Source organism: Chrysemys picta, chromosome 2 (assembly GCF_011386835.1).
Source record: "Chrysemys picta bellii isolate R12L10 chromosome 2, ASM1138683v2, whole genome shotgun sequence".
Lineage (NCBI taxonomy): Eukaryota > Metazoa > Chordata > Testudines > Emydidae > Chrysemys > Chrysemys picta.
Window position 1 is genome coordinate 78618014 of NC_088792.1, and position 144179 is coordinate 78762192.

A 144179-nucleotide genomic window follows, 5' to 3' on the forward strand; every position below is an offset into this window, starting at 1 on the left:
GCATTTGGCAGCATTTCTGAAAGTTTTCAAATACAAGGTTTTGATTTTTTCACCAAAAGTTTGACATTTTAAGCAGAAAAAACCCATTTCAGGAAACAGGGTTTACAACATGTTGAGTTCAGGGAATTTAGAGCTAGGGAAGGCCTCCAGCATCTTTGGCCCATCCCCAAGCATCAGGTGATGAGATATAAGGGATCTGGTGCACTGTGGACTGGCCTCATCCACTATATCTGGTCACCTAGCTAGTCTGTTCTTTTGGTGCTAGCAGGAGTTCCTAACCCAGGTAGAGAATTCTTAGGAAAGAAGGTTTTCGAGGGATAGTCCAGAAGTGACAGATGCAGGGAAGACAACAAGCACCCCATAAAAATACAGAGGGTTGTGGGATGGAGGCAGTTCTATTTAAAAATGCATTTGTTGTGGCCTTTGGTGCTTTTAGTGTAGATAAATCTCTGATAATTTTCATATGACTTTACATTGTGCCTCTTCATATAACCTTGTGGTGGGTCTACCCACATGTGACCTCTGTTTTCATGGGACTTTGTATCAAAGCCCACTTTGCATTGCCCTTATAGCCCCCAAGGATAGAATAAGATAGAAGAAAAATTTCTTTTTGCTAGCAGTCAGTAGAACAAGAGCTCTCCCCCGCACTCTTAATCAATTGCCCTGTTGAATGAATGAGGTGTGGATGAGCAAGGCATGGAAGGCAGCACCTCCAGACAGCCTCAACTGTTGGAGAGGGGCTGGGAGCCAGACCCAAGGACAATAAAACGTGTCAAGTGGGCTCATTAAAGACAAGCAGACATACCGACGGCCTCGGGGGTTAGAAGCAAGCACCTTCTTTTGGAAACACCCTCTTTGCAGCATTGGGACAACACTCAAAAGAAAGCAGCACAAAGGACCAATGGACACAGACACAGAGTTTGAATCTGGTATAGATTTGCATAAGAGGAAAGCTGCTATAAAAGTGAGGTGTCTTGCAGAGGACCCCGGGTCTCGTCTTGTCAACATGGGAGCATCGATCCAGATCGGCAGAAGCCCGGCTCCACCCCTTCCCCCATCTAACTCACAAGGCCAGTGAAGTTAAGGGGAGCAACTAATTGGTAACAACAAGACGGAGTGTGTTTGTGTGTGTGTGTGTAAGTGTAATATATTATATGCATATGATACAGTGTTAATGAATACATGTATTACTAATAAATGTGGCGTTTTGTCTTATTCCCCCTGAAAAGATCCTGTGCAGTACTTTAAGTACAACATTAGGGTTAGTGAGCTGGTGCCACTGGCAGCAGGGGACAGGTCCAAGCATGCATTAGAAATAACTGATGTAAGGTTTACACAAAGAGCATTTTGTTTGCATTTGAGGTATTTGAAAACAAACAGGAAAAGCAGCCTTGGTGCTGCTAAAAGAACACTTGGATGACTATCATACAATCATGGATGATTAGTGTTGGAAGAGACCTCAGGAGGTCATCTAGTCCAACCCCCAACAGATGACTATCTGTGCCATATGAATGCAGTCAAAGTCTTTCTAGACATATGGAAAGGTGAGCCTGGCCCACTATTTGTACATACGTATGACAGCTACCTGACCAGATATCAGTTTGCTGTTGTAATGGATAAGGTATTATTGGCCTTAGTTCTTCATCTTGGTACATTTTCAGTATATTAGTGCAGTGACATCCACAGCATCAGAGGATTCTGATTCCCAGAAAGTTCAGGCAATAGGGTGCTAGAAACCAAACTGTTACAAGGCTTATGTTTGTCCCTATGGAAGTGTTGCTGGGGTCCCTTCTTTGTGATTGCAGGAGACATCCCGAACAAGCCTGAGACTCCGTAATTGCAACACACTGTAGCGCACTGGGCCCAAAGGAGGGTGGCCAGGTTAGCAAGTTGATCACAGCTAAGTTCCAGGGCTGACAACATCTGCATTCATTAGTTCAGCAAGAGAGATGGGGGAAGGGGGAGGGCACATGAGGGGGAGAGGATTCAGGAATGAGTTGAATCCTTGGAGTAGACTGGGAGAGATAGGTTATATAGTGGGAGCTCTGTAATCCCACTTTGAACCCACTTAAATGCCTGGTACATGAGAGGTGGGGAATGAGGGCAGATGATACTGCAGAGAGGCATTAAATTAATAAAACTGCAGCCTGCCACTTAAATCCATCCCTGTGTCTCTCTTCGTATATTTGCATGTCCTGATCACTAACTTACGGTAAGCTTCCACACAACATGTCTCTTTATTCTAGCTGAGAAATTTCAGGTCTGGCCCCTCCTACTTAATAAAAATCTAACCTTTTTAAAGATAAAAACTTGTAGTCAGAGATGTAACAGATATTCAGAGAAAGGGAAAGTGGGGGTACGTCCTGTGTCCCACCTAATAAACATTTATGACTATACAGAGGCCAAAGTTCATAAACCTTCTTACTGAAGGAGACTGGTTGGGAGTTAATAGAGCTGAAAGATCCCTTTTAAGAGAAGAGTATCTGGAATAAGGCACCTCTAGGACAGTTATTGGTTCAAAAGGAATCAGGGTGAAAAAGGCATTCATCTGGAAAGTCTTACCAATAATGTGCTTGACAGATACCCCTTGGCATTTAAACATAGGGGACTAGCCTCAACAACAATCTATGATGGGGAGAAGGGGGAAGCTGAGCTATTGTGCAGAGGCCCCTGTGCTTCTGAAATTTTATGACCATTCAACACTATTTAACTCCCACTGTCTTCAGCTTTTACTCAGCATCTCCCAGGGCTTTCTGAATCTTTGCCTAGAGATATAGGTAGGACACGATCTATTTTATTTTGTATGTAGGAAATAAACTAAACCTTTAATTAGAGCAGATTATCTAAAATTACTTATGCAGCTGAACTAGATTACATTTTAGTTTTATAAACTTGTGAATATAATGTTGAAGCAATTAAAATTAAAAGGAGGGTAAAATATATGCTATAGGCTCATGAAAGCATAGAGGCCTCTCACATTGAAAACATCAGAACTGCAAATAATCTCTGCATGCCCATATCATTTAAAATATAGGCATGGCCAGGCTAGGCAAGAGGGAAACCAAATAGGCTGCAAGGGAGAGAAGATGACTCACCGCACAGTTACATAAAATTCTCCAAAACCATAAAGGAGTTCTGAATAAAAGACTTATGGGTTTATAGGCTCTGGGATTTGTGGTCCATGTAATTTAAGTAGAACTTTTCTCACAGAAATTTCTCCAACGATGTGCGAGTCTAGCTATGTTTCAATAGACTGGATCAAACAGAACTGTCGAATTCAGGGGTAGGCAAATTTTTTGGCTCAAGGGCCACATCTGGGTATGGAAATTGTATGGCAGGCCATGAGTGTTCATGAAATTGGGGGTTGGGGTGTGGGAGGGGGTGAGGGCTCCGGCTGGGGGTGAAGGAGGCTGTTCCAGGCTGGGACAGAGTTGTTTGGAGGGCAGGAGGGGAATCAGGGCTGGGGCATGGGAGGGGATCAGGGGTGCAGGCTCCAGGTGGAACTTACCTCCTACGCAGAGGCGCAGCCTGGCAGCTCTGCACGCTGACCTGTGCACAGGCACCGCCCCTGTAACTCCCAGCCAATGAGTGCTGCGAGGGCAGCGCTTGGGGCGGGGTCAGAGTGCAGAGCCCCCTGGCTGCCCCATGCATAGGAGCTGGAAAGGGGACATGCTGCTGCTTCCAGGAGCCGCATGGAGTGGGTCAAGCCCCCGACCCCGCCTGGAGCGCCAGAGTGGGGCAAGCCCTGGACCCCGCTCCCCGGCGGGAGCTCAAGGGCCAGATTAAAATGTCTGGAGAGCCGGATGGGGACCCTGGGCTGTAGTTTGCCCACCCCTGGTCTAATCTCAAATTCAGAAGCTTGATAGGCAGCTAGCAAAAATGGCAGTTTGCATCTTAGAAAAAATGACAAGACAGATAAGAAAGGGATGTGTCATTTCGACTGGATGTCTGGCGCTGGTTAGGTAAGTGGCAAGCTGCAAGTTCTCTGCTACTTAATTTTGTTCATTATATTGTTACTTCAGTTTCCCAACTCATTTCTACTGAAGATGGAAGTCTGGGTCCTGTCTGACAAGTAGACTGTGAGCTCCCTGTGACAGGGACTGTTCTATTAATTGTTTGTACAATGCTTATAGGGTTCCTAGTCACTAGCATAATTCAAATAAATAGTGATTGGTGGTTTAAAAATACTCAAAATAGAAAAAATATGGCTCCTCCAAAAAAGTAACCTAGATATTCTGAAGAAGTAAAACACACATAAATCTATTATGAGAGAAAGAACTGACAGGAAGGGGATTGCAATGCAGGACAGTTTGTTAGCAAGAGTCAGGCTAACTGTAACCCTAATAATGCGAGATTTGTAGAAGCGAGGATTGTGTGAGGCGAGTGGGAAAGAACTGTGCGAGAAGTTGTTGCGACCTTGTGTAGATAATGTGTAGATAATATGGTAGACTAGAGTCTAAATAAATGAGAATAAGAAGATATCAGGATGACCTATGTATAAACAAAATGCAGCTGATGCTTATTATTGTCTGTAACAAAAGATATACATGCTTGCTGTAATTGTTTACCTGTAGAGAGACCTGCCTAGGAGGGGGAGACCCTGTGTCCTAGTGCACTCTCTCCCTCTAAGCAATTGCTTGAGAAAATGAAGTATCTGACTTTGCTGTACCCAACCAAAGAGTGAGAACTCTGTTATTCTCCGACACTTCTGATTTCTCAGTTGGAAAAAGGAAATAGTTAACTGGAAGCTGTGGAGGATATTCAACCATATTCAGAGCATTTCTGATGCCAGTCACTGGAGAATAAAGTGATTCTAGTGAGGTAATCTATGCAATGATACTTGCCTCAAGAAAAATGTTATTCTGTTCCTATATCATCATCTCTGAAAATCTACAAACATTCCAAAAACAGGTTAAGATTTGAAACCTTATCTAAATACAAATGTTGACTCTTACAATGAATCAATAACAGTCTGAACACAATGGGAACTATCTATTGATTTATTATTTTCAACAATGATTACTTCAACTATTTAAAAAAAAAAAAAAGTCTTTACCAACTAATGACTACTGAAAAGCCAGACCTTTCCAGCCCATTTCATATTCTCTTTCAGCCATTTCAGAGCAGAATTATGTTCCAAACTGTAAACCTGTTCCATATTAATATTCATTGTCATGTGCTTAAGAAAAAGCTTTGGATTAGATATACGAGCAGCCTGAATCAGTCTCTCAACTGCTGCTTGATAGTCATCTTTACTCCGCACTTTTTGTTCTTCAGATCTGCAAAAGAGTTTTCACAAGTACAAAAGTCATTCATTGATGGTTTTCATTTATTGGCATCAAGATTACTAAAACAGTAAAAAAAATCCTGGTGTTCATATTTCCTAATGCAAATATTGTAAACTGCTAGACACTGACAGCTGATTGAAGTTTCTGAACTAAGTTAGCACCTATCAGAAAAAGTAAAAAGTAACACATTTAAAAATACTGGTGCTTTTAGGCATTTTACATCTCAGTGACAAATGAGTTGCAAGCTTCCACAACAGCATACTCCATCAGGAGTTACTAGACTCCGGAGTGGAAGAATTAGAAACAAGTGGTAGAGCATCTTAGGCACTGATCTGGCAAGAACTTGGGCATACCTTTGACTATATTTACAGTACAGAAAGTTAAAGGATGTGCTTAAGACCTTTCAGGACAGAGGCCTTATTTATTATTTAAACCTACAAGAGAAGTTACAGTAGTACAGACTTGAATCTGGCTATCTAGTTTGGGTTGTAAAGTTTTACACCACCAACTATAGTTTTTAAAAAAAATGATTTGGTATGTCCCATGTCAGTAGCAGATTTTGTTCTACTTCTCAATAAATGGAGTTTCTGCTTAGGGGGCTCCAACAAGCTGGAAACTGGATTGCTCCTTTTCCTTCTGCCTCAGGTAACACCACCTGTGAGCTGAGAAAAGACTGCCACTTTTTTGTCCTCAGCTAACAACCTGATCTCACTAACCAAGGACTGATCAAGAGTTCTATTATTTATCCGAGACAAACTGCAAAAAACAAACTACAAATACATATAAATAATGTAAGAATTTTAACAGAAAATCGTAGTTATAGAAAAGCGTTTAAGTCTTTAGCTCAATGCCAGAGGCAATACATTTCTTAAAACATCCTCAGTGAAGGAGGATGAATCCTGGAAATAATCTGGTTGATATGGTTGGTGATTAATGGACAAAGATTGCCAGGGGAGGGCAGGAGGAAGAGCTCAGAAAAAAGTTATTCATTTTCTTGTAACAGTTGTTCTTTGAGACCTGTTGCATATGTCCATTGCATTAGTTGTGGACATGTCCCATGCACTGGTGCAAGAGAGTTTTCTCTAGCAACACCTGTAGATGTAACCATGCCTGCACCCTGATATTCATAATACCCTGAGCCACGTTATAAAGATCAGAGTCACCCTGCCCATCCTTCAGTTCCTTCACACTGGACTTTTAGATGATAGACTCTGATACACTGGGGAAGGAAGATGGATCATGCAATGGACATGTGTAACATCTCGAAGACCAACAATTACCCAAGCACTGTCCAATAGAGGTGGGGCTAGGAGTCTTATGGGAAGAGAGATTGCAGAACTGCTTTCCCCACATTCACATCTTCCCTTGATGTGGTAGTCATTGCATAACATCTAGAAAAGGTGTAGACTGTAGGTTGCTGTTCTGCATATGTCCACAACAGGCCTAAGCATGAAAACAGATGGAGCGTTTGATGGACACTTCTTTTTATGTGCTGATGAAAGTGACCTCACCCCTTCCAGGCCAAGTACAGATATACTTGTACATCTCAATGGCAGAGATAGGCTGCTACCACCACCATGTATTTGGTGAAAACATTCAGTGTGGCTGACAGGTCAAATGATAGAACTGCTAACCAGAGGTGGTGTTCTTCTATGAACGTTAGAAATTTCCTGGGTCCAGGGTGGATTGGCACATGGAAATAAGCATCCCTCAACGATCTAGTGAAGGGATAATAGTTGTGAGGGAAACCATATGGAAGTAGCAGGAGTACTGAGTAGGCACTACTTCTGTGGCTCTCAAAGAATGTAGAGTCTGCACTTCCTTGCTTTAGTAGACTCATGAGGTGGATCCCTGAAGGGAGACAAGGAAGGCGTGAGAGACAAGAACTGCAGAGTATATCCCGATGCCACCATGCTTAGCACCTACTTGTCTGAAGTGATGAACTACCACGCACTTAGGAAATGTGACAAATGAGGGATGACAGAGTTTGGCATAAGGCTTTCATAGGCTACATAATTACCTCATTTATAGGGAGAGCAACATTCCATGATGTAGCTGGGTGTAAAATGTCTGAGTTTGTGGGGATTTTCCTCTACAACCTTTATTTGTATCCCTAGAGATGTAGCCATCCTTTTTAGGAGCTCCTGGGAGGATTTAAAATAATCTTGTACAAGAAAAGATTACTCCAGTTTTAGGGCCTCCGACAGTGAAATGGACAAGATGTTCAGAAGAGTCCTGTCTGAAGCAGGCAACAGGCAGTGCTGATCCTTGGTGCCTTGCAGAAGCTTGATACCAACATCAAGCTGTCTATCGGTACCACATGCAGAAATGTTCTCCCCTGGGGACATGTGTTTCCATAGTGTGGTGGTTGCCCAGCACTAACTTTGAATGGTCTTTTGGTACCAGGTGAGGAGACTTCTCTTCTTGGGAACCTAGTTCTGTAGTGCAGTGAAGAAAATGATCTAGATGCCAGAGGCATCCCTCACAGTACCCAGTAGGGCCAATGATGGAGTTGGTATGGTACTGGAGGCCAGTCGCATCTAGACCAAGCATTCCATTCTCTCGATCTGTTCTTGTCAGGATGACTCCTATGTTGTTACTACTGTTACTATGACGGGGCGATGTTCCCTGAAGGAAGCCCTGGATTCTCTGAAGTGGGAGATGTAGAAACCCACTTTAGACTCTGAGGAATACTCCGAAGGCCAGGATGGAGCAGTACCAAGTGTTTTCATGGGAGATTGGGACAGCTCTCTGAGGGATCTGCAGTACCAGAAGCAACAACAGGGGCTTCCAAGCTATCAGAGCAGATCAGTTACTGTTTGTCTCAGAGTTAGCATCGAGATTGCTTGAAGTGGTAGAGGACCTGAAGTCACTGATGCTGTAGGAGATCCCAATAATGTGGATTCCCACGTGCAATAGGCTTGGCAAGGCACTGTCAGTCTGAATAATCAATGAGAGGAGTTCCAAGAGGCTCAGCAGATCCTTCCCAGCTGCATATGTCTCTGTGGTGGTCAGCGCCAAAATAGGCTTTTGCCCAATTGTGAGCAGAAGTGATGGCTCCAGAGTCTTCAACGAGGAAGGAGTTGGCCTTGACGGTTCCAGCACAGCAAGTGGAGTCAACAGCTCTGGTCTGGTCAAGCTGCTACTAGGATTCAGCACTGGGAAGCAGTAGGCCAAAGGGTGCACTCTACCTTTGGTATCGAAGTGGCTTGCCTCTACAGTTGAGAAGTCAAACACTGAGGACTTAAAGGATGTGGAAGTTGTTCGCTTCTTTGGCTTCAGAAGCTGAGGGTGCTCTAAGTGCTTGTGCCCCTTGAGGACTGTCCCAGCAAAGGGGATCTCCCTTTGTCTCTACCCCCAGGTAAGACATGGGGAGCACTCCCGGATGGGGAGGAACTCCCTCTAGTTGACTGAGATGGTACGGATGGCAGATGAAGAGCAGCGTCCATGAGAATGTACCAGAAGTGCTGTTCTCTCTGCTTCTTAGTTCTTGTCTTGAAGCCCCAGCAAACTGTACACCTGTCCCTGATGTGACCCTCACCCAAGCACTTCAGGTAGTGAGAGTGAGGGTTGCTCATGGGCATGTTGTAACACCTGGAGCAGGGTTTGAAGCCAGGGTACCTTGGCATAGGTTCCCTTGGTACTGTGTGGAGCCTGGCATCCACGTACCATGGACAATCAGGAAAAGAAAAAACAAAACAAAAAGAGGTCCAAGGACCCCAAAATGAGTTTCACTAACAATATAAACTATCTAAAAATGGCATATTTGCTGAAGGAACGAACAGAGAGCATGCTACGACCACCAACCATGGACTGTAAGAAGGAACTGAAGGATGGGTGGGAGTGGCTTCACCCTTTATACCCTTAGCTTGGTGCATGAGTAACACCAGGATACAAAGGTGGCCACCTCTGTGGGTAGAATTAGGGAAAATTCTCTGGCACCAGCACACAAAATGCGCACATACCTAGTATAATTGACATACGCAATTACTTGAAAAAGAAACAAAGATTACTTCAAGATTACTGGTCTTGGGAACAAAGTGAAGGTCTAAGTTAGCAAGAGTGGCAGTGGAGTCAGAGACAGAGGAGACAACTTTAGTTTTAACTAAGGAAGCAGAAGAATTGAGGAGAGGATAACCTGTTTACAAGGGCTCTCCAAAGCTGTAACTAATGAAACATTCCACACAGAGGTGGCCAAGGACAGAGGGTTTTGGGATATTCTGTAATAGAACAGAAAAGGTGTTTCTTTGAAGAGTGTTAGTATGTTTTCTGATTCAACCATACCTTTCTATATGCTTAACTAGAGGACAATATTTTATACAACATATCACGCAATCCTATTCTTTTTGATAATATGGTGCATTGTTACTATGTTGGACATGGTGTGGGGTATCTGGTCTCCCTACTTGAATCTGAAATCGCTATTTTTGTTTTGTTTTTCTAAAAGTTCTTGATGTACATATTTACTGCCCTCTGTAACCAGAATAAAAAAAAATGTTAATTTTTCTTAAAAAGGATTTTCTTTCTCAAGCACAACAGTGAATTAAATGCATGAGCAAACTTTTTCTCTTCCAGATAGTATATCATCATACACTGAGAAACAGACATAAGAAAAGTACTAAAAATTGACCAACTAACCTTTTCAGTACTATCTGAAGTATCTGATTGGTGGCACCCGGACTCTGAATATTACTAGCATTTGAAACTAGGAATATTTCAATGGCCAGCAACATCTCAATCTCAGACATGTAAGAAGGAATCAGTAAAAGTTTGCGGTATAAATTTCCCTCTAGCGGTGGGTAGCAACCCAATGATAAAGCACCTGATAGTGGAAGCATAAATGCAAAAGTTAGGTTGTTACCATTGAACTACTACCTATTTTGAATGTGTGTGTAGCTTGAGATGTGGGGAAAAGCAAAAAAAACCCCCTAAGTATCTGAACAGACTTTTTGTCTACAATGATGGTCACCATAGGTGCTGACTCCATGGGTGCTCCTGGGCTGGAGCAACCATGGGGAAAAATTAATGGGTGCTCTGCACCCACTGGCAGCCAAGCTCCCCTGATCCCCCCGCCCCACCTCCTCCTCCTCCCCTGAGTGTGCCGTGTCCCCGCTCCTTCGCCTACCTCCCAGCGATTCCCACTGTTTGGCAGCATTAGCACGCTCTGGGAGGGAGGGGGAGGAGTGGGAACGTGGCACGCTCAGGGGAGGAGGCGGGGAAAAGGTGGGGCCGGGGCGGGGATTTGGGGAAGGGGTTGGAATGGGGGGGGGTGGTCAAGCACTCACAGGAAAGAGGGGAAGTCGGCATCTATGATGGTCACTGAGGTCTTTACTTTTTCAAGGCACTAAACTTTGAAGAAAGTAATTTCACACAGGAGTTTAGTTCATTTTCTTCCCCAACACAGATTTTAATGCAAAATCCTGACCCCATTTGCACTTGGTATGCTTACCTATAAATAAATTATGCCTATGGAATTAATCTGCTTTCCCCCAAAATACCATGGATTCAGCATTTGTCACAGAATTCGCCACATACACAGTATTTTGTTTTGTTTCCATGCTCTATGCAGATCAATTTGCAGTTGCCTCCTGCTTACTTGCTTCTCCACAAAAAGGATTTAATTGGATTACAGTGCACATTCCCTTCACTTTTTTGTGGAGCCAGGCAAATGGAAGATCAGATTCTCGTGGGGGAATTCTGTGCCACTGCGCAACGCAGAATTTTTCAGAAAATAATGTGTTTTGAGCAGATGGGCTGTAGTGCTGCCCCTAGGGGCCACTGGACCCAGCAGAGCCCAGCTCAAACATAGAAGACACTGTGGGGAGGGGGAGAGAGTAGAGAGTTCCTAGCAGATTCAGTTCCCCATACACCCTGAGGGAAGGAGACAGCAGTGTGCAGGAAACGCCACACAAACTGGGGACTGAGCATCAGGCTGTTTTTCCCTCTGGATCCCTGGGCTTTGGGGTGTGGGTGTCTGGGCTGGGGGGGGGAAATGGCTGGGCTATGTGGGGGAGAGGTGCGGGTGTTTCTGTGTGTATCTGTATTGTTACAGACATACTTGCTGACAGGTAAATTACCAAAATAATTTAAACTGGCATGATTATGTAGTGTTATTTTGACAAATAAAATTTGCAGAATTTTGAAATGTTGTGTGCAGAATTTTTAATTTTTTGGTGCAGAATTTTTTTTTTTTTGGCACAGAATTTCCCCAGGAGTAATCAGAGAGCTAGAGCCTAGATTTCAGCTAGTGAGTGGGGAGAGGCAGAAGTGCAGCATGGTAAGCTGGGCTGCTTGAAGAACAAAGCAGCTGAGGACTGGAGTGATGAGCTGCTGAAACCAGCTACAAGTTTCCTGCTACCATGGGGGAAGGAGGTTCTGAGACTAAGAACATAAGAACGGCTATACTGGGTCAGACCATAGGTCCATCTAGCCCAGTATCCTGTCTTCCCACAGTGGCCAATGTCTGGTGCCCCAGAGGGAATGAACAGAACAGGTAATCACCAAGTGATCCATCCCCTGTTGCTCATTCCCAGCTTCTGGCAAACAGAGCCTAGGGACACCATCCCTGACAATAACCATTGATGGACCTATCCTCCATTAATTTATTTAGTTCTTTTTTGAAACCTGTTATGGTATTGGCCTTCACAACATCCTCTGGCAAAGAGTTCCACAGGTTAACTGTACGTTGTGACTAGACAGTAATGTGGCAGCAAAGAAGAGTGGAGGGGCTGCCTGAGGGCATAATAAAAAACCCCATCTGCTAAACAATTGCTGTAGAAAATCAACCAATTTTATACCAATGAGTATTTTCAGCTGAGCCATAACTGTGTGTCGGAAGCTGGGAATGAAGGATATTTCACAAAGACATATAAATTAATAGTGTGGTGCAATTTAGGGATTTGTTGCCAGTTGGAATTTGGTCCCATTGTGCCATGGAGTACAGGGGGCCCTTGTCCACAACATTTACCAACTGATATTTAATTGCAATTTTAAAATAAAGGTGTATTATATGTTAGAGCACAAAATAAGAAAATGGAATGTTACAATCTCCTTGTCATATATTGTTTTTAGTGTCACATTTATGAAAATTATAGGAGGGGTTAAAGTTAAATTTGGGTGCTGAGGCATAATTTTCATGGGTGATAGAAATGAAGAGGGAATATGAGACATAAGTAAAATGGATGCATCCTTTAAATGTTAATTTTCAGAGCTTTATATTTGTGATATTTTGTAGTGAAATAGAATTATTTTATGAAAATATATTTTCAGGGTGTTAGGTAGACTCCATTGATTCACATTTTCAATCTTAACTGTTTTCTATTGAAGTTTTTCTTTACAATAAAATAATGCTCAACAATGAAGCAGACAGGATTATTTTCTTCTCTCCACCAAAGATGAGGCTGATAGTTCCATGATGTACTCTGCCAGACTGATGTCTTTTAACTCTGTATAGATTGAACTGTATAAACTTCTGATTTTACATATGAACATTCTATACTAGGGAAAAATGTAAACACCTGTACTCTATTTAATTTTCTGAAGTCTCAGGGTTAGCTCCTGGCTCCTCTTCTACACCACCACCTCCAAGTAGGCAGGAAGCTATTCTATCTGCCTGGTTAGTAATTCCCCAGGTAAAGAGGAATTCCCAGCTGAATGTGTGCTCCACGCCACATCCTCTGGCCTTGGCATAGGTTTGTGGCTGGAGTACTGCTGTGCTCTGGTGATCCCTGAGTGTCAGCATGGCCCCCTAGGGGCTGTTGTAGCCTGTGCCACTTAGAACTGCCGTGAGGCTACTTTAAGTTTCTCTCTGTGCCTGTCCTGTACCTCAGAGCCACATTTGGGGACCTATACCCAGCCCAACACCAGGCATAGAAAAGTTGTCTATGGGGTCTGGCCCTCAGTTTAGTGTGCTAAATGTCTAATATTACTTTTCTAATTGATTTACCACAAAAATGTATTTGATTTCCAGTAGTATTCTTACCCATTACTTCCCAAAATATTAAGTTCTTATGAGTATAGCTTATTCAAGTATCATAAGCAGTGAATAAGATTTCAAGGGGAACTTACTTTTGTAATAGATCCTGGCTTTAAGCCACAAACAGCTCCTTCCCAATGCTGTAATTAATCCTCTAATTAAAGTAAAATCAATGGGGATGTTCTTTGACAGCATAAAGTCTGTTACAGAAGAAGATATACCAAGGCCCTTGCTCTCAATACAGGCATCTAGAAGTTTGTTAAAAAGAAGGCTGTACTGGGAAACATCTAGAGTGTCTGAAATGAAAAGAATGTTAATTATGGAAATCAGTCAAAAGCAATCTTAATTGCTGGATATCTTCCCAGTACTTCCTATAAAAATAGCAAAAGTTCAATCTCTTCAACCTTAAATCAGAGCAGTTGGTTTCAGAAAAAAAATGGTGAAAATTAGAGAGTTAAATGCCTTATGATAATGATGCACTTGCCTCCCTGTTGGAAGGTCTCTTTGTGCAGATCTCAATGACACACATTCTGTTTACATTGGTTTAAAAAAGTGTTAATAGATCAAGTGATTAAATTATTTTAAACTGAAACTAATGCTGAAAGCAAAAAATAAAATAAAATAAAATAAAATAAAAAAGCCTTTAAGATGACACTGAATTCTGATGGTGTATTGAAAACTGATTCCTAAATACCATGTTATGTTAACATGCATGGAAATAACTGAGCAATAATGCTATCATTCGCAACACTAACTGTCTTTTCAGAGCTATAAAATAATATTAAGGTCTGTAGAAAGGGTGTTTGAATCCTGTTGAGCAGTACAGGATCCCTACATCAGTCTTATCCTTCAGCAGAGACTTGAAGTACTGGGGGCTCTCCATGGGGTTCAAGAAAGGAAGAAGCAACTGGCAAAAGGTTTTGAGCACCAGCAGTAACAGAGGAAGAACTCTCCACAACTTCCTATGCCTTCCGGGCTTCAAATGAAGAAACCCCTGCTGTGCTTCTTGGACAGCATTAGGACCTGGTGGAAAGACTAGGGAAGGAATTATTCATCCAAAGGACTCTGCTCCTCCCCATTTCAGCCCAATATGCCTTGTTGGGCTCTTCAGCCTCCCAACCAGGGTGGATAAAAAACAGTGATTTAAAAAAAAAGTAAAAAAAAAAAACCTGGATTTTTTGATAAAATGCTTTTTGAGGGAAAAAAACTATCTAAAGATAGTTTTAATTAAGATAAGATATCTTTGAGCTATAATGTATCATGGAATAGGGACTACAAATTCTAATTCTATAGTATGAGACAATATATTCATGTAATGTTTAAGAAAAGTTTTGTAGATGAGTTCCAATAGTTCATGGATTAGGGACCCAATCTTATGGGGTTCCAGGGGCTTCTTATAGATTATTTAGGTTAATCTTTCTATCTATCCAATGGGACTCAGTGCTCAGTCTAGAAGATACCATCAGAGATGCTTAGTTTTGCAGTTCTCAAACTGTGGATTTGTATCTCCAGAGATAACATGCTTGTTAACTGCAAAAATATTTTTAAATAAATAAATAAATAAAATATAGAGGTGAGAAATAACAGACCTCAACCCTATTGTCCCTCTGCAAATTTGTGTACCCAGAGTCAAGCCCTTATCTCCTTCTAAAAGTGCTAACTTTCAAAAAGTTCAATGAATAGAAGATTGTTGGGGGCGGAATAGATCTGGACAAGGAGGAGTCTGGAGATAAATGTGAGAAGGGAGGGACAGGCAGTAGAAACAAAAGTGAAACTGTTTGAGCAGCATATTCCAGAAGTCTTGAGGTCTTTCTGAGTATAGCCTTCATTGATTTGAGCTCTGCCATACCATTTTCTCACTAGAAAGGAAAACCGATAATGGCAGCAGGCCATAAAAGAGACCCAGTTTGGGAATATTTTAATGAAGTTCTTCTACCTGTAGGTAAGACAGGCATGTGTGCAAAATGCAAACAGTGCAACAAAGAAATGCAAGGCCTGGTTGCCCGAATGAAACAAAAGCAAGAGAAGTGTTCTTTCTCAGAAGGAAGCTGCATTGAAGATGATGAAAGGAACATGTCCGAACATGCAGGATCTTCAGGTTGGTAAACTTTTCTATTTCATACTTCTTTCTTAAGGACTGCCTGTGTTCCTTCTGGACTATTCTTGAATTCTCATGTTTGAGCAAAAAATATAGTTGTTACTCTATGGTACTATCATTTTAGATACAGTTGTGATAAAAAATAAATAGCTGAAATAGGCAGATCTTCCTTTTACAATTTCACCTTTAAAGTAGTAAGGTCAGTGAATGCAATGAGTAATACTAAATGAGCAGTATGGTAATAATTAAAGTAACTGCATTGACTTATTTTGTTTAGGAGAATCCATCTTCAACGTACAGGATTCTGAAGACTATTCACCTTCAAGATCACCATCATTTTCTATAGTTTCAGAGTTATCTGCCAATGATAGTGTTTCTGTCACATCATGTATGTCGCATAGCCACAGTATATCACCTATAGCAAAAAGAAAAAAAACCCTCCATCATCCAGAAACAACCATAGATAAATTTGTGATAAGAACCAGCAGATTACAAAAAGAGGTAATTGATGAAGAAATTGCCTGGTTTGTTTATGCAACAAACTCTCCTTTCCATATGATTGAGAACCAACACTTCATTAACATGATTCAGTCATTAACACCAGGATACAGTCCACTCAACAGAGCAGATGTCACAGGCACATGGCTGGATAAAGTGTATGAAAGAGAAATTGAGCAGTGTGCAAAAGGTCAGGAGGGTGAAATTATTAACCTGAGTCTTGATGGGTGGAGCAACGTCCACAACAGCAGAATACTTACAAGAAGTAGCAGTAAAAGCTATAACAAACTGTGAAAAAAAATTAAAATGTCTAGTACGCAGCTTGGTCACAGACAATGATGCAAATGTATCCAAGATGAGAAGAAATTCAGAAGAGAGTGAAGAGAGTCCCAAGCTAACAACATAAAGTTACAGTGCTCATTTGATGCACCTACTAGCCAAAGACTTCAGTGTTCCAGAAATAAAGGCTAATGTTGTTGAAATTGCAGAATACTTCCATAACAATCACTTTGCAGCAGCTGGTCTGAAAAAAGTGGGAGGAACCAAACTAACTCTCCCACAAGACGTATGATGAAACTCAGTAGTGGACTGTTTTGAGCACCATATCAAGAACTGGCCTAATCTGATGACAGTTTGTGAACAAAATCGTGAAAAAATAGATGGCACTGTCACAACCAAAGTTCTCAACAATAGGCTTAAGAGAAATGTTGAACACATGCTGAGTACCCTGAAGCCTATTTCTGTAGCCTTGAACAAAATGCAGGGAAATAGCTGTTTTATTGCTGACGCTGTTGAAAATTGGAAGGAATGGAGCGAGATCTTAAAAAGAAAAATATGCAATGACAGAGTTAAATTACAAGCACTAAAAAAACAAATGGGACAAGCTCATTTTCTTGCAAATATTCTCGATACTCGGTACCAGGGTCAAACCTTAACTGCTGAAGAGGAGGAGTTGGCTTTGACATGCACATCCAGTAATAATCCCTCCATAATGCCAACTATAATACACTTCAGAGCTAAGGGTGAACCATTCCTGTATTCTTGCCAGCAAGTTAAAGAAGTATGGATTGGATGAATGGACTATAAGGTGGATAGAAAGCTGGCTAGATTGTCGGGCTCAACAGGTAGTGATCAACAGCTCGATATCTAGTTGGCAGCCAATATCAAGCGAAGTGCCCCGGGGTAGGTCCTGGAGCCAGTTTTGTTCAACATCTTTATTAATGATTTGGACGATGGGATAGACTGCACCCTCAGCAAGTTCACAGATGACACTAAGCTGGGAAAGGTAGGTACACTGGAGGGTAGGGACAGGGTCCAGAGTGACCTAGACAAATTGGAAGATTAGGCCAAAAGAAATCTGATGAGGTTTAACAAGGACAAGTGCAGAGTCCTGCACTTATGACGGAAGAATCCGAAGCACCGCTACAGGCTGGGGACCAATTGGTTAAGCAGCAGTTCTGCAGAAAAGGAACAGGGGATTATAGTGGATGAGAAGCTGGATATGAGTCAGCAGTGTGCCCTTGTTGCCAAGAAGGCTAACGGCATACTGGGCTGCATTAGTAGGAGCACTGCCAGCAGATCGAGGGATGTTATGATCCCCCTCTATTTGGCACTGGTGAGGCCACATCTGGAGTATTGCATCCAGTTTTAGGCCCCCCACTACAGAAAGGATGTGGACAAATGGGAGAGAGTCCAGCGGAAGGCAACAGAAATGAGCAGGGGGCTGGGGCACATGAGAAGAGGCTGAGGGAACTGGGCTTGTTTAGTCTGCAGAAGAGAAAAGTGAGGGGCAATTTGACAGCAGACTTCAAGTACCTGAAGGGAAGTTCCAAAGAGGATGGAGCTTGGCTGTACTCAGTGGTGGCAGATGACAGAACAGGGATGGTCTAGGTTGGATATTATGAAACACTATTTCAATAGGAGGGTGGTGAAGCACTGGAATGGGTTACCTAGGGAGGTGGTGGGGAATCTCCTTCCTTAGAGGTTTTTAAGGCCCGGCTTGACAAAGCCGTGGCTGGGATGATTTAGTTGGTGTTGGTCCTGCTTTGAGCAGGGGATTGGACTAGATGACCTCCTGAGGTCTCTTCCAACCCTAATCTTCTACGATTCTATGATTCAGGAAATATATGTTTGCTGATGATGTTTTAAAGAAAGTTACACCAGTGAACTGGTGTAAGTCACTTAAGCACTTGGATTCAGAGACTGTTGAAGTGATAATCTCACTTTTAACAGCAATAGCTTCTTCTGCCGGTGTAGAAAAAATATTTTCTTGCTTTGGAAGAATTCATTCCAAATTGAGAAAATGTTTGGGACCTGAAAAAAGCTTTCCTGCTCCCCCCCCCCCCCCCCCAGATTATGAACCAACAGGAAAATGAAGGTGAAGACGACTGAGTTAGTTGCAGAAGTCAATATTTTAAGTTTCTCTTGTTGACCTAGCTGACATAGTCGATTTAATTTTTGCTGTTTTTAAAAAAATATTTCATTTAACTATTTTAGTTAACACAATTTTAACAAAAACAAACCTAATTTTAAAAAACTTGAATGTTTAACTACATTCAAAAATTCATATGTTTGTTTTGTTAAAATATTATGTTTGCTATTGAAGAAAAAAATCCAAAATACATGACGTCGTTGTTTTAGTTAAATAAAACAATTTAAATATCTGTCTGGTGATGTTCTCCTCCTAATACAGCATGGCAAGAAAATCCTCTAAATATTAATGATTAACCTGTTGAATTCGAGATAGTTCAGCTCCCAATGACTTCATAAATATCTGCTTCAATTACCTTTGGTAAACGAAATAACCAAACAATCATTCATTTTCTGATTTAGCTGTAAAACTAATCTTAAAGTGATTTATTTTGAAAACTTTTTCGAACGTATAGTGTGTACCTTCTAAAAATGAAACCTACATCTATCTCTGAGTTGTGAAGAATATGTATTACGGTTATAACCACCACCAAGAATGCACTTTTATGTAGAAATCCATGATTAAATCAAGTCTTCCTGACTAGTGATTTAAATCAAATCCACCCTGCTCCCAACAATCATAGTTACAATGGCCAGCCTAGGTGGGGAGGGTGTTGAAAGATCAGGTAAAGGTAGGAGACTTCATTCCCCAGGTCACTGAATGGGGCTCAAAAAGCAGTAGGATAATGACAGGGAAGATGATGTAGGATTTCTTAATTCCAGTCTATCAGGGATAGAGAATAGGAGAAGACTGCTCCCCAATACATGTGGGTGTGCTGAGAAATGAAGATTCCCTTCCTCACTCCCCCCAACAATCACTAATAGGCTGTTCAGTTCCTTGGTGGATGCCATAGCTCTTTGAGGCTTGTAAATCTAAACAGGCATGTCAGCTGAATAAGCTCTGATATGATGAGGTGAAAGTGGGAGGGGGACTGGGGAAATGAACACCTTTCCCTAGATGCTATTCAAGGAGTAGTCGAGCAGTAGATCTTCATCCCCTACTTCGGGATCAGCTGGGTACAGGAAGGCCAAGGGAACAGGATGACAGGGGGAGTGGGGAAGGGAGTTTTCAGGATGCAGTGGGTCTGGAAGAGCTGTAGGTAGTTTTAACAGGATGGTTACTAATGTGATCTCTATCCATCTTAGAATGTCCCTATTCCATCCCACTTAATAGACTGCTTAAAATCTTTACGAGATATACAGGAATGGTGCTCCATTTTCATGGACCTCAGGGAACTGGAACTGGCTAAGAATATAGGGGAAGTAGGGGATGGATACGGTAACCCAACTTGCAGTTATTTTTGTTTGGATTATAGATTTAAGTATAGTCATCTATATTATTTTTTGAATTGTCATGTTTCCTCTGAAGAAATAAGAGTTCTAAATCTGCACTGCTCTGCAACACATCTTAAGAAACTGAATCAGAAAATCAGATAGGATAGAAACCATGTTTAGTAGTACCAGATTCTCATCTTTTAATTTGTTGGCTCTTAACACTAACTTTTCTTACTTACCACAACAATTTTGGAAACCTGGTAGATTCTGCAGAACTTCAAATGCTTGTCTATATAGATTCTTGGTCAAACATTCACATGCAATTGCACACAGCAGGTTGTGTCGATTGAGGACATCCATTCTATCACAGGGCCACAATGGTGTATTTATTATCCATTCTGACTCTGAAGTGAAAACAATAGAATTGTTTTGAACTAAAATTGGGAATAATAAATAATAGGCTATGAAATCCATACTGAATACTGACATGGAAGAGGAGTTTCAAAACTTCACAGAAAAATGCACAATTTAAATTACCAAGTTTTTGTTAAAAACAAAAAACAGTTTCTCACAAATTTGATTCTTAGAAGCTTTATTCCTTTAATCTAGGGTAAAAACACATTAAATTTCATGCTAATGAAATGGGCTCTTTTTCAATAGCTTGCTTCTTTTAAAGAGAGTCATAACACTCTTCTATCAAGAGTGATGTGAAATACCAAATTTTGGATCCCCACTTTCTCTCTTTATTGCCTCACCTCCTCCTTGTTCTCTTTGACTTCTGTACATTCTCTTTTTTTTCAGGCTCAGGCCAGTATGCATGCCAAAAGTACAATGATTACAGATTGTTTTATGGTAAAGTGTGAAATAGAGTACAATATTCCAATTTTAGTTAGCACTGTGCTTCTGGACCAGAACATGTCACTAATGTGGCTCTTGAAAACTTTTGGTGCTAAACGTCAGTTGGTGTCCACTGGGTTAAAGGAGACAGACTAACAGTCAAGTACACCCTGGACAGGCAGGTTATCTGTCTTTTTCCAATACAATAGCATGGATTTGTTTTTTTTAATTAAAAAAAATATAGGCTAGTTTTTAACTGAGTTTAGTCTACTGTAAAAGATATTTCTGAAAATAATTCCCATTTTAATTAAGATTAAGCATAATATTTTTTATCTGATCAAGAATAGTATTGGCATTTAAGGCAGGTCACATTTCCTTTTAGCGCTTTCAATATTAGTGTATTTTCTATAATCTAACGTGTGGAACAGACTATAACCTTGAACTAAAATATTTCACAAAGAGAACGGTTTAACAACAAGCAAGTTATGTTTTACCAGTATATTATATATGAGTTTAACTACAAAACTTGATTCTAATAAAAATAACATTACCTCTCAATACCCATGTTGCTCCATCCAGACTTCCACTTTTAAGGAAGATTTCTGCAGCAGCATTAACAATTTGGCATCTTGAGGCTAACCTTTCTGGACCAATAAGTCCTTTCAAGCTTGTGAAATGAATCTGCAGTTCATGTAGTTTATCCAAAACCTTCCTGCCCTAAAGCAAGGGGGAAAAAAAAAAAAAGCAGAGGTGCAAATGGATGTAGCAAATACATAATATTCAATAATTAAGCTAAGTGCAGCAATATTAGCCAACTGTTCAGATTCTAGGACCAGGTTTATATTAAAAATAAAATCAATTTTAATATGTATTAAATACACCTCTATCCCGATATAACGCGGTCCTCGGGAGACAAAAAAATCTCACTGCGTTATAGGTGAGACCGCGTTATATCGAACTTGCTTTGGCTCCCCGTTCCTTGACCACCCCCTCCAGAGACCCCTGTCCCTAATCACCCCCAGGACCCCACCCCCTACCCAATCCCCCTGCTCCAACCCTTATCCACACACCCCCGCTTCCTGACAGGCACTCACCAGCAGCGGCGGAAAGTGGAGCAACGTGGCCCCAGCCTGCTCCACTTTGCCACCTCCCAGCTGCGGCGCTCCGCTTCCCACCACCGGTGAGTGCAGGGAGGTTGGGGAAAGGATGCCCCCCGTACTCACTTGTGGCAGGAAGTGGAGCACCGTGGCTGGGAGCTGGCGGAGTAGAGTGGGCTGGAGCCAGGCTGCTCCGCTTCCCGCTGCGAGTGCGGGGAGGTTGGGGAAAGGATGCCCTCCACACTCACCAGCGGTGGGAAGCGGAGCGATGTGGCCCCAGCCCTCTGCTTTCCTTGCCCCAACCCCAGCCGTGTCGCTAGGATGGGGGGGGAGGGGTCGGGGAAAGGTCCCGCACTCACCTGCGGCGGGAAGCAGAGTGCCACAGCTGGGAGCTGGCGGAGTGGAGAGGGCTGCTCCGCTTCCGCCGCTGCCAGTCAGTGGTGGTGGTGGTGGTGGAGGGGGGGATCCCTTCTCCCAAGCCCCCTCCCCCGAGCAACACGGCTGGGGCCGGGGTGAGGGAAGCGGAGCGGGCTGATCCTGGCCCCCCGCTAATCCCACAGGCCACTCTGGGACTGTGGGGCCCCCAAAATTGCCCCCCCAAGCTCCTGCCTCCTAAACCCAGGGGAAACCCCTGACTGCCCCTGAGATCCTCTGCCCCTTATCCAGTCCCTTGGCCCCGGCCCGGGCCCCTTAACATGCTGCCCAGAGCGGCGTGTCAGAGCTTTACCGCATTGCATACGAACCCGTGTTATATCGGGTCGCATTATATCGGGGTAGAGGTGTATGTATGTTTTAGTAAGTTTATATGCAATATATATTAATTTTAAAACACAGAACTTCTCATCTTTTCAAATTGTTTAATTGATATTCTTAGCGATAGTATGAATTGTGATTCTACTCTGAAAAGTGACTATGCAAAAAACATACCTCTTCTTGATTGTATCTGTTACACTTCTTGTAATTCAGTCATATTTGCTTACTTGATCCAACTAAAATAAGTTTTTACTGCTTTTTACTACAGGTAGAACTACAAACTGGATTTTGTTCCTTTTTGTATATCAACAGACTATTTACTAAGATGTATCAATTGCTTCTGTGCAAACCTGCTAAAGAGTTGAATTGCACAGTAGTCATTCTGGGCATACTTTGGCCTGCAGAATCTTTATTTAAGGTGGTGATGTGCAAAGAGATAACCCAGCTTGATTCTTGCATCCCTGCTGAGTTTGCAGAGCTTGAAGTTAGGAAAAAACATGTTTTTATTTCTGCATAAGTAATATGGGACTCAGAAGCAGTAAGTGCAGAACCCCTACGACAAAAGTAGAATCTCTTTTTGAAGTCGAATGGCAACTAAGATGATCTTTTTGAAGGTGTATCTTTAAGTCAAGTAAGTAGGATTGACAACAAATATTTCTTTTTCAAATTAACCTTGTCAATTAGAGAAATCTTGGTGTTTAAAATTTAAAAAGAATTGGCACAGTCTCCCCATCAAATTATTATAACCCAGTAAAATACCTTTGACCATTGCTGTACTGTGTGATAAGAATACATTACACTGATCCCAATCCTTCCCAGGAAATCTTTGTCTGCTTCATTATATTGTGGATTTTTGATAACTGGGGGGGAAAAAAAAAGATTGATGACTGCTATTTTCCAAATCCTGGCATAGGGCTTTTTTTTTTTAAATGTAAGCTAAAGAAAATATATGTTCTGAAAAAAACTATTTCTCAAGTATATAAGATACATTTTTTGAACACATGGCACTGGGCACAAGTATTTCTTGTTATGTCTTAATACAAAAGTTAAAGTAATTAACCCATTAACATTTTTATTCAAAGTACATTGTTTTATTCCTTCACCCATGACAATAAGATGCCTTATGACAATAAGCAATGACAATACAGAACAAGTTTTTGTTTTTAAAATGAATTTTATGACTCTAAAAGCTTACCGAAATGGCCTTACTGGGGAACGAAGTCCAGCCACAGAACTGGTATAGAATGGGTGTTAGTATGGCAGACTTCTCCATACTATGCTACCAATCTGCCTCAACTTCATTATGGAAATAAGCCTGTAGGGCAGAAAAGGCGGTCCAGGCTCCAAGCATAACCAAGATTTGCTCTGTGCCAAGGCTCCTAACTGTAATAGTGATTTTGTGATATGAAACTGTGAATTTGGACTAAGACCGCAATCATATAATTGACTTTGGTTAGTAACAGTCCAGGCTAGATTTGAACCAATAACCTAGAAAGACAAAAGGCTTGCTGCTATTTCACTGTCAACATCCTGAGCTATCCAGTTTTCCAGAATGAAAGTTCTGATAGGAACAGTGCTATGGACAGGTAAGAGAACAGGTGAAGAGGACTAAGGTACTGAACTGGAAGATACTTTTTAATACATAACTCTTACAAAGGCCTTTAGCCCTTAAAGGATTAAACAATTATGGAAATCCAAATATGAAGTTAAACTAATTGCTATGTAATCTTGTTAAACAATTGTGTGTACAGGCACAAACAAATACATATAGTAGAATTTTCAGTTTTAAAAGAAAGGTTTTTTTCAAATAACCCAGAATATTTAAATTACCATTACTGAATCCCTTGTGGTCAGGAATCAAATTTTTGACTTAATTTATCATCCGCAAAGACAATATGGGGAACTGTTACCATGAGAAAATAATTTAGTTGAGTAAAAAATATTTTTTCAGCTTAGTGAATTTTGAGATGAACTAATTTTTTTTTAAATAAGACATGTTTAAGTTTCCAAACCAAATACAAGAATGTTTGTGTAAACAACTTACAAATAAATATTTTAAGGATTTTTGCAAGGTTTTTACTTGCAAAGATCTGAGGTCAGAAATGTGTGCTTTAACTTGCTGCTGTTGATGACAAGCAAAAACAAAGGTTACACACCTGTAAAAGGAGTTCTTCAAGATGGACTCTGCATCTTTATACTCCTGGGATACTCCAACCAGTGCAGCCTGAACAGTAAAGCTCTAGCTAGCAGTAGCTGTTGGATCACTCATGCACTTCCATCGCCTCCTCCCCTCAATGAATGAATGTTTCAGGGTGAAGGTATAAAGGGGTGTGGCACTCCAGCCACCTCAGTTTCTTTCCCTATGACAGGACTCTGAGGTAGTGGAGAAAATCCCATGAGTGTGAATATGCAGAGTCCATTTTGTAGAACACTGGTTACAGGTAAGCAACCTTCATTTCTCCTTTGAATGTCCTTTGCATATTCCCACTTATGGGATAGATTAAAAAGCAGTACTCTGATCCAGGATGGTGGGACCACAGAATTCTACTTGAACAAGGACTGCAGAACTGCCTTGCCAAATTTTGCATCAGATCTAGACTCCAAATCTAACAAGTGGTGTTTAGTAAAAATGTGTACTGAACTCCATGTTGCTGCTCTATATAACTCTATTAGAGGAATGTATCTAGAAAAAGCCATAGAAGCTGCCTTCAATCTAGTACAATGTGTTTTAATTCCCTGTGGAAGAGACAAACCCATCAATCTATAAGCTTCATAAATACATAATTAACCATCTTGAGAGTGTCTTTTTCAAACAACTTGACCCTTATTGTTTATTGCTTATGAAAAAAGGAATTTTAAAGATTGTCTAAATTGTTTATTTCTGTCTAAATAAAAGGCTGAAGTCCTTTTAATATCTAGTATATGTAATTTAGCTTCCCCATCCTGAGCATGAGGCTTGGGAAAGAATACAGGTAAAATTATAGATTGATTTATATGAAAATCCAAAACTATCTTTAGTAAAAACCTTGGGTGTGTATGTAAAATTATCTTTATGAAAAACAATCTATGGTGGATTAGCCAGTAAGGCATTTAATTCATTTATATGTTTTGCTGAAGTGATAGTTATAAAAAAACCACTATCTTAATAGACAGGTGGAACAATGTACAGTTTTCCCAAATGTTCAAAGGGAGATTTCATTAGTTGTGAAAGCACTGTGTTCAAATCTCAAGATGGCATAGGGTGTCTTATTAAAGGATATACATTAGCAAGACCTTCCAAATCTTATAGCTCTTTCATGAGTACAAAAGGATTTATTTTCCATAGCTATATGGTATGTGGATATGGCTGAAAGGTCAATCTTCATGGAAGATAGTGAGAAACCCACGCTATAATACATATTTTAATATATAATTAATGGGTGCTGTATATAGCTCTATATCATACATGGAAATCCACAGTAAAAATCTTTTCCATTTATGACTATAAAACATTTTCATGTGGACTCTTTTCTTGAATTTATCAATACATTTTACACCTTTAATGAATAAGACTTTTCTATCAATCCCAGAGTTTTATTCCCCGGGCCATTAGATAGAGATACTGAAGATCTGGGAGATAACACAACAAGAAGGGATGGTCTAACAAAACTAGTACAACGGCAGAAGTTCAATTAACCCTCTGGACAGGCAAATTAAGTCCAGGTATCACAGTTGTCTGGCCCATGCAGGCGCTATTAAAATTACTCTAGCTTTGTCTTATTTTGTTTATTACTCTTCAAATGAAGAAAAATGGGGAAACACATAACTTAATCCTTGACCCCAATTTATTAGGAATGCATCCAACACTGAGTCCCTGCTCTCAAACAAAATCTGATGCAAAAAAATCTATTATAGGATTCCCCCACAACCTGAAAAGGTGTATTACTACTTTGTCCTTCCAAAGACCATTCTTGTTTTTGGGCAGTCAACCTACTTAGATGACCTGTAAGGATATTTTGTTCCCCAGATACATGAATTGCTGTTGGGTGAATGTCTTGTTATATATTGTAGGGAATGAGCCCTGCCTTGTTTGTATTCAGAATGCATGCATGGCTGTGATCAGTGGGTCTTTCTCCAGAGATTAAAAGGAGAATCAAGGATCTTCCTTTTATGGGAGAGTAGGGTCTGAATACAATAACCAAAACTATTATCCTAGCTGACGCAACCACAGAATCAAATGCAGCCCTTAACTGATGTTTAGCAACATTCAGCCCCGCCATCAAAAGGGCATTTGCTAACCTTCGATGCTCTTCCAGTGGAGAGCTGAGGAATGACGACTTTCCCCCCACAGATGATGCTGGTAACTAGCCATGAGAGATCTTCATAATTTTAAATATGCACACCTAACATAGCTGAAGGAAACATTTTCCTCACAAATATATTGAGTCTTTCCCCTTCTTTATCAGGAGTACAGTGAACTTGGACAACTTTCCATCTATGTAGCACAGCCTCCATCATTAATGAAGTAGGAGACAGCAAGACCTTCCTGAAGGAATTGGTATAATTTGGCAGTCTTTTTCAACATAGGCAGCTGAGGGAGCATTTCAGCTGGTTTTTGCTGGTTGAAGCCATCATTCTAATAAGGGGAATGTTACCCTCAAAATATCAAAAAAACAGGTGAGAATTCCTCGATACCAAAGGAATATCTAATGTCTGTGTCATGCAATCCATAATTCATGAAATGACACCACATCCTCTGATGGTGGTGCTGCTGAAGTGTTGCCCACATTTTCCCCTAGAGAAGGCAACTCCTCCAGAGTCTGGATCTGACTCTTGTATCGCTACTAATTCCTCCTCTTCTAATAACTCTTACCATTGTAGACTTATCAGAACTTAGATGCATTGGTAGATATGTATCCTTCAGATCTGACAATATCCTCTCAGTACCAAACTGGCAAATGTCTATTGTCATATAGAGAAACATGCTGATAAGGTGCAGGAGATAGCCAATGATACCTGAAAGATGTACTTGCCAGTCAGGCCAAAACTCCATACTCAGATCAATTGGACATTTCTTTGTCCATATGGATCTAGAACACATAAATGAGGTTGTTGAGAATACTTTTTCTCCAGATCAGATCACTGAGCTGTATTTCTTCTCCAATCCAAGCCCATTCTCAGTTCAGATGGAACCAGAGACTGCAATCTCCTTGGTTGAATAAAGGAGAATAGAGAAAAAAATCTTTTCTGGAGCCCCAGAAGGGGTCTTAGATGGCAGAAGCAGAAGAGATCCTGAGTTCTTCAACTCTTCCTCTCTGCTTTGGGGGAGAATCTAATTGAATCGGTTGCAGCAAAATGTCCAATTCTTGCTCAACTGAAATACATGGGTTAATTACCAATAGAGCTGAGCCAGATCCAGATGATGAAATTGTGCCATAACTATTTGTTGTAGTGCTGTGTCAATACTGTCTACCACTTCCATATATATTTTTTCCTACCTCAACGGATCCTTACCTCATGCTTTTGGAACTGGCTCATCTAGATCAGACGAAGAACGTCTGACTCTACCACAAGAATATGTATACTGCATACGTTCCTTGAAGACCCTCTGGTCAGATGTCTCTCTCTCGCATGGACTGGCTCTTCAAAAAGAGGCTGACTCCAATGAGGACTGAGCGCTCATGCTCTCCATAATAGCTGTGTCCCTTTGCAGTGGGCTGGCTCTGGAAACAAGGTGCAAGATTTGTACCAAGGTGGAGGATTTGTCCTTCTTCCTTACAGACTTGCTCGGCGCTGACACTGGTCTCTGAGACTTGTTTGAAGCTTGCTTGGTTCCATATCGTTTTACTGACCAGGCTTCTTGTAATAAAGTCACCTGAAATCTGTTCTGTCTCACCTTTGTTGCGTGTGTAATGAAAATAAAGCAAATCAAGCATTTTTAAAAGTGAGTGTCCTTCACCCAAGAGCCAGGCATGAGGCATTTGTGTCAGATGCCGGAAATAGAACCAGACGTAATACACCTTTTAAAGACTGGGCTTTTTATTCTTCAGTTTCATCATCTCAAAACCAAAATATTTACAACCAAGTTAATCAACACTAACAGACAATTAATTTTAACTAATATAAATTATTAACTAGCTGACAAGGTACGGATCCGGAATCAGTCCAGAGCATTTCCTGATTTGTTCAGCTGTTCTCAGTTTGAAGAACCTGAGGCAGTTGAAGCACCATGCCCTGGAACAATCGACGTTCACAGAGGGAAGGGGGCAAGGGACATGTGAGCTGCTACTGCTAGCTCGAGTTCTACCATTCAGGCTGCACCGGTTGGAGCATCTCATGAGTGCTAACATGCAGAGGATATTCGAAGAAGGTGCTGCATTTCTTACTATAGGTGTACATAATGTCACTAAGGACTTGTTTACACTTACAACGCTGCAATGCTATAGTGCTTCAGTGAACTTCTCCCATCGGAGCAGGTACTCCACATCCCCAAGAGGCAGTTGTTACGTCAATGAGAGAAGCCCTCCCATTGACATAGTGCTGTCTACACCGGAAGTTTGGTTGATTTAACTACATTTTCCACACCCCGAGTGATGTAGTTATACCGAAATAAGTTTGTAGTGTAGACCAGGGCTAAGTATAGAAGAGAAAACAAACTTCTCAGCCAGTGAGTAAAATGAACCAATGTTCAATAATTGTTTGAAATGTATTTGCAATTAATATGTATGTTGTTAATAATCTGGGATCTCAGAACTTTAAAAAAAAATTAGGTTCACCTTCAAGTTTAATTGAAATTGTCCAGCTGCAATATATATTTTCATTAGCTATCAAATGTTGTGCTAACAATGAGTTGATGGTTATTTTTATGAAGGTTCTCACTGAACTGAGATGATTTTTTCCCTTTGTTGAGCATTAACATTACTGAAACTCTGAGCATGCCTGTGCTGCAGACTGCAAACGAACTCTTAACAGCCAGTCATCTGAACAAGTACATATAGAAGTCTCTTGTAGGCTGTCACTACACCTGAGTACCTGATGATAATTCTTGGAATTAGAAACGCCCAAAAGGAGGATTTTGTATTGATGATGATTCTCACTTATGCAAAATCATAGTTACTTCTATGTGTTGGTCTGATGGATATAAAGCATGCATCATGACAAGCGCTCCAAACCAAATGCATATACTTAATAATAGAATTATGCAGGGTATGGTCATGGGAATAGAAAATATGGGGAACAGACTCCCCATTCTCCCAATACTGCTTTAGAAACTTAGAATGTCCCGAATGGAAGGGAAAACTTCATCTCAACATTCCAGGGAACAAAGTTGGGGGGCAGCATGAAGTAGAAATAGAGTAACCTCTGAATAATTTCCAGCACCTTTTTGTTTTGAACTCCCAGGCCTAGTCTACACTAGGGGGGAGCGGAGGATCGATTTAAGATATGCAACTTCAGCTACAAGAATAGCGTAGCTGAAGTCGATGTATCTTAGATCGACTTAGAATCACTTACTTCACGTCCTCACAGCGAGGGATCGATGGCCGCGGCTAACCCGTTGACTTTGCTTCTGCCTCTCGCTGAGCTGGAGTTCAGCAGTCAACAGGAGAGCGATCGGGGATCAATTTATCGCGTCTACACTACATGTAATAAATCGATCCCCGATAGATCGATCGCTACCCACCGAGCCGGCTGGTAGTCTAGACGTACCAGAAACACCTTCAAGTCTGATGTTTGAAAGATGAAGTAACAAAAGATGTGCTAGGAGCACAGTGCCTGACTCTCTGCCTCCACACAAACAGCTTTCTTTTGGAAGAATCTGTGAGGACAATCCAATGGCTACTCATATTAGCTTTCCTAATTTTGGACCAAAAGAGAAATTTTTTTTTAATTAAATAAAAAAGATGATTCAACCCCGATAAAGTGTAGATCTAAAATATTAGAGTTTCTGAAGAATGTAATTTACTTTCTAGCCTAAAAGCTTTAGTCCCTCAAATCAAATATTTTACACGTTATTCGGAATATTCTGCTGAAGGCAAGAGCAAAGGCAAGACAGCCTTTCTATTGTAATTAGGGCTGTCAAGCGATTAAAAAAATTAATCACGCTTAATCGCATAATTAATCACGCTGTTAAACAATAATAGAATACCATTTATTTAAATATTTTTGGATGTTTTCTACATTTTCTACAATGTCAAACTTTTAGGCCTGGTCTACACTAGGAGTTTATCTCGAATTAACCCTGCACCCGTCCACACAACGAAGCCCTTTACTTCGATATAAAGGGCTCTAATATCGATATCTGTACTCCTCCCCGACAAGGGGAGTAGCGCTGAAATCGGTATTGCCATTTCGGATTAGGATTAGTGTGGCCGCAATTCCACGGTATTGGCCTCCGGGAGCTATCCCACAGTGCACCATTGTGACCTCTCTGGACAGCAATCTGAACTCGGATGCACTGGCCAGGTAGACAGGAAAAGTCCCACGAACTTTTGAATTACATTTCCCGTTTGCCCAGCGTGCAGAGCACAGGTGACCATGCAGAGCTCATCAGCACAGGTAACCATGCAGTCCGAGAATCGAAAAAGAGCACCAGCATGGACCGTACGGGAGGTACTGGATCTGATCGCTATATGGGGAGAGGATTCAGTGCTAGCAGAACTAAGTTCCAAAAGACAAAATGCCAAAACATTTGAAAAAAATCTCCAAGGGCATGATGGAGAGAGGCCACAATAGGGACTCACTACAGTGCCGCGTGAAAGTTAAGGAGCTCAGACAAACCTATCAAAAAATAAAGAAGGCAAACAGTCGCTCTGTGTCAGAGCCACAGACATGCTGCTTCTACGCTGAGCTGCATGCAATTCTAGGGGGTCCGCCACCACCACCCCACCTCTGACCGTGGATTCCGAGGCAGGGGTAATCTCAGTCAGGCCTGAGGATTCTGCAGATGAGGAGGAGGAGGAGGACGACGAGCTTGCAGAGAGGACACAGCATTCCGTTCTCCCCAACAGCCAGGATCTTTTTCTCAGCCTGACTGAAGCACCCTCCCAACCCCCAGACAATGAGGCCATGGAAGGGATCTCCGGTGAGTGTACCTTTGTAAATATAAAACATGGTTTAAAAGCAAGAGTTTTTTAATGATTAATTTGCCCTGAGGACTTGGGATGCATTCGCGGCCAGTGCAGCTACTGGGAAAGTCCGTTGACGTGTCTGGGGATGGAGCGGAAATCCTCCAGGGACATCTCCAAGAAGCTCTCCTGGAGGTACTCCAAAAGCCTTTCCACAAGGTTTCTTGGCAGTGCAGCCTTATTCTGTCCTCCATGGTAGGACACTTGACCACGCCATGCTAGTAGCAAGTAATCTGGTATCATTGCATGACAAAGCCTGGCAGCATATGGTCCCAGTGTTTGCTGGCATTCAAGCAACATCACACAGCAAGCAGCAATAACAATGGGAATATTGGTTTGGCTGAGGTCTGAGCGAGTCAGTAAAGTGCGCCAGCGACCTTTTAAATGTCTAAATGCACATTCTACCACAATTCTGCACTTGCTCAGCCTGTAGTTGAACAGGTCCTGACTACTGTCCAGGCTGCCTGTGTATGGTTTCATGAGCATTAAAGGGTAGGCTGGGGGGGAGGGATAGCTCAGTGGTTTGAACATTGGCCTGCTAAACCCAGGGTTGAGAGTTCAATCCTTGAGGGGGTCATTTAGGGAACTGGGGTAAAAATCTGTCTGGGAATTGGTCCTGCTTTGAGCAGGGGGTTGGACTAGATGACCTCCTGAGGTCCCTTCCAACCCTGATATTCTACGATTCAACATCCCCAACTGTTATTTTCTGGTCTGGGAAGTAAGTCCCTTGCTGCAGCCATTTAAACAGAGTAGCGTTCCTGAAGACGCGAGCGTCATGAACCCTTCCCAGCCAGCCCACGTTGATGTTGGTGAAACGTCCCTTGTGATCCACCAGTGCTTGCAGCACCACTGAAAAGTACCCCTTGCGGTTTAGGTACTGGCTGCCCTGGTGCTCCGGTGCCAAGATAGGGATATGGGTTCCATCTATCGCCCCACCACAGTTAGGGAATCCCATTGCAGCAAAGCCACCCACTATGACCTGCACGTTTCCCAGAGTCACTACCTTTGGTAGCAGCAGCTCAGTGATTGCTTTGGCTACTTGCATCACAGCAGCCCCCACAGTAGATTTGCCCACTCCAAATTGATTCCCGACTGACCGGTAGCTGTCTGGCGTTGCAAGCTTCCACAGGGCTATCGCCACTCGCTTCTCAACTGTGAGGGCTGCTCTCATCTTGGTATTCTGGCGCTTCAAGGCAGGGGAAAGCAAGTCACAAAGTTCCATGAAAGTGCCCTTACACATGCAAAAGTTTCACAGCCACTGGGAATCGTCCCACACCTCCAACACTATGTCCCACCAGTCTCTGCTTGTTTCCCGGGCTCAGAATCAGCGTTCCACGGCATGAACCTGCCCCATTAACAGCATGATCTCCAAAGCACTGGGGCCTGCGGTTTGATAGAATTCCATGTCCATGTCCTCATCACTCTCGTTGCCGCGCTGCCGTAGCCTACTCCTCGTCGCCTGGTTTTGCAGGTTCTGGTTCAGCATAAATTGCACGATAATGCGTGAGGTGTTTACAATGTTCATGACTGCTGCCTTGAGCTGAGCGGGCTCCATGCTTGCCACAGTATGGCGTCTGCACTGTTCACCCAGGAAAAAGGCGCGAAATGGTTGTCTGCCGTTGCTTTCCCGGAGGGAGGGGGAAGATGTACCCAGAACCACCCGCGACAATGTTTTTGGCCCCATCAGGCATTGGGATCTCAACCCAGAATTCCAATAGGCGGAGGAGACTGCAGGAACTATGGGATAGCTACCCACAGTGCAACGCTCCGAAAATCGACGCTAGCCCCGGTACATGGACGCACACCGCCTAATTAATGTGCTCAGTGTGGCCGCATACATTCGACTTTATACAGTCTGTTGCCAAAAACCGGTTTCTGTAAAATCGGAATAATCCCGTAGTGTAGACATACCCTTAGAGCCTACAGTCCAATCAGTCCTACATCTTGTTCAGCCAATCGCTCAGAGAAACAGGTTTGTATACATTTGCAGAGGATAATGCTACCGCTTCTTGTTTACAATGTCACCTGAAAGTGAGAACAGGTGTTTGCATGGCACAGTTGTAGCCGGCGCTGCAAGATATTTACATACCAGATGCGCTAAAGATTATGTCCTTTGATGCTTCAACCACCATTCCAGAGGACATACGTTCATGCTGATGACAGGTTCTGCTCATTAATGATCCAAAGCAGTGCAGACTGACATGTTCATTTTCATAATCTGAAGCAGATGCCACTTGCAGAAGGCTGATTTTCTTTTTTGGTGGTTAGGGTTCTGTAGTTTCCACATTGGAGTGTGGCTCTTTTAAGACTTCTGAAAGCATGCTCCACACCTCAGCCCTCTCAGATTTTGGAAGGCACTTCAGATTCTTAAATCTTGGGACGAATGCTGTCGCTATCTTTAGAAATTTCACATTGGTATCTTCTTTGCATTTTGTCAAGTTTGTAGTGAAAGTGTTCTTAAAACAAACATGTGCTGCGTCATCATCCGAGACTGCTATAACAGGAGATATATGGCAAAATGAAGGTAAAACAGAGCAGGAGACATACAATTCTCCCCCAAGGAGTTCAGTCACAAATTTAATTAACGCATTATATTTTTAACGAGCATCATCAAGATGGAAGCATGTCTTCTGGAATGATGGCCGAAGCATGAAGAGGCATATGAATATATAGCGCATATGGCATGTAAATATCTTGCAACATCAGCTACAACAGTGTCATAAGACTGTCTGTTCTCACTTTCACGTGACATTGTAAATAAGAAGCAGGCAGCATTACCTCCCGTAAATGTAAACAAATTTGTTTCTCTGAGCAATTAGCTGAACAAGAAGTAGGACTGAGTGGACTTGTAGGTTCTAAAGTTTTACACTGTTTTGTTTTTGAGTGCAGTTATGTAACAAAAAAATCTACATTTGTAAATTGCACTTTCATGATAAAGAGATTGCACGACAGTACTTGTGAATTGAAAAATACTATTTCTTTTATCATTTTACAGTGCAAATATTTGTAATAAATATAAAGTGAGCACTGTACACTTTGTATTCTGTGATGTAACTGAAATCGATATATTTGAAATGTACGAAATCAAAAATATTGAATACATTTCAATTGGTATTCTATTGTTTAACGGTGGGATTAATCACGATTAATTTTTTTGAGTTAATCGTGTGAGTTAACTGCGATTAACTGACAGCCCTAATTGTAATTGATGTTATTTCTGTCCTGGTCAGCGTGTCTAGTTTCAAATATAATGTAGAACACTATTTGTATTGCACTGGCTTTCACTTTCCCCTCTGGGAATCTTCAGGTATCTGACAGAGAAAACTAAAGGCTGCTCACCAGCAGCTGTTGTTCAAAAGTATAGCTTCTGATGAGCCAGCACAGTAGGAATCGTGCCTTTGAAAAATACTATAGTGCACTTTGTGCTCCTTCTATCTGGTATTCTGGAACTGAGGGGATAAATATTCCCTTCTACACAAATATCCCTCCATTCTTCTCCAAACACATTCTTTAAATCTCTGAAATGGAAGTGAGGTGGATGCGCCAATGTCGATCTGCAGAGACAATGGGACCTAAAGAGAACTGCACCACTATGGAATGTGCTAATCTAATAAGGAAATAATCTGGGCTGGAAATTGAAAAAAGCCAAAAAGAGAACTTCTCTTGCAAAGCCCAGATATTGCCTAACAACATCCCTGAAGGAAAAGCCAGAAGCTCCCTCTAGGGCAGACAAAAGATCTGAATGCCTGATATCTGAGAAAGCCCTCTCAGCCTCTGGACCTCTAAGACCTGGGGAGGCTGAATATTGCATCTCACGATCAGAACCAACCACCAGCACTGACTCCATAATAAATCCCTAAATAAATGTTGTTTGCTCTTATGTTGTTCCTTTCTTCTCTTCTTAGGAAGCAGCAGGCAGCAGTTCCAAAGAGTGCCCCATTCTATTAAGCATTTCAGCTCATAGATTCAAAGATTCTGGGTCCAAAGACTTTGAAGTCCTCGAACCCAAACCACTTAACTCCTTCTCCAAACAGATGTTAGACTTAAACCCAAAAAATTCTTTCAACTCTGAGTAATCTGGACAAGGGGTATATCCCACAGAAAAACTACTTCTCCGGTCTTGACATCTCCAAGGCCTCTTCGGTCAGGAAGGTCTTGGGCTTATGGCTCCGTGTCCTCCGGTCAAAGACCATATAGATTACACATCCAACAGGCAAATGTCCTTCTCCCAAAGTTGTCAAGTATATAGGGTACTTATCCTTAGACATTTTGTCACAGCAAAAGGAGTCCTTAAATCCCTATCTCTCTTCTTCTGCCATGGAAGGAGAATCCTAATGGGTCAAGTTACATTTTAATATGAACAATAAAAACAATCCTACAAACTACTTTAACTAGTTAAACTGGTATAATCAACAGCTACATGAGAGGATAAATTAACAAGACACAGGGGAAGGAAGAGTTCCACCAACACTCAGGCTGATGGAAAGAGGAAATAAATGACAGGAGGATTTTATCCCAACAGAAGTTGTTGTATTGAATTAGAGAGCTTGACAATTTCCTGTTCTCATTTGCAAGATTGTAAGCCCTTCAAAGCTGGGATCCTGTTTTCTTTTTTGTGTTGTACCTACCACAGTGGAGCTCTGATCTTGACTGAAATCTTTGGATGCTCTCAACCATAAAAATTATTATCCCCAAAAATTCTAACCTCCTGGTATTATCTTGAGTACATGAGACTTCCTTGCTCCTACTTTCTCACTGGCTGCAGAGATCATGAGTGATTCTGGCTGAAAATGCATAGTTAAAAATAAAGCAGTTTGAGGAAACTGGGAGAATTTGTTTGCATTCTGGGCAATGAAGTGGAGTATAGGAACCCTTAGTGTTGAGGCCAGCTCTGATTTAGACACCTTTGAGAAGGATTCTGATTAGGACAGATGTTCATACTATTGTCTCCAAGATGGGCTGAAAACACAAGCCGTGATAATCATAGAATCATAGAATTGGAAGGGACCTTGAGAAGCCATCTAGTCCAGTCCCCTGCACTCAAGGCAGGACTAAGTATTATCTAGACCAGGGGTCTCAAACTCAAATGACCACGAGGGCCACATGAGTACTAGTGCACTGAACTGAGGGACGCATCACTGACACCCCCCTTTGCTGCCTCTGGCCCCGCCCCCACTCCACCCCTTCCATTAGGCCCCACCTCTTCCCACCCCTTCCCTGCCCCATTCCAACCCCTTCCCTGAAGTCCCCACCCCAACGCTGCCCCCAGGAGGTGCAGAAAGGGTGCAGGGTGCGGTGGGGGCTCAGGGCAGGGAGTTGAGGTGCAGGTGGTGTGCAGGGGGCTCAGGGCAGGTGGGGTGCAAGAGGGTGAGGGGTGCGGCAGGTGGCTCAGGGCAGGGAGTGCAGGAGGGGTGTGGGATGTGGCAGGGGGCTCAGGGCAGGGAGTTGGGGTGCAGGAGGGGTGCAGGGTGCGAGCTCCAGCCCAGCGCCACTTACCTAGAGCGGCTCTGGGGTGGCAGTGGCAAGCACCGGGGCCAGGGCAGGCTCCCTGCCTGCCTGCCCTGGCCCCCAGCCGCTCCGTTCTAGGAAGCAGCTGGAACCATGTCCCTGCAGCCCCTGGGGGAGCGAGGGGGGCCTCAGGATTCTGTGTGTGCGCTGCTCTTGCCGCTCCTCTAGGTACCTCCCACAAAGCTCCCATTGGCCGCGGTTCCCTGTTCCCGGCCAATGGGAGCTGCAGGGGGCGGTGCCTGGAAGGAGGCAATGCAGGAGCCCTCTGCTCCTTCCCCCTCCCCCCCCCAGCCCGAAGGGGCGTGCTGACAGCTGCTTCACAGAGCGGCGCGGGGCTCGCAACGCCACAGGGGGCAATCCCGCGGATAGGCAGAGGGGCGGGAGGATGCGCGGGGAGCTTGGTGGGCCACATGCAAGAGCCCCACGGGCCACCGCGTGTTTGAGACCCCTGATCTAGACCATCCCTGACAGGTGTTTGTCCAACTTCTCTTAAAAATACCCAGTGATGAGATTCCGTTACCTCCTTAAGCAATTTATTCCAGTGCTTAACCACCCTGATAGTTAGGAAGTTTTTCCTAATGTCCAATCTAAACCACCCTTGCTGCAATTTAAGCCCATTGCTTCTTGTCCTATCCTCAGAGGTTAAGAACAACCATTTTTCTCCCTCCTCCTTGTAACCACCTTTTATGTACTTGAAAACTTATGTCCCCCTCTTAATCGTCTCTTCTCCAGACTAAACAAACCCAGTTTTTTCAATCTTCCCTCATAGGTCATATTTTCTAGACCTCTGATCATTTTTGTTGCTCTTCTCTGGACTTTCTCCAATTTGTCCACATCTTTCCTGAAATGTGGCGCCCAGAACTGGACACAATACTCCAGTTGAGGCCTAATCAGCACAGAGTAGAGCGGAAGAATTACTTCTTGTATCTTGCTTACAATACTCCTGCTAATACATACCAGAATGATGTTTGCTTTTTTTGCAACTGTGTTACACTGTTGACTTATATTTAGCTTGTGATCCACTATGATCCCCAGATCCCTTTCCGCAGTACTCCTTCCTAGGCAGTCATTTCCCACTTTGTATGTGTGCAACGGATTGTTCCTTCCTAAGTGGAGTACTTTGCATTTGTCCTTACTGAATTTCATCCTATTTACTTCAGACCATTTCTCCAGTTTGTGCAGATCATTTTGAATTTTAATCCTATCCTCCAAAGCACTTGCAACCCCTCCCAGCTTGGTATTGTCCGCAAACTTTATAAGTGTACTCTCTATGCCATTATCTAAATCACTGATGAAGATATTGAACAGAACCGGACCCAGAACCGATCCCTGCGGTTCTCCACCTTCTGACATAAAAAATTGCCTCCAATACATTCCAAGAACTTGTTGGATAATCTGTTCCCTGACTTGTTATTTTCCCAAAAGATGTCTGGGGTAGTTGAAGTTCCCCATCACCACCAAGTCCTGTGTGCTTTGGATGATTTTGTTAGTTGTTTAAAAAAAGCCTCATCCATCTCTTCTTCCTGGTTTGGTGGTCTGTAGACCCCCTACCATGACATCACCATCATCGTGACATAATGTTGCACAATGGCATGGACCTAGCAGTATAAAACTCAATTTTAGTACAATTTAACCTAAAAATAATAATAATCAAGAACTATATATAAATAATTTAAAAAGAGTAAGGGCAGTTTGAGATGAAAGGGTACAGACCTTGCTCTGTCAGCTTGAACAAATGAGGAGTCTCACTCAGGGGCAGGATCTCTTTAAACTTCCTCCTCACCCTGCATGCTAGTACAAAATATGTTTTCCTCCTTAATTAATAGTGTTATACATACAGCATATTACATCTCTGCTCCAGAAACACTAATTGTTTCAATTTGTTTGTGGGTTCAATTCAAGGTGTTTGCTTTACCCACTGAAGTCCTTAATGGTTTGGTCATGTCATGTGCACTTAAGAGCCTATGTCTGCCTCCCCTTGTGCCATAACCCAAGCTGGAGGCAAGCTGTTGGTTCTTACATCTGTTTGTCTGGAGCAGGTCATTCTCAGTAGAGGGCCCTCGATTCTGGAACATGCTTTTCTTCTTGGCCTGACAAGCAAAGTTTGCATCTTTTAGGGCATGCTGAAAGGCCAATAAATTTACTCTGATTTTTTTTTTTTTTTTTTTTTTTTTGGAGGGGTAGTTGAGTGGGATGGGTTTTACTTTTTCTTTCTGATCAGGGGGTTCAGGGAGTTTATCTGCTATTTAACATGTTTACTTAATGTTAATTTTACATGTAGCAAGAGGAATTTTGATTAGTGCACAATATACATTTAAATAAACAAGATCAAGAGAATAGTAGCTTTATAATTCATCACATAATTTCAGTTTTCTTCTTACACCTGTTCAGTGTAGAGAGTGAATGCTAAAATGTCAAATGCAACATATACATTATCATCTTAGTTTTACCTGCTTCAGCAAATTCACAAAAAGGAACTCCTGGTCTCTCTTCCTTGGAGTCTCTTGTTAGCATGTCAGCAACATATAAAGTCAATTTCTGAAGGTCACCAAAATTTTCACATCCTATTCTCATATTAACATACAAAGTTCCCAATTTGGCCCAGTCATTTTTTTCTTTACAGAGCTGTTAAAAGTCAAATAATAAATGTAAGTAAGTTTGCTACAAAAGACCAGTTATTAGTTGTTATAACTCAGATGGTATAGCTGGCAGGAACTATTAGGTGCTCAAAATGCACCTTGTACAAATTCTCTTTTTATATTCTTAAATATGTTATCTAACCTTCTGAACATTTCCCTCAATGATGTCTCAACCAGCTCTTATAGTAGGCTGTTTTATTGCTCTTATTTTGTCTAGATCAGATAAGAAAGCTAATTTTTCCTAACTTCAATTTAAAAATCCCCCCTTTGTATTATTTCCTTTCAAATGTTCATACTGTTTTAACTCCATTTCTTTATGATTCTATTAGTATCTCCTCATGTATCATGTCTTCCAACCCTGTTTTCTTTGTTGTTATTCTTCATGCTCTTTTATTTCCAGCCTTTTTTCAGTGAAAAACCCGTAGCTGAACTAAAATGAGGTCCCCGTCACTATTGGCAAAAGAACATTAATGGTATTATATGCAATACTTCAGTATGCACATTCCAGGTATTTTGTTATAGCCTCACATTGTAAGTTTCTATAATCTGCTTTCCATGACTGTTATGCATGTTCAACCGACTTAAAATGTTTTTCTGCAATGTTTCTATCACATTCTCCCATTTTATATTTTTGTTTAATATTGACCCTTTCCAAATGTATACAATTAGAGTTGTTTATCAAACCAGCCCTTCAAAATGTAAGTCTTTATTTTTCTTGTATCATATACTGTGTTTGCTATATATGGAGTTTCTGAATCATCTGAAAATTTGATCAAACTGATAGCCTCACAAACCAGATAAATTTATAAACATATTAAATATCTTTTTCCAAAACATACACTCAAAGTTCTGTTCTACTCTGAAAAGTGACTTTAAAAGTGCTATTGTGTGGTTTCATGTTTAGTGTCTCTCCATTTTCATACTGAATTTACTCAGTTTTACAAGTAAAAAGAGTTACTAGAAGTAACATTTTCTCTTGAAAATTGAGCAAATGTCATTTGGAAATAATTGATAAAAAAAAACTCTTAATGTATATTTGTTTAAACAGACACACTTTTCAGAGAACACCACCACATATATATCAGTTCTGGTGTATTTATTGCCCTCTAGGCATGCTAGGGCCTGGTCTACACTAGGAAATTAGGTCAGTATAACTATGTCGCTCAGGGGTGTGAAAAATCCACATGCCGAGTGACACAGTAAAACTGACCTAATGTCTGGTGTAGACAATACTAGGTCAACAGGAGAATTTTCCCATCAACCTAGCTACCTCCTCTTGGGGAAGTGGAGTACCTATGCCAATGGGAGAAGCCCTCCCATCGGCACAGTTAGTGTCTTCACTGAAGTGCTCCAGCGGCACAGCCTCACTGGTGCAGCTGTCTCACTGTAATGGTTTATGTGCAGACAAGCCCTAGGAGTAGGGTTGAGGTGCAAAACCAGCCAATAACTACACAAGCTGGAACTCATCTGCCCCTTCAAAACAGTTAGTTATACAATTTCCTATTTGAAATACAGGAATAAAGAGAATGGTGTTTGTTCCCAGAAAAAATGGTTACCTACCTTTCGTAACTGTTGTTCTTTGAGATGTGTTGCTCATGTCCATTCCAAGTAGGTGTCTGCGCACCACGTGTACAGTCATCGGAAGGTTTTTCCCTTAGTGGTACCCGTTGGGTTGGCTGTAGAGCTGCCTGGAGTGGTGCCTTTATGGCAGTGTATATAGGTCCCTGCCAACCCGCTGCCTCTTCAAGTTCCTTCTTGCCGGATACTCCGAGAAAGGGGAGGCGGAGGGGTCTTGGAATGGACATGAGCAACACATCTCAAAGAACAACAGTTACGAAAGGTAGGTAACTTTTTTTTCTTCGAGTGATTGCTCATGTCAATTCCAAGTAGGTGACTCCCAAGCAGTCCCCCAGAGAGGTCGGAGTTCACCGAGTTGCAGACTGAAGCACTGCTCTACCAAATGCAGCATTGTCTCTAGCCTGTTGAGTGATGGTATAGTGTGACGTTAAGGTGTGAATCGACGACCACGTTGCCGTCCTGCAGATGTCCTGAATGGGGACCTGAGCCAGGAACACTGCAGAGGAAACTTTCCACTCTTGTAGAGTGCGCTGTCAACGGTGGAGACGGAATTTTTGCCAAGATATAGTACGTCCTGATACAGGCCGTGATCCAAGAGGAGATTCTTTGGGATGAGACAGGAAGACCTTTCATCCTCTCGGCAATGGCCATGAAGAGCTGTGTCGACCTTCTAACCGGCTTTGTCCGCTAAATGTAAAAAGCTAGCGCGCGACTAACGTCCAGGGACTGAAGCATGTTAGCATGTAGCTTGAGGCAGAACACCAGCAGAAAGATGTCCTGAAAGCCGTGTGTGGTTGTAACTGCACCTTGTCCTTATAAAACACGGAATAAAGGGGCTTGGACGTCAGAGCCTTGAGCTCAGACACTTTTCTGATTAATGTTATAACCACTAGGAACGCTACTTTCCACGAAAGGTAAAGGAGAGAACAAGCTGCCAGGGGCTCGAAGGGAGGGCCCATCAGCCTAGAGAGCACCAAACTGAGACGCCATGGGGGGATCGGTTGCTGTATTTTAGGGTACAGTCTGTCTACACCCTTGAGAAAAGGGCGATGATAGGGTTAGCAAACACCGAGTGGCCCACTGCACCAGGATGGGAAGCTGAAATCGCAGCCAGGTGAATCTTTATTGATGATATTGCCAACCCCTGCTGCTTTTAACTGGAGTAAATAGTCCAGGATGAAGGGAATTGAGATCTGCAATGGAGGAGTGCCCTTCTGAAGTGACCAAATTGAAAACCTCTTCCACTTAGCCAGATAAGTGGCACAAGTGGAAGCTTTCTGCTGCTGAGGAGAACCTCTCTAATCAAGTCTGAGCATGCAAGCTCCAACGTGTTTAGCCATGGAGTTTTTCCATGCCATGAGGTGGAGAGACTCCATGTTGGGGTGCTAAAGGCGGCTGTGGTCCTGGGTGATCAAGTCCAGAACCCGGGGCAGAGTTATAGGTGTCCACGAACAGGTCCAGCAGCGTGGTGAACCAGTGCTGACATGGCTACACTGGAGCTATCAAGATTAATGACACTTTGTCCTGTCGGACCTTGATGAGGACTTTGTGGATGAGATAGAACAGTGGGAATGCATACAGCAGGCGCCCTTTCCAGGAAAGGAAGAAGGCGTCCATGAGCGAGCCTTCACTGTGATTCAGGAAGGAGCAGAACTGCTGAACCTTCCTGTTGTGTCACAAACAGGTCTATCTGGGGAGAGCCCCACCTCTGGAAAATACTGATGGCAACATCCAGGTGAAGAGACTACATGTGGCCGTGAAAGGACCTGCTGAGGCGATTGGCCAGTTCGTTCTGTGAACCCGGAAGGTACGAGGCCTCCAATCGTAGTGAGTAGGCAATGCAAAATTCCTACAGCTTGAGGGCTTCCTGACACAGTTGGAGAGGAGCGAGCACCATCCTGTCTATTTATATAAACATCGTTGTGGTGTTGTCTGTCAATACTGACACACATCTGCCCTGAAGATGGGTTTGAAATGTCTGGCAAGCAAGGCGCACTGCACACATCTCCTTGAGGTTGATATGCAGCAAAAGTTCTGCCTGGGACCATAGACCTTGAGTCCTGAGGTCGCCTAGATGTGCTCCCCATTCCATTGCCAACACATACTTGACTAGTGACAGCATCGGCTGAGGTTTGGAGAAGGGTATTCCCGCACATACTGTTTGTGGGTCGAGCCACCACTAGAGGGACTCGAGAATCTGAGGGGTAAGAGTGACCAGTCTGTCCAGATAGTCTCGGTTCAGCCTGTAGACTTGGGCCAGCCAAGCCTGAAGGGAACGAAGCCGCAGTCTGGAGTGCTGTACCACATATGTGCAAGCAGCCATATGTCTCAGTAATTTTAGGCAATCCCGCGCCGCTGTGGTGGGGAATCTGCTGACGCTCATGGCGAGGAAATGAGTTTCCAGAAGAAAAGCCCTGGCCTGGGTGGAGTCTAGCAGGTCTCCAATAAACTCTATCCTCTAAGTGGGGGTTATAGTTGACTTTACCATGTTCAGAATGAGGCCAAGTCTGAGGAATGTCAAGACCACCCACATGGTCCTCCACTTGGGCCTGAGATGGGCCCCTGATTAGCCAGTTGTCCAGGCAGGGAAATACCTGCACCTGCTGCTTCTGTAGGAATGCTGCCACAACCGCCATGCACTTGGTGAATACCCGAGGGGCCGCCAAGAGGCTGAAGGGAAGGACCATGAACTGATAGTGGATGTTTACCACGAATCGAAGAAATCTTCTGTGGGATGGAATTATGGAGACGTGAAAATGTGTCCTTCAAAGTCTAGGGCAGCATACCAGTCCCCCGGATCCAGAGAGGGGATGATGGATGTTAGGGAGACCATGCAGAACTTCAACTTCTTTATGAATCTGTTGAGGTTTTGCAGGTCTAAAATAGGCCTGAGCCCACCCTTAGCCTTGGGAATTAGGAAATAACAGGAGTAGAAACCCTTGCCCCTTAATTCCAGAGGGACAGGGCGGGTGGGTCAAGAATATCCCAATTCTGCCATGCTCAGGACCCACCAGTCTGAGGTTATTTGGGGCCAAGCACGGTAGAAAAGGGATAGATGGGTCACAAAAGGTGGGAAAGGATCTGGAATGCGGACTGGAGCGTCGCCCCAGGGCACACCTTCAAAAAGTTTTATTGGAAGCCGGAGACTGCCTCGTCGAGCCCAGGACCTGGTTCGAGGATGACTGCGGAGGCCTTTGCCTATTACTTCTACCCCGTTTCCTGCTATAGTCCTGTCTCTGCTGAGAGGGGTAGAAGCGAGGCGGGGGCTGAGACTTAAAATGCTTCCTCTGCAGGGCTGGCATGTGGAGGCCCAGTGACTTTAAGGTTGCCCTAGAGTCTTTTAAGCTCTGAAGCCTAGAGTCCATCTGTTTTGCGAACAGACCCAAGCTGTCAAAGGATAAGTCCTGAATGGTCTGCTGTGCCTCTGGTGGGAGGCATGAGACCTGCAGCCACAAGCTTCAGCACGTAACAATGGCAGCGGACATTGTGCAGGTGGCCAAGTCCGCCGCGTCCAACGCAGCCTGCAAGGAAGTCCTTGCAATCGCCTTACCCTTGTTGATAACAGCTCCAAAGTCGGATCGGGAGTCTGTTGGAAGGAGCTCCTTAAACTTGGACAGAGTTCCAAGAATTAAAATTATAGCAGCTAAGCACCGCTTGCTGATTAGCAATTTGAAGCTGGAGCGCCCCCATGGAATAGACTTTACGGTCAAAGAGGTCCAGCTTCTTTGCCTCTTTGGATTTTGGTGGAGGGCCTTGCCGTCCTTGCCTTTCCTTGGCGTTGGCCATGTCCACTACCAACGTACCCTGTTGAGGATGGATGAAGAGATATTCATACCCCTTGCAGAGTACAGAGTATTTCCTTTCCACCCCCTTTGCCGTGGGTGGAATGGAGGTGGGAGTTTGGAAGAGGATCTTTGTGGTATTATGAATGGTCTTGATCAAAGGCAAGGCCACCCTTGCCGGCCCTTCTGGCGTCAGAATATCCACCATGGGATATGTCTTCGGATACCTCTTCTGCCTGAAGACCTAGGTCTGAGCTATTCTTCTAAGCAGCTCTTGATGAGCCCTATTGTCCATGGCCGGCAAAGAGGCAGACGAGCCCACTACTACCTTGTCTGGGGAGGAAGATGAAGACACCCCCATGGGCACAAGTTCCTCCTGACCCTCCAATTCACGGGGTTCCTCCCCACCATGATGCTGGGTATGTGGTGACAGGCAGTGCCGGCTGCCACCTTGGTGCTGACTGTGGTGCCGACTGCAGTGCCGGCCTTGGTGCCAGGTTGGGAGTCAGGCTCTGATCCTTTTGGAGGTTCCCTTACCATCAAGGAAAATGGGAGGCCCTGCCTGTCCAAGGCAACAGACAGGGACCTAGAGCTTGGCCCCTGAGCTTGATGGCATGCCCAGGGGGTCCAAAATGGTCATTGCGTTGGAGCCTGTCATTGAGGAGGCCAGCGCATCACATGGACGTGGTGTGCCTCCTCCCGCTGGGAACAACGAGAATGGTGCCAGCTCCACCTGGAGATATGACTCTGACTCCAACTCCGAGGTGGAGTCCAACCTTGAGGACCACAGGGGTACTGTGGCGGACGGTGCTATAGAGCGGTGCCAAGGAGAATGGTGCCCCGGTTTGCCCTTGGAGAGAACTGGCCCCTTGTGCAGCGCCGGCACTGGTTCCGGTGTCGGAGACTGCTGGGCCGTTGTCTCTATAAGGTCCCATGTGGCCCCAAATGTATCTGGGGTAGATGGCATGTCCAACTCTCCCACCTGGCTCTCCCACCCCAGGGAGTCCAATGGGACTGGACTCGACAGTTCTGCCTGTGTGGCCGGAGTCAACGGTGCCAGTTTCGCCTGAGCAGGAGCTGAATGTCCCAGCACGGGACGCACTCTGCGGGCCCCATCGCGCTCCACTGCTCTAATTGTTGATGAACGCCCCCTCTTGGCCCTTCTTTGCTTCTTATGCGGCACCGGCAAATGTGACCGGTGCCGAGAGGCCACCGAAGTTTTCTTTCGTGCTGGAGAGTGTTGGTGCTGCAAGTCTCTGGGTGCTGGGTCCTTTGCTGGTGCCGTGGCCTCCCTTACTGAGGCTGGTGTGCTCCACACCGAAGTGCTGGGTTTCGGCACCAACACAGGCTCTGCCGGCTGTGGGAGAAGAGCCGACTCCATAAGGAGAAGTTTAAGTCTGAAATCCCTCTCCCTTTTTGTTCGTGGGTGGAAGCTCCTGCAGATCCTACACTTAACAGTCTAATGGGCTTCCCTCAAAAGCACTTTAAGCAGGAGTCATGAGGATCTCCCCTGGGCATAGGCTTCTGATAGGACCACCAGGGTTTGAAGCCTTGAGACCGAGGCATGCCCTCTCCCCAACAAAGACTTAACTACTAACTATCTACACTAAAAACTAACAATACAATGCTAATAAAACTATTGTGATACAGAAGGGCCAGGGAGCAGTGAGAGAGTGGAAATATATAAGCCCTAGGCTAAATAAGGCGCGGTTCCCTGTAGACTAGGGAGGGTGGCTACAGGTTAATTGGAGCACCTGCAGTCAATTAAGGCCCTGTCAGGAATCTAATAAAACCCCGTTTCAGCCAGTCGGGGAGGAGGAAGGAGAGAGGACTGGAGCTTGGAGGTGTGTTGTGAGATTTGAAAGACTAGAGAACCTAAGTAAGGCCTTCAAGAGGACAGCCCTGCGGGAGACCTGGCCCCAGTGGTCGGGCATCCTCGCCCCATTTTTGAGTGAGGAGGCCCAGAAGGCCTACTATAATATGACCGCAGAGGAGGTGGCAGAATACCCCCGACTGAAGGTGGAGGTCCTGGCCAGGGCAGGGGTAATGACAGCCTTGCGAGCCCAGCGATTCCATGAATGGCAGTACTGTGAAGACAAGACACCGCGATCACAACTATTTGACCTAATCCACCTAGCCCAGAAATGGTTACGCCCGGAGACTCTCAGCTCGGAGAAAATGATGGAGCTCCTGGTGCTGGACCGCTATACGAGGGGGACTACCCTTGGGCCTTCAAGCCTGGGTAGGCCAGAATGACCCCTCCACTGATGACAAACTGGTCTCTCTACAAGGGTGACAACTGGCAGCACGTGAACTGTTTGAAACCCCAGGAGGTGAAACACGGCGTTTCAGGAAACCAGTCCCAACCCCAAGGCCCGGTTCATCAAGAACTCCAGGAAAGCCATAGCTGGAAAAACAGGCCCCAAGGAGCAGCCTGAGGCCCTAAGGGACCTGGAGGTTCGAGGGGAGAGAGTTGGGGGAGCGGGTCAGAGGGCCCAAGACAGAGGGCAACCTCCAGGATGAGATATTGCTGTTATGAGTGTGGGGAGTTGGGGCATATAGGACCCCAGTGCCCCAACAGGGAAGAGCCCATGCAATGTAATCTGGGGGATCCTGGGGAACAATGTGGCCTAGTCAGCCTGGTGGGGGTCGTGACGGCCCCACATGAGTACACCAGGACAGTAAAGATGAACGGCATCCAGACCATAGCTTTGGTGGACTCTGGGAGTGCTATCACATTGGTCTCAGGGAAGTTAGTGGGGCAAGACCAGCTGAGCTGGGCCAAGAGCACCGGAGTGACGTGTCCATGGTACAGTAAATTTCTACCCCACAATTCCAATATGGATTGAGATCCAGGGAATCACTACCAAGATGACTGCAGGGGTGGTCCCCAAGCTTCAGGCCAGATCGGTCCCGCACACGAGTGTTTTGGGCAGGACCAAGCTGATGACCCTCTTTATGCAAACGTGAGGGAGGAGGTAGTAGAGGTAAATGGCGTGCCAGTAGAAGGAAAAACCAAAGGCCCAGGGCCATACTATATAATCAAACAGGATCTGTTGTACCGGGTAGTGCCAATATGGAAGGGAAGTAGTAGAACAGCTCTTGGTGCCAAGAAGGCACACAAGGACTGTATTAGAGTTAGTTCACAGTCATCTGTTAGGGAGACATTTAAGAGCAGACAAGACCCTGGATAGAGTTCTAAGGAGGTTCTACTGGCCGGGGGTTCGGGCAGAAGTCCAGCGCTATTGCAAGGACGACAAAAAGGAATTCATCCTACAAACAGACGCTTCGGAGGTAGGACTTGGGGCCGTCCTTTCACAAATGGTGGGGGATGAGGAGCACACAATCCTTTACCTCAGCCGAAAGCTCCTGCCCAGGGAGCAACGGTACACCGTAGTAGAAAAGGAATGCGCAGCGGTTAAATGGGCCATGGATATTCTACAGTACTACCTACTTGGGCGGCGGTCCTTGTGATGGACCACGCCGCACTCCAATGGATGCACACAAACAAGGAGAGGAATGCACGAGTGACTAGATGGTTCCTATCCCTACAATCTTTCGACTTCCGGATACAGCATAGAGTCGGAAGCCAACACAGCAACGTGGACGGCCTGTCACAACAACACTGTTTCTCGTCCCAAGTAGCCCAACCCCATGGTGTTGAGCGGCCACGGGGCGCGGGCGCAGAATATGTGATATAGGAGGGCCAGGGAGTAGTGGGAGAGTGGTAGAAGGGAAATAGGAACCTAATAAAACCCCGTTTCAGGCAGTCAGGGAGGAGGAAGGAGACAGGACTGGAGCTTGGAGGTGTGTTGTGAGATTTGAAAGACTAGAGAAGTGAAGTAAGGGAGACTCCCTCGCCCAGTGTCTAAGGGCCGAAGGTACCCCACCCAAAGGGGGAAGAGGGTAAGAACCCGCAGGGGTTGAGAGGGGCTGGGGCTCAGAATGAGGAGCAAACCCAGGCCCCACCCCTGCTTCCCTCCTCTACCACCTTCCTGGGACACTAGCGCCCCAAGAGCAGGGGCAAGGGGTGGCATCTTAGCCTCCCCCGCCAAGAAAAGCGCAGGACCCACCATACTAACATCGGCCATCTTGCCACACTATTTACAAAACCAAAAAAAGGGAATGCTAGGGAAGAAGCTCCAATGACCGTCACTGGCAGTAAGGAGGAACTGAAGAAGCGGCGGGTTGGCAAGGCCCTATATACACCGCCATAAAGGCACCACTCCAAGGGGCTCCACAGCCGACTCAACAGGTACCGCTAGGGGAAAAACCTTCTGACGACTGTGCATGTGGTGCACACACACCTACTCGGAATTGACATGAGCAATCACTCGAAGAACTGAAGGTGCTGTTCTTAGACTCTCTGCATTCAGCCTTGTTATGCACAGAGTGCTCCCTCTTTCAACAGCAGACTGTCATTTATTACTCCTGTCATTGGCCTTGTTCAGAATATTGCTTAAAATACCCATATCTTGCATCATTTTTACCTTCTCTGGCTTTCAAAAGCAACAGGTTTATCTACTTTCTACATTCAATGATATATGCTTGAACTCGAGGAGGGCAATTATGCTCCTAATTGGAACCAATATGCAAAACCAACACTCCTACCAGTCTTAACATCAAATTATTATTATTACCCTTTTAATATAACCAAAATAATACATTGTGGGGATAAACTAATGCCTGACATCTGAAACTTCAAATTACTCAAACTACCATGAATACTGATTTGTTGATATGTCCAATAGCAATTACATTACCATCCTCCATTCCTAATACAAACCAAATGCATATATTGCACTCATATGTTGCATAACCCATGAGAATTATAGAAACCTGGTTTCCTACTAGAGAAGTGTACCATACTGTGTACCACACAGTGGTCTTATCTTGTGATTTGTCTATTACAGCACTTCAACTAATCTAGGCAGGGCCTTTTTATCATTTTTTTTTATTAAAAAAAGATTCAAGAAGGCTAATGTAATGATTACCATTCATAATAGATAAGGAAAGGAAGTTTGATGGAAAACAAATCAAAATCCACCACAAATTTTGTTAACTGGAAAAGTTTTTAACCCTCGTTCATGGCTAAATGACTAGTATAAAAGGTGCCAGTCACTGTAGTATGTATGTATTTGTGGCATTTCTAAGGTGCTTAACTCTGGTATTCAAGCATTGCATAGTTCTAGGATGTAGGTGCCAGATAAATATTTAAAGATTATAAAGGAATTTTCAGTTAAGAGCTCTGCTCTCTGCTGCATGGATCAGGTGCTCTTCATAGATGTTTTGCATCCTCATCTTTTCCTCCCCCTTTATTTTTCCTTTCATGAGGAGTGCAAGATTATGTCATTGTGGGAAGACTTCTGAAGAGGTGGATCTCACATCGTTGTTTAAACATGGTAAGACTCTAGGATTCATCTTGATGTCTGACAGCACGTAGTCTTATTCCGGATGCCCTGCCTTCTATTAGGTGGGTCTTCTACCCTGGTCACACACAGATTCCCTACCTCCAATGAATTTAGTGTCTTGGTGGGTCACAATAGAGAAACTGTCTGCAAGAGAACAAGCTGGAGTATAGCAAAGGGTCTCAAAGATTAGGACTACAATCTTGAATTGGACCTGAAGTTAAATGGGGAGCAAATGGGACACTGACATTTGGTGTTGCTGGTCTTTCCTCCATAGGAGGCCGGCTGCTGTATGTTGCATGAATCAAAACTTGTAAGTGGCCTTCATCTTTAGCCCTAGGTGAAGCAAGTCACAGTACTCAAATTGGGAGATGAAAGAGTGGAGCACAACTGTCTGGTCCTCATCTGAGAGGAATGGGCACGATCTCCTTCCCAGCAGAAGGGGGAAGACAATCTTTCTTTTTACTGTTGCTGTGTGTGTCTAAGAGCACTGGTAAACCCAACATGAGCCCACCACGGTGCACTATTTTGATAACTGGTGTGCAAAAACTCTCAATAGTGATGGGGACAGAGGTCTCAAATATAGAAACACACTGAAAAAGAAGAGACAGATTGAGCTTTGAGAGAACTCTCGGCAATGTAAAGCAGTTACCATTCACAAGTCTCTCAGATATATCAGACAGGAATGAATCAGGCCAGCTTGGTGCTTCATCATCTATTCCAGCTGTCTCATATATGTGAGGCCATTTAAAACAATGTTGTAAAATCAGCACCCGTTGTGTGCCCTATCTCACCAGAGGTTGGTTGAAATGCTTGTGTAGTCTCATGCTCCTGTTCAGTATGAAGCTGCTTCATGCTGATTAAGTGCAATGGAGTGTCAGTAACTTGAGCCCCTCAAAATAGAAGAGATTTTGATTCTTCATCATCATATTAATTGGGGTGCATTAAAGGTTCTCCCCTCCTATTTAACAAGAAACCTACATCCACTATTTCCTTAAATTCTTGCTCAAATGCACACCAGCTTTGGGGACAGTTCTTTAAAAACCACAGTATTACTGTTAGTGAAAATAGCATAAATACTACAAAATAAAATGTGTATTAATAAGAAAAATAATCACATTGCTGCTCTTATTTATAATTTGTTAACCATTATCACTCCAAATAGGCCCCTTTTGGAATAGTTTTTTTCATAAGACAGGAATCCTATTAATTGTAAGCGAATATAAAATGTATATTCTTGTTAAGGAATGATACACCATAACAAATCAAAAGCACCACAAATTCCAAGGGTGAGTCATACAATTGTTTCATCCAAAAACAACAAAATGTATTAGGGTCCTTAGGAGGCACTATTTCAATTAAACTAATTATCTTCCTGGTAGCACCATAATCCTAGCTCTCAGCACTAAGTAATGTAGATCTTGTAGAGCTTTAGGTATTTGATATGTTACCTCTTATTCTAGGAAGTGCTTGAATCGGAATCCAGGTATTGTCACATAAAAAGTTCTCAATTTACATTAACATTTTAAAAAGGTAAACTGAACCACTTGCTATTAAAGAAAAATACTTTGAAATCCTAAGTCATTTAAGACATATATAGACAATCTACAAATATCCACAACTTTAAAGCCACATTGACATCACTTTATAACTAAGATGGTCTTCTTACTGGATGCTAGCCATTCTTGTCTACAATTTTGCTTTGACTAAAGGAACATTTTCGTATTCTTAATAGTTTTCAAAGTAAAAGTAACATTCCTTTATGACTGACAAAACATTGCTGCACTCTATGGCTTTAAAGAAATAAAACCAGCTACTACCCTAAAAAAACAAAAATACAAACTGATTAATTACTATATATTTTGTATGGTTAGTTCTGAAATTTGTTTCCAAAAACTAAATGCTCATACTGTACCTGAATTTCAGCTATTGCCAAATTTAAGTCACAAAGCCAGTTCTTTTTAAACTGTCTTGCCTGAAATCTTCAACAAGAGAAAATTGTTAATTATAGTTACCTGTTTGAGAGTATAGTACTTTGTATTATCACTAAAAAAAAATGAATACTGCACAAATCATTTTCAAATATTTTACTAGACTACTTATCATATTTCTCAAAAATATTATTCTAGTGAGAAAACTATTTCAACAGAAAAAGGCATTAACTTGCAATAGAAAAGATTTATCTCGATGTAACTATCAATGAAAAGGCAGTGATAAGACAAAATGTAAACTGAGTTTCGTATATCCCACTAACTTCTATAACAGTCTCAAATGATGTCAAATTACATGAGGAAGTGTGATCTAGTGAACAGAGCAAGAGCATGGTTGTTGTAAGGTGTCTTTTTCTGGCTCTGCAATTGACATTCTGTGATACCTTGCACAGAATACTTAATTGTGCATCAGCTTCCTTATCTGTAAAAAAGATACAACCTACCTCACACAGGTGTTGTAAATAATTTAAAACACTGAGTTCATTAGATGATTTTCCCAAGGTCACACCGTAATTTGTGCATGCTACTCCCAGCTGTGCTAATCAGATTTAATAATCATGAATGCTGTGGAAAATCTAATAAATAACAAACAAAAATCCTGATTCCCATTACTTGGTGTCAGCATTCTCCATTAAACTGGCAGCCCTTTTAAATATCATGAACATGTAGTTACTGAATAATTAAACTTCTGATTTTTGTACAAAGTGTATAAATTTGCACCTTTTAACCATGCTTTCTAGTTAGTAACAATCCAAAAACTGGAATATACTTTGTCTGTTCTTTACATAATTTTGCATTAAATGAAAACCAGAAGAAACCATTAAATATATTTTGCACATTAACTGTAAAATAACTCCCTAAACTAAATACGCACCTTGATTTCATGTTCAAAATAACATTAATTTCTTGACTGGAAACTTGCAGTTGGTGAAGGAACTTAATAATACAGTTAAAATGTTCAAGCTCAAAAACCATCCCAGCATCAAAAAGCTGTAGCATCAAAAGAAAAAAAATGCAGATGTACATACAAATTAGCATCTCTGAAATATTTCCAGAACCAAGTAGCAAGAACAATGGAGGCTATCACATAATAGCCTAAGAAATAAAGGTGCGAGAGAAGATTTAAAAAAAATAAAGGATAAAGAGGAACCTGTACAAAGAGCCTAGCTACATTAGAACAAAGATGTTTATTTTAATTCAATCTTTAAAATTTCATTGTCCAGGTTTTAAAAGTAGGCAAGATGTTTTTGTGAAACTGCCACACAGGAGGAGATAATGGAAAAAAGTCATACCTTATAAAAGATATCTATTAATGAAGGCATAGCATCTCTTATATTCATGGAAGCCACATGCTCAAACACCTTCAGGAATACATCAACAGCTGGCTAAATAAAAAAAATATAGTATTAAAAAAAATCCTAATAGTTTAATCATTTGTCTCCTGTAAAGATTTTAGAGTTTTCATAATAGTAGTTTATGAGTTGCCTTATGCAGAGTTTTGTTTTTCAGAATTAAGTCCACGTAAACAAAACAGAAAACTTATTACAGTTAACTTAATGAGTTTTAGGAGAATTATGATCCCATGAATCCTATAGACTTTCAAAATGTTTCATGGCCACTTACCAGCATTTTAATCATTACAGCAACATTTAACAACTGAAATACTTCTTTCAACAAACAACACTTGATCAAAGAAATGAGAAGATCATTCAGCACTTGTGAATCAAAATGCACACCAGGAGCAACTTCTCTGTAGTAATTCATAAATATCTGGACTGAAAAAAAACAACAACAACAAATGAAACAGTCAATCCTATTTGCAGGTATCTGACATTCTTAAGTATTTAAACAACTTATTTCCTGAAACAGAAGTTATTTCTTAATACAGGCACTATATTAAAATACAAAAGTGAAAACAAAATATTTTGCGATAAATTCGGTGAGTTTAGTTGCAATAATGGGAGCCAGACTGACTCAGATTCCTGAATTATCCATAAAACAGATACTGTAAAAGGATCAGCAGTGCCATACTATATTGCCACACAGACGAGCCTCCACCATGCACTGGAGAACACTTAAGAGAAGGAAGAGTTCAACCTCCATATCCATTTAGTGACTGGCAACTCTGCTGAGATGGACAAGAAAGATACAATGCAAACTGAGATGGTGTTTGTTATGTCAACACCTGTCCACTAACTGGACCTATTTCACACAGGCCACACAAGTGTCAGACAGCAATCACTTTTTGTCACTCCCAAGATCAGGTATTAATCAGAGGGAATACTAGAGATTAAAAGATCCATATTCTATTATCAATCCTCAGAGCCACTCAGCTTTGCTTATTATATTTTCATTGAATCACAGAAACTAGCAATGAAAAAGATATTACTAGAAGATCTATTACTATTCTACAGTAAATTTAGTCCAGCTTCACTGGAAATACAGGAAATCTGACTAGAGCACTTGTTCCAATCTGATTTAAAATGCCCCAAACAATATGGCTTTCACCACTTTGGGAAAACAATTTAGCAACACCTCCCACTGTCAGCAAGCATTCCACCTGACATTAAGTTTATGTTTCCTCTCAAAGAAACGCTGTCAATTTAAAGTCAGACTTCCATCTGAATACTTTTCATCTACTACTGTAACTAAGATTGCTAAAAATAAAATTGACAATTTTTCTCTATGCATTTTGTGCCTCAGACATTTGGCATATAGTTAGTTTCGCTGTTTCTAGCATAGTCAATCTCCTCTTGTTTGTGTGAGCCTTCTACATAGAAATAGGAAAGAGAAAAACATTTTAACACACAAGACAATGATTTATTTGACCAAAATTGCAAGAGACTTGGAAGCATTATAATTCCCTTAATCTGCCTTTTTTTTTAAACGAACTATATTTCAAGTTCAATTTGATCCCATTACTCCGTTATAATTCTCCTGTTTCTTGTGTACCAATCTATGACCATAAGCCTGCAACTGAATAATGCGAGCAGAGAATTCCACTTCCATGGAGCTCTGTATGCGTACATAGGTATGTCTATATGGATCTGATTCCAGGATCAGGGCCTAAAATTGCTGTCCATCCTTGACATTTGCACCCTTCTAATACCTGTACAGTGTTATATTCTTCATGCTATCTCAGAAGCCACGCTATGCACATTTAGCTTTTTTAGTCTTCATCAGAAATCCATTCATCCAACCATTCTTATCCCTATTCTTTAAACTCCCTGTAGTGATGTCATGATATGGTAAAATATAAAAAAAACCACCCTGAATGTATCTCATCGAATACTAAAATGCCTTAATCATAATTGTATGATTACTGCTTGGTTTCACTAGAGGGCAGAGTTTGGATGCCTTAACTGCATTTTTTTACCTTAACATGTTTGAATTTCTTTTAAATGTAACCTTAACTCTGAATTTCCTAGGTCTGTAATGCTTGGTTTTGGAATGATTACATGCCTGTAATATTTTTTTATCTTTAAGTGTTGATATGCACTCTCAACCTAACTTTATCTTAGCATAGTTTGTCTAGGAATACGTTTAGGACCGCGTACAGCCATCAGTCTACAGCAAAACACCCGTCAATGGGAGGTTTGCACAAAAAAAGGACCAATCATGATTCTCTTGCATTAACTAACATGTTATTACTCATTGTGATTTCACACAACTAGTCTGTCTCTCTGCTCATGGCTCCTGTCCTGAACTACCTTTATAAATCACTATATTACACATTCATTTTCTGTTATATCATACCTGAACGTTGTAGCAAACTTGATTCATTGATATTTATATACGTCTTAAGTATTGCCATGCAAATCTAGAAAAACATAAGCAGAATCCATTACAACAGTGTAAGCTGTATTCCAACATATGAGTAATCTGAATGTCAATTTTATATTGCAAGTAAGCATTAGGTTGCTTCTGGCTGATTAAATTACATCTGATGACAATGAATGCATGATAAACTAGTTGGCCTATAGTCAAAGCAGTGCTAAAGCAGGACAGATACTGTCAACTTTAAAAGATTTTGGATGGCTGCTTTGGGACCTTTCTGAAGGAATTGTTGGGAATAACTGCATGTGTGTATAAATAGACCTATATCAGAATTTCCCACACAGATATTTGCATCAAGCAGGAGAAAAGATTGGAAATAAAAAAGGCTACCATGGTATTATCAGAGTTCACTAAAAGGTGAAAACAGGCATTCAGGAAAGGGAACAGATAAGGGTAGAAAACACAAGTGTGGAAGAAAAAATGTACAGACACCCCAAGTCAAAAGGATGTCCAGAAATAAAATTGAGAGGAATGCACATATTACTTTGTTTTCCCATAAAGCAATATAAGGCAAGGCATGTAAGGGAGCTCAGAAAATTGACTTGAAGTTATTTCACTACAGACCAATGCCAGTGATAAAGAGCCTTTTAAAATAAATTATTTTGCAAGATTAAAATTAGGTATTAAAATATTTTGTCAAGAATTTCATTTGAAGGATCTTAAAATGCTTTAAAACATTAATGAATTTAGCTTTGCAATACTCCTGTAATTTTACAGATGAAGAAACCAAGGCACAGTCAGATTAAAAGGACACTGTCAACTTGAAATCTTGTATTCAGTGTTGTTGTAACCGTGAGACAAGAAGGGGGGGTGAGGTAATATCTTGTATCAGACAATCTTCCATTGGTGAGGGAGACAAGCTTTCAAGCTCTGTGTAAACTTGAAGCTTGTCTCTTTCACCAACAGAAGTTGGTGCAGTAAGAGATATTGCCTCACCCACCTTCTCTCTCTCTAACTTGAAATCTTGTCAGTTTAAAAAAAAAAAAGTTTCAGGCACAATTTCCTTTCCAATTTTTGTGGATTTACAACATATTCCCCTATATTTAAAAGTCTTTTGCTCCCCTATTGTTCTGTGAAAGACCCACAAAAGGGAACTGACTGACTATTCCAGCAAATAGTGAGACTGAAAATACATAAGTATGCTATCAAATATACAAAGTGAATTTTTTTTGCTGTATCCTTCGTTTATAGTCTTGTGTGTTACTTGTAGCAACTATAAGTAACAAAAAATAGACAGTTTAATTTTGAAGTTGATGTGTCCCTTCCAGTAGCTTGTCTAAGGTGATACGGTGAGTTAATGTCAGAACCAGAGCTATGACTTAACTCTAAGTCAATCTTTTTTCCCTAAAAAAAATTAATATCTGCAGATCAGCAAGGCTGATAGTCAAAGAATCAGACAATCTTAACACTTTAGAATCTCAGTACTCCAATTTATTATAAATAAAACCCATGCAAAACATCAAAAATATGAGTTTGTATTTAATTTTTTTAGTAGCTATCAGTACCACCTTTTGTTAAGGCGTAAAAAGTTCCCTTTTGGAAAAAATTCACGTGGGATCTTTTACTGTTAAAAAAATACAATGTCACTTGGTAGTGGATGAGCTAATTTAACCCAATCTAAAAACCCAGGCATTTAAAACAAATTTTAGCACAGGCCGAAAGTATGTAAATTAATTTGCTTTCTTTTGGAATCTATTTTCCTCCTCCTTTGGACTGATGCCCCAAAATACCAAGACTGCATCTGGAGCAATCATTGTTCCAAATATTAGTGAGATTGCTTGGAAAATCCAGTTGCAGAAAGGTTTAATCACGGGACAAGTCCACATTACATGCATAAAAGAGCCTAATTGTGAGCCTCATTTCCAGCTTCTACGAGACTTTCCTTGATGTAATTGTGTCAATTTACAAGGGGTATAACAATCTATGGACCATGTAAAAATGGGAAAGTCTACATTTAGAGTTAACTGTAATAAATTTAGATGGGAGAGGATATATATAAGCTTAAATTTCTATGGAGAATTTAGTCCAAGCCTGCCTCTATGATATAGTCTTATTGAATGATGGACAGGGACAGTAGCTTTGGCATCTGAAAATGCAATGGATTTTGAAGTCCTTGATTCCTGTATGAAAGTGTTTCAATTGAAAAAACTACAAGGAGTCCTTGTGGCACCTTAGAGGCTAACAAATGTATCTGGCATAAGCTTTCGTGGGCTAGAACCCACTTCATCGGATGCAAGAAGTGAAAAATAAAGGAGCAGGTATAAATACATGAAAGGATGGGGGTTGCTTTACCAAGTGTGAGGTCAGTCTAACAAGATAAATCAATTAACAGCAGGATACCAAGGGAGGAAAAATAACTTTTGAAGTGGTAAGAGTGTGGCCCATTACAGACAGTTGACAAGAGGGTATGAGTAACAGTAGGGAGAAATTAGTATTGGGGAAACGTATTTTTCACTTCATGCATCCGATGAAGTGGGTTCTAGCCCACGAAAGCTTATGCCCAAATAAATTTGTTAATCTCTAATGTGACACAAGGACTCCTCATTGTTTTTGCTGATACAGATTAACACAGCTACCACTCTGAAACCTGTCACCATGTTTCAATTGAGTCATTAATTTGTAGAATACAGACAGTTTCAGAAAGAGCCACATCGACTCTAATTTTAAAAAGTTGACAACATATACTTCTCCATGCATGAGTAATTTTGAGGAGATCAATATGGAGGAGTCCAGAAGAATTTTAATGACAACACTGGATTCTAGACTAGGAGTTGATATATCCATCAGCAAAATAGGTCAATTGAAGCCTAGAAGTTATCAACATTTAAAAATCAGAATGTTCCGATTTGAAGTGGGATTGGAAATCATGCTGTTTATTAAAGGCTCCTGTTGATTCCACATATTGTTTCCCTTACACAGGGCGTAATTTTATGAAAGAGCAGCCAACATGATTGTGTTTCATATGGGAACAACTGATTAGCATGGCAGATCTCTAAGGATCACCACACATACAATGATCCACTACATTAAAAATAATAATAATCGGTAGCACATATGAATTCATTTAAGGCACTACATTAGGATGAGGACTCGAAGAATGTGTTAGTCTGAAGCTTCCCTAGTTTGTATTCAAATGAAAACACAGTGAAGGTTCATAGATTGATACAGATGACCATAACTGGAAGGACAGAATAATAAGGGCAGCAGTAATTTGCAGGAGACATTTCTTTTAACAGATGCAAAATAAAGACCCAGTGAAGTTACTGGGCAAGACAAAGAAAGGTCACTACTGGCGTAAAGTCAGGAAACAGTTATTAAAGTAAAAGACAAAGCAAACCTACAATCATATTTCTAATGAAAAGCTAACGTTTCAAAAGCTACACTGTGCATATTTGTACATTTTCCATGTGACTGTAATGGAAAACAGCCATCCATGCCAGAGTTTGAAGTGGCATGTAGACTAAGTATCAGGGGGTAGCCATGTTAGTCTGTATCTACAAAAACAACAAGGAGTCGGGTGGCACCTTAAAGACCAACAGATTTATTTGGGCATAAGCTTTCGTGGGTAAGAAGTGAGGTTTTTACCCACGAAAGCTTATGCCCAAATAAATCTGTTAGTCTTTAAGGTGCCACCCGACTCCTTGTTGTTCATGTAGACTAAGTTTATGTATTATAGAAATTTCTGTACAGACTATAGATGGGCACAAAGAGGAGTTTATTTGTAATACCTGTTCTTGGAAGATATTAATACATTATTTATAATTTGATCAATGCACACAAACAGAACTGAACTGTTTAGAACAAATCTCTTAGCAGTTAAAACTTCTCATCAGCAGGTGGTATGTATCTACTGTGCCCAATGAAGCTTCAGAGCCAGTAACTGTCTGCTCCTTTTATAGCAACTGAAACAAAAATGAAAACAAAAGTCCTTTGTGACTATGAGGTATTAAGATTTGAAAGAAATATTCTTGCTTACTGTCTTTTCTCCTCCAAATATCAAGATTCACTGTTTCTATCAGTGGGCTCTCTCTTTTGCCCCACTGAACATTAGTACACACCAGATTCATCGCCAGAGACAGGCTAATGGCTACTCTACTTGGAAGCCCTGCCCAAAACAATGTTTCTAGGATAGTAATATATTCTAATTGATAAAATTGTGCATTCCACTATATTAAAAAACCCTTAATCCTGTATCTGTTACATTTTGTAGACAATGGAATTGGTCAAATGAGGCCAAAATAATCTCTCCCTTCGAGACCAGATTAATTACTGGTAGCAGCAGGATTTTAAACAGCAATGAGACTCCAAACAAGTCTCTAAACAGAACTGCAGCCAGGAAAGTGGGTGGCACTATATGCAGTAGCTTTCATCCAGTTTCTGCATCTACTGAAATTTGTATAGTTAAAAAAATTTATTGACAGATGACTATGTAGCCAATTCACACATCTCAGAGGCATGAGACTTTTCTGCACAAAATAAGGCTAATCTTGTCTGATAATCAGTTGCTGATTCAAGAGGTTTAATACCTTTAGAATTCTAAGCTTTGATACAGAGTTTTAACCATTAAATGAAGAATGTTACAACTTTAGTCCTTTTAACTGCTGAATGACAAGCTGAACAGAGGATCTAGCCCTATCTATATGTTCTAACTGCCCTTCATATATCCAGTCAATGCAATTCTTTTTCCATAGCAAATGTTTTATAACACAAGGAAGGAAGCACCATCTTTTAATTAGGAATGAAGATTGGAGCATATGAGAAGGGAAAATTTAATGCTAGGACTCCATAGACAAGATTAGTAGTTCAGAAGTTAGTCACAGTGAAGTAGCTGTTACTAAGAAAGTTAACTTGATAGAAAGGTAAAATAGCATAGAGTTTCACAAAGAGATCTTAGGGCATCCACAAGAGGGTTAAATTTTCCATTGCTCTCCTTGCTGGATTTCCTAAGGATTAAGGAATGCCACTACTCAATCTTTTCATATAGGACAGTGAGGAAATCAAAATTGATTTACTTACCCAACATACTTGAGAAAGCAGAGGCATGTTTGACTATAACTATTTAGGTAGGAAATTTAATATCTAAGGAATTTTAGCAGGTCTGGCTTATGAATTTTTCCTCTTCAATTTACCTCATATCTGGTGGTATTCTGACTTAAACTTGGAGGCTTCTACTGATTGCCACCAGCCATACACTGAGTGGCTGTGATGAACTGGAGCTATATCTGTGCAACTTATGAATTATGACTGATATTGTTAAGTTGTAATATGAAAAACTGCTATTATGAGTGTCTACCTGTATATGGCTCCACCACTGCTGACAGGGATTTGTAGCATGTACACCCCAGACGAATACAAAGAAAAATATTTAAGATTAACAACAGTAATTAGACATGAGAAAGGTTATGCAAAAAAGCAGCTGCATCTTTAGAAAAACCAGTTTAGCTGACTCATCTGACGGGAGGGGAAAAAAGCAGTGTAAAGTTAGCAGGCGAACAAGAGAGGCCAGGTGACCAGGAGGGATTTAAAATGAAGAAACACTAGGGACTAGACAAGAAGAGGAATCGTGGGGGAAGAGAGCAAGGTCACAGAAGTTGGGTGAGGAGCTCCAAAAGTGAGGGGTCACCCAGCATGTAGCAGCCTCATGTAGTAGGGAACCCTGCTTGCTTTCCTGAGCCCAGACAGCTCCAAGGACCCTGGACAAATCAAAGGACTTGGACCTCAGCCCAAAGAATGCCCTGGATTGGTGAGGAAACTGAGGCAGGGACATGAGTTTAGTGTTTATTGCTTTGTATGATCTGTACTCCCCTGTGCTTTACATGACTGAATATAAAAGAACAGAAAGGTGTTAAACTGTGCAAAGTGTCTGTGCTGACTGCTTCAGAAAAGCTGCATGTCCCTGAGAGCGTTAAAATGTAAACTGGAAGCTTCACACCTTTGGAAGAGGGGTGTACTTAAGTAATTGGAGTATTTTGGGAGTCAGCACTGGACCTGGAGGCCTAAGACCCCCAATTCTGAAAAGGGATAGCAGACACTCAGTGCCAGGGAGGCCAAGTGAGGAACCAGTGCTGCAGCCTGCAGGGGCTTTGCAAGCTTAACACACTCCAGGGGATCCAGAGTGCACAAGCGTGACTTCCCCTCACAGTAGTCCTAGTGGGTGGCCAGGAGGGGACAGTTGCCAGGATCTGTGAGAATGGCCAAGTGAGATTCCCCACCATTAGAGGCTTCATTCAAAGTGACTGATTTTCAAAGATTCAGGGATGGGATAACCAGCTCGATCTGTTTTGCTGTTCACCATATTAAGAATGAGTTCATTTTGCTGGGAACTTTTATGCTAATGAAGGCTGATCTTGACTGCTTTGATGAAGAGAGAACAAATTCTTTCGAGGGCTTCATGAAACCGGCCTCAAACTAGATTATGATGAAACTGGCATTTCCAAAAGACAGGTTAGACTGTACAATGGGAAAAAGACTAACACATCAGTTTGATACTTAAGTCTTCTCTTTTGACAGAAACACTTTTTGTAATCTCAAATCAACTAGTATGTAGATGTTTCTGTGATTATTAGCTGACTTGTGAAAATGTTTGTTATCCCTTTATTGCAGGAGAAAGACAGTTGCCGCTATTTCCAAATGTCTAATGGATTAATTTGGAAATCCTCCAAGGAGGGGCAGATATGAATTCCCTTTTTTCTGAGGTCTACCACTAAAACCACACACACTTTGATGAATATTTGGCCAAGTACAGCAAGACCAAATATTAGAGCCTTATACCAATAGTGGTCTTGGTCGTATCAGAAGTGGAGCTATTTCCTGTGTGAGGTTCTTATTGGAATATATAGGTATGCTTACCTCATGTAAATACAGTATAGGTGACTGTTCTGAGAAATGCATGCAAGGATATACCTTAGTGTTTCTAGTTTGTATTTCAATTTCCTTATAATATATTTTTGTTCAAGTTCTTTAGACCTAAGACAGTCTGATCCCCCTAGATTGTACGGGCAGGAAAAAAAAGACAGTAAATTCCTTGATAGCAGGGCTGATTCTATTGCTCAGCTCTGCAGCACATATATAATTACTTCTCTGGCTTGAGTGTATTTGGTATATATGGAGTGGGGGAAGGAATCGGTTGTGTAACATCCTCTGAAGGTCTAAGGTATAAACCTTGCTCATATTTGGAGGCCCCGCTTTATGGGAAATACAGAAGTTACTGTTTCATGAAAACAGCTCAGAATCTACCTTCTCTAATCTCAGCTTCACTCTTCTCTGGAATAGTTGTCTCCTCTGTCTATCAAAGAAGGCGAGTAGGCATTCATTCTGAACCTACACCTTCTGGCCTAGTTTAAAATCCCTTTTCTGTTTCCTGAATGAAGGAAGCTTCCCAACTGAAACCAACAGAAAAGAACAAGATTATGGCATGTAAAATGTTGATAGAAATCAAGAGGAGTACGAGTGAACTGAAGGACCAAATACCCAAAGACATAAAAGGAGAAAATCGATGAGAGTGGTATGCTGGTCTACCAGGGATTAAAGACAGCAATCAAGGGGGATAGGGGAAACGATGCAAAAAATCCATTTAGCTTCTCTGCAATGTTAATCACAAATGATACTGGGGAGATATCTATCCCCAGACCTATTCTTTTCATGTAACAAAAAGAAGGCACTGTCAGACTCAGATGTCAAAGGAGGAAATGTAAAGAAGCTGATAAATTAAAGAAAAAACAAGTACCAGGATCATCTGGTATTCATCCAAGGATTCTGAAGGAATTTAAGAACAAAGTGTCTGAGTTGCTAACAAACATATGCAATCTTTGATTAAAATCAGCTAATACACGAGACGCATGGAGGATAGAGAATATTGCGCCTATCTCTAAGTAAAGTGTGAGGGATAATTGGTGGGAATTACAGCCCTATTTCAGTACTAGGAAGTGTGTTTTAAACCATTATTTAAATAGAGTTATAAAACAACTAGATGAGTGGATCTCAATTTTTCTATACCATAACCCCATGCTGTAACTAAAATGTTTCAGAATCCTTTTCCATCCAGCCATAATGGAAGGGAGGGTGGCTGCAACCCCCTAGGTACATAATTTCAGATTCAGAAGCTCTCACCCAGATTAATATATTATAGGGACATATCAGCACAGTTTTTGTGAAGAAAAACTGTGCCCCTTTAATCTGCTCAACTCTTTATGCAGGTCAACGAGATAGACACAGGAAAACCAACTGATGTAAGTTATTTGGACCTTCCTTATCATTCTCTTGTGAGGAAGGTTTCGAAACTATGGGCTTGTCTTCCCTGAAAGTTATCTTCAGTTAGTACACTTGAGCTACTGCATTTGAGCTAGCCTAGCTCGAGTGAGAACTACCAGTGGCAAAACAACACAGATTTGATTAGCAGCACAGAGTGACTGGATTAGTTGCTGAGGGGCTGCTTGTAACAAACTGTTATATCCCCACTGCATTATTAGCCTGAGCAGCAGCACCACAGGAGTGTCAATCAACCCTCCTGATGGACCAGCTGACTTGAACTTAAAGCACCACCTTGAACGAAGGTTTTTTTGTGCATGGAGAGGAGTTGAGCTAGAGTTAATACTCAAGTTATAACTCAAGCTAACTGTGCTGCGAAGACCCACCTTAAGTAATCAACGGTGAAAGGTGAAGTTCAGAAACTGGCAAAGAGAAAACAAAATCTAAATGTTGAATTTTCAACACAGAAAAAGGTTATGGTGGATGCCCCATGTAACCATACTATGTACAATGTATTTATTAAGTGATCTGGAAAAGTGAATCGGTAAACTGTGAGGTGGCAAAATTTGCATCTGACAAAATTATTTAGGAAGGTCAGGACCACAGAAGATGGAGGAACTCCAAAGGTACCTAACAGAGGGTTAAATAGAAAGCATGATGGCAGACTAAATCCAATTTTGATAAATGCAAGGTAATACATAAATAGTTCAAACTGGTCCCTCCAATATACATATTGGATTCTGAATTAACTGTAACCACTCAAATAAAAGGTATGTTCACTATTATGAATATATCAATGAAAATCTCTAATCAATTTACACTGGTGATCAAAAAACAGAACATTGGGAAGTATAAAGAATGGGATAAAAAATACTGAAAATATGCCGTTTTATAAAAAATGGCACATTCTCACCTGGATACTGTATTCAATTCTGGTCACCCCATCTCAAAAAAGGGTTTGTCAATGGCCAATTAATACTATTAAAAGCATGAAAAAACTTGGAGACTAGAAAGATTACAACTGCTTAATTCAGAGAAGGAAAGAATAAGAGGGGATATGGCTACAGTATATAAAATCATGAATGGTGTGGAGGGTAAATTGGGTGCTCGTTTACTCACTCATAATATAAAAACAAGGGTCATTCAATGAAACTCAATTTTTAAAAAATAAAATGGTTAATTCACTTGTGGAACTCATTGCTTCATCATGGCCAGGAGCATATTGGATTCAAAAGAGGATTACACATTTGTGTAGACCATGAGATAATCCAGTTTCACTAAATAGCATAAAACACAAAATGTATAAAGGGTATAAACCCCTGAGTTTCAGGCCATAAAGCATCCACTAACTAATTTAATAGACGTTAGGAAGAAACTTCCCTTATAAATTCCCCCCTCCACCGCACTTCTCTTTGAAGCTTTTGGTACTGGTCATCGTCAGAAACAGAATACCTGAGTAACAACCAGTGGTCTAAGTTGTATGACAATTCCTAAAAGATTTCTTTTAGTTGTTTTTGTACTCAATCACTTCTTTTGCACTGATTCACCAGTTTTCCCATCAGTATACTCTGATGTAACCATGAAGTGCTTGGTCTGGTTATCAGCCTTCAACAAATATCTCCACAAACACTTCCCTGGCTACTATGTGGGACGTGTGCAAAACAAGAAGTCTGATACAATGTTGCCGCTAAGGAGATCATATAGAGAATAGATTTTAAATATTTGGGGTTTTTTTTTAGGACATCTTGAAATACAGAATCACTAGAAGTCATGATGCTTCATGCAAACTAGGTGGAAACTGCTGATACTTATGAACCTGCTAACGATGCTTCATAGTTGGGACACAAGCCCAGTTCTACTCAGTCTGTCAGTTCTTTGAGGAGGATTATATCATCTTTACATAGAGGTGCCATTGCTACCTACCTTTTGGAGGATGACATAATGTAGATAGCTTTGGAGCCTTAGGAGCATATACAATTTCTGGGTTTGCTTATCTGGTCTTTTGGGTTTACTGAGGCATTCTATTAATACATCATTACATTTTACAGAGAGTGGGCTAGTACATATAATTTTGTATGATTTTGTTGCTGTCTACTCTCTTGAAAATCCACCGACTCAAGTTCTATAGGCTCTCTAGGGAAACATCTTTTAAAAGAACTGTTAAAAGCACCTGGAAGGAAGTGTTCTCCTGGGTTCCCACTTCAGATTTCTCAGCTTCAAAGGTAACTCTCACTGAACTCAATTGAATACAAAACTTTTTACACAAAATAGAATGTGTTAAAATTGAGGATTCCCTCCCCCCAATTAAACCCCTTTTACCTTTTCATCTCCTTGTTCAGGAACATGCCAAAACCAACATTCCACTCTCTCACAGCCACGCAATGTATTGAAATAAAATCTGCAATATTTACGGGGCAACTCAATCATCCCAAGGTTCTGCTGGATCAGATGGGAAACCTAAACATCAGATAAATGGAGGGTTACTTGCCTATAACTGGAGGTTTTTCGAGATGTATGGGGTCCCTGTCTGCACCATGCACCTGAGTCCAGATATTTTTCGTAAGCACTGTCCGTTGGTCAGCACAATTGCAGTTGTTCTCCTCATGCTATGACCTGAGGTACTAGGGCAGTGCAGACCAGAACCGCTCCAGTTCCTTCTCCTGCCACAAATCTACCTACAATCTGCAGCAGAAGGGACAGAGGACGGGTAGTGGAATAAAGATAGGAACCACACATCTTAAAGAGACACCTGTTACAGATAAGTAACCTCCATTTCTTCTTCAAGTGCTGTTCCAATCTGTATTCCACATGTGGGATGTTAAGGAGCTCCAGGAAGCTGCCCTACATATCTCTAGTAGAGGTACGTCTTGCAGAGATGCAGCAATGGTCGCTTGGGCCCTGGTGGAATAGACTCTCATCCTCTCCAGGGGAGGGATGTGAGCCAGTGGGCAACACAGGGCAATGAGATCCATTTAGAAAATCTCTGCGCAGATATAGCTAGACCTCTTGATCTCTCTGCTATGGTAACAAAAAGTCTAGGTGTCTTTCTAATTGCTTTTGTTGTTTATAGATAAAAGACCAGTGCTCTTGGGATGTCTAGAGAATGAATCATTCTTTCCTCATCAGAAGCATGCAGTTTCACAAAAAATATCGATAAGTGGATGGTATGACTCGTGATATTCTGAAATTACTTTAGAGATGAATTTTGGGTGTGGACGAAGAGAGACCTTTTCTTTGTGGAAGATAGTATATAGTGGGTCTGCTATGAGTGCTCCCACCTTGCTGACCCTTCTGGCTGATGTGATGGCAACTAGGAAGGCAACTTTCATCAAGAGATGGGATATAGAACATGAAGCTAAAGGTTCAAATAACGAGGCTGAGGTCCCACTGAGGTGTTGGCTTCATCAATGATGGGAAGGATCCAATACGTCCCTTCAGGAATCTAGTCATCGTGGGATGAGTGAAGATGCTCACCACCCCTCCCATCACCTCTGGCCCCCGCTGCCTCCCCTAGTGCCCCACTGCCCCTGGCTCCTGCTGCTCCATATCCACCTCCCCATCCAGGGCTCAATATGTCCCCTGGATTGCCAGGGAAGAGTAAGTCTGCTATGAAAAGTGATATTTGTGTGTTTGTTAATATCACTTTTCACGGCAGACTTAGTAGCTAGCAAGTCTAAAAAAAAAGCAACCAAAAAAAGCAAAACAAACAATAAAAAAAGACAAGAACCTGCAAAGCATCTTATTTGTGTTTCTATTCTGTTTAGGTTCAGTAAAGAATAGAGACAACTGTATATTATTTTTATTATTGGTTCTGCAAAAACACACCACACACCCTACATAAACAAACTACAATGATTTGGGATGTGCATATTTATTTGTTTTTCCCTAAAGTTGATTAAGTATTTTAGGAAAAATTGTCAAAGCTAGTGGCCATACTCTGAGGCCACCAAAAAAATTTGTTGCGAGAACCCCTGTGCCAAATGAACCCAGAGAGAAGTAATAGAGAGATCCAATGTATTAACAGTAAATAGATAGTCTAAAATAGCAGGGATCCCAGGAGAATCTGGAGATAACTGGTATTGCTGTGCCCAACAGGAGAAATACTTCAACTTTTCTAAATAGAATCTTTCCTTCTTTGGTTGAAGATGGATTGAAATGCCCTGGAACTTAAACACTCTACATCTGATCCCCATACAAATACCAGGCCTTGAATTGCAGTGGTTCTGGGTTGGGGTGCCTGAAGGTGCCACTGTGTTGCATTAGCAGGTATGGAAATGGTTGGATTTTGATGGGCGGACAGACAATGTCTCAGTGGGTCTGTGAACTAGAATGGTCTCAGCCAACTGGGCAAAATAAGGATGACTTGAACCCTTTAATGACACATTTTTTGCAGGACATGTGGTATTAATGGAATGGGAGGGAAGGTATACCTGAGGTGGTCCTTCCATTATAGTGGAAGGGTATCTCCCTTTGAGCCCCTACCTAGAGCTGCTCTCGAGCAGTACAGAGAAAGGTTTTTTTTGCTGCTTGTGAGGTGAAAACGTCCCAAGATGGTATTCTCCTCTAGGTGAAGACCTTATTCAGGACCGAATCATGAATTTCCCATTCATGGTCCAAGAAAATCGTCCGCTGAGACTATCTGCTGGGAAGTTCTGCAAACCTGGCAAATATGCTGCCGAGAAGGTTACGTGAAGTCTGATACACCAATTCCAGAGAATGACTGTCTCTACACACAGAGGAAGGGATCTTGTTTCCCCTTGTTTATTTATATAAAAAGACAGTCATATTGTCTATCTGGATGTGCTGGGACCAGATAAGTGGACGAAAGCACTGCAGGCTCGATAGACAGCTCTTAGTTTCAGTAAATTGTTCAGCATCCTGGACTCCCAAGGGATCTAGATGCCTTGTACAGTATGATTGTCCATATGAGCTCTCCAACCTAAGAGGTAAGCATCAGTAATGACGATAACCTAAGATGTAGGTGTGAGAAAAGGAATTCCCAACTTGAACTTTCTCTGGCTTTGTCCACCAGATGTGAGAGGCCAGAACCTGGATGAAATTGTTATTTTGGCACGAATGTTGACTTTTTCTGGTGAGTAGACAGACTAAAGCCAGGTCTGCAGGCAACAGAGATGGAGCCTGGCAAATGGTATCATGTGAGTGCATGAGGCAGAGGAGGAAAAGGCAAGTTCTAATTGAAGTCTGAGGGTGACCTGTTTTATGACATCACCGCTGGCATGGAATCTCTTGATAGGCAGTTGCTGTAGTCAAGTCCCACGTTGCTCCTATGAAGGCTATGGACTTGGTGGGGGGTTCAAAGTGGACTTTCCATGGTTGACACAAAGTCCCGGGGAAGGTAGAAGAGCAGGAGTCAGGTTGCCAACTGGACATCCTTGTATGATCTGCCTGTAAGTAGTCAGTCATCAAGCTATGGGAAGTCGATAAAACCCATTTCTTCTCACCCACGCTGCCACCAGTGAAAAGACTTTTATAAAGATTCTGGATGTCATAGTTAGCCGGAATGGAAGGACTCATCTGGTACTGGTCTTAACCAAGGAGGAACATGAGGGACCTTCTGTGTGATGGGTGAATGTTTATGTGATAGTATGCCTCTTATGTCAAGAACCATGAACACCTGCTTTCTCCCAAAGAGGGAATTATTGATGCCATTGTGACCATGTGGAATTTTAATTTTTAGATGAATACATTTAGCCAGCATAGGTCAAGAATCAATCTCCATCTGCCGTTCTTTTTGGGGACTAAGAAGTATGGGGAGTAGAATCCTTTCCTTTGATGTTGAGGTGCAACTCTTTCCATGGCTCCCTGCTGGAGATGGGAGTCCACTTCTTGACACAGATTTTCTTTGTGAGAGTGGTCCCAAAAAAGCAACTGGGAAAGAGGCTTGTGGGTTGGGATGGCCAGAAACTCAGATAGCTGCAATGGAATAATTTTCAGTTTCCATTTGTCTATTGTCAAAGCCCTTCAGTTTTGAGAAAATTGGGTAAATTGTTCTTTACAAAACTGAGGGGCAGTGTGATGTGGCATTAATAAAGGGTCTGGAGAATCCCATCAAAAATTATTTGGATGTGGGTTAGAGTGAGGTGTAGCAGTGGATGTCACAGAAGCTGTGTATTTGGGCCTTTGTACAACCTGTCATTTGTGTGATGGTTCCAGGGAGCATTGATGGTAAAATGGTTGTAGAGGTGGTCTTGCTCTGTGCCTGTACTTGAGATGCTTCCTCTTAGGGGCAGGGGCACAGATACCCAGAGAACAAAGCACTATATTTGAATCCTTGAGAAAGTAGAGAGATTAATCCATCTTTTCATTTAACAAGTTAACTGCCTCAAAGGGCAGATCCTGAATGGTACTTTTCACGTCTCTAGGGAAACCTGAGGATTGTAACCAGGAATCTCTCCTCATGACGATGGTTGTATCCATCCCTCTGGACACAGTGTCTGCAGTATCTACTGTGGCATGGAGAGAGGTTTTGGCCACTAATTTGCCTTCATTAATTAAGGACTGAAACTGAGCTCTATCTTCCTGAGGGAGCTTGTCCTTTAAATCCAACAACTTTGCATTATTAGTGAAATCATATTTAGCTTATAGGAATCTGATAATTAGAAATTCTAAATTGGAGAGAGGCAGAGGAGAAGACCTTTCTCCCTGGGAGTCATTGGGTACCTCCATCCAAGGGTGTAGTTTTGGGTTGCTGTACTGCGGATCTTATGGTAACTGCTTGTACCACCAGATAATTCAGCAGTCGGTGAGAAACTAGAAACTATGCCCCCTTAGATGGAACGAAGTAGCACTTCTCAGCCCTCTTTTTGTGGGAGGGAGTGCAAGAAGTAGGAGCATGCCACATTGTTCTAGCTGGATCCATAGTGTCCTCAATCTGGAGGTCTACTCGACTGGGACCCAAAAGTTGCAAGATGTCAAGCAATCTATGTTGGAGCTCCTGAACCTCTTCAAGCTGTATCTGGAACTCAGCTGCCACCCTTTATAGGAGCACCTGACTGTAGTCATGAGGTGAAGATGGGGGGTATTCTCCTCATCTATGGATGATGATGAAATTGCTCCCAGAACTGTTGGATCTAGTTCAAATTCATCTTCTGCATACACCACTGGGGCCAATTGGTGTTAGCCAGGAGATGGTAAGTAAGGCAAATGTATTGATCCTAGGTGCCTACAGTAGAGATCCTAAGGATCCCAGTAATGTCAGTACAAGGAATCAACCAGCTGAGAACTACCATCTGACACTGGGTACCAAATGTTTCTTGGAAAGTCATATATGGTCACAGAACAGAACCCAGATCTCTTATGGCTTCTGTCCAGCCCTCTTTCTGTATGATAGAGTAGGGGCTCTTCTGAAATCTCCGACTCATCGGATGAAAAAGCTGGATCCCAAACTTCCGCTGGAACCAACGGTACCAATGATTGAGTACTGAGGCTCACGGGTGGAAGAGGACAGTGGCTCTGTGTCTCCGGGATAGCTTCTTCCTCCAGAATAACTGTCTCCGAATAAAGACAGACCTGAGAGGAAGGAGGAGTGAGAACAGGGGAGAACAAAAATGTCCTCTGGGGAGATGTAGGTCTCAGAGTGCTCTGGGGCATAGGATGAGTCAGTTAGTGGAGCCATTAGATCCGGTGCTTCCCTGGTCACAGTAGAAGTCAGATTCCTCCATGGTGGTTATGATATTGGCACAGAATCTGATCTGGATGTCCAAGGGAGAAGTGGCGGATGTTTGTCTTTCAATTTGCACGTTGAAACTGGTATAGAAACCAATGAATCTATGCTCCTTTGCATCACTTTCCCCTCTGAAGAGGTTTACTCAGGCCTCAATCTTTAGGACCCGGGCACGAGAACTCTCCCAACTTTGAAGGAATAAGGGAGGAATCTCTTTTCTCTGGGGCAGATTTGGAAGAAGGCAGATTGTCTCTTCTTAATCTCATGAGAAGCCTTCTCCTTATCCTTGGAAGTTTTAACCTGAGCTTGTGCTCAAAGGGGTGCTGCCTGTTGATTGAGGTTGCTATACGGGGGCAGAGGGGTGTCTCCATCAAATGCTTTTTTAAGTCTTAGCTCTTGACCATCACAAGTTCTGGGAGGGAAGGAATGGCAAATGCTGCATTTATGTGAGGCTCACATTTCAGCTATGCAGTAAGGGCAACGTTCATCACTCACTGAAAAAGAAACAATTCCTGAACCCTAGTTATAATCCTAGCCTCCCAGGAAGAATTTCCCTAGGATGGGGGAAAAAGAACTACACTAGTACTTAAGACCAAAGAGTAAATGAACAAAATAATGAAACCATTTACAGTACATTTACAGATTGAAGCAGTCAAAGGAAGCTGTGGACAGAAGCAGATTCTGACTCAGGCCACGTGGTGGTACAAAGGAAATGGAGAGATGCTGGTCCGCACTGCCGCTTATACTCTCAGTTCAGAGTACAAGGAGAACTGCGCATATGTGAACCAATGGACCCTGCTTACTAAAGATCTTCTGTCTCAGGTGCATGGCACACATGCGTACCCACATGTGTAAAACACATAGGGACCATCACTCAAAGTAGTATAATAATTTCTCCTTTCCATCTTTCATTAGAAAAGAAGTGTATTTACATTTTAGAAGAAGTTAGACACTAACTATATTTTAAAGCGTAACAGACAAACTGATGAAAATATAAAAAAACCCTAATACTGTGCTAGGCACTGTACACACACTCACTGTAAGAGTCTCCACCCCAAAAAGCTTATAATCTAAATAAGTAAAACAGACTACGAGTGGGAGAAGTTATGGGCCCAGAGACTTGTCCAAGGTCACACAGCAGGTTAGTGAATGAACTGCGATAATATCCCAGGTCCCCTTATTCTCAGTCCAATGACCAATCTAACAGATGTTGCAGCTTCTGCTAAACCTTAAAAAATATAAACTACTATCCCTCCCAACTGGCAAAAAACATTGTTTTTCTAGTGCAGCAGAAGCCAACACGGCTGCATTTTGAACATCTGTTTGCTCATCACTGATCATGCCCTTTATTCACTAAATTTATTCACTAAATGATACCATTTTTAAGGTGGCTGAAATCTAAGTATTTTTATGAAGAACTGTCTAAATATCCATAATGAACAAAATTAACCCAATATTACAAGAGTTTGTTAAGTGTTTAGCAACTTACCACCACATTTTTGTCCATTTTCCATGGTTCCAAACAGTCAGAATTTGGCAACGGCAAAAGAGAGCTTTTTCCTGAGTATCTGAAATCTAAGATTCAGGACAAGAATATTTAATGAACTGCGTAATAAAATGGTTTTCTTTAAATTTATCAAATCCTTATAACAGCTCATTACTATTTTCCTTTAATGGCATTTCAGGTTATTTCCTATATATGTAAGACAGGCCTACTTTTTGCACTATAACAGGAAAACTGATCAGATATACTATAAATATTTTCACCATGAAAACATGAAATTTTAGAACAACTTGAATAAAATCATATTTATCTATACACACATCATGTACACACCATCCACCATATAAGACATAAGACTTTTTCCTTTGAATAATAGTTAATACAAATGTTGGTTATATATTTGAAAAAACTTTTAAACTAAGACTTTCAAACAGTGAATAGTGCTTTTGAGTGCCCAACTTGATTCCTTGAAAGAACCTGATTTTCAAAGGGCGGGTGCTCAGAACTTTCTGAAAATCAGACCCATTTATGGGGTCTCAAGTTGTGCACCCAAGAACTGAGGCACCCAAAAATCACTAGTCACTTTTAAAAATCTTTATATTTCTTATTCCAAATAACTAACTGGGAATATAATGAGCAAAATAATCTTATTGCTCCAGTCACAATTTTTTCCCCCCTCCCCAGCCTCTCCCTGGGTTCCTCCAGTTATTTCAGAAAGTATCATTTAGAGCTTTTTAGATTTACTATTTATTTTTTCAACCTTAAGTATGGGCAATCATTCAAGAGCAAATGTTTTCTGAGGAGGGAGTTCTGTTCACCCACATTAAATCTAACGTATCTGATAACTATCTGACTCAAATCAGAAATGACAGCGAATGCATATTAACAGTTTGAAAAACCCGATTCTAAATAAAAATAAAATAAAAAAAACCTTAGACCACACAATATGCAAAAATCATGCTAAGAGGCTGAAATGGAGCCCCCTAACAAACTGTCTTATCTGGACAAATCAAATATGCAGATACACCTCTACCCCAATATAACATGATCCGATATAACACGAATTCGGATATAACACGGTAAAGCAGCGCTCAGGGGGGTGGGGCTGCGCACTCCGGCGGATCAAAGCAAGTTCGATATAACGCAGTTTCACCTATAATGCGGTAAGATTTTTTGGCTCCCGAGGACAGCGTTATATCGGGGTAGAGGTGTATTATGGAAGAATTCTTTCTAAACGCTAGCTAAGGGGACAATACGATCAAGTTTCTGAAGAAGCATGAACCCTAACAGCTGAAATTAAAGTGCTCTAATTAAAATGTAGATTAAATAGAGTATGAAGCTAAAGCGCAAGCTACTGAATTACAGAATAAAATACCATTGATCCAGGGTTTCAGTACTGTCTCTTCCTGGTAGGCATTTATTTGCAGGGATGGCAGTTGCAATCCTAACTGAAGTTCACTGCTCACAAATTCTATATATTTAGAATCATTGCTAAAAGTAAAAGAAAAACACGTTTAACAAAATAAGACAATTGCTTCTCTAACGCTTCATGTCACGTATTAACTATAAAACACTAGATAATTTCTTCAACAATTAAAGCAAAACTTAAATATTCACTGTAAATTTAAGTAGCTGAAGAGCAATCCCCCAATATTGCTTTAGTGAAAGATGATCTCAACTTGTCCATAGTTATATTAAAGCAGGGAGAAGGCGATAGCAACTATGTAACCAAGAGTCAAATGCAGTAACTTGGTGGAGGGAGCACCTGTGAGCCACTGGTTTAAAATTCTGCCATTAAACTAAAAAGAAGGTTGGGATGATTGTACTGTATGCTTGAGTTAATCCCTTTTCTACGTACTGCTAAACCTTCCCTGCCAGAAATGAAATCCGTGGGGCTTACAAAGTTGCTTCTGAAAAGCAAATCTTATTTTCTTCTAATGGACCAATTACACTAAAAGGAAGAATTTTTTAAATAATATTTCAAAGAGAAAATACTCCTGAGCCCCAATTAAGTGTTCTACCTCACAACTAATTTCAAATATATATGCTCAACACTGTTAAACAGTATTTTTTTTAGAAGTATGAATATTTTCAGCAAGTGCAGCAAAATATGTTTGTTGTTTCCTTCCTTGGTTATAGTTAAAGGAATAAGAAAATTTAACCCTACTTACCTGAAAATTTCCTCTCTGAGTAATAAGGCACACAGATCCAACACAATGGGTATGTCAGCCTATTTGCAGTTAGGGGGCAGAACCAGACCTGTCAGTCACTGGCAGTATGGGAATGCTCCATCCCCGCAAAGTTCCATCTAGTTGAGATAACATCCACAGCCAAGACAATTCAAACAGATTGTGCTTAACATACTTTGAGGAAGAAACATGATTTCTCCTACTAAAGAGCATGGCAAATTACACCTAACAATGACAAATCCAAATTCTTGGATGTCAATTTCCAACTCTATTCTGGGTAACCCATTGGTCTCCCATGTGGTCCGCATCTCTAATTATTACTTACCTTATTACTCTAAGAAGGGAAATCTTCAGGTAAGTATGGATAAATTTTCCTCTTCTTCATTCTAAGGTTCACAGACCCATTACAATGGTATTTTCATAATAGTGTACCTCTAGGGTAGGAAGCAGGATCATCTTTTAAATGCAGACATCCAAAACAAGGTAGATTATATATAAATATAAACTACATCTTCCCTGAGGAACCACAGCATGGAGACTTCTTCCAAAAGAGAGGAAATGGCAATGGCTAAGATTGGATGACCAGTATGAAGAACTTGGTGAACTTATGAATTGATGGCTATGTGGCTGTAGCGAGGAGGCATGGCCTTCCTCAGAGGTTGACAGGGAGGGACCAAAAAACACCCCCTTGGTGGGCAGAACCAGGAAAACCATGCCCACCCCACCAGAATTTATGGGGTGGGACAGGAAGTGGAAATACAAAAGGCGGGCCCTGCAGCTCAGTTGGGCTACAGCTGCCGTGCTGAGGACTGGCCAGATCTCCCCAGGTTGCCAGCCTATAGAGACCCTAAGGAGCTGTTGGGGTTGCTGCCTGAGGACTGGAATTAATGGGTAGGTATATGAACTCTAGATCATTGAAGCATACTTGTTTATGAGATCAGAATTCCAATAGGCTCTAGTAAGAACTGGATTTGTTTCTGTAGCCCCACTTGTTTTCTATTACAGCCATCTTCATCTTCTGAAAGGAGATCATGTACTGGATAGTATTCATCCTCAGCCCAGATCTATGACTGACTTCCCTGGCACCACATGTGAATGTTTGTTCTAAATCCAAGATGCTCCAGAAATTGTATCACTTTGTGTTTGCTCCAGCTTTCTCTGTACAGAACACTGATCAGAAAAACTGTCCCAGAAGACGTAACTGAATTTCCTTCTTCCCTAAAGCCGGTATTATTGCTACCATGATCCCAAAGAGAGACCCAGAGAGAGTACAGGTAAGATCAAATGGTGAAGATCAAAACTGGGAAAACAAAAAGGCAGCAATCTACCTGCAAAACATAATTATTTGGGGATAGTAAAATGGAAATACTTTGAAAACAAGCCTGCTTTAGGAACTTATTTATGTGTCTCAGACAGGGACCTGCTCTGCTTGCCCTTCATTCTCTGAGGATAGAAACAGGATGGGGAGCGGGTTATAATTATCCAATCTGAAACAGATGAGGATAATTTCATTCATATTATCACCTCTCTGTGGATTGCTGAAATAGGGAATGGAACAAAGCTGTTCCTGAAATTCTTGCACAGCTCCAAAAGTTCCATCCTTTGGACAATGCCCAGTGACCTTACTCATCAAAGTTACAGCCAGCCCTTTGCTCCCAACATGAAAGAACCTCACACAAATCGGGAGTCTGGATGGAAGACATGTAGATAGTTCTGAGGCAGCTACTGGCTCTGCACTTGTTCTAACTACCATATGCAAAAAGGTATTTTTTCCTGTTGTACTTCCGGGACTGCTTCAACCCATCACATGACCTGTATTCCTCTATGTAGTGCCTGGCAGAATTCTAAGTTGACTCTTCTGAGGACTCTGAATAGCCACAGCTATTGAGCCCTCACGGGTGGGTAGAATCATTGGAGACGCTACTAACAGAAATGAAATTACAGGTGAGAAATTTTCCGTTCTGCAGCCCAGTGTTTCCCACAATCCTTGATGTCTGAGAAATAGCAAGCAGTAAACAAATGTAGAAAGGACTACAGGAAAGGTCAGAAAAAGGAAAAATTGTGTCCCCTCCCCATCTATAATATTTGCTCAAAGGGCAAAATCATTTCTAGGCACCGCCTGCGGCACCTTTCTGCCAAAGGATGACTCTGCAAAGGACAGGAAGTCTACCTTGTAGTGCTTGATAAAGATGGTAGCATTTGACCAGGTTGCCACCTTACACATTTCTGCTGTGGATGCAGTGGCTCTTTCCATATGTTTGAGGTAAATTTTCAGAGCCCTTCTGACATCTAAGGAGTGCCACCTTTCCTCAGTAGGACGTTGTGGCCTTGGACAGAATGAAGGTTTCTTGGGAAACATGTGAAAAAAAGAGTTCTCCTTTGGTATAAACAATTCCCAAGTCCTGAGCATCATCTTGTGCTCATGAAACACACAGTAAAGTTCCTGAATAAAGAGTGCTGCCAATTCTGACACTTGTCTGGCTGATAGGATGGCTATCAGAAAGTAAGTTTTGATGTACAAATAAAATGCTCACACTGACATCAATGGTTCAAAGGGATAGTTTCTCTGGACTCATTACAATTTGGGGGGGAAAAAAGAGGTCTAATTGCTGGCTTGGCTAACCAGACTGCACTAGGGAATTTGTGTACCTGGGGATTCTCTACCAGAGAACCCACAGATCCTGCAAACGTGCTATTAAGGACAGACACCTGATGCACAATGATGCTGGATTAGAGACCTTTGTCAAACCCTTCTTTAAGAAAGTCCAAGAAAGCCATAATTCCTGGATTTCTAGGATTTACTTCATATTCCTGGCACCAGTCGCAAAATCTAGTCCAAAAATATACTCTTCTAGAAGACAACGCAATGACACAATCGCTTCCCTTTCAACAGCTAGGCTGTTAGATGTGGCTAGTTTGGATTTGGATGAAGCAGAGGCACCTTGTGAGGATGTCCTGTCTCTCTGGGAGCTGTAGAGGCGGTGACAATTTCAGCTCTATCAACTCCGAAGACCCTGGTCTCCTTGGCCAATGTAGAGTTACCGATATTACTGTTGACTGTTCTCGTTTTATTTTCTGAACTAAGGCTGGAGAGTCTGGGACTGTCTGTAGCAGAAGGGGCGTAAGCATTGATTCTTGCTTGCTTGCTTCCTTCCTGGAAAGCAGATATTTAGTAATGTGTGAAGGCTGGGAAGCTTATTATACTTTGGCAATAAAACCGGTTATACTTATGCACCTGGTGTGGCTTCATTGAGTGTATCCGAGCCGCCCCCCCCCTCCCGGCTTGACACTTGCGATGGCACAGTGATTGGGATATGGAGGTATGCATCCACCAGATCCACTGAAGTCAGAAAATCCTCCCGGGACAGGGATGACAGCGTAGAGGTTAGAGTCTCCAACCAGAACTTCATTTTTCTCATTGACTTCTTGAGCCTTTTGAGATCTAGAATGGCTCTGATTCCCCCTGTATGCTTCTGAACAATTAAGAAGATGGAATAGAACCCTGAGAGTCTTTCCTCTGAGGGAACTCTCTCTTACTTCTATATCCAGGAGATAAGAAATCGCATTCTGGATTAGACCACGCTTTACAAGGTCATTAGAGAAGGGAGACTGGATGAAAAATAGATGGGGAGCCTGTAACTTGAGGGAGTATCCCCGATTCACTAGCTCTGTGGTCCATTGTCAAAGCAACCCATTCCTCCAGGAAATGGGAAATCCTGCCCCCAAGCTTCAGCTCTAGGCAGAGACCTATGCATTTCTTGTCATAAAGAGGTTTTGAAAGCAGCAGGATTCCCTTGGGGCTTTCCTCTGGAGAACTTGCTGTTTCTTCACTGGTATTTCTGCAAAGATGACGGCCAAAAGGAATGCCCTTGTCAGAAGGCTGGTCTCTAGTCTCTCTTAGCGGCATCGTGTGGGATTGGAAGGGACCATTTAGATGTTGTGAAATTGTCCGCTACTACCTTGCCTTTGAAAAGCAGGGCTCCAGTGAATTTAGCAAAGCACAGCACCTGCTTCAAATGTCCAGGGACGAAGCCATCAGTGGTACCTGGTCACTGAGCTGGAGGACAGGGCTTTGGCTGAGAATCTCATCACATCAGCAACAATACTGTTGCCAGGGAAACTTTATTTAAAACAGAGCCAAAGTCAGGTTGATCTCTTTACTTGAAGGCTATGAGATCTTCGAGCCAGGAGAGAGATGGCTTTGCAAAGCAATTAGCTGTTAGGGACCCCTGTGGAAGGCTCAAAATCTTGAATGGCCTCCATTTTTTTTTCCTTCTGTGAGATCCTTAGGATAGAACTCCCTTCTGAGGGGATAACCATAACTTTAGCCAGGGACAGTGTCAATCTTTGGTATCTCAGTAATTGACACTTTTGGTTCCTGAATCCTACAGAACCTAAGATCACTTTTGTTAATGTGCTTGCCCTCATCTGGCTTATCCCATGCATCCCTGATTACTTCCTCAAAAGAGGAATGTAGGGGAATCATGGCCCCAGGGGATGATTTTGGGAGAAGAAATTTGCTCAGAGGCTTACTCTTGATATTTTGTTCAGGTTGAGTCTGAACAGTGGATACAACCTTGTTGCACATAGCCTTCAATTTCTCAGGGGAAAAAAACCTTTGCTAAGTCTTCCTCTGGTCCTGATTGTAATTAGAGCCCAACCTCCAGACAATTCACCATCCTCTGTTATAGAATGGGAGGAGACAAAGGAGTCAGGACTCATACCTCCTAGATCTTTTATGTTTTCCTTTCCATTTTTTGTTATCTTTGATTTTTAGCTTGCTTAGAGCATACAAGCTGTTGCGGCTTTGGTGATGTCTTTTGCAGGTAGCCTTGCTGAGGGCCCGACGTTCTCTCATGAGCTCTCTTCCTGAGTTCTTGCTGATTGGATCCCATTCCCCCAGGAAGTGTGTGTGTGTGTGTGTGTGTGTGTGTGTGTGGGGAACTCTTCCAGAGCCCTCCTAGCCAAACTGCAAAGGAGGCTGTGTGCTGATGAGCCCTGCTTTTCCCACCCAGGGTCCTCAAAACCCATTTTAGGACTTTGGGGAGGGGGAGGGATTTGTGACTCCACAATTCTGCCCTCTGTTCTCCAGGGGACACTTGAGAATTACCCGAGTTGGTTGACTGGGGACTTCCTTCTCCTTGGAGCCTCTCCCTGCTCTACCCATAGACTCCTGGTCCATTTTTCCCCACATCAGAGTTGCGGCAGAGAATCCCACATGCTTGTCCAACTCCATATCCCGAGACCTAACAGAGTTAAAGACGAAAGGCTGGGTGCAGGTTAGGCATAAATTGTGGTCTGCCATGCCTTGGAGGGGAGTCACACAGATGAAGCACTGTCTGGATTTCATTCAGTGCTTTTTAGGCCACTCTGCCATACCTGGAAGGTGCAGAGTAGCCAGTAGGGAGGCACTACAGCTGAGGCTCTGGGGGTTTCAACACCCAGCTCAAAAACTAGCCCAGGAGGGAGAAGGGCATGGGAGGGAGATCACTGTTCACCACTGCTTCGCATTTTGACAAAAAAAAAGTCCTCCTTAGACAAATGTGAAAGTGGGAGCTGTAAAAGCCATCATCTCTGCACTGCCACAAAGGCAGAGAAACTGGAAGCAAGCAGGAGTTGAGGGGGCATGGCCAAACCATTTGGCTCCAAAACTCTGATCCTCCTCCGAACGGCGCAGAGAGAGAGAGAGAGTGCGAGTAGTCCAGATGTCAAGAAGTGTGGGAGACGCTGGCATGCAGAAACAGTGGGCAAGAGACCCCTTACTGCCTGCTGGTTGTTCCGCAGCTGAGCCGCTGTCCCTCATACTCCACAGCCATCTGCTGGATGGAGATGGTAGAGGTAAGACATGGCAACCTGTTACAGAAGCTGGGAACAATAACCTGGACATTAGGGTATAATGACCCACAGCAATTGCTGAGAATGACAGCCCAATAGTTATGGCATCATGACCCACACTAGCAGTTCAGGATGACAACCTGATACCTTCCCAGTGTTTTAGACATAGTGGGATAGGAATTTCCTGCCATTACAACTTCCCAGGGTGCATAAGGATGGATATATAACTATAGCTTCCCTAAGGCAGCTGCCAAGCTCCTATGCATAATTTTATAATACCCACTAACGCTTGCCTGAAAGAGTTTATCCTTTGGTTTTTGTTTTGGGTTTTTTTTTGGTGGGGAGGAGGTGATTGTTTCAAATATATTTTACTATTTGATTCTCTAACTCAGATTTGGAATGCTGGGCCTTCCTCCCTTAAGGACAAGGCATTTCCTTTGTGGGGTTATGTATACCTCTGCCTAAAGGAATCAGCACATATTTACGTCCCGGTCTTTTCTGCACTGATCGACCATGCTAAACTCTTTGAGGGTGAGCAGGGAAATTAGGAGCTAAAGATTATCTGCCCTGCTGCATGCTGTGAAGATGAGAAACTCCTTTTGGGAGTTTGTCCGCATAATAGTGCTTCAGAGGGAGGAGTGAAATTAAGCTATTACTCTGAAAATATTACATGTGGCTAGTGATCTCCCAGTCTTCAAAAAAGGCTGGGTTTATTTGCCTCCTGCATTTACCTAAGTGTGAACTCAACTATGAAAAGTCTATAAACTGTCACAATAACCTAGAACAATGTGTGTTGATGGGAAAAGGTACAAAAGGGCCAAAAGACTAAATTAGTCCAAACAAAGAGGCCTACTGATATAATTCCAGGACTGGATTAAGATGAAGCCTGGTAAATAAGAGAAGTATGGGAAATCCATGAACCAAAATTGGTTTCTCAGAAATTGGGCCTAATTAGTGGACAAAATAATGAGAAGATGGGCTATTCCACCCACATTCCTTTGGGGATCCTCAAAGAGGCTTTGAGGGAACAGATGTGAACACTGGCTGACTAAAAAAACAAGAGAGAAGGGGAAAGAGCAAGCTTCACCATCATGGCTGCTATCCCAACCAGCTCCTTGGACCTTGGGATTCAGTAGAATACCACTGTGCCTTTTTCATCCTAATCCTGAAATGTCCTAACCAGATGGGGCTGGACCCAGATGATGCCACCTCCTCCACCAGATCCAGCTAACTCTTGAATACCATCTGGAGACTTTGCATCACCCCGCAATTCCCAATGTGTCCTCTTCCTTCCTCACCTTATTTCTTCTCTTTTCCTACCCCTCTCTTTTTCCTTCTGTCCAATAAGTCGGTCTTAGCCAGCCATGACTGCATACTTTGCAACACTGCTGTAAGCCTGTGACCAGAGAGGCAACTAAAAGCAATACTCTTAATAGACTGATCCTGGTACAAGTGTGCCAGCTCTCAGAGTGGCTGATAAGACAGTGTGATGTGTCAGTGTTTCTCCAGCAGTAAGGTTGCAAGGGAGTCAATACCAGAGAGACAAGCTGCATTTTCTATCTTTGCTGTTCTTTTCTTTCCCCTTTCGTGTGTGTCTCTTTTGTCTTGTCTTCTAGGAAACAGGACCAGATTTCAACAATAGCACCAGCCCATCTCAACTACTTCTCTCTCTTTCCCAAAAAGGACAGTTATTACCATCTAAGAGACTGTTGAAATAAAGGGATTTTCACTCTAAAAATTTCTCTCCAGCTAAAGGAAAAGGGAATAGGGGATGTTGTTAAAATGAAAAAAATATTTTTTTACATTTCAAGTTTGTTTTAACAGTTTTCCCTTGTTTTTTTGTATCTTTAATAGAAGATTTAAAAGATTTTTAATTACACGTTTGCCATATTACTAAATAGGCCGAGGTCGGTTGACTAAACCCCAAACCTTGTTTAAAACAATTTAGGGTCGGGCAGTTACAGGTCACGTCAACACCTTTTACTTTTTGGGCCCATTTATTTCATCTAAATTAACACAACATGTGCCCCTTATGGGTCTGTCAAGGAAGGCACTGGTCTGAAGATCAAGTATGGGCTTCCTAGAAGCTATGCCCCTCTATGTTGCATGGGATCTACATGGTCCAGACAGGTCTGATTTGCCTGGTGTTCTCGACCTGGGATACGAGTCAGTGTTCTCTTGGGTGGGGGGAAGATGCACCTGCTATAGAAGTGGCAGTAGAGGGAGAAGGATAGGCCCAAAGCCCCCCTTACCACATTCTCCAATGTTGGTGGTATCCATGCTGTCTCTGGTGTCCTCCATCCACAACCTGTAGGGAAGTGGAGGGAGAGGTTGGAGCAGGAGGTGGCTGAACTCCACAGTCAGAGGTGTGATGGCTGGTATGGACTATAGGACTTCAAGTGCAGTCTTTCATTTGTCGCGTTGCCCTCCTGAATCCAGTCCCCTTGTGGAGATGGAGAGAGTGGGGGCTACTTGTCCCAGAGCCAGTTCTTTTCCAATCTTGCCTGTCTCCTTTCCTGCTGGGGGGCAGGGAACCAAAACAACTCTGCCCAGGCTGGGCTGCTTCTTTTTCAGAAGAGCCAGCTTCTCTGATCCTGATAGGCAGTTCCCTCCTTGCCCAGGGAAGGGGAGCTGAAGTCACGCCACCCAGAGTGGGTTGTAAGGGAAACTACCTCTGCCCACAGAGACAGACAATCTCCCCAATGAAGAGCACAGGGACTTTTTTTAGCCTAGCTCTGACCCTGAAGCTTGCAGGAACACCAACTACCACAAATGCCTCAAAGGGGAAGTGGAACAATCACCCCAAAAAATCAAGTGCAACCCTCAGACATAGCTGGGCATAGAGGAGTTAATGAAACAAACCGTTAGTCTAAAAATTTGAAATAAAGATGGATTTTTCCTCAGGAAATGTCTACAGCAGGGGGGTATGGCTGAGCTGCCAGCTGCTGTGGTGGCAGGTAAAACTAGAGGGAACTTAGGGGAAGGAGCATTCCTATGCTGCTAGTGACTAACAGGTCTGGTTCTGTCCCCAACCTGTAAAGACGTAGAAGTACACATTATAACAGATCTGTGAACCTTAGCACATAGAAAGTGTATTTGTTAAATGGTTTAAAAAAAAAAAAAAGTAAATTTATTCCCCAGACCCTATTCCAGTTTGCAAACACATGCACTGCTGGTATATTGGATTTTTGTGCATGCACCTTGTTAAGAGCAGTACATCATTATTTTAGTTCATTCTTGTTGAAAAAGTTTGTTTTTCTTAATTATTTCTGTACACTAGCCAACCTTTTCCAGGCTACCACTCTTCTAAACTTGTTCACAATTTTTGATTTGTCAAGGTGGTAAATTAAACTGGTTCATAGTCAACCTTTTTTGCTCTGATGCTCTAAGTAGATAGTCATTAAATCAAATTTCTTTCAGTTCAGCAGTTTAAAGTAATTTAGCTGACTACCCCACAAGCTGAATTTTAAGATAGTGAGGTCTGTTTGTTCTCTACTCTGCAAAATGTGCATTTCAAGTAAAGGAGTACATCTTTATTCCAATGCTATATCAGAAGAAACACACTAAAGCAATGAGATTTTATTACTTGCAGTATTTTACAAATAGAATAAAAATCAGATGCAAATACATTTGTGCCCAGTGTAGTCTACTTACCTGTGTAGTGGTGACAACTAGAAAGACCTAAGTGCCAGTGTCAACAGCGCTATGTCAATGGGAGAGCTTCTCCTGCTGAAATAGCTACCATAGCTCACAGGAGCTAGAGTAATGAAGTCGATGGGAGAGCTATTTCCCATTGACTTAGAGTGTCTGCAGTGCAGATGCAACGCTGTAAACTCTGTAGTGTAGCTGTAGCCTGTCTCTCTCTCTTTCCCACTTTCCAGAGCTTCCTGGTTGCTGAGTGAGTGACTAAAACTTCAAAAAGCAACAGAGGGTCCTGTGGCACCTTTAAGACTAACAGAAGTATTGGGAGCATAAGCTTTCGTGGGTAAGAACCTCACTTACAGATTCAGACTAACACGGCTACCCCTCTGATACTAAAACTTCAGTTACCCTACCTTTCCTCCAGTTTCCTGGATGCTGCACTGGATACATGTGTTTCTCAAAAGATTTCCCCCACTCTCAGTTTTGGGTCAATCCAAGTTCACAAAGCACACAAGCACATGCTTAAGTTCCAGTGATTTCAACTGGACATACTTGAATTTAAGTATGTGCTTAAGTGTCTTGCTATCTCAGGGACACAGTACATAGTTTCTGCAGCCTGACTCTGCTATAGATCAAAGAATTCCCATGCTAGAACGGACAGATACTGATCCAATTCTTTGACTGCTGCACAGTTCTAAACAGCAGCAGTGAATATTTACACTCTTTATTTTCACTCTGTGACAGCTTAGAAAATCTTTGAGCAGCAACAGACACACTTGGGCTGACTAAGAACTGGCAGATATCACTTCATGGTTTAACCGTGGGTTCACATTTGCAAGATTACTTTGGCAATCTTAAACTTAATTAAAAAAATTAAAGCTTAGTTTCTGTAGAAGTTGATGACATTAACCTGGAAAAGTTTCCTATTGGTCAAATATAAGTGGATTTGGTAAGCATTGACAATAAATTTCGTCACAGACTGGGGAATCGTTTTCAATGGAAATAAATATTTGTAGTGTGACAGGCATAAAATTTATCTGAACACTAGGGTTAGGAAACAAAACTATTTCTACTGTTGAAAATATTGAGTGACACTAATAAGAATACCACCTCTGTCACTCCCAATATCTATATTGTAAATACTGGAGAGCCAATGTCCAGTACTGCTAGAACTGGTGACACTACAGAATGAAAGACTCGTACCTCTATTCTTGCAACGCTCACACTAGCAGCCACATTTAGCAAATGACTATGATCTTTCATAGTTATGAGAATTACAGCAACCTAAGCATTTTGCGTGTTTTTGGAAGAACTAGGCTACAACTTGATTTGGAAAAAAAAGTCTCCTCCTTCTTCAGTTTGAAAATTTCTTAATTTTTCCATTTAGAGTTCCCCTCCATTTCCAATCTTTTATTATGAAGTGTCTAGACACAAAATGTCTTGCCGCTCCAAACAAGCTATTATTATATAAATCAACATAATATATGTAAAAATGTTTTCTATAGAGTTGCTAGAATTTTGTATTGCCATATTCTAGTAAAAAACTAGTCAATATATGCACTTGAGCAGTTTTAGACAAAATCTTATCATAGCCAATTATTTCCTGGATTATTTTAATTTTGTCAAATTATTAGTTCTACAAGACAGCGAATCAAAATATAGTCAATATTACTACTTTATAGTTCACCACCTCAAGACTGATCATCCATACTGGAATACATTTTCAACTGCATTCATTCTGAGATGCCTGAATAGGTAAGACACTGAGATATGTCAGACAAAATATATTAACTGCAGACAATCAAAATTCCGTCCACTATACCAGGATAAAACAGTAACTACATTACACCTCTCATACTTCTGGCTCTGTAAACATATTAAGTGATGTCAGTTTAATTTTCTACATAAATAGTGATGATATAAAGTGGGGGAAAAAAGAGTAAATAAAATCAGGCAGATGAGATTTGGTTAAAAAAAGTTGCTTTTCACTTTATCATTAGCATACATTACTCAAGAAGAAATAGCATACATTACTCAAAGGTATGTCACCACACATACCTTTTTTCAGCTTCATGAATATTTACTTTTTCTTCTTTTATAGCGTCCGACTTGCCTGAAAATCTGTACTGTGAAATGATTATAGTTTAAATAAATGTAAATTCAGATAACTATCCTGTATATCAAACAATCTTTCATAATTGTGCCCAGTGTAAGAACATAAAAAGGGCCATACTGGGTCAGACCAAAGGTCCATCTAGCCCAGTATTCTGCCTTCCGACAGTGGCCAATGCCAAGTGCCCCAGAGGGAATAAACAAAACAGGTAATCATCAAGTGATCCATTCTGTAGCCCATTCCCAGCTTCTGGCAAACAGAGGCTAGGGAAACCATCCCTGCCCATCCTGCCTAATAGCTATTGATGGCCCCATCCTCCATGAACTCATAGGCGCCAACCCCGTGGGTGCTCTGGGGCTGGAGCACCCACAGGGAAAAATTAATGGGTGCTCTACACCTACCGGCAGCCAAGCTTCCCTCCCCCCACCCCACCTCCTCTTCCCCTGAGCATGCCGCGACCCCGCTCCTTTGCCTACCTCCCAGCGCTTCCCGCCCAGTCACCGCCAAACAGCTGTTTGGCAGCGTTAGCACGCTCGGGGGGGGGGGGGGGGGAACGCAGCGTGCTCAGGGGAGGAGGCGGGGCCGGGGATTTGGGTAAGGAGTTGGAATGGGGGAAGAGGCGGGGCTGAGCACCCACGGGAAAGAGGGAAAGTCGGCACCTATGCATGAACTTATCTAGTTCTTTTTTGTACATATAGTATTTTACACACACAAAGTTTCTGCATATCATCTCCACTTTAATGGGGGCTCAAATGTGAGCAGTTATCTTTTACTATACAAAATCTAATGCAGATAATTGCTTAAGAAAAAGTCAAATGAATGTAAATTTGTTTCCCTTTTAGATAACAGTAGTTGCTAATACTGCTACACGTAAGATTATTATAAATGAAAGATCAGAGGAAAAACATCCTTTTCAGATTGTCCATAGTCTGTTTCATGTTTTTCCCATATAGTTAGTTTCACCTGAGGTTTGTTGGCTTTTTCACAGAACCTCAGGAAAGAGAAGAAACAGGAAAATGTTGCTGAAAACACAAAAATTGGCAAGGGGACTCAAAACAAATATATTCAACCCTCTCCTTCTCCAAATATGAATGACTAATTTTCCATCCCTACTGAGGAAGAGTTGAGGTTATGATGTCTTATATGTGGTATATGATGGTTGTTCAAGTGGCAAAGTTTATACCTTGGGGAGAGGAGTAGAGGGTATGTACCAGGGATTGCCGAATTTACTGAGTCTCTGAGTCGCGTCCGACAATCTTCATTAGTTCGAGAGCCGGGGTGCACCTGCTGGGACTCGGGGCTTCAACCCCGTTCCTGCTGAAGTCCTGAGCCCCAGCAGGCATGCCCCATGGGGCTGTAGCCCTGACACTCCTCTCCCCACTAGGCAGACGCCCCTACCCCCATCACCCTGCTGCAAGGCAGAGGTCCCAGGCTCCCAAGTCTGGTAGGTGGAGAATGGTGAAGACATAGGGGGTTCTGTGAGCTGCACTGTAACTGTAAAAGAGCCGCATGAGGCTCTTATGAGCCAGAGTTTGGCTACCTGGTATATATTGCTGTCTTGGACACTACAGGAAGACAAGACAAGACACCAGGAATGTGGCTTAACTAGGCTGCAACTTTATTAAGTAACACATATAGGAGCTATCTTGGAATTACTCCTATAGTACAGGTCATCCTTCCTTCTTCTGTAATCCATACCTTGCAGCGGAGTACTTATTATCACTCCTCTCACCCTGTTAACCTGGTCCCAGCCCGCTGCAGGGGCTCCGTCGTCCTCCCTCATATGAGGGTTAAATGTGTGGTGAAGAGTTTGTCTATCCATTGCCTCTGACATTAGGGAGCCCTGACCCCATTTTCTTTAGGAGATGGAGTCACAGTTTAAGGCCAAAAGGGACCAACAGATCATCTAGTCTGACCTCCTCTGTATCACAGGCCATCAGTCCCCAACAGCACCCACCCACTAAAGCGAATTTGCTTCCAATTCCAGTTTATCAGGGAACCAGATCCCCTGTTGATCCCTACCTGAGCTGAGCACCTGCCAAGATACAACAGAATTAATTTTACAACTTAACCTACCCTGGGCTGCTTAGAGGAAGGTGAAAAAATCCACAGCACCCTGGCCAATCTGGCAGTGAGGAGAAATTCCTTCCCAATCTCAAAAAGGTAATTAGCATGAGGCCACAGGATCCAAAAAACAGAGTCTTACTCTAATTTCAAGGGGTGGACGGAAGAATTTTTCTTCCTTGTGTAGAATGGTCTCCTTGGGCAGGGGTAAGGGCTTATAAACTCTCCTCTTAAGTTCTAGGGAGCCAATCAGCTTATATAGCATCCCTTCTGTCACAACCAATCAGCCACAGAGCCTCTCTCTTCCCCTTCTTAAGTCCAGCAGAAGAGGGGTGTGGGCCAATGCTTTTTCTTTCCCCTGCAGGCCCAAAGCAGGCTGCAAAGTGGAGAACATCTGATACCATAACAAAAAGCAAGAAAAGCAAGGAAATGAAGTTAGGTATGTTATATACAGACCAGTCTTAATGGACATATAATGCAGTGTTTGTGCATATTTTTATTAGAATAACCTGATTTATATTATTGGTAAGACATGAGTAATGTTACCGTAATTAATATGGTAATATCTTATTCAAGTTAAAATTTTAAATTGAATTGTCAGTAACAAAACGGAAAAATAGTTTCTCAAATAAGACTCTGACCTAGTCTACAGCACATATTAAAGTAATCAATAAAACCCTCTTTAGAAAAGCAGCTGTACCCTTCACTACATAAAATTAAAGTGTAACATGAGTATGAAATACCATTAGTAATTAGGATATTCTATGTGAACTATTTTCATTCCTGCCTAGATTAGTTTGTGACATAATGCAATGTACTTTCTTTAGTACCTTCTCATCCATATGAAAATCCTTTAAGAGTTCATCTGATTCAATCAGCTGCCCATCCTCAAAAGACTCCTCAATTACACCTCCCAAAGGACAGCTTCCACTTGAGGAATCATGTTTTTGAATCTTATTAGCTGAAAAGGTGGAACATATTACTGTGAAGTCTTCTATATTAAGCTGTTATAGCAATGAAATTTAAGAACTCATATTGCTTCCTAAATGTGAAATTTGTATAGAATTATTTCAATATGAAAGCTTAAAGAGTTTCTTCAAAGTAAATATTACAGTAATAGAGAAGCAAGAAGGGATATACTATTGATCTGACAAATTTTCTAATTTATTTTAGAAAATAATTAAGGTATGGGTTTTGCTACTGAATACCTACATATCTGTTCTCCCTAACTACACATTTTAAAAATTTCCATTCTTACCCATTAGCAGTGCATCATATGAATCTGTGACAGATTTCAATGTTCCAGATTCTTGAATGGGACTCTCTCTGTTTTAAACAAAAAGTACATTTCAAATCTCTAGTAAAGAGGCAGACTAACCTAACCTAACTACACAAAATCAAAGCTTTCCAGTCCAACAATGAATGCTTTCAGCTGTGGACAGAACATGTTTACAGCATAACAGTCCCACTATGAGTTAGTTTTTCTACACTCACATATTGCTTTCCTTGAAAATCCTTCTAAACACATTCACAATTGTTTTAGTATTATCGTAAGTATAGTAGTAATATTTACATTATTAAAGTTCTTCAATTTTGGCTTTTCTCCTCAACACACCTTTGCCTAAAATAATGTTGGGGGAATCTTTCACATCAAAGGTCAGACAAATCCAGCAGTTACAGAAAATAAAGAAGATTTGTAAATACTGTGTTAGTTAACCAGTTCACCAATTTCAAAATATTTATAACACCTTTTCTGCAAGATGAATCTCAAAAGGTATTTATTGAAAATGTTACTAATTTACGTAGACTTCACCCACTTCTGGAGTGAAACACAGTACGGCAATACTACACAATTTAAGCTAGGAAAAGAAGAATACTGCATTCAACAAACATTGTGGCTTAAAAATTGATATAGTCTGAAAAATTCCTATTTCCCAGAAACCAGGAACAAGTAAAAGTGTTATCTGAAAAGTGCAACCAGAATTACTCAGCAGGCAAGAAACTGCACAAGGCAACTGAGGAGACCTGGGGGCATACTGAGCAACATCATGGCACAGCAGTAATGAGCTGCCAGTCTTAGCAAGGTGAACAGAGAGGGCAGGTAGGAATGAAAACATTCTACCTTGGGGAAATTTAGCAAACAGAGTACAAAGTTTTGCATTATGCACAAGTCAATGTATATAGACACTTGGCTTAAATACAAATATCTCAGTGGACTGACAAAAATTCATAGAAAGTTAATTATCCATGAGTTTCACGTCAAACAAAATGTTTACTTTGCAGAAACTATATGGAACTTTCTGATTAAAAGCAGTCTTTTTATAAGTGTTTCTCCCCACAACATGTGACATCTTTGTTAGTCATATGAAATGCAAAGGATCAGACAATGTGTTATTTTGTTCACAATTATTAACTGCTCTGTAAAATGAATGTCAGAAGATCTGCTTACCTGCCAAACATTATTTTATTTGTAGAGAATTGAAATTGCCCTAAATCTTGGCTCAAAGTATCCTAAAATAAGTATGAAAGACTTTATAGAAACAACTGAGGTTGTCTCAGAAATTTAGATTTATTACTGTACTTGCTGATGATCCATTCACAGGCCTACATCTGAGTAACGAGCCTATGTACGTCACAGTCATGCAGGAATGGAAAATATACCGTCTTTGCTGATGTAGCACAATTGAAATATAGAACAGCTGATGGTATCCCATAGAAATAGTATTAGAAGGTCTAGGAATTAGAATAGCTCCAGTTAAACATGCTTGGCTTGAATTTAGATGGTATAGTGAACGTGGGCTTTTCAAATGGCATGCTGCAGGCCAAGTTTAGACAAGAAACTCTTCACATTATTGTGTACTGAATCAACCACAACTGTGAGCTTTCTATTCTAGATAGCAAAAACGAGATTTCCCTATCATAAAGACTGAATTTAGAAAGATTTTCACACTTTACTGTTTAAGTACAGGAGCTCTTGTTGATGCCTTAGAGGCAAATGAGCTATTTTTGGTTGATCTTCACCATGTAGACTGCTTTGCTAGTCAGGTCTGAACACTAGATACAATGATCAAAAAGAGACTGTTTTGCTTGTCATCCACACACAAGAAGCAGACTCAGGGTCATTCTTAAAGAGACCAAAACAGGCAAGACACAGGGCATATTGTATTGTATCAACTTAAGTAATCACTGTGACTGAAGCTAGAAAATGCTATGCTAGAACTCATAGCAGTGGAAACAATTCTGCTTTATGTCCAAAAACTTAGAGATGAAAAATGTGGAAGAGTAAACCCTTAAAGTTGCCATTGCACATAGAGAACATATTCATCAGGATACAGCAACTACCATTCACATGGTTTCAATGCTTTGACTCCTAAAAGAAGCCTAGAGACAAGAAAGAACTGGCCCATTATAGCAACTAACAGTCTATTAGCTCCTCGATTTTGAGTTAGGAGGAAAAAGCTAATTATAGAGCATAAATTATAGAATGTATGATGCAAGAATCTGGCAAGCCGATATAACTAACTTTCCATGGCAAATCAAGGGAAGGTTCTGACAAGCTACAGACTCCTACATTTTCATTTTTAGAGACAAGCTGGGTGAAGTATTATCTTTTTCTGGACCAACCAGACTGCCAACCCCAACCATCAGTTGAGCAGGCCTGAATTAGAGAGTGTGCACACATCTAATCCTTGGATAATCTTCTTAATTTATGAGCCTCAATTTCAGCATTTATACAATGGGAGTTATATTTAAGTCCTACTGTACAGAGATGCTGTGAAACCTAAGAAAATTTTACTGAAGTATTATATAAGAGCAAATATTACACAGCAACTAACAGGGAAAAGAGCTCAGAAGTTTTAGGCTCCCAGCCCTGAGTATTTTACTTTAGGCCTCATGGCCTGAGAGGCGGAACAACCTTCTCTAGCTTTTAAGCACTTGTATGTTTTGACCAGCCCTGCTTTGTAAATCACTATACAATTAGCTAGCTTTGTATCATATCAACATTTAAGGCCACCTTTTAAAAAGTATTTTCAGCTATATATGCACCATGATATGGTGTATTTCAGATTGTTTTAAAACTAAACAGTTCTCAAATGTTTTTTCAAGCTTTCCCCAAAGAATGTTTAGGGTGGGGGTTTTTTGGTTTGGTTTTTGTTGTTTAACAATGGGAAAAAAATATTTAACTGACTTTTTTCCTCCTTCAAACACCAAAAAGTCATATTCAGGTAGAGACCAAGAATAGAAAGTTTCAGCCCAAAGGTGAGTATTTTGGAATGAGCCAGGGCCCAGAAACAGGTGTGGGGGAGGGGTACCAATTAACTGTACCAGCACTTCTCTGAAGCTAGTACTTTGTTCTTCAGAATCACAGCTTCTTTTTAAAAACAAATTTTCTAAGTTGTTATAGTTGTGAAGAAAACATCAAAAACGTGAAACAAATGTAACCAAGGCAGAAAAATCCAGTCTCTAGAGACTGGGAACAATAGGTCTGATATTTGTTCATCCATTAAGGTGTTAAATCAAATCCCAGTGATAGTTAATAATGTTGACATTTAAATTATTTCATTCCTCATGTATGTAAGGAGAGGGAGAATGACAGATCTATACAATATACTGTGAGTCAAGTCTCATCTTGATGCCAAAAGAAGGTGGCACTTGGGAGATACCACCAATTATTGTTTTCTCAAATCAAGGAGCCAGCAAAGCCCATGACATACTGAAACCCCACCAAGGCGGAGTCAAGTTCAAAGAGCTCAATGGAGCTTAGAGAGCATGCAAAAACATGCTGAACATCTGCAAAATGCATGGTGGGCAGTGTCTCATTTTGGTGCCTTCTCGGGTAAGATCTTGGAAGAGCACCTCCCACCTTTTCCCTCCTCAATCTGACACCTGGTTATGAACATGTGATAACTGGGATCTCAAACTACAGCAGTCACCACAAATTTTCACCCTTGGTTATAAGCACATGAAAAACCATGTGGACTGGATGTCTCAAGAGTTTGGTAATGGACGTACAAAGCTTTCCACAGGATTTCAATCTGACATCCCAATTATCTACGTGAAACAATGTGATCTCCATTCAGCTCTTAGCAACATATGTTCGTATCATGAAACACATCATTAACTGGTACCCTGGATGGCCCTTAGTAAAAAGGACAAGGAATAAATGGGTATGGGAACTGATCCTTAGACATATTTCCCCTAGCTCATGCTTAAGGATCAGCGGTAAGGCAACATGTGAGAAATACTGTTGCAACACCGATAATATGATCTATCACTTCTTCTAGAAACAGAAAACTTCATTTTCTATTAATAATAATGTTACCTTCTTGGAGCACTAAACTGTCAAACCCTGAGACCAACATTTATCTGCATGAGTTAAGAAACTAAGACTAAAGGTCTTTGGATTTGTTTTTTTTGTTTTTTTTTAGGTTTTTTTTTGCTGCTCCTTTACTTTCTCAAAAGTGAGATTCTAAGATACACAGTTAAAATTAAACTTTAAAATGTATATTTAAATCACACACTTCAGCACTACCCTAAGCAAACTTCCTACTTTCCTCCTTTGTACACCATAGTTTCAGGAAAGGGAGGATTTCAAGGTAAGAAATTGGCAATATTTAAAAAAAATAGTTTAAAATGTTAGTTGTAGTATTAACCTAAAAAAAGGTAAAGATGACAGGGAGCAAAGAGCATGAACAGAGGAAGCAAATAAAAATTGAATGGGAAGGCACTTGTCTTCACATCTTTGGAGAAAATCCTGTACTATAAACCTCTATGCAAGTTTTATACTTTTCTCATAAGATTACCAATTTTGTACAACAGCTAATATATCAAGCAGCTATAAAAAGATTTTGAGTCTCTCTAAACACACATGGTGAGCTGCCATTTATAGAAGGTTGCTAGTACGTTTAATTCTGCTCTCCCTCCTTTACTGTACCTTACTCTGATCTCAATGTATAGATCAAACACCACAATGCAAGACTGGTAAAAATATTGACTAGAACCTAATAGACAAATTATAGTTTTAAAAACTATTCAGCATGTGAGAAAAACGTATTGTTACTATTTGGATAACCAAAATCACTTACTCATGGGAATGCAGAAACAGCAGAAGTTATAGCAATAGAAAAAGTTATATTTTAAAATGCCATACTACAATATAAAGCTATCATTAAGGGGACACTAATGAGATAATTCATATATACATCATTACAGCATTACCAGTATTACTCCCACATCTTACTTAAAAAGAATTTTAAATAATTAATTTCCTTTTCAGCATTTTTTTTTTCCATTTCACTCAGCCTGACCAATTCAGTTACTTTGGTTTATAATCAGCTTTACTTTCTGGTTCTCATGCAGTAACCATACGCTGTGTTTGGATTCAGAACTTTGCCAAAAAATGTTTAAATTCCCAAAGTCAATTTTCGCTGATTTTTTTTCAATTTCATGAAACTGTTTCTGTTCACACTGAATGCATAACTGTGCTGCCCACTCTACTAAACATACACATATACAGCGTTTTTGGGGAAACCTGAATACTTGGACTGAACTAAGTTGATGTCTCAATGTACTCAGTATTACACAAATATTTTTTATGAAGGTAAAGCAATGATATGCATACCTAAAGTAATCCCTTGAATCCTTAGTTTCTGGAAGGATAAGGCATTTTGGCTTGACATCCTGTTTTTCCTCTGAGGTAGTACTGATATTACAGTGCTTTTCAGTCACATGGTTCATTGTGAATGCAAGCTCCCCTTCATCAGTGGTTCCAAAAAGGTCAGGGTCATCCTGAATTACATCAATCACAAGAATATCATCTTCATAAGCCTTAAGAACATCTGGAAAGTTTTTAATCTTACTCTGTGCAAGATCCATTCTTGACTTCTTTTTATCATCATCATGCATTTCTAATGAAACAGAATGGTCAACTGTTTTACTGGAACAATCTAGTGTGCGACTTTGCTCTATAGGTGCAGTAGCAGAAGAGTCAGTAACATCCTCAAGAGCAGATGACTCCAATTCTCCCTCAAGAAAAGCACACTGATATGTAGAAACATGTTCAGAAAGTATATTTATTTCATTTGAAAGACTTTCAGAACCACCACTGCCAAAGTCCTTACTGCTCATTTGGTCAGCATTTTCCTTTGAGGGGATTACAGAGATATCTGCCTCTTCAGAGATAGGTTGCTGCTCAGAGACTACTATAGAGGAATTCTCCTCGGCTCTGTTCTGCCTTGCTGAAGCAGCAGCAGATTTGTGAAGACGTTCCAGTGGACTGTATGTTTCTTTATCTAATGATCTAATACAGTCCACTTTCCTGGATTCAGTTTTATTTTTGCGTAAAGGAATTTTGAAATTTGATAGATTTCCCGGGTATAACATTTTCAATAAGTTTGGAATTGTAACTGTTTTTTTCATCATTGATGTCTTATGATTAACAATCATTTTACTTGTATTGTCATCTTCAGATATACCATCATGGAGTGCCATCATCAGATTTTTCTTTGCTAAAGCGCCTTTGTTTTTATCATCTTGTTTTTGTTTTACTGCCAAATTTAAGATCACCTGAGCTTCATGGACAGCTTCAGACTTAGAAGCTATGGGACTACTATCCACTGATGACTCTAGATTTTCATTACAGGTGACTCTCAAAGTCCCACAAATATCCAATAATGATGACTCTGGTGTTCTAACAGAAGTCAGACATTCAATGTTAGAATCCATTGTTATTTTACATGCAGATTCTTTGACACTTTCTGCCTCTAACATACTTAGCTCTAATTGCCTGGAGTTATCAGTTAAAACCATATCTCTTACAGCTTCGGTATTGTTTTCATATGAGCATTCCTGAGAACCAGAAGTTGAAGTTTTTCTTTCCAGGACAGACACGTGATTTTTATGAAACCATTCAGAAGTCCTAGCACATGATTCACGAGGCCAAACATTTTTACCAGACATTGGTACTATTCTTTGACAGCTATATAGCTGTAATTTCTCAACATTACTTATCAGTTTTTCATTTGACACTATCCTCTCTCTCTTTTGGCAACTGGCATCATTGTAGTAATCAGAAATGTTGTCATTAATCAAAGTAATCACTTCTGGACTATTTGAGATATTCAAGCGGTCTTGTTGTTCTATACTTTCTGAATCAAAACCACCCTTTTCTCCTTTTGCAATTTCAGATAGCTGAAGTCTATTCTCAAAACTACCTTCTGTTGCACAGGGTTTCAAGTGCATTTTTCTATTAACCGAGGCAGTACAACCATTTTGTGCTTCTTGAGTATTTGGTTCTAGATGGGGATTTGATTTTTGATCAAACGAAGATGAGGAAGTAGTTTCATTGCTATTTAACTCTAAAACTGCTAAAGGGTCTGTTGTGGCAGTTTTATCTTCTATATGTAACTCATATTCACAGTATTTGTTGTCCATAACTGGGAGAACATTCTGGACTGATGATTTTTCAAAAAGTTTCATCCTTTTCCTGGGCTTTCTATCAATACTCCACTTTCTTTCCCTCAAGCACTTACTGTTTTCATTTTGACAATTTTTTCTATTTTGGCATATTCCTTCTTTGTCAAATGATATACTTTTCTGTGTGGACATCTGCATTACATTAAGCTTGCTATTCATATCACTCTGTCCCATAACACTGTCAGGACAAAAAGACTCTCTCTTACCCTGTGCTACATGCAAGAATCCACCACCAATTTTGTAACTGCAGTTGGTTGCATCAACTGAAGACTTTACAAATGTATTAAGGTAACGACAGTCATATAATTTTACAACTGGATTCTTTTCTACTGTGGATGGCAAGCTATGATGATAATTTGGGGTTTCTCTGCACTTTTCACCCTTAGACTTTACCAGTTTGCTCTTTGTCGCTTTATTTTCAGTTACTTTTACATCCAAATTCTGTAAACATCTGGTCTTGGTGAGTCTATTTCTTCTCCTGTTACACTGTACTGCAGATCCCGTCTTTAAACCCGGGCATACTGGTATCTTGCTCAGAGTTCCATCTGACTTAGCTACCTGGAGAGATTCAGAGTAAGCTACTAGTGGTTTCTTTATGTTATAATCTTTTGATATATTTAGATCAGTCTCTAGCTGCTTTCCATCCTGTGCATCTGAGTCTTCCTTAACTTCTATTATTTTTTTCTTTGCTGATTTAAAAAAAAAAACGAATCACAGTCAGTCTTACACACGAATACAAGTGCTTTAAGAAAAAACTGAACTATTGCCTTTTTAGAAAAAATACTACACACATGGTTCTTCAAGACTATTATCTACCAAATAAAAACTATACAGGTGAAATGTAGTTGTGTTACATTCTGACTAACATTTTTACATACAGAAAATAACTAGCATATTAACTGGCTTAAAATATCTGTTATATAAAGTCTTTACAGAATGCTAGGCTGTTATAAGAAAAAAAATTGAATGAACTGATAGTAACTTCAAACATATCCCAACTGGCAAATCAAACTAAAGTATTTTTGCAAGAAAATGCTAGATACTATTCCCACTTTTAAATTTTAGGCAAAGCCTTATGTTCACATATTATGTGTTGAAATAAATATATTCATAAATTACATGTTCAAGATCACCGGAGCAAAAAAAAAAAAAAAAGCGCCCGTTTAAAAATTTAATTCAAGAAAAACCAGAAAGACAAATTCCTTATTATACTAAGCAAATTATACTAAGCAAATTACTGTTCTTTTAACAGGAAATATTCACTATATCTAAAAATTGTATTTGTGAACATTTCATTGCAAATCTGAAAAAAAAAAATATTGGTAAAACTCTGTGAGAAAGTTAATAATACTTCACATAATAATTAAACTAAGGCAATGGTTTTCAATCTGTGGTCCGGGGGGGGGGAAGAGGGGAGACACATACTACACCTCTACCCCAATATAATGCGAACCAATATAACATGAATTCAGATATAACGCAGTAAAGCAGCGCTCTGGGGGGCGGGACTGCGCGCTCCGGCGGATCAAAGCAAGTTCGATATAACGCGGTTTCACCTATAACACGGTAAGATTTTTTGGCTCCTGAGGACAGCGTTATATCGGGGTAGAGGTGTATGTCTAAGATTTTCGAAGCGGTTCACACCTCCATTCTAAATTTTTTAAGGGTCCGCAAATGAAAAAAGGTTGAAAACCATTAAACAAGCACCTTAGTTTAGTAAGATCTCAAATTTTCAAAATAGATTATAATTTCAGTATTTAAGTTTTTCCTATTGCAATAAATCATGCCTATCTGAAAAAGGGCTCAAATACATAATACTATTTTCAACAATACAGAAAAAAGTTCGTATATCCATCAAGAAATTAGAGGCAACAACAATGCTCCTAGTTCCCAACCTGCATATTTATGGGCATAGACCTGACCCAAGTTTCCAATTCACTAGAAAGAAATTCCTTCACAAATCAATTAATTTTACAGGTATATGTACAATCTCTCCCTCTTATGAGGATTTTACTTTGTATCTTTCAGCAAAATTTACAACTTTGTTTATTTTTAAATATCTCCCTAGTTCAAGTTGTCCCACTTTGAGAAAATCACAATTAACATGCACAAAAAAAAAAACTACCCCCAAGTGCACTTTTTGTTTCTGTTGCTAGTGGGATATTACTTTGAATGGTATTTAAAAAGAGGCAATAAGGTTGACTGAGAAGCAGCCCAGGTCACCATCTTCACCCTTTCATCTGCTGAGGAGCCCCTGCTCCTCTTCCTGTGTTCTGAGGTTCCTGCTCCCCCCAAGTAAGTCCTACCCTTTTCCCCACAGGTCCCTGCTTCCTTCTGGGGCCCTGGTAGCCATAGTTCCACAGAAGAGCTCCTGCCTCTCCTTCCTGGGCTACATGCTCCCTCATGGAGGCCTAGACTGTGTGGCTGTAGTACCACCATGGAATGCCTGCCCCGTATCCTTGGGCTACCTGTACTCTCCTGGGGACCTGAGCTCTGGAGATGTGATTCCTCAGTGGTGCATGAGTGCTTACCCCTCTTCCCCAGGCTTCCTACTTCCTCCTGGGTGCCTGAGTTTTGTAGTTGCAAGGAACGCCTGAACCTCTTTCCTGGGCTTACTGGTTCTTCTTGGAGGCTTAGTCTCTGTGGCTGCAGCACTGCCAATGAGTGTCTGCCCCTCTTCCCTGGGCTCTTTAGTTTCACTTCCACCAAAGACTGCCTACCCTTTTCCCCCAGACTCCTTTTTTCATCTAGAGGCCCTGACATCCTCCCCTCTGTTAAAAAACATCTGTCCCTCTTCCCCGGGCTCCCTACTTTCTCCTGGGGTCCCAGGACAGATAAGGAGCGCCTGCCCCTCTTCCCAAGGTTCCCTGCTTCTACCCAAGACTCTGTCCCTGCCAACAAACATCTGCCCCTTTTCACTGGGCTCTCTTCTCCCTCCTTGGGCCTTAGCACTCTTGGTTCTGAAAATGAGCGCCGGCTCCTTTTTCCCTGCCTCCCCACTTCCTTCTGAAGCCCCAGTTCTACCAAGGTGCATGGGCTCCTCTCACTCAGGCTCACTGTTTCCTTCTCAGAGTCTGGGATTTGCACGTCCAGTGCTATCAGGCTCCCTGCATCCTTCCCAGGCCCCAGCACTACTGGTTCTGACAAGGTGCATCTGTCACTCCTCTCTGGACTCACCAGTTCTTCCTTGGGGCATGGAATTTGTAGCTTCAATTCCATTAAGGAATGTCTGCTCTTTTTCCCTGGGCTTCCTAATCCCTCTTGGGGCCCCAACAGCCCCAATTTTGCTGAGGAGCTACTTCTTAGTTTTCCCTCAATCCCTGTTGCCAATTTCTCTTCCAACCTAGTTCCAGAGGAAAACTGCTGCAATCCCTGTCCTCTTTTTCTACAGATAGCCTTTTCCCAACACCTCCCTACTGGCACCATCACCTTCTCCCAGACTTTAGTTGCAGCATGGTCTGAAACCTGTAAAGCTGCTTCTCTTCTGCCTCCAGCAGCAGCAATGCCTCTTCCTCTGCAGCCTCGTCTCCCTTCCTTTCTTTTACCTACAAGCCTCGTATTAGTCCCATGTTGCTCCTCCATAGATGCTACTGCTGGGAATGTGAGCTGCTCACATGGGACACTGGAGAACAGGATAGGTGATGAAGAGCAGGATAAGGAATGCATTGCTTTTCTCTTTGCCTCCCGCTGAGGGTTCCCCTTGGCCGCAGAGAAGTCCCCAGAGTGGGCTCCCATCTCTGCATCCACAGGTTGTGGGCAGGGCCCTATCGTAGCAGTCAGTGCCTCCCTGCTTAGCTGCACTTTCCGAGATCTTAGCTGTGGCATCCTGCAGGCAGGGAAAGGGCCCCCAGGCTCTGCAGAAAAACTGCCTTTAGCAACAAGCGGCCACGGCAGAAACCAGTCCCCCAGCTATACCACAAACCAACCTGGCCAGCCTCAGTATTTGGGTAGAAAGCAGGACCGATGGTGAGGAAACTCAGGGACAACCTGAATGGCCTCCTAAACACAGCTCCCAATGGGCCAGGAGGACTCAGACTTTGAGCGGTGGGGCCCCTAGCAGAGCAACAGGATTCGGACAGAAAGCTACACCCGCCTGTAAAGGAGGTGCCCCCAGCCACCCTCCTGCTGCTCGTTGCCGGGGGTTGTTCTGAGTCTCTTGCCGACCCAGAGAAAAGATTTCACGGGCTCCACCCCGCCCCGAGGGCTCTGAATTCCGCTCCCTCCACAAACTAAAGATCTGTGAGCTCAAATACAGATCCCCGGCCAGCGCCGCTGCCTGCAGCCCCTCACAGCCAGCACCTAAGCCGGGCGGCAGCCGCTCCAGCTCTCACACCCGCCTATCTGCTCACCCTGCCCTGCTGCTTCCAGCCGTGGCCCCGCAGCGCCCCGCCACCCCATTCACTCAGCCAGCGCCTTTGCCAAGCATAGGCCTCGCCGCCGCCCGCCCCGTCTCGCTCTCCCCCTCACGCGCTCCCCAGCAGCAGCTAGGGCGCGGCGCGGCCCCCTGCGCAGAGTCACAAGGCAGGGGAGCTGCGCAGGCGCAGGCCGAGCTGTGAAAAAGGCGCCACAGCGTTTCTCGAGCTGCCCCAGCACCTTGTGAGGCTGCTGTTCCCCGTCTTGAGGAGAGCAGTTCAGCTGCTCCCGGGCTCCGTATGCCCGGGGCACCTGCTCCCGACCGCTCCCACACTCGCTTGAATGGGGTTGGTCTCTGCTTTGTCCAAGCCAGAGCGGGGTAAATCGAGTAAACGGGTGGCAAAAATGCAGCCACTACTCCCTATGTAGCGTGCACGGCATAGTCAGCATTAGGAAGCAAGAGCTCGCAGGAGAGAAAGAGGAATCTCTAGTCCCTTTGCAAGGAAGACGTGGAGGCTACAGACCTACTCAGACGCACGGAAAGAAGGCGGGGCCCTCCACTGTCTAAAATGGGAACTGATTAGTTAGGATCTCAACCTCTCCCCTTCCTCACCAGTAGTCTTTGGGTGTGTCAGGTCCTAAGTTAGTTACCCTTTGTGGAGGAGTCTTTCCCCTTCTTTTTGTTTCTTTAAAGCAAGACATTTGAATACAAAATCACCACAAATAGCACATTATCAGTACTAAATACGGTCTGAAAGTTTACTTTAAACCGAATATGCATTAGATTATAGGCTAGGAATGGAACCTGACAACCCACTAAGTGTAACGTAGTTTAACCTAACAGTAGTTGAGGATTAAGTTATCTTCCCGAGTTCACAAACCTGCAATAAACCCCGAATGCTTATTTTAAAAATCAAATCAGTTTGCAGTGTACTCAAGTATGAATTTGAAGAACATTAGATATTCATCTCAAAATGAGTAAAAAAGCACTTTATCCAGTGAAAGAAATTAGTCTGCATTTTTCTTTTTGTCCACAATGAACCAGATTCAATGGGAGCGTCAACAGAGTTTGGCTTATTATCCATATCTATTTTTAATAAGGTTAGAATTCCAAAGGGATTACATGTATTTATTAGTAAATACTGCAATGGTGGAAAGTTGTTAGCTTGCAAGAGAGATAGCCAAAGACACCGCTTCAGTTTCAAATTTAGTGATAGCTCATTTGTTAGACACAAAATTCACAAAGTAAGAGAAGAATATTCTTTTGTGTCTTAGAATTATGCAAACATTCTAAAAATTCATAAGTGTACAGAATAGTACAATGTATAAATGAATTGTTCTAAAGGAGTTTTACATTACCAACACATGCTATCAAAATTAAAATAATTAGTAGTATTTAATAATTTTAAACTAAAAATAGTAGTAGTGGCACCATTGTACATACCTTAACAAATGTGTTTAACCCAATATTCCAACACTATTCTTGGATGTTCTTTGAAAGAGAAGATACCTGATTAAAATCCAGTGCACCTTGACTTGTTGCCTGATAGCATTCACATTTCAGGAACGCTAGACTGTGACCTGTGAATATTAAACATTTTTGTTTTAATATATTCTAAATAATAGGGCTAATGAGGTAAACTAGGAGTTAGAGTACAGACTGTGAGTGAATAGATTTAGATACTAGTCCAATGGACTGGCTCATTATGTGACCTTAGGCAAGTCAATTTCACAAATGCCTTTATGTCTCCATCTGTAAAATGGAGATAATGTATCATTAATTCAAATGAGGCAGAGAAAATGTAATAAGGTTTTTCAACATAAGCCATCTGTGAATGAAGCAGCAGCATGTAGGCTGGGAAGCAAACAGTATGCCGTCTTCTATTGCTTATGATCTTTTTTTAGGCTGAGTGCCTGTGTGTGTTAAAGATACAAGCTGCAGAAAAGGACAGTGGGCAGATAATTAAAGCTAATCAAGGCAGGGAGTAAAGATAACCAAGGTTTTATCTGAAGTTCCAGGTCCTCAGAACCAAAAAATATCCAATAAGGGGGTTTAGCTATACAGCATTCAGCAATAGCAGCATTCTTCAGACCCGGTATTTGTAAAAAAGTGTAATGTCTGACCTATTTGGGGAGGAAATTTCAACCTTCCCCAACTTAGATGTGTAACACAGGCTTTTAAGGTGCATAACAAAGCTCAAGAAAGGGAGAGATACAACAGAAAGGAACAGAGAAGGAACTATGAAATGATGTCATAGTAATTACTTTATTGATTTGTAGCTTCAGCGTCAGATTGAGTATTTATGATGACAATTATGAACAATAATGAAAAGTGGGATCAACCAGGTTTGTGTGAAATTGATCCACTTTAAAGGATTCTTTCAAAATGAGGAACAGTTAAGAAGTGTAAGCACTGACTTGAGTCATGCTACTTGAAAATCCTTTTTTAGAAGGATCATAAGGGAAGGCAGACCTCCAGAAAGGACACTTGTCAGCAGCTGTGGATTGTGTTGCAAAACCAGGTGGTGGTCCATTCAAAGAATTTTCTGAAAAAAGTTGGCATGGAATGGGCCCATCCAAGTTCCTCAATTTGACTGTGCTTTAGAATTCTTGAAAGAAGAGTCAAGGCTTTAAAGAGACACTGTGAGGTTAAAATATTTTAATAAAATCTAATTTCTTTACCTCTATTATTAAAACCTTATGTTATTAAAATGGAAACAATTTTATAAACTAACTCAGTTTTCACAGTTAGCACTGTTCACTCTTTTCATGTCATTTAGCTCAGATAAAGACAATAAAATAAACTAGTTATTTTCACTTTCATGTATAGTCAATTTCACTTTTTGGTTCCCATGCATTAGCTAGCACCCTTCAACAACATAGGGATTGCCAACACTACAGAGGAATGTGTCAACATTTTAACAAAAATGCTGTTTTAATTGGAATTTAAAAGAATATGTAAATATTTGATTTTGCTAGGTTTTGTGAAATCTCATTTCTCAAAGTACTTACATTTTAGGCTTAAATCAACTTTATAGGATCTCCTTAATTTCTTTATTGTACTTTAGAATATAAAAAGAAAGCAGGATCCAATCCTTCTACAATTAATGGAAAATAAAATATGAAAAATGTAGCACACAGTGGGACAGTGTAGTCCTTTCCCTTTAAAGGCTAAAGACTCAGTAAGTTAAGGTTATTTTCTGCCTTGATTATCCAGTACCCCTTTCTCCAGCCGTCTTGCTCTTATTGGTATCTCGCTCTCCTTCGGGTAATCAAAATGCTGCCACTGAGATCATTTTCCTTTCCTGCCACTCTGACAGTGTTTCCTCAGATCTCTCTAATAGTGTGATTCCACTCTTCTGCAAAAATTTCAAGTTTCCATCCCACCTATAATGCACTCTATAAATCCACCCCACCATGATCTCTGCTCTCTTTACACCTCTTCCTCCTCTCTGCTTTGTCCATGCTTCTCTCCTGACGATTATTTTTGTCTCTCTTACCCACTCTCAACTTCATACCTCTTTTCATGTGGCATTGTATGCTTAACTCTCTCTCTTTCTCAGTATACCCCAATCTTTTCTCCTTAAAAAAAACAAACCTGTCATGGCCACAACACAGTTTGTACTCATTCTATATCATATGGCATCAGCTTAATAAATCAGGGTAGAGATTTTGTTACTAGTGTGGCACAGTTCACATTCTGTGCAGCACGGTGTATTTTTATGATGCCATTAATCATTAATTATGATATGATTTAAATACTACTTAAAAATCAAAGGAGATCATGGTGAGAGCACTGTGTTAAAAGTAGCTCTGTCAGACTCCTGTTTGACCTAGACAGACCAAAATTCCAACTAATACCTTTTCAGATTTGTATTGTGTCCAACAAATATCAAGAGCTAACATTTGGCATTTCACTGAATGCTAACTAATTGCATCCCTAGAAGAATCAGAAAGACTGTGGTAATTTTAATGTAAGAGAGTTTATTCTATCCTGATGCTGCTACTCTTGGTCAGAACAATAACAAATTGAATTCAAATAATGATCTATATAATTATAAAAGTGATTATTACATTATTTCAGGGTTAGAAGGAAGTAACTAGTTTGTAATACCTTATTATACAATAATCACTGATAAAGTTTGCAGGTGACACAATAATTGGGGAAGTGTTAAAAAATGAAGAGGACAGTCGCTGATACAAAGCAATCTGGATCACTTGGTAAACAGGGTGCAAGCAAACAGGATTCATTTTAATACAATAAATGTAAATGTGTACATCTAGAAAAAAATGTAGGTCATATTTTGAGAAGTAGTGATTCTGAAAAGATTTAGGAGTTGTGAACATGAGCTGCTAGTGAAATGCTGGGGCCAAAAGGGCTAATGTGAACCTTGGATGCATAAACTGGGGAATCTCGAGTGGTTATTTTACCTCTGTGTTTGGCACTGGTATGACTGCTGCGGGAATATTGTGACCCGTTCTGGAGTCCACAATTCAAGAAGGATGTTGATAGATTGAAGAGGGTTCATAGAAGAACCATGAGAATGATTAAAAGATTAGAAAATGTGCCTGATAAGTATACAAACCTTGAGTCTATCACTATCAAACACAAAGGTAAGGGTGACTCGATCATAGTTTGTAAGTATCTACATGGGGAACAAATATTTGATAAATGGTATCTTCAGCCTAACAGAGAAAGGTATAACATGATCCAAGGGCTGGAAGTTGAAGCTAGACCAATTCAGACTGGAAATAAGGCATAAATTTTTAACAGTGAGGTTAATTAACCATTAGAACCATATACCAAGGGTTGGGGTAGATTCTCCATTACTGGCATTTTTTAAATCCAGATTGGATGTTTTTCTAAAAGATCTGCTCTTGGCATTATTTTGGGGAAATTCTGTGACCTGTGTTATACAGGGGGTCAAACTAGATGATCAAAATGGTCCCTTCTGGTCTTGGAATCTATGAACCTATGAATTTACGTATCACGCGGCTGCAGACCCTGCAACAAAAAAATATTTTGGCATCTTCAGTGAAGTAATACTTGCCCTTCCCTGTACTCAGTGTGGCTCTTTCTCTACAGCAGCAGAAGGAGATGCCCACGATTATCTGGGGTCCCAGCACTTCTTTGGGTCAGTGTTCTGGAGGCTCCCTTGTGGCTCCCTCTTAGATATTACACAGCTTTGCTCTTGGGCCACTGAAGCTTTGTAGGATTCCTTACATCTCAGTTCCTGAAAGTGCCTCCATGAGCACAATAGCTTGACCTCTCAGAGGGCTTAGAAACCATTGCAGCATCCCTCTTGGCCCAGCAGAGAGAGGGGATCCCCCTCTTCAGATACAGCAGTTCCCTGCTCCCTCCCTTGTTGTCTGGTTAAAATTTATTTTGCTTAGCTAGGCACAGTGGTTCTCAGCCTCAGCTATTTCGCAAGCCCACTTGAGTCCCACTTCATCCAGTGAAGCATCAACTGTCCTATCCCAACAGCCATGGAACTGTGGGCTCCAGCATTCCATCTGGCCATCGTAAAATGGGGATTTAATTCCCCTATTAAAATGTCTTCTGCTCTATCTACTAATTTGGCTCCAGAAAGAAATTACATAATGGATAAGCAAATTAGCGGAGTTTTGTAGCTGGGACTTAATTTAAAATCCATTGAAGTCAATGGGCAAGGATTTGTGGGTGTTAATAAATAAGAGTGGCTCTTTTAAGGTAAAAGAGTAATATATATGAACCTCTCAAACAGATGGATCCAAAAATGGATACTCAAAATTTCAGAACCATAGGAAGCATTCAGGAGATTTTAAACAGAAATTATGTAGTCCGATGTTTCTCAGCAACCAGTGCCTGTCCCTGAGATTTCCCTGACACAGTTTAGGAAGGCAGCAAGCCAGTCCCTGGTATCAAAAAGGCTGAGAAACACTGATTATACACTATAGGAGGAAGTCTGAATTACTGAAGACTGAATTGCTTCTTGTGCAAACTGTGAACCCCAACTCTCACAACGGAAGAAAAGAGTTCCTAGAGGATTGGCTAACAATAGAAAATTATTATAGCTATAGATGGTCTCAGTTTACAAAAGAGCAGCTGAACCAGACATCTTTAGTATATAGTTTTATTAAATACAAATCAAATGAAAAACAAAGACACTTGGAAATAGATGTACAAGCCTAATGCTATTCCATGATTTACAAGGACCAATTGGGAGTTATACAAGAAAAGAATAGCCAATAATATTATAGAGAATTTGACATTAGTGGACTCTTGCTAATTCACATTAACAATTGGATTGGAAATTACTAGATTTTATAATTTAGCAAGTAAGCAAACAAATAGTAAAAAAAGCAAGAATAATGCATCATACAATGTACATTTTTCAACTGTTTGATAAAAAACAGTTTGATTTTGTTTGTAATACTTCATATTATACTAATAAACAGATAAATAAGTTTAGAGCGGCTATGTGATGAAGTAGGTACACTATGGGGATAGAAGCCAGGAACTTCTGAGTTCTAATCATGACTCTTCTAGTGACTTGGCATGTGACCTGAGTAAGTCTGATGAATTCCTTTGTTTCAGTTTCCCCATCTGGAAAGTGGGGCTTATATTGTCTTACCACACAAGGATACTGTGAGGATTAAACAGATCAGGTTAATAGAGTCTTTTGAAAATGTAAATATGAATGATTAAATGTTCCACAGGATAGTTTGTAAAAGCAATGGATCTGTTTAATGAGAGACTTCATTTCAGCCCTTTTGTTTTAAATTCTTGCTGAGAAGTGGAGAGAGTGTATTGCTTTTTTGTGTGTGAGAGAAAATTATGTGGTATCCTGAATAGCAAAATCTAGCAAAGCTCAACAATAATACTTAGAAAATATTGGCTATATTATTCTAGTTGTAGATATGGCCAAGTCTTTCACTAGCATTAATTGGAATTTCTTACATAAAGTATTACAGATTTGGTTTTTGCTTCTAAAATTATGTTATAAAGTAAAATTAAAAAATAGATACCCATTATGTATATAGATCTGAGGGTAGCACTTAATATAAGTGATACATGATCAGTGCTGCCTTTCCTTTAGAATTGAGACAAAGTAGGGAAGCCTTCTAACCTGTCTCTTGTTTGTTCCCACAGCAGAGACACTGAAAATAACAGTAAGGAGTGACCAATGTCAGAAAGCACAAAATTAGTTTTTGCTGGTTGTCTATTTCTTTGTCATTCATTCTCATTCATTCTTGGTGGGAAGCATTCTGACACAATATAAATATCAGGTTAAAAGTGTCAGTCAAAAACTGAAAGATTGTAAGTCAATCTAAATAGAAAACCCCTCCCGTCCACTTAACTTCTGATAAAATGGATCCAAAAACGCCTAAATTACGTAGGGACATATAGCATACACACACCTCAGATCATTAGCTAAAAATAATCTATATGTTCTATATACCATTAAGCAAAATATTCTAAAAATCAGTAAAATGAGTTTGATAAAAATGACCCCAATCTCAAAGAGTAGAGACTTACAAAAAAGTCTGTAGAGATTTTATCTAGAGAAAGTAAAGGGGAAAACCTAAGATTTATTTCCAGAAGTAAAAGGATAATGCTGTTGACTAATCAGAAAAAAAAAATGTTTGCTGGCATGACAGATACACCGAGGAGTGTCTAAGAGTAGATAGAGGGGAGAAAGATATCTGGGCAAATGACTATTAGTGTAAGAACAGCAGCCCTATGCAGGCTACCCGGCCACTTACGCAAGCCCCATAGAATGCCTAGTTCTATTCGATATAGGTTTTTATACCATTTTCATCGCCACAATATCTGAATACTTTCTAGTTGTGCATTAAGCAACATGATTAACATCTATCCTGTTTTTGTTCTCTCATCCACCCCTGGGAGGAGAAATGCATGCAGTTAATGTCACTCAAGTTACTAGTGTGGTCAAGTTACTAGTAATGTCACTCAAGTTACTAGTGTGGAAAAAGCGTAATACTTACAGGTCTGCACGTCCAACAGTGATTGATTTTATTAACCTCCCAAAATTTATTGTGAGACTCAATATAGTCTCATCTGGCAAACATGAGAGAGATATCCTGTATTAATGACAGCTATGTAAATGAGCCGCTAAAATCTTTTAAGTAGTGCTGGGTCCATGTTTTATAAGACATTGCTGGTGTACACACATGCGACATCACAAGTTGTCTTCTTTTTTACCCAGGGAACAAAAGAGAATTAACTTCAAAATGAATTGTCTTATAAGGCAATGTTGGGAAAAAATCCTCCCCTTGGACTTCTTCTTTTTGTATTACTTATATCTTTGCTCTAGGTTAAGGGATAAATGTGTCAATTCTAGCAATCCTTGGGAGAAGGACTTTGGCTGTGCTATAATAATTGGGATTGAGCTCTGCAGCATGTATATAACCTATTAGTTTGTTTTAACGAGCCAGATTAATCCCTACTGTAACATCAGTGAAGCCAAATAGGAAATAATTTAAACCCAATAAGTCTAAAAATGCATCATTCTATAATTCATCTGATTTATTATTTACTGTGTTTGAGACATAAGTTTTGCAAAGACCTAGCACCCAAGCAAAGTAAATATAGACATGTTTTTTTCATACATTTGTCTGACCAAGAAAAAGATTATTTTTGGGATATGCTCTGTCCCTAGGGTCTGAATGCGTACAGCCACCTTAAAAATTGTTGCCGGGGGATCAAGACTGCCTAGGAATTAATTCTGACAGGCCCTCATCATGCAGTCACAATCTTTTCTGAAATCTCATCCAATATTTTAAAGGTAAGCAATGATACTGGAATCAAAATCATCTGGCATACCATTCTTTGATATATAGGTTTGAGAATATTCTTCAATACTCCTCTTATCAATCTCTTATCAATTTGATGATCTAGGTATATAAGTTATTATGGTAGAATTTACTAGCACAAATATTTGTGGAAAGTAAACAAACAAACAATGTCAAAACAAACTTCAGTATTCACACCAGAGGTGCTTGTGTTTTCTCAAGCAATCAGGGAAGCGAAACAATACCATGTGATCTATTTCAGTGGTCTCCAAACTATTTTGATCGCGCACGCCTATCAGTAAAAAAAAATTTGAGCACACACCCCCTGCCACACCAGCTCTACCATTTTTGCCAAAGCAAAAAAAAAACCAAAAAAACTGATGAAGCAAAACAAAACAAAAAACCGCTCCTCCTACCGTGCACCCCCAAGGATCCTCTTGCGCACCCCCTGGGGTGCGTGCACCCCACTTTGGAGACCACTGATCTATCTGATCAATCACAACTAAGCAACACAGCTCAAATTCAGAATATTTGCAATCAATCCATATAGCAACAAATTTCGAAAATCTATTAATAGAATACATCTGAATAGCAGATACAGTATATTGAAGGAACCTGAAACCTGCTTATAGATGTTTTGCGAGCAGAAAGAGGATCAATTTGTCAAATACATTGTTTGAAATTTTCACTTTGCTCTAGTTTCAAGCAAGCAGAATACTTTATTTATCCTAGGGTGGGGGTTTTCCCATCTAAAGAAAGAAAGAAAAATGATATTATAGAAAATCCTGTGTCAAGATAAAAGGTTTTACTGAAAAATCAGATAATTACTCTGAACCCAAGATCTGAGAGAGCAATGACTCAGTTATTTTTATATATATTCTGTAGATCATATCATTGCTCAAAGGGAGCAGAAGCTTAAAAGTACTTTTACCTTTTATATTTTTTCTTGATTTTACAGAACAAAGAAAAATATAACCAAAATAAAGACGACTGATGAAGAAATACAATTATCAAGAAAATAAAAACGAGTAAGGAAATTATCCATTGTTTGTTAAATCATTTCTTATCACTAATTATTTGTCTTCTGCTGTTTTCATATTGACTTTACTAGGTCATTTTAAATGGCTGTTCTGCCCTACACTTTGAACCTGTATTCTAGCCTTACCACACAAGTTTTCCCACTTCCATTTTCTTTTGATCACTACCTCATGTTAATGTTTTGTTTTTATAATATAATCAACACTATTTTATTAATCGGTGGTCCTTATAAAAGGTGTCATTTCTAGGAAAAAAGATAGTCCTCTCTATCTAGGAAGCACAAAAGCTGGTGGTTTATGAGTTGTGGATTCACCTGAGGGAAAGACATTCCTGAGCTCATCCACAAGACCTTATACCCTCTTTATATCCAAGGCCCTCCTGACGGACCCACCTCTATCATGATGCCTATTTAAAACTGACACTGTCCCACATTTGATGAATAACTTAGATATAATATCCTACTTGTATATTTACTAGCCCAACTGTATATTTGTTGCTTCATTTTATTCTAACAGATACTTGTTTACTTGTCTATCTTGAGACTGTGAGCTTCTTGAGGCAGGGATCATGTCTTTATTTGGAAAGCAACTAGCACACTATTGGCACTATAATAATTATATACAGACAGTGCAGCACCTAGTGATACGCATACAAGCAATATGGCATTAGGAGCAGAGGCATGTCAGAAGACACATGCAGGGTGCTCTGTTGGGCAGGAATGTTCCACTAAAATCTTAGCACTTCACATCATGGAGGAATTTAATCTGAGGGCAGATTGGCCGATTCCCCAGTCAGCCATCAGGATAGTTGTATGTCTTGACCCATATGTTGTTGCCACTTTCTCTTTTTTGGGCCCTTTATAATGGATTCAAAAGGTCTATCTTTCACTAGTTTAGCAGAGAAATGGCGGCGGGGGGGGGAAGGACAGCTGGTGCATTTCATAATGTACCTTATGGAGTCTTTTGGCAGCTCTTATGATTCCTAATTTATCACTGAATTGGAACAATATGAAAATTAGGGTGAGATGTGTTTTTTAAATAAGAAAGAAAGTCAACAAAATGGAGAGAGGGAATAGAGATGGAAAGAACTGTGGCAAGAAAAGGAATATTTATAAACAGCAGTAAAGAATAAAATTACAGAAAGAAGATTGTAAGAAAGCAAACAAAGGAATTGAACAAGGGCACGTACAGTAGGGAGAAATGAGAAAAGAAAGTTAGGAAGGACTGTTTGAGGTAGTACCATTAAATGTGAGAACGTAGGGATGAAGAAAGAGGGTAAATGTGAATACTGAGGCAAAGCAAAAGAGGAGACATTTTTCATAGTTTGGACTGATTGAAGTGGCATTGATGGATGGTGACATGCCTTCCTCAACACTGCACATAAGATAAAGTAAACAGATATGACCATGGGATAATGTCCCTACCCGGTCACAAACTACTATCAGAAGCTGAAGGAGTTCTCATTGAAAGTTAGTGACATCCCTCCTTAGATAATTGGCTACTTAAGTGAGATTTTCTGTACCACATTCATGCTCTTTCTAATGCCATACATTTATGTCCACTTAATGTCAGTGCAGCTGCCTGGGTGTGTCATGCCCAAGAATCAGGAAAGCTTACCTGCCAGTTCTTTCTTTTTGTTGAGCCAGCCATGAACCCTAAAACACTTATGTAGCTTGCATTGATGTGTGAACCTGGGATATGTGCTTGCAATTACTGAAGACTCTTGAAATGAGTTAGGTACAGGTCACAGCTACTGACAGGTGACGTGACTGCTACTAACCATATTTACTTCATTCAGTGAGCAAATATTATTTAATGTTAGTTTTAAGGAAAAAAGGAAGTTTCACAGTTGGTAACATATAGCACTAACACTTCTGCTTATCTTACTGTCATAGCAACAACCACTGCATTGAATAGCTGACTGACTGAAGCATCAGGCTGTCCTCCTCACCCAAATACAGTTCACAATCAGTTAAAAACTTCAAAGGTATTTCTGCTCCCTTATCCATTTAACATATTATTTTCTTTTCGTTAGCACATACAGTGTAGTCTGTGGAAAGAGTACACCTATAAATTGGTATTATTAGCTCACAGGCACTGCAAATTGATGTGTGGTGTGTGAGACGGAATCAGGATATTGGCCAACTTTTATACTTAAGTTTGCTTGGTATGAAAACTAATTATACCTTCCTGAAAAAAATTAGGAAATGGCCTTCATAGAAAACAGGTGGACACTATGGGTTGTCTCTTCAGTAAGGATCTGATCCAACACCCACTGAAGTTAACAGGAGTCCTGCCATTGGCTTCAGTGGGTGATTGGAACAGGGCATAAACCCTTTGGCTAAGAACTTCAGTTACATATCTTCATGTTTTAAGTAGCTGAGTGGCACAGACTGGTGGTACATCAGCCACTGGAATCTGTGACAAGACTGGCTCCTCCAAAATCCGTTGGCTCTTTGCAAGGACGTTCTACTATCTAGTAGGTGTTTGGGGCAGGTTCCTTTTTTTTTTTTTTTTTTTTTTAAAGTCTGTTCAGTCAGATGAATGTTTCTCTAGTCAAAAAGTGCATTGCTTTGTATGGCAGTCATTCAGGCTCCATATTGTATAAAATGTAAGATTGTCCAAGTAGTCTGCCTGGCTGTAATTTGATTGGTAGGACTGATCATGCAAGCAATTAAGGCCTTTCATTACTGCAGTCAGTGTCCCAACAATCAGCAAGTCCATCCAGTTCTATATGATCTGATTACAGAAAGCCAGCTTAATTGTCAGGAATAGATGTATATCATATTAGTGAGGTAGTAATGTATATCTCTGTTGAAGAAGGAGGTGTTTACTAGACTTCCCTTCAGCTTTGCAGCACCTTGGGCAATCCCTTTAGACTATAGTAAAGGAAAAATCCCTTACCAATATACACAGCAGCCACAAAGCTCTGCAAATAGTCCCACCTCAGTTGTAGGTTTTTCTGCACAAATTATGATTTATGTTGGTAGAATTCTGGGCTAAATGATTATATTTTGGGATGCCTATTGTCAAAGGAAAATTGAATGAATGGTCTAAACAGCAACTTGTGTTAGGAGCTCCTAAGTGAAGACTGAAAATTGATATTAAGATCTTCACTTACAGATATTCTGGATCCGGTGTATATTCAGACTACAGTTTCATGGCTTATTTAGTATATTTCTTACATTAGAGATACAATCTGCATGTCTTGCAAAATCTGAGGATGAATGGTCACAGTATGATGCCTTGGTGGGTGTCTGGAATAGATGCTAGTATGATACAGAGGTCTAAACAATCACAGCAACAGATACATACCTGTACTGGAGTGTCTTTGCTCCTCACATACTAGTGAGGCCCCACATGGATTGATTCTTGGCCCTATGCTATTCAATATTTTTATCAATGACTTGGAAGAAAACATAAAATCATCACTGATAACGTTTGCAGATGACAAAAGGATTGCGGGAATAGTAAATAATGAAGACAGGTCACTGATACAGAGTGATCTAGGATTGCTTGGTAAACTGGAGCAAAGAGTCATGTGGCACCTTATAGACTAACAGACGTATAGGAGCATGCAATCCAAAGAAGTGGGTATTCACCCACGAAAGCTCATGCTCCTATACGTCTGTTAGTCTATAAGGTGCCACAGGACTCTTTGCTGCTTTTAAAGATCCAGACTAACACGGCTACCCCTTTGATACTTGGTAAACTGGGTGCAAGCAAACAATATACGTTTTAATATGGCCAAATGTAAATGTATACATCTAGGAACAAAGAATGTAGGCCATACTTATAGGATGGTGTACTCTATCCTGGGAAGAGGTGACTTTGAAAAAGGTTTGGGGATGATGGTGGATAATCAGCTGAACATGAGTTCCCAGTGTAATTCTGTAGCAAAAAGGGCTAATGTCATCTTGGATGCATAAATAGGGAAATCTTGAGTAGGAATAAAGAGGTTATTTTACTTCTGTATTTGGGAAAGTGTGACTGCTGGTGGAATACTATGTCCCGTTCTGGTGTCCACAAGAAGGATGTTAATAAAATGGAGAAGGCTCAGAGGAGAGCCATGAGAATGATTAAAGGATTAGAAAACATGCCGTATAGTGATAGACTCAAGGAATTCAATCTGTTTAGTTTAACAAATAGAAGGTTAAGGGGTGACTTGATTATAGTCTGCAAGTACCTACATGGGGTACTGTGTAATGCTAGGTTAATGGTATTGCTGTGTCACCTTTATATGTCAAAGGAATAATGTGGCTTATTTTCATCATGGCTGTTGTGATTTTAATCCCTTGAATAGTGATCAGACTAGTGAGTAAGTAGCTGTGGACACAACTTGTTGTTTGGAGAGCTTTTGCCTATGAGAAGACCTGCAGTGTGAGAGTGTGCTTCCTGCTTGTTTAACAGCAGCTTCTGGCAGCAGAAACTCATGATTGTTACTGAGGAGAGAAGGGTTTAGAGATGGGCCTGCCCTCTCTTCCCTGAATAGCTTTCCCCACTCAAGTGGTGTTGCTGTCATTTAAATTGTTTCGTATCTGTCTGTTTCTGATCCATTTGCTGTTAAGGTTTAGTATTAGCTGAAGGTAAGTATTGCTCTGTAGAGGAAATTGAATTAACAGGTTGAATATAGCTGCTGCTGAGCATAGTTGTGGACTCTCACAGTGAGGGGGTGATAAGATTTGTGCAGCTTGTAGTGTCCTCCCAGGTAGGATGGCTTTTTTTAAAATGCTTTTCCATTGTTTTTCCACATCTCTCATTTCAGCTGTAATTCCTGGTCCACTCCAGACCAAAAAAGGTGTCAGTCTCGTAGAAATAGTTGCATTTGCTTCAAAATCTGGAAAAGTTTTTTACTAACCAACAAATATCCATAGTGTAAACTCCACTGGGTTCCTGTGGGATTCAAGGTCTGACAGGAAGCAATTTATTTTAACAGAAAACTTATTATGAATGCTTCTTTGCAGCAGTATAATTATACTGGACATGTAATGGTAAATTATTGTAAACTACAAAAAGTGTAGAATCCGTCCTAAAATTTAATTTAAGAAATAAACTACATTTACAATTTTAATTGTAATAAAAGTCGCATATTAATATCTGGTAGAGGCAAGCATGCCCTTCACATCACTCTGGATGAGGCTGGAGGTATCTCTTATCCGAGGAGCGCTCAACCTTTTTCTTTCTGAGCCCCCTGACTCCCACATGCTGTAAAAACTCCTCAGCCCACCAGTGCCACAACTGTTTTTCTTCATATAAAAGCCAGGGCCGGCATTAGGAGGTAGCAAGCAGAACAATTGCCTGAGGCCCCATGCCACAGGGGCCCCACAAAGCTAAATTGCACAGGCTTCAGATTCAGCCCTGGGTGGCGGGTTCAGGGCCCCGGGCTTCCGCCAGCACGAGGAGGCTTCAGCTTTCTGCCCTGGGCCCCAGAGAGTCTAATACTGACCCTGCTTGTCCGACCCTGCTAGCCTGAGACAGATTAAACTAAAATTGCTTGTCGGAAGATGAGTGATCTGCAAGTTTTACCCTCCCATCCGCATCTATTCAACGATGTTTAACAGTGAATGAAAACTTAGGCAGGATGAAGGTGCAAATAAGATAACATTTATTGCAGCAACAGGTGATACAATAAGGCCAAGTAAACAACAATGAATAATGGCTCGGTTGTTAACCGACGTTATGTGGATATGAAACGCAGAGCCAAAAACCCTTATTACATTTACTAGGGAAACTGAGGAGACAAGGGTAATTACAGTACCATCTCTTGAGGACACAGGAGAGATGCTGACGAGGATGGGGAGCAGGAAGACAGTCAGGAACAGGAACACAGGCTACACAGATGAATACTCTGGCAAGTAAGTGGCCTTCCTTCTTCCTTGATCTTTTTTCTTCTATTCTTGAACATGACGTCCTGCGTCTGGTATGCAGATTGTTCCCTATATTATGTTAAAACAGGTGCGTGCAGTGAGACCTTACAGGAAGCTGGATGGATCCTGAGAGTTCACCCAAATCCTGGTCTGCTCTGGGGCTAGTAGCAGCAGACTGTGTGTGTGAGAGAGACTGACTGCCACTCTGATGGACAGCCCAGCGTGATGGGCGTGCCACCCTTAAGTAGTCTGCAGTTGCTGGGCAGAATTAGGCTGTCACATGACCCTACCTTTCCCGCTCTTCAGGGAAAAAGGCACCAAACAAGGGTTCCCGACTATGGAGGACTAGTTGTTCTTTTATAAATCCAAGATGGCAACTGAGGGAAAACGTAACAGAACAAAGTTTAACCCAACATTTCCCCTCCTTGGTGACGTTGCTACCCTGGATGCAACTGTCACCACACCTGCACTTAACTATACTCCAGGTGAGTTCGAAAATCTAGATTAGTTGGTGATTCTTTTTAACTTCAACCTTATCCATCCCACCACCATTATAATTAACACAAGAGTAAGACCTTGAATGATTAAATTTACAACAAATGGATGCAAAAGGATGTGCCATGTTTGGGATAACTCTGTAGGAATTGCAAACAAAGTTTCCCACCAATAGGCAAAATTTGAACTTTTGCGCACCCTTTTTGAGCATCTGTTCTATTTGTGCGGTTGAATGATGCACAGTGATCATTACATTGCTGCCCTGTTTTTCCAAATTTTTGATATGGGCTTCCAAATCAGGATGCTGCATCAGCTGTTTAAAAGTGTCAATGTTGACTCCTGTGTTGACTGGGTCAACATGTCTGTACAGCTCATAAGTTGCCTTGATGCTCTGTACATTTAATTTTTCCAAAATAAACATGACATCACATACTTGAACAACTAATACGAAACAAATCCAAAGGTTTACATGTGGATCATTTTTAACAGGATAAAAGAAATTCACAAGAAACTTTTTACAAAGACTACAAATGCAGATGCAGTTACTATTTACAATGACTACCTGGGACTGGTTTCCTTTCTGCAGCTCTAAGTCATAGCATTTCATGTCATGGCATTAAGGCAAATGTTGGGACCCTGGCATACGTTGGTGGAACAAAGTAACCATTGCCTTCCTCCCAGATGCATGTGTCTAAGTTTACACTGTGGTATTCACCTTGGCTTTCAAGAGCCCACTTAGGGATATCTGTTGGAGTTAAGATAGTGTTGTTGACAATAACTCCTAAGGGAATTAATGGATACACCCGGTTTGTGCTGGCATTGGAAATGGTAAGGATATGTGTGACTACTTCTCTAGGGTACGGATTGTAAACAAAATCTAAAAGTTTCCACCCTGATGATGTCCTTTTTCAAAAGTTGTTGCATCTTTCATCATCAGGTTCTTGATTTCAACAGGAATGACTCCTTGGTACCCTACTCTAAGGATACCTGCTGCCATGTTCTGCAACCAGGATTGAACCAGTATGCAGGCAAATGCCCATGATATATTTTTCTGTAAGACACTTATGGCATTGATTATCTAGAATTGACTCTGGTTTTGGGTATCCAGCCCAAATGGTAGAAACGATATCGTAGGTAAAATCACTAATTTGATTTAGGGTTGGTCCAACTCTGCCATGTTATGGCTCACATTACTAACTCTTTGTGGTAGTGTGCCAGCACTCCTGGCATTAACTTACCCTAATCCAGTGCCAACTTTAGCCGTAAGATCCTTTTTAACTCTGGGGTATCTGGGCTCATTACCAATGACTCATACGTCACAGCCCATCGTAGATGGCTTGAGATAGGGCGCACACTCAGGCTGTATAGCTTTGGCCTGAAGTTGCATGCTTACTACAACTCTTTTGGGAGCGTATCGGGGGTTAATGATAAGCAGGCATTTAAGATCCTGCTTAACCACAAGTGGACCCATTTTGATAATATGAGGTTTGGGAATGACAGTCACCTCTTGGCATGTTTTTGCCCCAAACATTCCCGCCATGTACCAAGTCCCAGAATCATTTGTGGAAACCAAAATATTTACAAAACCATAACAGTTAGCTAAAAACATAACTTTGCTCAAAGGACAGAAATTATTCACATTGCATCGATGGGCATGAGCATTATTACTACAGTTTAATTTTACAAACATAGTTGTTGTGGGAAAGTGTACTCTTACTCTGGTAAGTATATTGGCTTGAGTGCTGACCAATACCTCTACCTGTAGTGTCCCCTCCTTGACTCGATGAGCCAGATTTGAAGACATAGAAGTGCATCTAAGGGGGCCTTTGGTTACTAACCCACCAGAGCAGGTCACCATTCTTCTATCCTGGAGCTCCCAAACTCAGCTATTTTGAACTTTACCACCCTACCTAAAGGCTCTGAGTTCTAGTCTAGCAGAGCAGTTTGCATACTGTTGTATGGGACCATAACCATATTTGACCTGTCCCCCAGTTCTTCCTTCCAATACAATATGTAATTGTGACCATTTTTGTATGCAAAAATCATTGTAGGACCAATGTTGTCCTCTAAGACTAGGCCATAGTAAGTACCCCACACCTTAACTGGTTCTTTACCAGTCGACTCAGCCTTTGTGATACCTTTTATCAAGCCAATTGAACAAAAGTAGTGCTCTCCCTCCTCTATTGACAATGCATAACATATTTATAAGTAATATAGTTAACAAAAGGCGATTGGTACAGTTTGGCTCCTGTGATGCAAACAGACAAAGAGAAACAATTACATGCTGAAATGACATATGCTCAGCTCCTAGCACCCTTACACTCCTTTAATTGGCTCGAGTGGAACCACTTAAGCTGTTTCTTTCCCTTGGCACCTTTAAGCTTTACCTCATAGATGGTTGGGCTGGCCTTATTGGTGATGCATACAGGCCCAACCCACCTGGGGCTGAAGGAATGCCCTTGCTCTGAATAGTATCTGTAGAGCACCCTATCCCCAATTTCCCACTCAATAGACTTAAGAGAACTTCCCAGCCTTTTGTCCATAGTTCTAGCATTGGACTTCAGTTGGACAGTTACCTTGTGTTGGATGGAGCTTGTATCTTGTAAAAGTTTCTGCATACATTTATCAACCTAGAGCCAAGGTTGCTAGTCATCAGGAGCCCCATCTACCCACCAGTACTCAGATGCTTTCATGTGTCTGCCCATCATAACCTCCTGGGGCGTAAACCCATGCAAGGCTACCGTTGACCTAAATGCCATTAGGATTATGGGCAGTTTTAAGTCCCAGTTCTTTCCTTGGGAGTTGACAATCTTTTGGAGCACTGTTTTGAGGCGTGATTTGTGCGCTCTACAAGGCCTGAGCTCTGCAGGTGACCTGCAATACGTAGCTTCTGCTGGATCCCCAAGGCTTTGCACATTGCTCTGGTGACCTTACCCATGAAGTGGAGTCCCTGGTCTGAGTCAATACATTCTGGCAGGCCAGTCCTCGAAAAGGTTTGCTCTAGGAGCACTCTGGCAGTTGTTATTGACGTATTATTCTTGGTGGGGTAGGCTTCCACCCACTTGGTGAAGGCGTCTACAATAATTAGACAATACTTGTGGCCTCTGCTGGTGTTTGGCAGGGAGCCTATTAAGTCCACCTGAAAGCACGTCCATGGCCTTCCGATAAGTTGGTGATGCATCAGGCCCTTGATGACCTTGGCATCTGGGTTGTTTTCAGTGCAGTTGAGGCAACTAGAGATGTACTTAGTCACATCTTGCATGATGCTTGGCCACCATACCACAGTCATTATTCGATGCACAGTCTTGTCTATGCCAAAGTGGCCCTTGCTATGTACTAAGCCAGTGGTTCTTAACCTTTACTGCAGCCTGCACCCCTTTGGTTCTCAAAATATGTTCTCACACCCTTTATCAAAAATCAAAATATGTTCTCGCACCCCTTAAACCTATATATATTTTTGTTTGTATATTACAGTAATTGTTAAAGTATAATGTTAATAAATACATAGGTTTGATGAAACAAAGTAGTTGTACTTATGTGCCTGTGCTTAGTTTGTGTTTTCGATGATTTACCTTCTAAAAAAATCTGGCATGTCTCACACCCCCAGAAAGGGCATCTCACACCCCCAGGAGGTGCGTGCACCAGAGGTTAAGAACCCCTGTACTAATCCAACCATCTCTCAGCGTAAACATGTAGGTAGCAGGACAGGTGTTGAATGTCCTTTTTTAAGGCCTTTATAAGGCCATGTCTGTCCTGGATGATTTGGTACTCCCGGTGCTCTTGCTTTGCTAACAGACCTTAGATTTCTTGATCTCTTTTCTGCAGGTCCTTAATGTCAAGCTGACCAGAGAGATCCTCGGTCTTAGGTTCCATTTTCACCACCTTCTCCTCTCTTCCCCTAACAAGGCCACCTGTTTGGCCAGCTAGTCAACCTTGTTGTTGAGGCTGGAGATTTTCTCAAAGTCTCGGTGATGGGCCCTCACCTTGAGCAGGTGAGTGCCACCTGGTCTATTGGTGGCCAACTCCCATGCGTGCAACAGATATTTTGTGTGCGCAATGGGTCCCCCGTCCGCCAACTTCATCTTTCACTGGATCCAGAATGGCATCCACTTACTAAATGCCTAGATAACCCAATTCGAGTCTGAGCACACGCAGATATTGGCTTCAGGATCTTCTGTGTATAGGACAGCCAATACTGCTACCACTTCAGCTGCCTGGGCTGAGAACGGGCATAGCGTTCCCTGCAGGACTTGATGGGACTCTGGCTAAAGTGCCACATACCCTGCTTGAGGCCTCCCCTCTTTGTGGAAGCAGCTACCATCCACAGCCCAGATCTTCAGGCCCTTGTCTTTTGCTTCCTGATAACTGCTTTCCACAATAAAAGGCGACTTGGGTAAGCTGCTTTCCAGACTGGGGATTGGACACTCATGGTCCTGTCCATCGGTGAGTAGAGCATATGGGAGGATGGCTAGTCGAGGAGTCTTTTCTACTTCCAGGTTTCTGTTGATGGGGCTCAGTGTCCAGTTGGCCAGCCTAAGACTTGACACATGCCCTTCATTGATGCGCCCTGAGAGTATGTATTTTAGTGGGGTATGAGCTGTTTTAAGGATCACTGGGGACCATACCTATGAGGAATTCCCAGTGTTTAAGTGACCATACCAGGCTAGGATCTCTCGCTTGCAGGTGTTAAACTGTTTCTTGACTTTGCTCAGAGTCTTCGACCCATAGGTGACAGGTCAAAGGACATTTCCCTGATCTTGTAGGAGCACCGCGCTTATACCCTTAAACAATGTTGCCAGCCTTAGGTGGAACGGCTGGTTGGGCTTTGGGTGAGCCAACGCTGGTGCCTGGGCGAGAGTCTGCTTTAGATCACAGAAAGCCTTCTGATGCTCATTGTTCCCCCTCCATTCTTGGTTCTTCTTTAGTAGCACATACAGTGGCCTGGCCATCTCAGCATACCCTTCTATAAATTCCCTCAAAAACCCTGTGAATCCTAGGAACAACCTTAATCCAGAGATATCTTGGGGTACTGGAAGTTTACAGATTAAGTTGACATGCTGAGTATCTGGACATTTGCCTTCTTTACCAATTGTCATTCCCAGATAGCTGACTTCTGGTCGCACAAGCAGAGCCTTTACCGAATTGATCAGGAAGCCTGTTATCTTGATCTGATCCAGGACTGTGTCTAGCACCTCAAGATTTTCCTTATTCATGGTCGTTGCCACGAGGATGTCGTCCATGTAGCTAAGGACTTGATTTGTGTTCTTCAAGGTGCTCCAAATACTGGATACATGGTGATGGCATATAGACGGCACATCATGTAGTCCCTGTGGGACCTGGCTGAAAGTGTACTGCTTGTCTCTATAAGTAAAGGCAAATTTATGCCATGTGGAAGGGTGCAGGGGAATAGAAAAGAAAGGAAATCATTTAGCCCCTCATGAGAGGGCAGCCACCACCTCGTTAAACTTGGCCACTACAGGGGCTAACCAAGGTGTCACTTTAAGCTCCCTGTAGTCGACTGTTAATCGCCAAGTCTTGCCATCCGCTTTCATGACTGGCAGCTTTCTGTTGTCAAAAGCACTCCCTGTTTGACCAAGGCCTTGATGATACTTTGGATGCCTTCCTCAGCAGCAACAGGGTATCTATATTGCCTCTGTGACTTTGGGTCAAGTTCGTTGACTCTGACCTCTGCTGCTATCTTGCCTCACTGCAACTTGTTCCTGGCAAATGCCTCCTGATGCTTGAGGGCAACCTTGGCCATGTCCTCTTTCCATGTTGGCATCTCCAGATCTTCTGGTGCCTTTACTGTAGCCACTCTGGGATGCTGGTATGATCTTATGACGCTTGCTGTTTTTGTCCTGGACCAGCCTTCTATTGGGAAGGTCTATAGTGAGGCTCAACTTGGAAATCAGGTCCATTTCTAAGATGCCTTGACCTCTGAGGGCTTGGAGCCCAAAGGCAGCCTTAACAACTATAGTGTGGTTTTTGCAATTGATGGGTTAGATGAAGGGGACCACATTTTTACCCTCATTGAAGCCCTCTAAAACCTTGGTTCCTTGGATGGGGATCTTCTTAGCTCTTGGCTCAGCATCCATGCACCAGATGGAGACTGAAGCATCCTGTCAACTAACATTTTCTGGTGTAGCTGTCCAAACTCTCCCTCCACGACCACAGACGTTGAAGGTCTTCCCCACTTATCGTTGGTCAAGGGTGCTGTTACTGGGGAAGGAGCCTGGCCCCATCATAGTAGATTTGGAGCTTTTTCCTGCTGCTGCTGATCCTCTTGTGACGAGCCAGCCTCTGCAGCAGCCCCTCCGCAGGAAGTCTGTCGATGCTCTCTGGTTTTGTACTGGAGCAGCTTTTTCAAGAGGGTGTTCCTAAATGGTCTCTGCTCTTCCTTGCTGAAGTTGTCAAATGGCTGCTTTTGCTCTGATAAGCAGCAGATCTCCTGTCTTTCCATTGAAGCATGGGTTTTTTTTTTTTTTTGGAGACTCCTTCCCTCGGTGCTTCTTGTTGGTGACCGCTGCCACCTTCTTCCTGGCTCTGGGAGTTGTGAAAGCCTCCCACTGGACTTCGAATGCCTCCTGGAATTTCTCTTCTGGCTCTCGTAGGGAGGTGGATAGGTGGTCTACTGGCCCTAGAGCCACCTTTAGGGTTAGAGTCAGTCCAGGAATTCAGGAGTGTTACAAGTCGGGGCACCTGCTAGCCAATAAAAGAGCCTTTTTTGGTTCAGGTATTTATCCGGCCTTTCATAAGGCTGCTGCTGCTCGGAATAATACCTGCCAATTAAGTTCTGGTGCAGGTGGTAAAACCTTAGAATGCCTTCAAACAATTCCAGTGAGGATTCAGTGTCAGCCACCTGAATGTTAATGGGAAACACACTGAACTCCTCACTGGACATGCACTCCCTGGCTATGGCGGCAACATCTTTCTTCCCTATTCCAGGAAGGGAGTTCACCTTAGCTGCCCAATCAAGGGCCGTGTCCTGATTTAGTGGGCTGAGGGCCTTCTCAACCGCACGAGCCTGCTTGGGGGTGTATGTTTTAATTTCATGGCAGGTCTCTGGTGGTCGAGATGAGCCAGGTCCATAACTAATTACAGTGGTGGTCACTGGCGCCATGGGCAAATTACTCCCCTCCTCCGGTGCTGATTCAGGGGGAGCTGAAGGCTGCTTTCCCTTTTTCCACCATCCTGGTCTCTAGTTGTCTAGGCAATCTGCCTCGGAGTCATCTGAGCTGCTGGACTCCTCAGTGCTCTTCCTCAGAGGGTCCCTACTACTAGCTCTTAGGAGCCCCCAGTCTGCTGCAGCTTGTATTGCAGCTTTTGTAGCTTGGCCTGACAATTAGAGTGCTCTGCCTGCTGTGACTGTCTAGAACAGAGCTCTTTGATGAGTTCCTGAATCGCTGCCTGGGCTTCCTCCTGCTTCACGTTAGCTAGGTGAAGCTCCTTGTCTTTTCTGGTAATCAAATCTTGAGGTCTTGAACTTGTAAGTCCAACCTACTGATCTGTGTAACATATCCAGTGTTCTGTGTCTCTAAGCCTTCCACTCGTCCGCCCAATTTCTCCAGCTCTAGATCTTTGGTTCTGATCTGGTTGTTCAAGCTGGGCGGCGTTGGCCACCTGAGTGTTTCCAAACTCATGTAGTTCCTTGCACACAAAGGAGACAAGTAAGAGTAATTACAGTACCATCTCTTGTAGATGCAGGAGAGATGCTAACGAGGACGGGGAGCAGGAAGACAAAGTCGGGAACAGGAACACAGGATACACAGATGAATACTCAGGCAAGTAGGCGGCATTCCTTCTTCCTAGATCTTCTTTCTTCTATTCTTGAATATGACGTCCTGCATCTGGTATGCGGATTGCTCCCTGTACAATGTTAAGACAGGTGCATGCAGTGAGTCCTTACAAAAAGCTGGATGGATCCCAAGAGTTCACCCAAATCCTGGTCTGCTCTGGGGCTAGTAGCAGCAGACTGTGTGTGTGAGAGACTGACTGCCACAGCTGCTACTCTGAAATCTGAAAGTAATTTCTGCTGACTCGTTCTGACAGTGGGATCTTGTTATTTCCAGCCATATACCATAAGAGGGACTAGAGTGTTGTCTTTGAGGCAGAGGGAACTAGGGTTTGGGACAGAGGAAATTCAGTGTGAGAAACCCTAGGAACAGTGAAGATAAGATTAGGGAGAAAATTTGTGCTGAGGTTTGTTTATTAACAACGACCCTCCACTGCGGATAGCTGACCACCAACTCCATTTCATTTAGGCCGGGGACTCTTAGCTCAAGGTTCCTAGCTGAACTCAGTTGCTATGATGGTACAGGTAGTTTGTCAGAGAGCCAGGACCCAAGGGCTATATATAGCAAAGTCTTGAATTCCACCTGTTAGCAACAGGAAGACAGTATAGCTAGCAAAGAAGTGGGGTAACAACTTGTCTGTCACTAACACTGCCAACCTAGTGGGCAGCCTCAGGCTACAGTAACTGAACTGAGTGTTTTTTTGGTGTAGCCCCAAGTAGAGTGCATTGTGGTATTCCATTGTGGAGGTCAAAAGACATGGATTACTCAAGGACTGGATCTGAAAGAAACAATCAGAAATGCTCAGCTAGTTGAAAATGGGAAATCATGCTTTCAGCTAGTGCTGCTACCTGAGACTCCAGAAGAAGTCAGGGATCCAAAAACTGCCGTGGAGTGTGAACAACTTGAACTAAAGGGGAGAACAAATTCCCTCAAAAATGGGGATCCATTCCTGCTGTACCTTGAAGACCTTTCCTCACCCCACTAACATTGCTTCCCATTTTAAAATGTAAGCTTTACATTGTTTCCTATTTCCCAAGTGATTAAGCATCAGTCAGCTGGCTAGTATTCATATCACAGGCTCATCTAGACCCTGACAAATGATTATTCCATTCAGAAATGATGAAAATCAGTCACAGAGCTGTGTGACATCCACATGCCAATGACATAGTCCATATGACCTTCTATATATATTGAAAAGGAGATGAAACAGAAGAAAACATTGTGGTACTATCCATGAGAAACTCCGCAGGAGAATGTATGTGGGTGATAACCCAAACCAACTCTGGGATTTCTCAAACAGGAAAGAATGGAATCATTCAAGAGTGATTCCCACTAGGGTTCACAAATGCATCAGTAAAACCTCATGACCAAAATATTACCAAGTTTCCTACCACACAGTTTCAGTGCATGCAGTGGTAAACTGAATCACAAAACCATAATCTCCCCATATTCTGTTGTTTGCTAAATTCCAGGCAAATCATTGCCATCCATCTGTATATATTCCTTATAAGGGCATTGCCCATAGCTCCTAATCGCACCACTTAAACTCTTCCCGTCTCCCATCAATCTTCTGGTTTCAGAACTTTGTTTTTCACTGCATGATATAACAGACCAACTGACCCAATTCCATGGAAACAGAGCCAAAGACTAGTTCTGCATCAACAAGAATATACATGGCCACATATTAGTAATTGTTTTTGTATCACCTTCCCTGGCTATAGCTATAAAAATAAAAAATACTAATAAGTCTAGAACACTCTCCTTTGTAATACAGAAAGTTACATCCGGTTTTTATTTTGTACATATTCCAGACACCACCCAACACATATTTATGTATTTTATATATAGAGCAGTGAGTTTCACATTAAGTTTTTGATCTTACAAAGACCTGAGTAATATACTTCTGCCCCCATATGCTCAACAATCGGAGAAAAGTCATAAATGGTCTCAATCAATTGTATCACTCTGGAATACTGGAGTATTCATGATGCCCACAAAACACTGCCAAGGCGATCATGGTTAAACAGATGCTGAGCAGAGACTACTGACTGTGATGCAAAACATGTTTGTTTTATGGTTATTGTTTCCTCCCCTTCTCCTGATCTTTCTGTTTCATCTGCAGGTTACATTTTGTTCTAAATATAAACTGTGATCTCCCTGGCATAGTGTCTATCTTCTTGTTACTTGTTTGTTCAGCGCCTAGTGCAACAGAGCCTTAGTCCTTGAGCAGAGCCTCTAGATTCTACCATAACATAAATAATAATTATTTATAATCATGACTTATGTTAGCTATTTCCCAATAACACATTTTGTTCAGTATAATTATAGATCTGAACATACAGTATGTTTCATAACTTTATAGGATAAATTTCGTAAAGAAGTAGGATGATAATTTAACACAGCTACTGCCTGATTTGAAAAGTCAGGATAGTGTGTTCATTATTTATTTTTGTTGCAGCCCATCAGCCTCCCTGTAGTCCTGCTTCCTGACAATCTCATCCTCTTCCTGCCAAGCTATGGTCTTTTTAGGGTTTGGGGCTCAGTGCAAAATGTTTCAAGAAGAGGGGTAATAAAGAAGATTTATTGTAATTGATATGTTAGCTGCGTTGAGTTAATTTGTTCTTGTTTGATTTTTTTTAAGGCTGCTTGATGTATTATGCTGTTATAAGACTAAATGCCAAGGCCCCTAGAGCTCCTGTGTAGGTGTCTTAATCTAAAGAAATAAATAATAAACTGATCCTGTTTAAACATCACCGTGGTGTCTCAGTATAACCTGTATGTACACACCCTTGCCTGGAGCCATGGTGCAATGGAGATGTACACCACTGCCCCCAAGAGTTCTGAACAGAGGATGCGAGATAGGTAGACACTAGTTATGATGTTCTGGGTCTATGAATCCAGGCCTGGGCGTCCCCAGACAGCTTCTGCATCTTGGCCTCCACACAATGTCTGCTGAAAGCTGGTGGGCTGAGAAGCTAGTAGGACTATAGCGTCAGCCAAGGCATCACCTCTGGGAACCGTGATTGGAGGAGTGCCCGGCTCCACCGATTGGTCCAATCACACTATTTAAGCCAGAAGGCGTAACAGGAAGTTTATCTGAGCAACAAGGTGATTTCCTGTTGTGGCTGCATCCTGCATCCAACCCTGTTCCTGATTCCTCTTTTGTTCCTGGCTCTTGCCTCCTGCCTCACTCCTGCCTTTGCTCTTGTTCCCACCATGCTCCTGCTCCATGCTTGATGCTTGCCTCTTTTCCAGTTCCTGCCTTTTCACCTCCAATCATCAGTTAGCAGTCCTGGCTCTGACCCTGGCCTCCAACTGCTGACTCTGACTCTGGCTTGACCATTGGCTCTGGCATTAGGTGTATCCCAGTCCCCTTAAAGCTTTCCCCTGTAGTGTCCAACCTCTATATCCACTGAACACTCACAGAAGTACCAGGTCTGCTGTTCCCCACCTCTTGCTACCACACCCACTCATCCACCCCTACCTTGCATTGGGACTGGTTTCAGACCAAGGAGACTTAATACAGAGTCCAGGTTAAAAAAGCTGTGTGGTCATATAGAGATTGGTGCATACATGTAGCATTCAAAAGAAGTAATGTACACAGTAACATTATTCACTGGAATGCACATGCTATAATTTTTGTTACCCTGTCTCGCCTGCCCACACCCCAACCTGCTTGTTTGTCTCATCTCCATGTTACACCTTCTCTTTTAGATTATAAGATCTTTGTGGCAGGGACTCTCATTTTATATATGTGTATATATATATGTACGGTGCTTAGCACAATGGGGCCTAACTTGGTTGAGGCTGTGAGGCGCTGCTGCTAAATAAATGTTAACTACTAATAACAATGTTTCCCAGTATTTTTAGAGGGGAAGCTGATTCAAGAGTTTTGTAATATATAATCTTTAAATATTGCTAATGGATTAAGCACTTCCCAAAATATTTGGAATGCCTGTAGATTTGTCTTTTAAATTCTTCAATAAAGTATAAATACCACCACTAACAGTTGCCAGCTGGATACAGATGACACAATGTTAATTATAATGATCTTCCCCACAGTTAATTTTTCATTAGTAAAAATAGACTGAGAAAAAAAATTAAGTAGAAATGTTACATGTATTGTTCAAAACAATATTGTTCTTTATAATATTAAAATGTATATTTTGCAAATGAAATTACATGTTTCAATAAGGTGGAAACTACTGTCTACTGAGTTATGGTGCCAGACTTTGGCATTTAGATATTTATGGAGATTTGTAAGCTATATTTTTCCTGCTATTATATAAAAATTCTATAACTATAATTAATTATAGGGACTGTTCTACAGCCTCATAATATATTTTAGGAGATAAATAGCTTATGGATAGTAAGTTAGATTTTCTCACATCTAAATGTTTGCTCTAGTTGAAAATGCCAAGGGAAAAAAATGACACAATGGCTTTCAGAGAACTTGTAACTCGTAGGCAAGTAATGGTAAGAATTAATTCTACAGTAGTAATAATTTTGTATACTGTACTTACTTATTTAAGGGTAGTATAAAATAATTGAAAACCACTTTCTATATATCCATTTTATACATATTGCCCACTGTGACTTCTATTAAAAAGAAACAAACTGTCTTTCCAAATTGTAGCATCAAACTGTTATGGCAGCATGGCAAAAAAATAGACATAGGCATGAGTGTGACAGGTTTACACACACACACACACACACACACACACACACACACACACACTTTGGGGTGCCACCTGTGACAGGTTTCCCCCCCCCCACACACACACACACTTCGGGGTGCCACCTGATGTACTTGGGGTCCCAGTGAGCTCGCCCATTCCACCAGCCTGGCTCCCTCACCCTGTCCTGCTGAGCCAAGCACTCAAGCCTCCTCCAGCACACACACACACACAGAGGTAGGTAGAAAGACACACACTGAGATCAGCTCTGTGTGGGAAGACTCAGCTCGAGGATGCACAGCACTCAGGTGCACACCCCCTCTGGAGTGTAAACCCAAAATTGTGTTGTCTTGCGCCGCACAGAAAACTGTATAGCGTAAGCTCACGAAATTTGCTCCCTCCCTCAATGTGGAGGAAGATATGCACAGCTTCCCACTCCCCCGTTATGAATTGCACAAACTGGGTTTATAGAAAACAAAACCAAGTTTATTAACTACAAAGAATAGATTTTCAATTATTATAAGGAATAGCAAACAGATCAAGTTAGATCACTGAGCAAATAAAGCAAACATGCAAACTAAGCTTAATATACTTAAAGAAACTGGCTACAAGAAGTAATTTCTCATCGTAAATGTTGTTTTAAGCAGGTTGCAGAGATTCTTGAAGACAAACTTCTTTTGCTTGCAGCTTAGAATTCCAGATATTCCCTTCACAGGCCAGACACCTTCTAGCCTGGGTCCAGCTCTTCCACAGTTGTCTTAGATGTTTTTAGCAGTTGTCTTGGGCAGGTATTCAGTGAAGAACTGACCCTGATTAACTCACTCCCCAGCCTTAAATAGGATTTACATGTGGAGGGAATCCTTTGTTGCCCAGTTTGATCCCCACCCCCTGCCTGTGGAAAAATACCAGCTGTCCAAGATGGTGTCCAGTACCAGGTGACATGATCACATGACCCTGCAGTGTCAAATCAACATCCCAGGAAGCTTCTCAGGAAGGTGGGAGATGAGCATCTTCAAAGTCCTGTTGTCCTTCCTAATGGCCCATCCAGGCTGATTGCCTACTGTCTGGTGGGCGGCTCTCAGGTGCAAACACTTTAGTAACGGATACATAGTCAACAGCAGTGCTGCCAGCTTTTCTGCCGCCCTAGGCGGCGGAAGGTCCCGCCCCAAAATGCCGCCCCCCACAGAGGCGGCAGAAGGTCCTGCCGCCAAAATACCACCACGGTCGCCGCCCCCCAAATTGTAGCGCCCTAGGTGACCTTCTAGGTCGCCTAATGGGTTGCGCCAGCCCTGATAGTCAATATTCCTAACTTCAGATACAAAAATGATATATACATACAAATAGGATAATCACATTCAATAAATCATAACCGTTCCAATGATATTTCACATGACCCATCTTGCATAAAACTATCTTAGTTATGCCATATTCATTACATAATATCTCTATGAAGAATATGGGGCGTAGTGTAATAATGGGATTATTCCTTTGAAGGATCTGGGCCCCAGTATTTGTAATAAAATATGTTTCAGAAGAAATATGGAATCAGAAGAAATTTCTCAACAAGTAGTTGAAACTACTGCCCACAATTTCAAATTATATTTCATTTTAAATTTTAAATGTCATGCCATTAAATAAACCTTTGAAATTCTGATGAAGTAAATTGTGTCCAGTTATATCTGATGATCTGCTGTGGGATACCAGTCCTTTCAAAAGAATATCCTAATATTTCAGTGGCATATGCTATTGTTATAGATAGTATGCACAATACATCCAGACGTTTTGAAGAGTCATTGATCACAGCAAGGGACATGTGGCTTAGGACAGGTCCCACAAAATCCAGATGTATGCACTAGCATGGTAAGTATGGCCACCCTCAAGAGTGGTTTGGTGCTTTGTGCCTGTTGACAGATCTTACATCTTTTAGTCAATTTTTCAATTTGGCTATTGGTGTTTGTCCACCAGACAAAACGTCTGTGACAATTTGGGAATTTGCCTGTACAATTTATGAATTGTGTGAACTCTATGAATCTTTATCAATCAACAAATTCCATTTTGAATGTGCAGCCTTTTTTCCTTCTCTAGTGTTGGTTTGCCTCCATGTTGAGCTAAAATTCCAGAGGCTGGATGGAAAAGAATAACAAAAGAGGGTTGTTGACTTAAAATGCTTGACCACTGAAATGTAATTGCTCCAGACACTAGACAGCTTCCAACCAGGATGACTGGTTTAGTGTGTGAGGGGTCACCTTGGCAACAAAGTCACCTGGCAAGGGTTTGTGCTTCTCTGGGGAAGCTGACAAGAGGGTCACTGGATGAAGAAATTAGTGGAAGGTTATAAAGAGGGAGGAGCTGATCTTCCTTGGGGGGTCATTAGCCATTTGGTCTCCAGCTCAAGCTGAGAGGAGAGAGAACCAATCTAGCATGTCGGGGCCTGCCTGCTTTCCTGAGCCCAGACGCTCTCCCAAGGGCAAAGGAAGCAAGCTGGCTGAGGGGCAGAAGGCTCCATGATCCAGTCCAGAAGCCATGCACTGGAACAGAAGGACTCTGGTCTGGATAACCTAAGGGACTCTGACCCCAGTCCAGAGAATACACTGGATTGGTGAGGAAACTGAGGCAGAGAAATGGGTGTAGTAGAGGGTATTGATTTGTATGATCTGTACTCTCTTGTGCCTTCTAGGATGACATAAAAAAACAAATGTGTTAGACTTGTGTAAAAAGGTCTCTCCCATGTGTTGAATGCTGTACAACTACTGTGTATCTCCTGAGAGAGCTACATTTTAAACCAGAAGCTTCACGCCTTTGGTGTGGAGTTTTGGGAGAAGTTGCATTTAAGTACGGGGGAGGACGGGTTATGGACACTATTGCAGTCAGGGCAAATCAGCTGGGCAGTAGGTTGCAGTTAGACACTGGGTATGTGCTCGAGTGTGCCTAGGGATCCCAAGATTTACTTCTGGGGGAATTCTGCACCAAAAAAATAAAAATTCTGCATACAATAGTTTAAAATTCTGCATATTTTATTTGTCAAAATAACAATATAATCATGCTGGTTTCAATTGTTTTGCTTATTTATGTAAACTACAATACAATGGATGGAGAATGAGAGTGGGGAGCATTGGGGGAAATCCCCAAACCCCCTCTGTCTAATAGTAATGTAGCTAGTATTGACCCTTTACTTGTAGTTATTAGTCAACAAATATATGCAGCCATATGCTATGTTACATCATAGGCAACTGAAAAGCAAGTGAGGGCTGGGGCCTCAAACTCACAATTTATATTGGCTACTGACCATCTCCAGAAAGGTCAGTAGCAAACAGTTCACAGAGCACATTTTGATAGGAATTATTTTCACTCCAAAAATTTAGACCAGTTCTAATCCCTAAAGCACCATAAGCATTTATAAGACCGTACTGTCCTTTACAATAAGACTCCTTTACACCACTCTGGCAATGTAAAGGAGCCTTAAAATTTGTACACCTGGTTTATGCTCCTGGGGGAATTCACTAAGAAAAATGGGAACAATTCACTAAGCAGGCAGGTTGCTACATTCTGCTCTGCCTGAGGGGACAGAACTTGCCCCACACCTACCTCCACAGAAACACCCCAAAGCCCTGCCCCTCCACACTGAATGTGCTGCATTAGCGAGTGAGAGGGCCAGAGTGTCTCTCTCTCACTTGCACAACTACCCAGCCCCACTCCCTGATGGTGATTTACGTCTCTACTGGCTATTCCAGGCGCCCAAACCGACCTGCCTGCACTGGCAGGGAGGGGCGCGTGACTTCTGATGGGGAAACAAAGAAATCTGTGGGTGCCATGAATTCTGCACACACACAGTGACACACAATTCCCCCAGGAGTAAAGATTGGGATAGTGTTTAGACTCCAGAAGCTTAAAACACTTGGGGATTCAGAGACCCAGAGGCTTGGATCCTCCTCTGAGCAAGGGGATGCTTGACCAGATCTTCAACAGCTTCTTGCCAAAGCTTTTATTTTAAACCCCCGATGGTCTAAATGCAAGTCTTCCAGCACTACTGGTGTGGATCCCTAGAGATGACTGCTCAAATAGGTACCCATCATGAATGGCAAGCTCCTCATTCCCACTACAGAATGTGTTTGGCCCTCTTTCCTTTCATAGTAGCCTCAATCAGCTGTGCAGAAGGGAATCATTCTTACTTACTCTCTTAGACATCATACAGGGTACTGGTAAAGTCTCTTTTTGAGGTACATTGCAAACATCCACTGAATCCAGATGTGATGTCATGCAATAAGATTAGGATTATGATTAAGCTATTTTAATGTATGTAGGGTGGAGTTTTGGGAGAGGAGCCAGGGGTGTTTAAGTATGAGGGAGTGTGATGGGTCTCTATTGTGCCCAGGGCTGAGCTGCTGGACACAGGTTTCAATTCTCAGGAGGGAGTGTTTTTAAATTCCATTTTAAAGAAGTGTCTTGGAATATTTTTGGTGTGTTAAAAGTTAAAAATTTACACACACACACCCCCCCCAAAGAAAATGCTTCCTATATTCTGTTCTTATATTCTAATATTTCTAATGATTTAATGTTATAGACTATTAACATCAAATTATGTGTAAACTTTTAAACTTTAAGGGTAGATTTACCAGTACAGCAGAGCAGCGCACATTGCCCTGACTGCACTTGCCAGTTAAACTGCATTGTAAGAACAGTGCAAAGCATATTGGTGAATCTTGCCCTTAATTTACCTGTGACTTACTAGTAGAGGGTTATGTGAGTGAGATTGGCATTTTATAAAGGTGGGAGTGTCCTGCTCCTGAATTCCAGTGTGTCAGTGCACTAAGGGCTCCCATTACACTCCTCTCTGTTTCCCCAGCAGGGCTGTCTCAGTGTGCAGTGGAGTAGAAGCAGCAGTGCAATGGGGAGCCTTTCAAGCACGGATGCCCAAGCAAGCATGTAGTTGCGGATCCTTTAAAGAGTAGTAACAGTTGGATCAAGTAATCTGGGAAAACTCTTGACACATGTGCCATCCTCCTCATATTACTGACCCATTGCAACCAATGGAAGAGTTGCATGCAGATTAGGTGTAAGCAAAGATGATGATTGGTTGAGTTACCTTTGATGTCACACTTAAGAGTTACCAGAGGTGTTGATCTGACTCTGTTGTAACCTTACTCCTGGGGGAATTCTACGCCAAAAATATTTAAAATTCTGCAACAAAAAATTAAAAATTCTATGCACAATATTTTACAATTTTGCAAAATTTTGAATATTTTATTTGTCAAAATAACACAATATAATCACACCAGTTTCAATTATTTTTGGTCGTCTATTTCAAAATACCTGTCAGCAAGTATGTCTGTAACAATACAGATAACAAAAAAGATTCAGAAAATGTTTTTTGACAAATAGATTCCTTACTAGGCCTATTAATATAGAACTCTGAGTAATAATTCATTTAAAGTACAATACAGAACCGTATTTCCTGCCAGAAGCAGTACAAAGGCTAGGAGGAGTCAGGGATAAGAGAGGAGCTGAGGGAGAGGAAAGGAGCCTGGGTGTGAACTTGGAGGGTTGTTGGGTATGGATGGGAAAAATATGGAATAGGTTTGGGGGGGGGGGACTGTTAGGGAGCTTCCCCCATGCAGACCCTGCCTGACCCCTAGCCTCTCCCATTCACTTAGGCACATGTGTCCTTCCACCCCCACTCAGACACTCACTCCCCACATCCCCATGTGGCCCTGTACCTCCTCCCCATCCCCATGTATCTCCGTGCTCCTACTCAGATGCCGTCTGTCCCTATGTAGCTCTGCACCCCCTTACCCATCACCATGTGGCCCTGCACCTCCCTCCACCTGTGGCCTTGTGCCTCCACTCCCATTCAGCCCCGGCCCAGTCTGTCCTCCCGCATTAGCCCTTTTGAGCCTGTCTGACTCCCTCAGCACCTCACGCTGTCTGTCTCCCCAGAGCCCCTGTCTTCTGACCTGGTGAAGAAGGCAGGCTTTTTCTCTTCCCTCGCTGGCTGGCAGTGGCTGCTGTGTTCTATTGCCACAGCGCCCTCTGGTGGGTAAAAGGCAAAACTTCAGCAACTTTTCAGCAGAAGCTTTTTTCTGTGAAAAAAAATTAAAAATATGCACGACTCATTAATTATGTACATGTGCAGTGGTGCAGAAGTCCCCTGGAGTATAATCTATAAAATAACAATTAGATACAATTGTTAATAACATATCTTAATTACAACCTAATTTATTCAGATATAGCCTATGCACGAGATTTCAATTAATTTTAATTATATGGAAAGTTTGAAGATTTTGGGTTGTGTTTTAAAGAGCTTTCTGAAAAAAAGATGCTGATACATGATACATTTCTTAAAGGATCCAGTTTTTTAATTTTAATTCACACCAATTAATGGATTTACTTGTACATGCTCAGGTAAGTCATTCTGTACTCAAAGAGTAAGTGTTATACGTTTGGGGAGGATGCACTGTATTTTCTCCACATGACAAGGTTGAATCCCTGCTTTAAGCTCAAAATGGAACTCAACTTTAATTATGGAAGCACAACCATCTCCTCTATAGTACTAAACTAGGGGTCGGCAACCTTTCAGAAGTGGTGTGCCGAGTCTTTATTTATTCACTCTAATTTAAGGTTTCGCGTGCCAGTAATACATTTTAATGTTTTTAGAAGGTCTCTTTCTATAAGTCTGTAATATATAACTAAACTATTGTTGTATGTAAAATAAATAAGGTTTTTAAAATGTTTAAGAAGCTTCATTTAAAATTAAATTAAAATGCAGAGCCCCCCAGACCGGTGGCCAGGACCTGGGTAGTGTGAGTGCCACTGAAAATCAGCTTGCGTGCCGCCTTTGGCACACTTGCCATAGGTTGCCTACCCCTGTACTAAACACTGGCTAGTTTTCCACAGTCACTGTCACTCTCATTGGTATAGGATCTCTCATCCACAGGCTGGCCTACTTCATTTTTTCAGCTGAATTCATCACAGTACATTTACTTCTATACACATGTTGTGTATGTCCTTTCTCATGGCCCTTCCAAAACAATCATCCAGTTTATGGCTAGGTTGCTCAGCCTGACTCTTGACTAACATAGCACTGATTAGGACAGGCATTTAGTGAGGTGTTTAAGTATGCAGTTAGGTGCCTTACTTCGGGCCCCCAAGCAGAGGCAACATGTGAGCGGGAGCATGCGGGGTCACGTGCCTCCCCAGATTTGCTGTTTGGTTTGTACTGAGCATGCTCACGTGGACTGAGCATGCTCAGTAACACTGCTGAAGCCAGCTGCCCTCACTCTGCCTCCCCATTATCGACAGGCACGAGTCACCTCTGCTCCCAAGTTTGTCGGTTTAACAGTCTAACTTCAAATGCTGGTTTCTCTCTGAAGTTTGTGCCTCATGCATTTAATCAGGAGAAAATGTAGATGATTTATGCATATTTTACATCTCTCTGTTTCCTGAGAGATGGTAGCTTACAGGGGAGTTGTCACTTTGTAAGCCATCAAAAGCCTGAACCAGGTCACACTATAGAATAGTCATGGCATTTTATAGAGTGAAGTTTTAACAAAAGCTGAATATTCCAAATTTCCATGGCCCACACCCCTAACTTATACTTTGCCAATTTTTTCTTAGCCACGGAGCTGCAAATGATTACAATATTCTTGCAATAGCTAAATCTTTGTTGCTAAATTATTTTATCCTGGCTGGAAAAAAAAAGAGTCCAGAAGAACCATAAAATTCTACATGTGCTTGCTCATAGAAAAATGGCTTCTAGATGAAATACACATGCTGTAAAGATTTGTTCGCATGTTTTGTTTGTGTCCCACTAGATGGTGCTGTGCTGGTGGTCATGTGTAAGGATACTGCATGAAAAATTAATCACACTATTTGTTCTTCACTGTGTCAATATTTGTCTAGCAGTTTGTGATGTGAGAGTTCTAAGGCATTGGGAATATTATGTACATTATTAAAAAGGAAATGCTCAGGCATGACAAGGATAATATACTCTGTTATTTGTGTGTGTGTGTGTGTCTATATATACACCACACACATATTATATAAAATCATTCTATTTGTATATAACATGCAATCTTAACATTCTAGGTTTTTTGTGGCATTTGGTTGTGCTTGTATAAATCTGTAATTCATTTGCACTACAGTATTTTGTACTATATTTTCTTAATGGTTGAATGCTGCATTATATTAGTGCGCCATAATTATAATATAAATATCTAGTACACTTTTAGTGCTATGTAAATAAGTAGAAATAATAGTGCATTATCACTTGCTAGGTAGAAATTTTGTGCTTTCGTGTCTAATGTGAAAAAGTTTCTCCATTTTGGTTGTATTGTGGAATATTAAATAGATTCATTCAAGAATATAATTTAATATATTAGATTTACTACTTTGGACCAATGTAATCCAATTATATGCTGAAAGAATTTATCCAAAAGAAACTCTTATCTATTTATGGATGATGAGACTGTTTTCCTCTGACTTCTTTAATCTCTTTAGATAGACTTTAGGGCACCGGATAGAAGAGAAAGGAGTATGATCTTAAAACCAAAACAAACAAAAAAGAAGTGTGCCTAACATCATCTTAGAAGTTTTGCTATATTTGTAACTCCTTTCCATGTCCTTTGTCTGTCGTGTCTATTGAGATGGTAAGCTCTTTTGGACAGAAACCACATCTTTTCTTTGTTCAATGAGGCACCTAGCATGCCTTCGGGTGCATAAGAATTGTATTTTAAATATGTGTCAGCGACACCTTAAGCCTATATATATTTATTTAAAAGAATCACATTTCGCAATTTGTTATCTTCCATGAAGAAAATCCCTAAAACTGCTTAATGGGGATTTCTTTAACCACAGAACTCTGTGGGAATGGAATCTGGTGATAAACATTTATGATAATAAAAGGAGGTTTACCACATTTAAAAAAACTCCCACCTTAATTTTTATTCTCCACAAACAATACAACAAGGTCAATACAATGTTGTTTACTTTTCAGGACATTTTCATTTCCTTCACTACATTTAATTGACTACAAAACTATAGCCAAGTTACAGCCCTGTTCTTCCATCCGTAGTACATGGGACTTCATGATTATCACTAAACCATTAATCCTCTGCTGCTTTGCTGTTTTCCTTCCAGGAATTGTTGTATACACAATTAGAATATAAAATCTTCATAATTTTAAGGAATCGTATTATGTATAAGTGAATAAATAAAAAGGCCCATTTACCAAGTGGCATTTCTTTGTTGAAGGACTGTGGATCATATTCTCTCTTCACTCATCCTTGTAGGAAAGACCATGGAAGGCATGTGCATTACCTCCACTGCATCACACTGCCTTGGTAGTCCCTCAGTTTTGGAGGAGATGGGCTGTGGATTGGATGCATAGGGAATTTAATGTGTATGTATTTGGAAATAAGGTCCCAGTTCAGCAAAATACTTAAGAATATACAGTAAATGGGACTTAAAAACATGCTAAGTGGGACCCAAGAGATTTCCATGCAGGAAGCCAGTTTATATAATTCACTTCCCCTCCCCAGATTAAATCTATTTCAGAAGTTCTGTTGATCCTGCTTCTTGTAGGTCAGTTCCTAACGTAGCCTAGAGAGAGTACTCAGTGTTTTTATATGTACACAAAGGTAGTGAGCAGTGCATATCTCTACACTAAATCTATTCCACATTCATTGGACCTACTTAAGGATAGTAGTGGCACTTTCCAAAGATGCGAAGCTCTTTAAAAACTACATCACAAATTACTTAAGATATTATTTACCTAAGGTCATTTCTTTGACTACATTTATAACAAATAAGTACTCCTTGAAACTACTTTTTGCCTATTTTCATTTCACAATTTTTTTTCCCTTCTGCAAACCACAGCATTATCAACAGTCCCGAAAGGTACTACATAATTCAAGCAGAGGCAATGTGGGAGCTGCAAATCAAAAGCATCAAGATACAATAATAATGTACATAGCTATGAACTTTGCTGATCATGTATGCACTGCATGGGGAAATGGGCTTTCTCCACCCAAATAAAGCATCAGCCAAGGATTTTCCATCTAATTTCTGAACGAAATTGATCACTTTCAGACTGGAACCAGAGTTAATGAAGTGAGACCCAATCCTGTTGAGCTGAGTTTCAACTAGTCCTACCTATTCAATTTGTGGAGGTGCTGGGGTGTTCAACAGCTTATGAAATGGCCTGATTACCCTCATGGCCAGTGAAAATTGACAGGATTTTAGCCCCATAATTGATAGAGATTGTCAGCACTTCTTTGTGGGAGATCAAGATGCCAACATCTCATTACATTAAACCTGTACTCGAAAAAATATCCCTTGATGTTGATAATAGACTGGCATTGGTAGATTGACATGATTGTGGTGATGCAATTCTGGGGCCCATTTTCACTCAAAAATACTTACATTTTTATTTTAAAAATTAGTTGATTTCACAATTTGACATTCAAAATTTCATTTGGAAAAACCTCAGTTTTCACAATCAGATATAGAAAAATTCAAATTTTCTCATGCTTCGATGAGAAAAAAATGGTTACCTAACTTTTCGTCACTGTTGTTCTTCAAGATGTGTTGCTCATGTCTATTCCATCCTAGGTGCGTGCGCCCACGTGCACAGTTGTAGGAGATTTTTGCCTTAGTGGTATCCATAGGGTCAGCTGTGGCGCCCCCATGAGTGCCACGCTCATGCACTGGTATATTAGACACTGCCGACCCTATCCCCTGTCAGTTCCTTCTTGCCGGCATCTCTGACAGAGTGGCAGGAGGGCGGGTAATGGAGTGGACATGAGCAACACATCTCCAAGAACAATTACAAAAGGGTAGGTAACCGTTTTTTCCTCTTTGAGTGCTTGCTCATGTTCATTCCATTCTAGGTGACTCGCAAACAGTATCCTTGGAGGTGGGCTCGGAGTTCATGGTCTTGCGGCTTGCAGCACTGCTTTACCGAAGCCAGTGTTGTCTCGGGCTTGCTGGGTAAGTGTGTAGAGTGCAAAAGTGCGTGAATGTGGGGACAGATGACAAGGTGGCCACCCTACAGATATCCTGGATAGGCACTTGGGCTAGGAAAGCTGCCAAAGAGCTTGCACCCTGGTTGAATGGGTGGTTACAATCACTGTTGGGGGCACCTTTGCCTAATCATAGCAGTGGCGATCCAAGAAGAAATTCTTTGAACAGAAACTGGATGACCTTTCATCTTGTCAGCCACCATAACAAACAATTGTGTTGACTTGCGGAATGGCTTGGTCCTTTCAATGTAGAAGGCTAATGCCCTCCTGACATCCTGGGAATGCAACCTACACCCCTCCTCTGACTTATGCAGCTTTTGAAAAAAGGCAGGTAAGTAAATGTCCTGGCCCATATGAAACTGTGAGACCACCTTGGGCAGGAAAGCCAGGTGCGGACACAGCTGGACCTTGTCTTTATAAAAGACTGTATAGGGCAGTTCCAAGGTAAAAACCCTAATCTCAGAGACCCTGTGGTTGATGTTATTGCAATCGAGAACATGAGCTTCCAGGAAAGGAGGAGAGAGCAGGAAGCCAGAGGCTTGAAGGGGGGTCCCATGATCCATGACAGCACAAGATTCAGGTCCCACGGAGGGACGTGGTCCCTGACATGCAGGTAGAGGTGCTTGAGGCCCTTGAGGAACCTGGCAGTCATGTCCTGGGTGAAAACTGACCTAGCCTTGAACAACGGATGGAAGGCTGAGATAGCGGCCAAGTGGACCTTGATAGATGAAAGGGACAGGCCTTGGAGGTTGCGATGCAGAAGGTAGTCCAGGATTAACTACAGCAAGGCCCGCTCGGGCCAAATGCCTTTATCTGAGGTCCAATAAGCAAACCGCTTCCATTTGGCCAGATAGGTGGCTCTGGTGGAGGGCTTTCTGCTCTCCAACAGGACCTGTTGAACACTGCCAAGCACTCCTGCTCCTCCCCACTTCTCCTCCCAGTGCTTGCTGCTGCAAAACAGCTGTTTCGCAGTGTAACAAGCTCCAGGAGGGAGGGGGGAGGAGTGGGAACACGGCGCACTCAGGGGAGGAGGCGGGGAAGAGGCAGGGCCAGGCGGAGATTTGGGGAAGGGGTTGGAATAGGGGCAGGGAGGGGGCGGAGTTGGGGCCAGGGTAGAGGGGGGGTCAAGCACCCACTGGCGCCAGCAGAAGTCGGCACCTATGGGTGGTTAGACACCCAAAATTGCTGTTGAATAAATTTTCCTGAGTCCAATCTCTTGGTGTCTTTGTTTTTTGCCATGCCACTGACTTGGCCCTGCCTGTCCTTTTCATTGACAGTGACTTGGAAGTAACAGAGGAGGAGAAGGAGTATTGCTTGATCACAGAATGACTATGAGCCGCCAATGTGATATGGCTGTGAAAAAAGCTAATGTGGTCTTGGGATGCATCAGGCGAGGTATTTCCAGTAGAGATAAGGAAGTGTTAGTACCATTATACAAGGCACTGGTGAGACCTCATATGGAATATTGTGTGCAGTTCTGGTCTCCCATGTTTAAGAAGGATGAATTCAAACTGGAACAGGTAAGAGAAGGGCTACTAGGATGATCCAAGGAATGGAAAACCTGTCTTATGAAAGGAGACTCAAAGAGCTTGGCTTGTTTAGCCTAAACAAAAGAAGGCTGAGGGGAGATATGATTGCTCTCTATAACTATATTAGAGGGATAAATACCAGGGAGGGAGAGGAATTATTTAAGCTCAGTACCAATGTGGACACAAGAACAAATGGATATAAACTGGCCATCAGGAAGTTTAGACTTGAAATTAGAAGGTTTCTAACCATCAGAGGAGTGAAGTTCTGGAATAGCCTTCCAAGGGGAGCAGTGGAGGCAAAAGACATATCTGGCTTCAAGACTAAGGGCTGGTCCACACTAACCCCCCACTTTGAACTAAGATATGCAACTTCAGCTACGTTATTCACGTAGCCGAAGTCGAACTATCTTAGTTCGAACTTACCGTGGGTCCACACGCGGCAGGCAGGCTCCCCCGTCGACTCCGCGTACTCCTCTCGCCGAGCAGGAATACTGGCTTTGATGGCGAGCACTTCCGGGATTGATCCCAGAAGATCGATTGCTTACCGCCGGACCTGGAGGTAAGTATAGACGTACCCTAAGCTTGATAAGTTTATGGAAGGGATGGTATGATGGGATAGCCTAATTTTGGCAATTAATTGATCTTTGATTATTAGCAGTAAATATGTCCAATGGCCTGTGATGGGATGTTAGATGGGGTGGGATCTGAGTTACTACAGAGAATTCTTT

At 41.6% G+C, this 144179-nt stretch overlaps 1 protein-coding gene across 6 annotated transcripts; it reads right to left on the reverse strand.

Moving 5' to 3' along the window:
* Positions 1-4986: 4986 nt before the first annotated feature.
* Positions 4987-102847, reverse strand: TOPAZ1 (testis and ovary specific TOPAZ 1). 6 transcript variants are annotated; one of them, XM_065583559.1, is made up of 21 exons: positions 102768-102847; positions 96038-98579; positions 90674-90741; positions 90246-90376; positions 87297-87364; positions 74948-75063; positions 73558-73643; positions 66704-66841; positions 56057-56120; positions 53924-54075; positions 53593-53685; positions 53175-53290; positions 52225-52291; positions 39353-39527; positions 38616-38693; positions 23050-23150; positions 20992-21157; positions 19843-20007; positions 13356-13559; positions 9927-10110; positions 4987-5279 (listed from the first exon to the last, which is right to left on the reverse strand). In XM_065583559.1, the coding sequence occupies exons 2-21, from the start codon at positions 98062-98064 to the stop codon at positions 5060-5062; spliced, it is 4419 nt and encodes a 1472-aa protein (XP_065439631.1). In that variant the 5' UTR covers positions 98065-98579; positions 102768-102847; the 3' UTR covers positions 4987-5059. The 6 variants fall into 6 exon arrangements, with proteins under 6 accessions (XP_065439631.1, XP_065439630.1, XP_065439628.1 ...); XM_065583558.1 differs by lacking the exon at positions 102768-102847 and adding an exon at positions 102484-102752; XM_065583556.1 differs by lacking the exon at positions 102768-102847 and adding an exon at positions 102240-102409.
* Positions 102848-144179: the final 41332 nt, after the last annotated feature.

Excerpts from the sequence above, each read along its gene's own strand:
- TOPAZ1 (XM_065583554.1), bottom strand. The coding sequence starts at position 101,715 with ATGCCACAGCTAAGATCTCGGAAAGTGCAGCTAAGCAGGGAGGCACTG. Across the intron at positions 90,377-90,673 it reads ATATGATGCACTGCTAATGG|CTAATAAGATTCAAAAACAT; the intron begins GTAAGAATGGAA and ends CCACCTTTTCAG. Across the intron at positions 10,111-13,355 it reads AGCCAGGATCTATTACAAAA|GTGCTTTATCATTGGGTTGC; the intron begins GTAAGTTCCCCT and ends TTCCACTATCAG.